The following is a 103,675-nucleotide window of genomic DNA, read 5'->3' on the forward strand; positions in this document are numbered from 1 at the left end:
TGTTCTCACTGGGCTCAGAATAGGAGAGACCCCCCACCCCCACCCCACTCCCGACCCTCGAAGTCTCCCCCTTCTCTCCCCTCTAAGGCCCCTGTCCCACCCACCCAGCCGTCAGCCGGGGACCCCCGTGAGTCACCATGTGGGCCACTCGGAAACGCAGGCCAGCAGCGCTGGTTGTTTACAGACATGTGATCGTCTGACGCCCCCAGCGGGGCCTGAGGTTTAGACTGTAACGGTGATATCCTCCCCTCCTTGAGCTCTTGATCCCTCTCAAAGCTGTCTCTGCCACAGCCCTCTTTCTGAAGCCTGTGAAGTCTTCTCATTTGCCAGACAAGCTGGAAGGAAGTACTGAGAGGGTGAGAAATCTGCCCAGGGAATTCCAGCCCCAGAGTCTCTGGAGGGTCAGGGGGGCCCGACAGCTGGCTGCGGCTGCCATGCAGGGTAAGGCAGAGGCCGAGGCCTCGCAGGCTCTGATCTGCTTGCGGACTGGGGGGCCGGCCCTGTGGGGTCGTGGAGGGCATCACTCAGGAGGGAGGAGGGCCCAGTCAGAACCTGAGGGTGGGGGGTGCCCAGGGGCTACTCCCCACCACCCCCACCATCAACGTGAAATACACCCTCTCACCAGACTGGGGGAGGTAAGGAACGGGTAGGACTCTTCCCTCACGACCATGTCCTGAGTCCAAATCCAGGAAACCCTGGGTGTCTTTGGGATCCTTCTTTAGAAACTAGTCCTGGCTAATCGGGATTAGCTCCAGCACAAAGGCCCCACCTGGGCTATTTCACTGAGACCATTCATCTTCATGTACATGTAGATTGTCCTGCCGTCTCAGTCCTTCTTCCCTAAGGAAATAACATTTCCCATCCTCTTAGGAAGAGATGAATTGCTGGGAATCCTTGGCAGTCCAGTGGTTAAGGCTCAATGCTCTCACTGCCAGGGACCTGGGTTTGATCCCTGGTCAGGGGACTAAGGTCTCACAAGCCACGGCAGCAAAGCCACACACACACATACACACAAAGATAAATTGTTAGGTAGCAAGTGACTCAACACCGATGGCATTACTGACTCGATGGACCTGAGTTTGAGCAAGCTCTGGGAGTTGGTGATGGACAGGGAGGCCTGGTATGCTGCAGTCCATGGGGTCGCAAAGAGTCGGACACAGCTGAGCGACTGAACTGAACTGAACTCTTAACACCAGGGATAAACCTCACTTCTGTGAGCACTTGCTTCAGTAACCTGGAATCTCATGCTGAACCAGTAATAACCCACCCTTCTGAGAACAACCAGGTATCAGCAGCCTATTCCGTTGACCGTGCTTCTAGAGGGTCAACCAGCCCTAAATTCTCTGAAAGCTGACCCAGTGCCGCACGCCTCCCTTCCCCAAAGTCTGTGTGAGATGACCCCTCTGCCTTGCTCAGAGACTGCCTTGCAAGAACAGCTCTCTGTTGCTGTCCACAGCAAGCAGTGGACTCACAGACTTTTGTTTCAGGAAGTGAGTAGTCACAGTTTCCTTTAAAACTACCCCCCACCTCTAAATCTTTCTTATAACCTATCACATATTCCTCCAAAGTCTAGAGAATGAACAATACCTTTTTTTTTTTTCCAGCTTTGGTATAAAGTTGGCCTAAGCTGGGGCCAGAAGGACCTTCCTTCTTACCCCTCTGCCCTCCCCACAACATCCCAGCTCCATTCTGAACCTACATGGAGCATCCACAAGACAAATAGATCTCTCGTTTGATAAAGTGGATCACTTCCCTTGGCATAATTTTTGCCATGGTGCGTTATGTCAAAAGACCCCCTCCTCTCAACCCACCAAGCATGAAGATGGGGAGAAAGGTAGAGATGGAGGAGACGTCCTGATACCAAAATGAGATCATAATATACTCATTATGTTATAACTGGCTTCTTAAACTTAATATGCTATAGAACTTTATATGTTCCCCCACAACAATAGACATTCTTCTACAAAATGATTTTTTAAGCACTGAATTGCTTTAGAGGAAGATGTGACCACTCACTGTCGGAAACAAGAGTCTGAGTATACTGTTGTTTGCTTTGCATCACTTAGATACTCCATTATTCGGTTAATTGAACTTTTGTTGGATATTTAAGTTCTTTTTGTTGTTGTAATAAACCGTGCTATGGTGAACATTCTTGTGGACGTGTCTTTGGGTGTAAATCTTTCTCATCATAAAGATAATGACAGCCAGCCCAAGTTAACCTCAGCTTTCAATGGCTTGTTCACCCTCCAGGTGCCTCTCTATCCCAGCCTCATCCTTCAGATCCACATGTTTTGAGAGTTGTCGAGGTCAACCCACTCCAGTATTCTTGTCTGGACAGTCCCATGGATTGAGGAGCCTGGTTGGTCCACAGGGTCGCAAGACTCATTGGTCCATAGGGTCGCAAGACTCAGACGTGACTTAATAACCGCAACACCACTACATCTTCAGCCTCTTTCTTGGTGTTTCTACCCACTACCAAGACACAGCCCTGCAAAAATGACTCCAGGGATTTCGGTGGTGCCATCAGTGTCCAGTTTTCACCTTACCCAACAGCACACACTATTCTGAGAATTAAATTCCCAGGCCTTTCCTCAGCCTACCAGCCTCCATGAGATTGGATGCCTGCCCACCTCTGCAGCCTTACTTCAAGCCATGTTCCCTCTTTCTCTAGAGCCCAACACACTTGTCTTTGTTCCGGGGGTGTGTGGTGATGGCCTCAGGGCTCTTGCTCATGCTGTTTCCTCTGCCAGGAAATCTACGCCCCGCTTCCCCTCCCCCTGCCCACACCCTACTCCCTTGCTGACTAACACACACACATCATCCACCGCTCAGCTCAAAGACACTTCCTCGGCAAAGTTTCCCAAACACCACTCCCCATCAAACCGGGTCAAGCCCACCATTAGAGGCTTATGGAGCACCGCCTACTAGCATTAACCACTATATTCTTCTTTTAGAAATATTTGATTATTTATTTGGCTGCATTGGGTCTTTGTTGCAGCACACAGGCTTCTCTCTAGCTGCAGTGCACAGGCTCAGTTGCCCTGTGGCATGTAGGATGTTAGTTCCCTGATCAGAAATTGAACCTACATCCCCATACATTGGAAGGCACCAAGGAAGTCCTGTGAATCACCATGTTCCAAAAAGTAATTCTTTAATTTCATGTATTGCGTTGGTAAGAGAAAAATTTTTGGCCCACCCAATATAACAGTTAATATAATTTTAAATACCTATATTTAAAATTAATTTATTATCACAAATAATATACCAGTTTACTTTGCCCTTTAAAAACATAGAACATTACAGTATTGTAGAGCTTTATTTGCCCACTGACCATCTCCTCTCCCAAGTCTCGGTCCCTGCCTCCCCTGGATAACTCCACTGTTAGAAGCTTAATATGATCAGCATAAGGTTCCAGCTTGGTTCTGGAGCCAAACTGCTTAGATTTGATTCCCAGTGCTCCTCCTTCCTAAGTGGGTAAGATTAAGCAAGTTACTTAACCTCAGTTCTATCATCTGTAAAGTAAGGATTAATAATAGTAACTAATAGTGTAGGATTAGGATTCACATAAGGTGTTCCTTATTAAATAATTGGGATAGTGCCAAGCTTGTAGTAGATAGATGTTAGCTATTGCTGTCGATGATAGTTAATTTTACGTGTCAACTTGACTGGGTCATGGAGTACCCAGATATTTGGTTAAACACTATGTCTGGATCTGTCTGTGAGAGGGTTTCCGGATGAGATTCGCATTTGAATTGGTAGACTACGTAAAGCAGATGGCCTTTCCCAACATGGATGCATGTGTGCACGCTCAGTCGCTCAGTTGTATCCAACTCTTTGCAACCCTGTGGACTGTAGGCCACCAGGCTCCTCTGTCCAGGGGATTCTCCAGGCAAGAATACTGGAGTGGGTTGCCATTGCCTGTTCCAAGGGATCTTCCTGATCCAGGGATTGAATTCATGTCTTCCGTCTCCTGCATCTCCAGCATTGGTATGTGGGTTCTTTACCCCTGAGCACCTGGGAAGCCCTCAAAGCGGATGAGCATCATTCAATCCACTGAGGGCCTGAATAGAACAATAAAGTGGAAGGGGGAGAATTTACTCTCTCTGCCTGACTGAGCTGGGACACTGATCTGAGACTTAGACCATCATTGCGCCTGGTTCTCAGGTCTTCAGACTCAGACTGGAACTGTGCCAGGCTTTTCTAGGTCTACAGCATGCAGACAGAGCAGCAGATCATGGGATAATTGCCTCCATAATTGCACGAGTCAATGTCTTACAGTAAGAGTATCTATCTACCTACCATCTATCCACCCTATTGATTCTGTTTCTCTGGAGAATCCTAACAGTCTGCAAAATATGGATAGCATTTAGTATTGTCTTGGTGTGTACTTTAAAAATATAAATATAAATGGCATCAAATTGTAGGTAGCTTTTAGGAACTGACTGTTTTTACTCAACAAAACATTTTTGAGATCTTGCATGTTTGTACATACAGATTTAGTCCTAGTTCATTCTTTTAAAATGCCGAATAATAACAAATCAGTATATAAATATACCTCATTTTATTAATTCTAGTCTACACTGATATTCCACAATACATGAAATTTGGAATTTTTCCCAATTTTTTTAATATTGCAGGCAATGCTGCAATGAATATCCACATATATCCTTATGAATCTGGGCTGGTGTTTTTTTTTTCCTTAAATATCTGGAAGTAGAATTGATAGGTTATAGATAATTTAGGTTAATTGTATTTCCACTTAAATAGTTCTGATAAATCACCCTCCAAAATGCATTAATTTATATATCCCTCTCCACCAAGAATATTTAAAGGTATTTTCTACCTGAAGATTTTGCTGATATTCTTTAATTCTTATAAAATTGTGAGGTTGTTCTCTTTTTTTTAATTTAGAATTTTAAACATGAATTTATTTTTGTATACATTGTGAGGAAGGGATCGATTTTTTTTCCTTAAGTCAATTGTCCTGACACCTCTCATGAAGAGTTGTCCTTACCCTACTGGTTCAAAATGCCTTCTTTATCCTAAGTCAAATTCCCCTCAGATGCATGAAGTGCTTTTATCAATTTTTTTTTTCTGGACTCTAGTCTTTTCTTACAGAATTGGTTGACCAAAAACATTTTTTTCCATAAGCAGCCTCTTATAGTACATACTTGTCTTTAATTTCATTCAAAACAATTTTGTTGGATTGTATTGTGACAGCTGTTATATGAGCATGTGTTTTTAAAAAAAAACTTATCAAAATTGGTGAATTTTTGTGTAGCCATTTTAATAGTGAAGATGGAAAAAGAAGGAACATTTCAGCATATGCTTTATTATCACAAGAAAGGTAAAAATGCAATTAAAATGCAAAGGAAAAAAAGAAAAGTTTGTGCAGCATATGAAGAAGCTACTGTGACTGATCAGAGTCAAAAATGGTTTGCAAAGTTTTGTGCTGATTATGTCTCACTGAATGATGCTCAGCTGTCAGGTAGACCAGTTGAAGTTGATAGCAATCATACCTAGACATTCATTGAGAATGATCAATGTTATACCATGCAAGCTAACTAACACACTCAAAATATCCAAATCAAGCCTTGTAAACCATCTGCACCAGCTTGGTTTGTTAATTGCATGGAAGTTTGGGTTCCACACAAGTTAAGCGGAAAAAACCTTCTTGACCATATTTCCACAAGCAATTCTCCACTTAAACGTAACAAAAACTTCCATTTTTAAAACAACCGTGACTGGAGATGAAAAGTGGATACTGTAAAATAATTTAGAATAGAAGAGTCAAGTGAAATGAACCACCACCAACCACATCAAAGGCTGGTCTTCATCCAAAGGTGATGTTATGTTTATGGTGGAATTGGAAGGGAGTCCTCTATTATGAGTTCCTTCCGGAAAACCAAATAATTCATTCCAACAAGTATTTCTCCCAATTAGACCAACTGAAAGCAGCACTTGAACAAAAAGCATCCAGAATTAGTTAACAGAAAACACGTAATCTTCCATCAGGGGAACACAGGACCCTGTTTCTTTGATGACCAGGCAAAAACTGTCACAGCTTGTCTGGGGAGTTCTGATTCATCGACCGTATTCACCAGACATTGCACCTTCAGATTTCCATTATTTTTCAGTCTTTACAAAATTCTCTTAAGTGGAAAAAATTTCAATTCTCTGGAAAACTAAAAGTCACCTGGAATAGTTCTTTGCTCAAAAAGAATCGGTTTTGAGAAGATGAAATTGTGACATTGCCTGGAAAATGGCAGGAAGTAGTGGAACAAAACGGTGAATATATTGTTCAATAACATTCTCGGTGGAAATGAAAAATATGTCTTTTTGTTTTTAAGCTTAAAAACCAAAGGAACTTTTTAGCCAACACAGTTTTTATGTGCACTGATGCCAACTGCTTTTTTCAAATTTATTTATTTGTTTTTGGCCACACGGGTCTTTGTTGCTGAACCCTTCCTCTATTTGCAATGAGCAGGGGTGGAGGGCTACTCTTTGTTGCAGCACAGGCTTTTCACTGCGGTAGCTTCTCTTGTGGAGCACAGGCTCCGTCTAGGACTTGGGGTCTTCAGTGGTTGTGGCACACGGTCTCAGTAGCCACCTGTTTTTAAAACTGCAGCTTTATAGTAAGTCTTTAGATCTGGTAAAGTGGATCCAAACTCCCATCATTTGTCTTTTTTTTTTTAGGGGGCTAATGTAACATTTATATCTACTGCATAAAATCATCATGAGATATTAGGTATCTATGTCTGTGTGTTTACTACTGTTTTTTCTGCATTAGAATAAGAGCTCCAGGAAGCCTTTTTTTGTTTTGTTTTGTTTTATTTACCACTGTATCCTCAGTACTTAGAACAAGGTTAGGCCCGAAGTAGGCCCTCCCTAAGTTTTTGTTAAGGAAATGAAGAAACATATGGATTTTAGAAGCATCCTATCAAGTTCTACAGAGAGTCTTTTTAGTATCTTGTTTGAGATTGCATTGAAGTTTTCAATTACTTTGAGGAGAATTGACATTTTAATGATGATAGTTATCCCATTATTGAACACAACAGCTGTCCAGCATTAGTCACTCAGTCATGTCTGATTTTTTGCGACCCCATGGACTGTAGCCCACCAGGCTCCTCCGCCCATGGGATTTTCCAGGCAAGAATACTGGAATGGGTTTCCATTTCCTTCTTCAGGGAATCTTCCCAACACAACACATCTCTTCCCTTTTTGGTGACTTTCAATTTTATTATTTTCTCCAGGAAAGTGCAAGTGTATCCTCAAGTGTTATCATTCAGTCGACTCTGACTCTTTGCGACCTCATGGACTATAGTGGGTCAAGATGCTCTGTCTATGGGATTCTCCAGGCAAGAATAGTGGAGTGGGTTGCCATTTCCTCCTTCAGGGGAACTTCCAGACTCAGGGGTTGAACCTGGGTCTCCCGCATTGCAGAAGGTCTTATATAATTCTAATTAGCTTATTCCTAAGTATTTTCTAGTTTTTGTTACTCTGATGAATGAAATTTTAAAGTTATATTACATTTTCAAATTACTATTTTTTAAACCTCTTTAAAATTTTTTATTTCTTTCTTTCTTTATTTTTGGATGCACTGGGTCCTCATTGCTATGCATGGGCTTTCTTTAGTTGTAGCAAGAGGGGGCTACTCTTCATGGCAATGAGGGTGTTGCTCATTGCAGTGGCTTCTCTTATTGCAGAGCAGGGACTCTAGGCATGAGGGTTCAGTAGTTCTGGTGCAGGAGCTTAGTTGCTCCTTGGCATGTGGGATCTTCCCAGACCAGGGACTGAACCTGCATGCATTGGCAGTCAGATTCCTAAAACACTAGACCACCAGGGAAGTCCCATCAAATTGGTCTCTTGATTTTAAATATTGATCTGGTGAACACATCAGTTGTTGCTCTGGGTTTTCAAGGTGGGTAATCACATTACCACAAATAATGGCAGTATGGCTTCTTCCTTTCCAGTCTTAAACCTCTTCTTTGTCTTTACTTCCTTATTGTGTTGGTTGTAATTTCCAGTATACTATTGACGAGTAGAGGTATTCGTTCATTTCTGACTGCATTGGGGGTATCATTCCAAAAAGGTCAAGGTTTGCTGCAATAACAAACAGCTCCAAAATCTAGTGGCTCAACACAATCAAAATTTATTTCTCACTTGCACCTCATAGTCAACACAAGTCGTGGGTAAGGGAGGCATTCCTTACTGTTCTTTCTCAAAGCCTCAAGCTGATGGAGGCTCTTGTCCTCCATGGATGTGCGCTTCCACAGTTGCTATGACAGAAGGAATTGCACACTGGCTTTGGAAGCCTCTGCCCTGAAGTAACCCATATTCTGTCCACTAGCATTTCAAGGCAAGGCCCATGGCCAAGTCTAACTTCCAGAGAAGTAGGAAGGTGTGATCCTGCCATGTGTCAGAAAGACAGCTGAGCCACGGGAATGTGCCTCATGCTCCATCGTCATATATGGTATTTGCTCTAAGTTTCTGGTAGATAGCCTTTTATCAAGTTTAGAAGCAAGTTCATGAGTTTGTTTAGAATTTGTTAAGCAAAGAATGTATCCTTATCGTGAATGAGTGTTAAATTTTATCAACTGGTTTTATGCCATCTGTTTTATGTATAAATATTGTTTTTCTGTCTTAATTTGTTAAGGCATTTATACATGATGATTCTCTGCCTAAAACATTCTCCTCCACAGTCCTCTTCAAACACTTTCCTTGTTAATTCTTTCTCATTCTTTAGACCTCATTCATTCATCCAATCAATACTGATTGAGCAATGCTATGTGCCAGATGTTATTCTAGGCACTTAGGACAGCAGTGAACAAAGCAGATGACAGCCTTGCCCATGTGGATCTACCTTACACTGGGGGCGGAAAGAAATAAACATACGAAACAAATAAGTAAATTAGATGCATACCAATAGTCTTTTTTACTTTTACTTACTTTCACTTTTCATTTTCATGCATTGGAGAAGGAAATGGCAACCCACTCCAGTGTTCCTGCCTGGAGAATCCCAGGGATGGGGGGAGCCTGGTGGGCTGCCGTCTATGGGGTCGCACAGAGTCGGACACGACTGAAGCGACTTAGCAGCAGCAGCAGCATTTGTTTATTTATGGTTTTAGAAAAGGCAGAGGAACCAGAGATCAAATTGCCAACATCTGCTGGATCATCAAAAAAGCAAGAGAGTTCCAGAAAAACATCTACTTCTGCTTTACTGACTATGCCAAAGCCTTTGACTGTATGGATCACAATAAACTGTGGAAAATCTTCAAGAGATGGGAATACAAGACCACCTGACCTGCCTCTTGAGAAACCTGTATGCAGGTCAGGAAGCAACAGTTAGAACTGAACATGGAACAACAGACTGGTTCCAAATAGGAAAAGGAGTACGTCAAGGCTGTAGATTGTCACCCTGCTTATTTAACTTATATGCAGAGTACATCATGAGAAATGCTGGGCTGGAAGAAGCACAAGCTGGAATCAAGACTGCTGGGAGAAATATCAATAACCTCAGATGTGCAGATGACACCACCCTTATGGCAGAAAGTGAAGAGGAACTAAAAAGCCTCTTGATGAAAGTGAAAGAGGAGACTGAAAAAGTTGGCCTAAAGCTCAACATTCAGAAAACTAAGATCATGGCATCTGGTCCCATCACTTCATGGGAAATAGAGGGGGAAACAGTGGAAACAGTGTCAGACTTTATTTTTTGGGGCTCCAAAATCACTGCAGATAGTGACTGCAGCCATGAAATTAAAAGATGCTTACTCCTTGGAAGAAAAGTTACAACCAATCTAGATAGCCTATTGAAAAGCAGAGACATTACTTTGCCAACAAAGGTTCGTCTAGTCAAGGCTATGGTTTTTCCAGTGGTCATATATGGATTTGAGAGTTGGACTGTGAAGAAAGCTGAGCACCGAAGAATTGATGCTTTTGAACTGTGGTGTTGGAGAAGACTCTTGAGAGTCCCTTGGACTGCAAGGAGATCCAACCAGTCCATTCTGAAGGAGATCAGCCCTGGGATTTCTTTGGAAGGAATGATGCTAAAGCTGAAACTCCAGTACTTTGGCCACCTCATGCAAAGAGTTGACTCATTGGAAAAGACTGTGATGCTGGGAGGGATTGGGGGCAGGAGGAGAAGGGGACGACAGAGGATGAGATGGCTGGATGGCATCACTGACTCGATGGACGTGAGTCTGAATGAACTCCAGGAGTTGTGATGGACAGGGAGGCCTGGCGTGCTGCGATTCATGGGGTCGCAAAGAGTCGGACATGACTGAGCGACTGAACTGAACTGAACTGAACTGATGGCTGTGCTGGGTCTTCGTTGCTGCGCACGGGCTTTCTCCAGTTGTGGCAAGCTGGGGCTACTCCTGGTTGTGGTACAAGGGCTTCTCATTGCGGTGGCTTCTCTTGTTGCAGAGCACAGGCTCTAGGGCACATGGGCTTCAGTAGTTGCAGCATATGGGCTTAGTAGTTGTGGCTCTTGGGCTCTAGAGCTCAGGTTCAGTAATCATGGTGCAAGGGCTTTGTTCCTCTGTGGCATGTGGGATCTTCCCGGACCAAGGACTGAACCCATGTTCCCTGCATTGGCAGGCAGATTCTTAACAAGTAGAGCACCAGGGAAGTCCCTGTCCATAGTTTTGGACACAGCAGAAGAGAAGCAGAGCAGGGCAAGGGAGAAATGGAGGTATAGGGAGGGTGCAGTCAGAGTAAGCCTCTCGAAGAGGTGACATCAGGGAAATGACTCAAAACAGGGGCAAAGTTTACTAGGTAGGTATCCAAAGGCAGACTGTTTCAGGCAGAGGGCAGCTGCGAGCTAAAGGCCCTAGGGTGGGAGTTGCCATGTGGGTTCTAGAATCAGTGAGGAAGCTCGGGAGCTGAAACTGAGTGAATGGCCCTGGCAAGCAATGAAGCTGGAGAAATAGTAGAGGAGGCTGACCGTGAGGGCCTTGGAGGAGGTCATAGCAAAAACTTAAGAGTTTTTCTTGGGCTGATGAGTTTTGAGCTCTGGAAGAGTTTGGAGCAGAAGAGGTACAGAGTCTACTGTGCTTCGAAAGGATCCCCCGATGCCGTGTTGAAAACTGCCTGTAGGCTGGTAAGGGCAGAAACAAAAAGCTAGGCAGAATCCCCTATGGTAAATCAGGTATGAGATGATGTCACAGCAGTGGAGATGCTGAGCAGTGGTCAGATTCTGGGTATATTTTGAAGGAAACTACCATAATGGTATTCTAATGGATTAGAGTAGAGTGTGAGAAAATAAGCCAACGTGGCCTCAAAACTTTGGCCTGAGTGATGGGAAGGATGGGGCTGGAAGAGCGTAAGAGGCTTTAGGTGGATAAGGTTTCAGGTGAGGGAAGATCAAGAATTCAGTTGTTTTTCTTTTTCATTATGATGATTTTTTTTATTGACTATAATTCACGTATCATAAACTTCACCTCTTTAAAATGTGGCTTCGATGCTTCTCAGTATATTCATGAGTTGTGTATCCACCACACTATCTAATTCCAGAAAATCCATTGACTCCCTCCAAAGACCTATACCCACTATCCACTCCCCATTCCCCACTCCTTGACATCTACTTTCTGTCTTTATGAATTTCCCTATTTCTGAAAATTATATGTAGATAGAATCATAGAACATGTGGCCTTTTGTGTCTGGCTTCTTTAACTCAGCATTCTGTTTTCAAGGTTCCGGACTTGTTGAATTTGAGGTGTTTTATTAGACTTCTAAATATTTAAGTCTAGTAGAGAGGTAAGGAGAAGGCGATGGCACCCCACTCCAGTACTCTTGCCTGGAAAATCCCATGGACGGAGGAGCCTGGAAGGCTGCAGTCCCTGGGGTCACTAAGCGTTGGACACAACTGAGCAACTTCACTTTCACTTTTCAGTTTCATGCTTTGGAGAAGGAAATGGCAACCCACTCCAGTGTTCTTGCCTGGAGAATCCCAGGGATGGCAGAGCCTGGTGGGCTGCCATCTATGGGGTCGCACAGAGTTGGACATGACTGAAGCGACTTAGTAGCAGCAGCAGTAGTAGAGAGGTGAGGGCTAAGGAATACAAAAGATATATGATATCTATAAATAGATGCACAGAATCATTAACATATAGAATAACACTATTTCAAATCATGAGATGAACTGCAATCCATCATCAAGAAAGTAAGCACAGAGAGAACAAAGATGTCAAGCATCTGGGACACCTGAGCCCTGGGACCCTCAAACATCTGGAAGAGACGAAGCCATCACAGGAGACTGAGAAGGGGCTGCAACAGCGAGTGGGGGTCCTGAAAGCCTAGGGAAAACCGCATGGAGAGAAGGCTGTGATCCCTGGGTCTCAGAGGCTCCTAAGAGGTCAAGTAAGACGAGGACCAAGAAATGACCATTGGGTTTAGTAACCAGGAGGTCATGGTAACATGACAAAGAGCTATTTCAGACTAATGCCGGGGAAGAAAGCCTCATAGAAAGAGTTCAAGAAAGACCGGGAGAAAAGAAGCTGAGGACAGGAAGTAGTTTCTCTTCTCCAGTGGCAAGTTTCTCTTCTCCAATTTCTCTTCTCCCCTGGGGTGATAGAGAGGGGAGAAGTGAGGCCAAGACTGGTTTTTGTGTGGTTTTCAAGATGCAAGAATCAGCATGATGTTTGTTTCAGATGGGAAAGAAGGATGCAGTAGAAGCCAAAAATTAATGGTGGAGGAAAGAGAGGGGAGAATTGCTGGAGGAAGTTCCTTGAGTAGGTGATGGCACAAGATTGACCCCGAGGGGAAGGCTGGCCTTTGATGCGGCACAGACAGGTAGGTCATCTACAGAAAGAGATGGGGAGACGGTATGTGGATGCAGACTTGGCCAGCAGGCAGAGTAGGGGTCTGTGTTCCCATGTTTTTGAGGGATGGAAGAAGCATGCTTTTTGACTGAGAGTAAGGATTGGGGGAAGGCGCTGGGAATCAGAAGGGAATGGAATGATATCTAGCAGGGAGCAAGTGTACTAAGGAAGGATAGTATAAGTCCAGGCAGCTCTAGGGTGCAGGTGAAGTCTGTGTGCCCAGTTCAGAAATCACCCCCTCCCAAAGGACTTCTGACCCCCAAACTAGGTCACTCCCCTTGCTGTGAGTCTCACGGCTGCTATGGTGCTTCTCTCTTACAACTCTGATCACACCTGGAATGAAATATCAATGGTATTCTTTAGTTCTTTAATCCCTGTTACTTAGACTGTAACCCCCACGAAGACATTAGCAGAGACTGTCTACTCAGTCGCTGTATCTTGCCATCTAGCTCCTCCCACACAGTATTCTCTAAATACATAATACTTAAATAGTTGAATCAGTTCAGTTCAGTCGCTTAGTTGTGTCCAACTCCTTGCAACCCCATGGACTGCAGCACGCCAGGCCTCCCTGTCCATCACCAATTCCCAGAGTTTACTCAAACTCATGTCCATTGAGTCTGTGATGCCACCCAACTGTGATGCCATCCTCTGTCGTCCCCTTCTCCTCCCACCTTCAATCTTTCCCAGCATCAGGGTCTTTTCCATTGAGTCAGATCTTCGAATCAGGTGGCCAAAGTATTGGAGTTTCAGCTTCAGCATCAGTCCTTTCAATGCATATTCAGGACTGATTTCCCTTAGGATGGACTGGTTGGATCTCCTTGCAGTCCAAGGGACTCTCAAGAGTTTTCTCCAACAACATAGTTCAAAAGCATCAATTCTTGGGCGCTCAGCTTTCTTTATAGTCCAACTCTCACATCCATACACGACTATTGGAAAAACCATAGCCCTGACTAGACGGACCTTTGTTGGCAAAGTAATGTCTCTGCTTTTTAATATGCTGTCTAGGTTGGTCATACGGAGAAGGCAGTGGCACCCCACTCCAGTACTCTTGCCTGGAAAATCCCATAGACGGAGGAGCCTGGTAGGCTGCAGTTCATGGGGTCTTGAAGAGTTGGACACGACTGAGCGGCTTCACTTTCACTTTTCACTTTCATGCATTGGAGAAGGAAAAGGCAACCCACTCCAGTGTTCTTGCCTGGAGAATCCCAGGGACGGCGGAACTTGGTGGGCTGCCGTCTATGGGGTCGCACAGAATCGGACACGACTGAAGCGACTTAGCAGCAGCAGCAGCAGGTTGGTCATAACTTTTCTTCCAAGGAGTAAGCGTCTTTTAATTTCATGGCTGCAGTCACCATCTTCAATCATATTCAAGTAGTTGAATAAATGCATGAAATAACGAATGAGAAAAGTCCCCAAAGTGGCCCGTGTGCTTTTATTCGGCCTAAACTTCCGAAGCAACTCCTTCCGCATACCTGAGAGAGTCTGGACCTCCACTCTCTGCAGCTCCTACCCACCCGCCCGTCCCCAGCTCCATCTCCACCCTCATCCCCATCCCTATCCCCATAGCATTCCCTGCCCATCCCCATCCCCTCCGCATGCCCTCTCGCATAGCTCCGCTTTCCCGGCGCTGCTGCTTTAAGAGCCAGCACAAGCTGAGCCGGGCGCTGATTGGTGGTTTATTCTAACGCTAGCGGATGAGCTCATCTGCAACCAATGACCAGGCTGCATCGGCCAGACCCCTGTACCTGGGAGGAGGGCGGAAAGCAGCCGCCCGCGGTGCTATGTCCGGGGGCGAAGGGCAGGTGGCCGCAGGGCTGAGTCCGGCCGCGCGGACCGAGCTCCTGGCTCGGGCAGGTACGGTGTTAGCCTGGCTCCTCCTCCATCCCCTCTTCCCCAGGAGAGGATGCCCTCACCTCTCATTCCCCCAGTCCCCTTCCTTGGCGACCCTCACGGGGCAGTGCACCTTGCGTGCAGGGGACTCGCGGGCTGGATGCACGTCTTTCTGGGTCCAGACGCAGCTTTGCAGCTCTGCCTGGGAGGACCTGGCTCGGCAGGTGGACCCTGAAGCTAGGCCCTGACTCAGAGCAGCACACACTGCCGACCTGGGTGCCTCTGATCACAGGCCTCCGAGCTGCATGCCCTGGTGACTGGGCCGAATGGGAAGGGCGCGGCTTCCCTTCCTCCCCTCCTCCACCTCCTGGCCGCATCCTGGCCGGGGCTCAGCTGCCCGCTGCCTTGGAAATGTGGGTTTTCCTCCCCGCCCCATTCCCCATCCTGTTCTCTCTTCCCTGTCTCCACAGAAGTAGAAATGACCTGGGGTTTGGGCCCTGCCCTTTCGCAATGAGGCCTGAGAGAGCAAAGGTGCAGAGGCTGCAGTGAAGGATAGAGGCAGCTTTCTGGCCTCTCTCTGAGGTCTTTCCTTTCCTTCTGCCACTGCGCTAACCCTGGTGGCCACTTGTATCACTTGCTGCTCAGGGTGGAGCTGCTGTCCGGTCCTTGGAGGCCACGTGGCCTCCTGGACTTCTCAGAGCAGAGCCAGGGGGACAGAGCCATCCCCTCCCCAGGGCTGGTTGGGCTCTGACCTCATTCATCTAATTCCATCCAGAGTGGTACTGAATCTGCCAGTCATTTCATTTGCCTTCAGTCTTTAAGGCCAAGCCCTGTGCCCAGCTCTCCGCCTGGCTCCTTGGGGGTCCTCACTGATCTTGGGACCAAGGGAAATGAAATAAAGCCGGGGCAATCCCTCCTGTTCCGGGAGGTACCATGGAGCTGAACCCTGAAGGATAAGTGAGATTCCCATGGGAGGAGGTGGGAGGGGTAGACAGGGCACAGTATAAGGAATGGCCTGTGGGGCCCCGGCTTTTGCTTCAGCCTCAAAGTATGGTGACCTGCATATGTTTAATGTGCACAGAGGCCCTTTGAAGGCAGCTCTGAATCATGAATATCTTCAGCTCTCTCCGATACTCAGCACGTAGTAGGTGCTCCAGAAATACTTGTTGAACTGAATTTGAATGGAAAGAATGGTAAAAACAACTCAGAGCCCAAAGCATGTTTTTATTCTGTTATGACCACCACTTAGGAAAGATCTGGCTTAGTGAGGGATATTACCCCCATTAGCTCTGATCCCTCCAGCTCTTGGAGGTGAGTGTCAGTCTCCACAATACTGAGTGGAAGAAACCAGGGTACAGATGGGACGTTGTCCCCAACTGGGTTCTTCCTAATGCCTCTGCTCATTCCAGGTCCCTGACTGAGGGCAGCCATGAGCCTGGTGGCCTGTGAGTGCCCTCCTGGCCCTGGCCCGGAGCCCGAACCCTGCTCTCGAGCACGGTCCCAGGCTCGAGTGTACCTGGAGCAGATTCGCAACCGGGTGGCTCCGGGAGCACCTGACATGACTAAGCATGACTACCTGGTGGACGCAGCCTCTCAGATCCGGCTGGCCCTGGAGCGTGACGTCAGTGAGGACTACGAGGCCGCCTTCAACCACTACCAGAACGGCGTGGACGTTCTCCTCCGAGGCATGCACGGTGAGGCTGGGGCTGGGCAGGGGCCGAGGAAGGGCTCATCCCATCATCTGTCCATTTGTGCTGGGTGAGCAGGGCTCTGCGCTGACCCTGCAGGACCTATGAGAAGAACAGTAGTATTGATAATAATAGCCTTCACTTATAAAGCAGTTCCTTTACACTAGGCGCTGGTCTAAGGGCTTTACCTGTATCAATTCATTTCTGATTCACAGTAATACAAACCACTGTGTATGTTCTGGCATGTACTTCCAAATATACAAGAATGATTTTTATTCCCATTTTCCAGATGAGGAAATTGAGGCACAGGGCAGTTACATAGATTGCTTAAGACGCCACAGCTATCAAGTGACAAAGCTGAGATTTGAACAGTTTGGGCTCCAGAGGCTGTGAGCTTGGCCCACTAAGCCCTCCTGCCCCTAGAGCTGGGCTAGGGTCCTGCCCTCTGGGTACTTGCATTCTAATGGCAGAAGATTGATGAGTTGATGATGGACAATTAAAGTCCCAGGTGGCAAGGACAATGGGGAGGAAGTAAAGGGAGGGAAGAAGGAGACTGAGGCCAGGCAAGCCTGGCAAAGGGCATTTTCTAAAAGTCAAAACCCTAATCTGAGCACTGAAGAATGCTGTCCAGCTGAAGAGCCTGGAGAGGGAGAGAGAAGGGACAGGCAGAGAACACAGGCAAAGGCCTGAAGGTAAGAGGGGAGGCCTGTTCAGGGCAAAGGCAGGCATTTCCAAGTTGTAGGAGAGGCTGGCCCTGAGGCCAGTTGGAGACACCCGAGGGCCTTGATGGCCAGCCTGGAGGGTAAGAGTCAGGCCCCAGTTCACGCTTCCAGTCCCTGCACTGATGATGCCTCTCAACAGCTGGCTTCATGCCTGTCCCATGAACACCTTTACCCTCCAGGCCCAATGCTGTTCTGGCCTCTTTCATACTGGGCATCAAAGATAGCAGAAAGTGTGCTCTCTGGGGGACTTCCCTTTCTTCCTGAAAAAACAGACAGGAAATCTCCATTCCATCCCTTCCCAGGCTGTGACGGTGGCCAGGAGGTGGTGGGCGCCAACTGTAAGGTGCTGTAGTCCGAGGAGCCTCCCCGGCTCCCAGGCTCTCCCGCCACCATCCTTCGTCCTCCTCCCCTGCTGGTCTCCCACCCAGAAGAGGACCCAAGAACAGATGCGGAGCCAGAATCCACTGACCAGCCTCAGAAATAGGCCTTGCCCTCCTGTGGGGGGCAGAGCATGGGCAATGGGAGCCCAAACCCCCGCTCCTCCCATGGCTGGCGGGGTCCTCTTGACTCCTTCTCCCCACAGTTGACCCCAACAAGGAGAGGTGTGAGGCTGTCAAGCTGAAGATAACCAAGTACCTGCGGCGGGCGGAGGAGATCTTTAATTGCCACCTGCAGAGGACGCTGGGCAGCGGAGCCAGCCCTGATGAGGTGAGGAGCCCCCAGAGGCCTGAGGGCTCCGGGGGAAGAGAGCTAAGGCCCCCACCCGCCAGGCCAGGGAGCTGTCGCCTTGCCATCCCTGGCGGGGCAGACGGTGGAGAGCACAGGCAGGCTGGCGCGTGTCCTGGGGCTGCCGCCCTGCCCTCCTCCTCCTGGCTTCCTCCCTCTCTCTCCCACACTCTCCATAGCTCATTCACATTCTAACACTTGGTGAATCATCTCCAGTCCAGTCTCGCACCCTCATAGAGGAGACACACACACAGAGGCAGCTCCTCACCTTCCCACACAGCCCATACTCATGCTCACCTGTGTACACACTCAGGCTCCCAGAGTGCTTTTTGGCTGGGCTGCAGTGAGTGTTTGGAGCAGACATGAATACCCACATGCATATTCACAGACATGAATACCCACGTGCATATACACACACGTGAATACGTGCATATACAAATATGCACAAAGCCTCTCCCCACATCCTGACCCAGCGGGCCCCTCAGAGAGGGTTGAGAATGCACGCCCACTCCTCAACCCCTAGGTGTGCGCATACACACTCCTTCTAGGTCTGGTGCACCTTGTAAGATGCTTCCCCCAGTGCAGGTACCTGGGCCTGCCTTGGTCTTTGAAGCCTGTTGCCCGGGTTATTTCCCCACCCCTGGGCGCATCTGCCTTCTGTGGATGCCGCTTTTGAGAGGGGGTTTCGGAAGATTCCTTGGGCCTGGGAAGAAGCCCGGGTTGGGGCTGAGCTGAGAGGGTGGCCTGGCCACCCTGGACTGAGGCTGGGTCTGTCTCTGTGAGGTGGGGGTCTGCCTGTACCCCTGTCCTGCCCTCTGTGGCCATTGGTCTCCTGGCAAGCCAAGCCCTGCCCTCCGCTGGGTGAGGAGGCCATGACCCTGAGGCCGCCGTGGGGCTCTCTCCCGCTACCGCAGGGTTTCAGCAGCCTGAGGCTCCGGCCCATCCGCACGCTGAGCTCTGCCCTGGAGCAGCTGAGGGGCTGCAAGGTGGTCGGAGTCATCGAGAAGGTGAGTGAGCGACGCCCAAGGTGTGGGAGGACACAGCATGTGTGACCAGGAGTGGCCAGTGCTAGAAAGGCGTCAGGGGGTTCAAGCGGAGAAGGGCAGCCGGGTCCAGGGGTGCCCCACCCCTCCTGCCGCCCAGCACACACCAGCCCCGGAAAGGAAAAAGTGAGGAAGCCACAGAGGCAGACAGCGCCTCCCCACAGACCCTCCGGCTCAGACACAGAGCCGCTCCCTCGGCAGTTCAGGACAGCAGCCACAGGGGCACCCCGCCAGCCTGCGCTCCCTTGCGTGCCCCCACTTCCCGCTTCCTCCAGGGGCTGCAGCCAAGAATCTCCCCTGCCAAGCCCAGCCCAGAAGTTCCTGGGGCAGGAATGTGCTCATCGCTAGAAACCTGCCTTGTCCAGGGCCTTGGCAGCTCTGCCCTGTCTCCTGGCTTCTCCCGCGGTGCCCCCATCCAGGATCGGCTCCCTTAATTCAGGGCAGACAGGAGTCGACAGTGCAAACTGGACCTGGACACTCAGCAGAAGGACAGACAGGTTGAGTCAAATGAGGTTTGAGCCAATAATCAATTGCTCTCCACCTGGACCCAGAGATAGCTGGAGTATTTGCTTAAGTGTTTTTATTTTTTTTTTTTCAAACTGAACCGTTCATCAGAATCACCTGGGGGAGCTTCCTAACCACACAGATGCCTGGGCCCCATCCCAAACCCACCGAGTGAGAATTTCTAGGGTTGAACCCAGGCATCTGTCATTTAAGACACTCATGGGGGATTCGGGCGGGTGTGGGAGCCAGCAGAGAAAAGAGGACTGGTGTGTGCTCCTTCACACGCCGCCGAGGATGAAGTGCTGTCTGGACGGGCACTACATGGCCCCAGGCAAGCTCTTTGCCCTCTCTGGGCACCAGTTTCCTCCTCTGGAAGTGGGGAAGGGATTCTCCCACCCACCCGCACCCTCCCACCCAGGGGGATGTGGGAACTAAAGTGAAATAATTTTTGGGAAAGGCCTGGCACACGCTAAAGCATTTGATACAAGTTCGATGGCTGAAGGCTGATGACAAGAGTGGGTCAGCAGGAAGCAGGCTTACCATCCCTGGCCTCGCTCCAGCGGCTGCTCCCCAGTCCCTGGAGCAGGCTCCCGGTTTGTCAGCCAAGGCCCAGCCAGCTTCCATCTGCCCAGCCCTTCTCGCCCACTGCGTTCGTCCACGTGGCTCAGCCGCCCCCACGGGCAGGCCAAGGAGGCGACAGCCACCACTGTTTGCCCATGTGGGATCCCACTGAACCGATGGTGTTATGGAGAGAGGGGTTCTGGGTCAAATAAGCTTTAGAAACAGTGAGTTAAAGTTACATTACTTCATTGCTTTAATTCTAGGAAGTTTCAGGCTTTAAGGATGCAAATGTACACAGTGAATCTCTAAGAGGGAGGTCTATGACAGAATTCCCCGAATTTGAATTTGTTTAACCCCAGACGCACATGTGCAAAGCATTTTTGGAATCCTGTGTTCCGAGGCCTGTACATATGGGAAAAACAGATTCAGGCCAAGCCCAACCATTCTGTCTTACAAGTGCCCTCTTTTTTCCTTTATTACCCTTTCTTGGACACTCGACTTAGCCACTCCACATCCCTCCTAAAATCCTGTGGCCTTTTCCTGTGTCATTCGCAAGCCAGGAAAATCAGTCGCCCAAATTAGGAGAGATGTTAGGGCCACTGGGCCCAGGTCCCTGCAGCCACGCCTGGATGGATGTCACTGTCTTTCATCCATAGCTGTGCCCAGACAGCCCAGGGCGGGTTGTTGGCAGAGCAGTGCCAGTCTGCAGCAACCCCCAGCCTTAGGGCAGCAAAAGGCCCCACTCAGGAAGCCTTGAGAGCCCCCAGAGAAGTCCCACTGTGAGAGTTCATGGGGCTGAAGAGGGTTTCCTCGGGGCCAGAAGAGATACCTGCAGGGGTAGGGGGCGGCAGAGAACAGTGAGGTGGTGGGTCAGGGACTAGGTGGGCAGCTGGCCAGGATGCCCAGGGTCTGCTCTCAGGGAGCCTTGGAGGCTTAGAAGACAACACTGGCTATTTGCTGAGCTTTGTCCGGGAGCTAGGCCCTGAGGCAGGGATGGAGAAGAAAGAGAAGGACAGACAAATCCCTTCTGTGTTTTTGGCTCAAACATGAGGGTGTTTTTAAAATTGTTACTGTTTATCAGCATTTAAAAATTGGCAGGTTTCATAGAGAAAGTCCAAGTTTCCTACTTTTCCTGAGAAATGAGAGGATCTGGAAATGCAGGCTCACATTCCTGCCGGTCAACCCTGGGCAGATGAAGGGCTGTCCGCTTTAATGAGGTGCTCGGCCTACCCTTTCCTGTCCTGCCCACTGGCACACATGAACAGCCCCTGGGGACCTTCGTGCTTGAGAATCTATTTGAAACTTCTGGATTTGTTTGCTCCAGGAGGGAGTCCTCCTGGCCTTGACACTGTGGACATTTTAAAATAAAGGGTTAATGTGTTTTACCAAAGTTTTAATTGTCCATACATCCCGAGAGCTCAGTGCGTTTTATTTTTTTTTAAAGAGACTTCCTTTTTTAAAAAGATGGGAGCTGGCACTCAGAACTGCCTTACACTTTCTGGATAGCAATCTCACCTGGCATCTGTAAGGCCCATTGTAGTTGGCACAGCTGTTGCATTAAACCCACTCAGTCTCCCTGCGGGGGAAGAAGGAGATATAGCAGTCACCAGCCACAGTCCGACTGTTTGCGACTCCACGGACTGCAGCCCGCCAGGCTCCTCTGTCCATGGGATTCTCCAGGCAAGAGTACTGGAGTGGGTTGCCATGCCCTCCTCCAGGGGATCTTCCCAACCCAGGGATTGAACCCAAGTCTCTTACGCCTCCTGTATTGGCAGGCTGGTTCTTTACCACTAGTGCCACCTGGGAAGCCCATAATACTATTAAAAATTTTTTTTGGATAACACCACGTGACATGCAGAACTTCCCCGAGTGGGGATTGAATTCACACCTTCCACAGTACAAGCGCAGAGTTGTAACCACTGGACCACCAGGGAAGTCCAGTTTTAATAAAAATTAAATATTCTCTCAGTGGCACCCACTATATTTCAAAGGCTTGATAGCTACATGTGGTTCACGGCTTCTATATTGGACAAATAGACAATATTTCTGTCACAGCAGAAAGTCCTCCTGGGAAGTGCTGCATTTTAATCATTGTTTTACAGAGAATGTAACTGAGGCTCATAGAGGTCAAGTGACAAGCCAGTGCTCTGTCTCCCACAGCACAGAACAAAAGAGGGAGGGATTTTTTTTGTTTTGTTTGCTTGGTTTAATGGTGGGGGGAGATGCCCCCTTTGCTACCCTTTTGAAATATGGTGTAAAAGAAAAGAGTTTGAAACAGTAAGTGGGAATTTCCTGGTTGTCCAGCGGTTAGGACTGTGCAGTTCCACTGCAGAGGGGCACAGGTTTGATGCCTGGTTGGAGAACTAAGATCCCGCAAGCCATTCAGTGGGGCCAGAAACAACACTGACAACAAAGATTGTCCACCATACTACCTCATTCCAAGATAATCAGCATTGATGGTTTGGCCTAATTATTTCTTGATTCTTGTGTGTGTGTGTGTGTGTATGTATTTTTTCTTTTCTTTTTTAACACATTGTTTCAGTGTACTGATTAAGTTTTGTTTCTGGCCTCCCTGACCCTCCCTGCTGGTTTTTATTTTTTCTGAATCTGTAAACGAGAAGCCTTGCCCAGGACAAGGTGGTGGGGAATCCCACTTGGCAAGAGGCAGTGGGGAATTATCCGGGGTGTCAGCACTTGTGGGAAACCGTGTTATCCTTAATGACCCCAAAGTTCTCTCTTTCAAACTCACTGGGCAGAGGAGCGGGGACCAGGCTGGACTCCATCTCTGGCTGTTGGAGGAGAGACCTCTAGTGGTCATAAGGGGTACCTCACTCCTGATGCCCCAGCCCTCAGAATCCACCACCTTCATCTCACTGATGACAGGGAAACTGAGGCCCAGAGGGGAAGGCATGTGCCAGGTCGCCTAGCTGTGCCCCTGTTTTCAGTTATGTCTTCAAGGCTCCCGGGTCAGCCCATCTGAATTCGCATCCCGGCTCTGTGGGACCGCAGGCAACATTACCTCTCTGAACCTCGATTGCTTCATCTATGAAATGAGTCACTAGTAATACTTGGGGCTGCCCAGGTGGCACAGTGGTAAAGAATTCGCCTGCCAATGCAGGAGATGTAAAAGATGTGAGTTTGGTCCCTGGGTCGGGAAGATCTCCTGGAGGAGGAAATGGCAACCCACTCCAGTCTTCTTGCCTGGAGAATCGCATGGACAGAGGAGCCTGGCAGGTCTCAGAGAGTCAGACACGACTGAGCACAGCACAGCAGCATAGAAATACTCACCTGGTAGGGCTTTAAGAATAAAATGAAGTAAACTAGATAAGGCCCTTAGCACAGAGTAGTACTATACAGTATACAGTATAATACTCTACTATACTATAGTAATACTATACAGAGTAGTACTATACAGTAATACTATACACAGGTTTCCCTGTGCCGATATTAATAGTCATCAGCAAAGACTATAGAGAGCATGTTTTACAGCAGGCTCGAGCTGCCGCCATACTTGAGTTGTCTGACTCAACAGCATCCTCTTAATGGCCCCTGAAGCAGGTACTCCTATGACCCAGGGTGCAGGTCTTGTCCTCACGTGCCCCCCTGTCTGGGCTGAATCTTCCACCTTCCTATGGCTGGGGTTCACCCTGCCCATAATGGAGATGAGTCTAGGGCCCAGCTCCAAACAAGGCTCTGACCCAGCAATTGGCAGACCACTGCCTCCAAACAAAACCAACAGGAGAAGGAATAGGTTGCTTGCCAGAGTCCAGAGAAAAAGACCATTTAAAAAAAGAAAAAGACCATCGCAGCACAGGGAGTGGGGGGCAGGCGGTGCGACCTGAAGGAGCAAGCCCATGTGGTTTGGGGCACCATTGGGGCCACATTCTCAGAGCCTGGGCTTCTTCACCTGTAAAATAAGAGTTGAGAGAAGGTGACTGGCCCTGAGGTCCCTTCCAGCCACGACACCCTCAGATCCTACGGAATGGACCATTCACCTCATGTGTGGAAAGCTCTGACTACTTCCCTGTGAGGTGCAGGGCTCTGGGAATACAGAGCTGGACAGCATGGTCCCTGCGCTCTTGGAGCTCACAGCCCAGTGGAACAACAGGAAATCACACACGGTGTGCTGGGGGTGAGCCCAGAGAGCACTGCAGACAGGTTAGGAGTCCCGGCCTGATCTGAGGTTGGGAAGCCTCCCTGGAGGAGGTGGTACCTGATAAGACCTGCAGGTCTAACGAGAGTGGATGAATCGGATAGGTTCAATGTCATGTTGGTGGAGGAGGGGATATACTCTGTACCACCAAAGCCTGACGTCCCTGCCTAGCCTGGGTGGAGGAGCGTGGGGCCTGGGGGGGCGGGGGGTGGGGGCGTGGAGCCCCGGGAACTAACTTGTGCCTTGACTAGTGCCTCCTGGACCTCTGCAGGTACAGCTCGTCCAGGACCTAGCGACTGGAGGGACCTTCGTGGTGAAGGCAGGTGCCACCCCACCCCCTGCCATTCCTCCTTCCCCTTGGGACCTTCTTGGAGTTCTTGGAAACCCCTGCCCTCTGGGGAACCTCTACCCAGAACCCGTATGGGAAGCCCACATTCCCTCCAGATCCCACAGCTGCTAGTTCTGCACCCCGGGCATGTGCCCGACTTCCCAGAAACACACACACATATACTGCCTTACCCTTGGCCCAGACAGGGAGGGGATGGCCTGCCTTCCATGGTGGAAAGAGGGTTGAGGGTCAGGACAGAAACTGGGGGGAGGCAGCTGCTCCTCAGAGGGGCTCCCACACTTCATCTGGTTGCCCCTGAAGAGCAGAGTGGCCTCTGGCCAGTCCCCAGCTGATCTGCCCGGCCTGCCCCCTCCTCAGGGCCTGTCCAGGTGCCACGTGACGAGCCGAGAGCGGCTGACCATCATCCCGCACGGCGTCCCCTACATGACCCAGCTGCTGCGGTACTTTGTGACCGAGGACTCCATCTTCCTACACCTGGAGCACGTGAAAGGTGAGTGGGCCCTGGGGGCCCCGTCAGCTCCTCAGGCCTCGGGAGGTTGTCCTGTCTCATCCCCTTAAAATTCGGAACTCGTTCCCCAGCCACAGGCCCAGCCTTCCTCGAGGGTGAAGGCAGGACTAGCCTGCTGTGCGCTTCTCAGTGATGCCAGGGGGCAGGGGACGTCCAGGGAGGACGTTCACGTCTTGGGTGAACGAGGGCATGTATGCAGGTGTCCCCTTTGTCGCCATCTCCCCCAGTCTTGGCTCTTTTCACTTTTCTAGTCCGTGCCCACCCCTCCGAGTGGCCACATGCGATGATGGTGCCGAAGCTATAAGGACAGGAACTGGGCCACAGCAGATATTTATTGATCAGCTAGGATTTTTTGTTTGTTTGTTTTCAATGAGGTACATCTCTCTGGATCATGACATATAGTCATCACAGATCCATGCCTAGCCTTCTTTTATTTTACTTAAGTTCATGACACTATTCTCCCTTTGTGCTGTGCTTAGTCGCTCAGTCGTGTCCGACTCTTTGTGACCCCGTGGACTGCAGCCCTCCAGGCTCCTCTGTCCATGAGATTCTCCAGGCAAGAATACTGGAGTGGGTTGCCATGCCCTTTTCCAGGATTCTCCCTTTGACAAATATATATCAGACACTGGAGAACCCGCCACCTAGACCAAGGACATTAGAGAATAATTTATATCTCCTTAGGGGTTAAGCACATATTTTGTGAGGCTGGGGCCCCGTCATGGGTGGGTGGAGAGGAGAGAGGGCATCCTGGGCTTCGGGAGGGGAGGGAGCCAAGTGAGGACCTGAAGGCAGAGGGTCTGTGCCTATGACAGAGGGGGAGCAGGCGTGGGACAAAGACACGTCCACACTCATTTCCTCTCCTGTCCCCATGCTTGCGGCTCCCTCTGCTTGGCCCAGGAGGTACGCTCTGGTCCCACCTGCTCTCCCAGCCGTGCCCCCAGCAGTCTGGGACCGGGTCCGGCTCCAGCCTGGAGAGGATGAAGGCTCCGCTAAACTCCCACCTCAGCCTCAGGACCAGCTCGGTGCCCCTGGGATACACCCGCCTGCAGGACGGAATCCCTCTGGAGCCTCCATGGACTTCTCAGAGCCTCACCCCAGCCAGAGGGGTGGCGTCCGTTAAAGCCCAGAGAGAGGCTGGGGGTGAAGCCTCAGCCAGGACGAGCACTGCCCGCTTCTGGGACCTTCCAAAGGCCCCAGGTGGCTGCCTGCACTCCCACGCTGGGCGAGGGCCTAGCCAGAGCTCAGAGCCCGCGCCCCCGTGGGGGCTCCCTTGGGTTCGGGCCGGGGCTGGCCGGGTGCTGGGGGGCTGCAGCCGAGGCACAGGCCCAAGCCGCCCCTTGGCCTCTGGAGGGGCCAGCCCAGTGTCCGGCGAGGGCGCCTGGAGTCTGAAGGAGGAGCAGGTGAGGCAGTGGGCGGCCGAGACGCTGCTGGCCCTGGAGGCGCTGCACCAGCAAGGGGTGCTGTGCCGGGACCTTAATCCCCGGAATCTGCTCCTGGACCAGGCCGGTAGGAGCCCCAGGCGGGGGGGGGGTGGTGCTGGGGGCAGATGAGTGGGCCCTAACCCCACCCCCCCCTCAGGAGGGAGGCCCCCACAGCCTCAAGATTTCCCCAGAGCCCAGAGAAGGCGGACGGTATCTGACTGTTCCCCTGGGCCACCCGTGTCCCCTGCCTTTTCTGGAAGGCCTCGGCCAAGCTGGCCGGCTGTGGTTAAGCTTGGAAAGCAGACCCTTTCCCCACCCTGAGCTCTGGGGCAGCCGCTCCTTTGACGACCAGGTTGTCCCGGGGGCCTCAAGGGGCCGAGCCCCTAGGGAACCTCTGCCCAGCAAGGCCCACTGGCTCCTGGGGTCCCCTGCCCTACGTCAAAGGTTCCAAGATGACTAACTGCAGTTCTCGTCCCCTCTGGCTCCTCCCTGAACACACACGGCATGACAAGGCCACATCCGGCTCACGTATTTTGGCCAGTGGTCAGAGGTGGAGCCCCAGTGTTGCAGGGAGGCTTCGCACAACCTCTACAGTGCCCCAGGCAAGAAGGGAGGGGCGGGGCAGCCCCTGAGTGTCTGTGTGTGGGGTGGGCCGGGGGACTGAGGATGAGAGAGGCAACAGGCCCATTCTGGGGGTGGGGGTGGTGGGGAAGGGGTTGAGGGGAGACCTGCCCTCTCAGCGAGACTGAGGACTGTTCTGGCTCCCGCAGAGGTCGGTGGGATTTCGGAGCTGACCGACGCCTGCGACTGGTGGAGCTTTGGGTCTCTCCTGTATGAACTGCTGACCGGGACGGTGAGCTCTGTGTGGGCAGGGTGTGGAGCCTGGCGGGTGTCACTGAGCATAGGATGGGCTGGGGTTAGTCCAACAGTCAGTGTTGGGGGCTGAGCCTACCTGATTGCTCAAGACCTGGCCATTGGGCCCAATGTCTTGTCGGCACAGGCCCCCTCTGCCCCAGCTCGGAGACCGTGAGAGGAGGAGGAAGCAATTCCCACCCAGACCTTGGCCACACTTTGCACCCCGACCCTCGTCAGGCAAGTGGCGATAGCTAGGGAGACTGTCAACTTAGATGAGGGAGAGTTGAGCTGAGGTGCTCAAGGAAGTTTCCTGGAAGAGGGCGCTTGGGCCTGGCTCTGGAGGGAGGCTGAGTGTGACACAGCCCCTTTCCTCAGATCATCCCCCACAGGCCTCCTCTCCCCACTGCTCACACCATGTCCCCCCATCCACACCCTTCAGAGCTGTGGCCCCCAGACTTTGGCTGGAAGACCAGAGAGAGGGTTTCCATCATCCCAGGCCAGCAGCTTCCCTGTCCCGCCTGGGTCGACCCAGAGCTTGAAGTTCCCCTCGCAAGCACCTTGCTCATGGTGGTGGGCTCAGCTCTCTGTCCTCCCCCATGAGCTCAGTGCTCCACCTGGGGCTGGTTAAGTCAGGCAGCAGGGAGAAGCCAAGCACCATTTGAGCAGGAAGTGTCCTGAGTGGATGTGGTGTAACCGGAAGTTCAGAGCTGACTGGTCTCTCCTGGCTCCCTCCTGCTTTGGTCCCGAGGCCAGGGCCTCTGAGAGCCCTGGCTGCAAACAGCCGCCCAGAGTGGTTCTCTCCTATTAGCCAGGGCCCTCCCACCTCTCCAGCTCAGGGCTCCTGGCCTTCCTCCAGGTGGCTTCTTGCCTGTCTTCTTGACCTCCAGACACACTCCTCTGCTCCCCCACAGCTGCACCCTTCTGGAACACAGATAGGTCCTGCTTTCTCCCACCACAGCCCTGCCTTGACCCTGGCAGGAGCATGCCATGGCAAAGGAGCCGCCCGTGGAGATTTGCTTTCTGTAAGGAGACAGGTTTCAGTGCTATTCCTGACAGAGTGCTTGCCCCGATGGCAACCCAAGACCGGTGCTTCTAGCAAGCTTGGAGCCACAGGGGCCTGGGTTCAAACCCTGAACTCAGCACAAATCCGTCGACCTGCTTCTTGCCCTTAAAATGGGGGTGCCAATTGCTTACTTTGAAGGTTGTTGCGGAAACTAGGGATCACAGGTGCAGGCACCTTCCTCAGCCCGGCAGGCAGCAGATCCAAAGCAGAAGGCGATGGAGTCATGGCCGTGCCCGTGAGGTGTGACACAGGGGGAAGACATAAAATCTCGGGCGCCATTGGAGTGTACAGACTCCTGGGGGCCGCCTCCCCGTGTCTTCCCAGGCGCTGTCCCAGAGCCACCCCTCAGGAATCCAGCCCCACACCCAGCTGCAGCTGCCCGAGTGGCTCAGTGGCCCGGCGGCCTCCCTGCTGACTGAGGTGAGGTGCAGGTGGCCTCCCGGTGGTGCCTTCTTGGCCTGAGGGTGGACAGAAGGGAGGGCAGAGCCGTGTGTGTGAACAAGCCACCCCATGTGCTAGGTGTCCGGCACGGGTGCAGGAGGGTCACAGGGCCAACAAATTTCTCTACCTCGGTGGCCAAACACCAATGTCCGCCCCCTGCCCCCCCACCAGGGTAACACGGGGTTCCGGGGGCCTGGCCAGCCTGTCCAGGGCTGACTGGGCTTTTCTCCGCAGCTCCTGCAGTTCGACCCTGCCCGGCGCCTGGGCGCTGGAGGAGGCGGCGTCCACGAGCTCAAGGCCCACCCCTTTTTCAGTTCCATCCAGTGGAGCAAACTGGGGGGATAGGAGGGCGTGGTATCGGCAAAGGGAGTGGCTGGACTGGTCTGGATCTCCTCATGTCTCTTTGCCTGCCACCTCCCAGCAGTGGCCCGTGGGCAAAGAATGCAAGGCAGCTTGCCTTTCCTGGTCAGGACCCCACCCTTGGGCCTCAGAAGTCTCATCACCACTGACCAGGAAGGGCCTTGTGGACTCCCCCAGCCACCTCTTGGAGAAATGCTTTCTAGTTGGTGCTGAGGGGCAGAGATCTCAGCCTGTTAGGCAGCTTGAACGTCTCCACCTGTCCATCCTCCGCCCATCAGTCAAGTCACCTTCTGTGTCTACACCCTGTACCTTGAACTGGGACCTGCCCTGTTAAAAGGTGCCTTCCTTGGCATTAGCTCTGAGCTACTGACCACCACCTGCTGAGCCGAGAAATCTTGACTCGTGATCTGACATGTGCCCCACTCAGGATGGCTCTGGAGACTCATCTCAGGTTACTAGTCCCCTGGCTTCCTGGCTCCAAACCAGGGCTGTCCTAGCTGGTCATCTTAGCCACACAACCAGTGTGCCCCTTCTACCAAAGGCTACTTCCCCAGGGGATGGGGGAGGCGGGGAAGCAGGGAAGAAGTCTGTAGCAGATATGTGGTGGAGCGGGAGGGACGGGACAACCCACCCCCTCCTGACCATGCCGCTTATCTTGTAATTACAGACCTTTGAGAGCAAAAGGAAAGGAGGGGAGGAAAATAAGGATAAGGAGGGAGGGGGAGAAAGAGGGGAAGGCACAGCTCTGCCACTTACAGAAGTTTTGAAAACAGAATAAAGGGCTCCCTTCCCCAGCTAGCCCACCCACGTGGAGACAAAGCAAACCCTGGCCCGTGGGTCTGAGCTGGGGGACCATGATTCCGTCGCCAGCCTGAAGCCGCTTGAAGGAAAGTTGTCTCCACTAGGATTCCCTTCTTGGACTTCTGTCTTGTTTACCATTTTGCATTTCAGTGTTGAGGGTCCACTCAATCCACTGCCCACTGTGACTTCATTTCCTTTTGAAATGAAACCACGCAACACCCAGAATGATTGCCCAAGCTTCTAGCCAGAAGCAAGAAGTTTCTGGTCTCTGAAGAGCTAGCATAAGTAGTTACCCCCAAAGATAATTCCCTTCCCAGATTTGGGAGCCCTCTTCTTCCTCTCAGGACTGTCACTGGGGTGTGGCATCCAAGACAGAAATTTCCATAGACCTCTGCCCTCAACCCTTTCTCGCCTGTCTCCATCACCACCAGGGGGCATCTCTGACACCACCCTCCAGTCCTGGCTGTGAAGGGCTGGGGACCTGTGCTGTGGGGAGTCCTTGGGATGAGTCTGAGGCAAAGGACGCAAGGAGGTGCTGGCTCTCCCTGGGGCTTGCCCACCTCCTCCACCATCACTCCAATAAAGCCTGCTCTTACCTCTGGTGTCCTTGCCTCATCAACGCAATGAGAGGGGCCCTGCTAGAATGGGAATAAAGGAGGGTTCCCCCAGAGGAGCTCCATGATAACCAAGAGTGTGTTTGGAACCTGCTAGAAGGGAGGAAGCAGGGCTGGTAGTGAACAGCATGCCAGCCTATACCCCACAGAGCAGCTGTGAACCCACAGAAAAGTCCCAGCATGTAGGGGACACTGGGCTCTGTGGGACACGAAACAGGAAAGTCTTCAAAGAGGGTCATGGTGCTTGCGGGTGGGGGTCCATCCTCACAGAGATCCCTTAAACACATGGTGGCTCCTGAGAAGGCTGGAACTCAGGGGGGTAAATTAGAGGACCTGGCCAGAGCCTGGTGGAGTCCATTCCAAGTCTGTTCCTTCTACTACACCCCTGTCAGGCCAGAACCTCCAATCACCCTACGAAGCGCCAGCTGCCTCCGGAGCTTCTGGCCTCATTTGTGCAATAAGCACTGCACATCTGGCACTCTGCTAGGCCTTGGGTTTAGAACTGTGGTCCCAGCGGGGCTTACAGTCTGTCTCCATTTGACAAAAACGGGGCTAAATATTCCTCCTCTGTAGGTTTGCTAAAGACATGAAGGCTTGTAGCTCCATGCCCCAGACCTGATCATTCTAAAATTCTTTCACTGAACCCAAGTTTCTTCTCCCTACCAGCTCTAGTTCTGCCCTCTAGGAGTCACTCTGTTCCTGTGACAGACCTTCATATGAAGATGGTACCACTGTGAGCAAGGTCAGCAGGTGGGGACTGCGTGGGCAACAGCCAGGCTGCTTCAGCCTGGACACTACCAATGTATGTCCCACGTACGCCGCACAGATCAGCTCTCAGCCCCATCCGCTGGCCCTCACAGACCACTGCCCCGAGGAGTGATCTACCCTCATCTGTTCTGACCAACCTTGAGCGTCTGGGTACCCACGTGGCCATCAACTGCAAAATATGAAATTATGGGTCGCTCCACCTCTCCCCAGTCCACCCCAGAAATAACACGAGGCCCCACCAAAATGTAAATGCTGGCATTTGAAGGGGCCTCAAGCAGGGGGGAACAAGTTTTTCTTCATCAGTACAACCTCAAAAGAAGTATAGAAGCAGAAACACCGTTTGCGAACATTTGCCCTTTAATTTGCATTTAAAATCAGTTTTTAAATATTTTAGTTACGTTCTGAATAGTGAAGACGTAGTAGCTGCTGCAGGCACTCAGTACTGGCTCCCACCCCTCCCCCCCCAACCCCCAGGCCTTGCTTCTTTGCTCAAGGTACAAATGGTCATTCCACACTAAGTCAATGGCTCCTGGTTGTCAAGGGTCAGCAGCCTCAGGCCTGGATACAGTTGGATACAATGTGATGAAGCCCAGTAACTCTGACAAGATGTGTGCATTTAACCATGCTCCAAAGAATTCCAATGTCGTGCCCAGACCCAAGGCAGTACCTCCGAGGTGACACTGGCCTTTTCCCCACTGTGTACGAGCATCTTGGGCTGGTTTCCACCACAATCCGTCCTGCACCAGACCTGTGTTCTATGGAAGAAGAGCCGAGGCGCCACTCCCGAAGGGCATTGACACAGAAAGGAACAGAACCGCCTCTGCAGCCCACAGGTTTATACCAACGGAATTTAAAAGCTCAAGACAATCCGAGCCAGTCCACAGGAAGTCACCTTCATGCCAGTCTCTACCAGGAGCCGTGTGAGCCCGAGGTTGGGACACGCTCTTGTCTCCCTACCAAGAGGTGCTAGCATCTAAGTGAGGACAAGATGGGATAAACTGCTCCTAGCAGCTGGGAAAGGTCAGCACCACCACAGCTGTGTGTGCTTGGGCCAAAATGGGTCTTCGTGGTGGAGTTATGACGGAGAGTGTGAGGGCAGGCCTGGGCTCTGCTCCAATCTCGTTAATAACACATGACCTCAGAATCTGCCCTCTCCCACCTCAACGCTGCCTACTCCCCAGCTCTGCCCCTCCAGATCCCCCAGCATGTGCTTCCTGGAAGAGGTAGAAGAGGCAGCTTTTAGACAATGACAGCTGAGAATGCAGGTGCCACTTAAGCAAAGCAGCACCCCGTGGCCTGTGGTACCTCCACACGGGTGGAATGGAGTGAGGACATGCACAGCCAGGACAGAGGCTGCTCCAAGCCTGGGAGGCAGAGCACCCTCCTAGGCGTCTCTGAAGAACAGACGTTCAAAAGATAGAAACTTAATCACATGGTCCCCGGCAGGTTCCCTATAGTGTACTGGACAGGAAGAAAGCGAAATCATCTCTGTGGAGGGCTAATGGGAGGAAAGGCAGGAATAATAAGGAGCATCCATTAAGGCTCTCTCTCTCCCTCAAGCCTAAGGAAATCAGATATTTGCGCGTAGGAGAGGGTGCAGAGAGGGAGAGAGCCTGGCAGAACACCAAGAGAGACCTGCGACTGCTGGTTACATAGTGCCCTGGTTTCCTTGCTTGAGGCCAACAGCATGTGCCTGTCACCAGGCTAACCTGGGGCCTGTGAGGGGACAGGGAGAAGACCGGTTTTCAGTTCCTGCATGGTTGATGTGTAGGGCACAAGGCTTCCTCCTAAAGGTCCAGTAGGAGGACTCTGGGATCCTCTACCGCTGCCTTAATTTTGCGGAGGAAAGTCACAGCCTCTCTGCCGTCGATCAGCCGGTGATCATACGTCAGGGCCACGTACATCATGGGCCGCACCTCCACCTACAGAGGAGAGAGGTCAACAGGTTTGTCTGCAGTGGTGCAGAGAAAGCCCTGATGAAGGGGGAAGATGACTAAGCACAGCCCACAGGTAAGTCCCCAGGTCCAGAGACTTTCCTACTTTGCTTTGTTGGTTCTAGATACAATGTGTTCAAAGACCAAGCCAGACCCTGAGTGCAAAACTCACATACTCAAAAACAAAAAGCTTAACCCAAGAAAACAGGAGTCTCCTTACAACCGTCTTTAAATAAAAACCATGCTCTGCCCTCTCACTTGTCTGCCATCTACAAGGAAAAGTTCCTCTTCAATTTTGGCTACCTGCAGTTTTTTCTTTAAAGATATAATAATTTTTTTTAACTTGGGGTCCACAAATTCTCTGAAACTCTATGCAAGGTTGGGTATATGAGCATTTTCAGCAGATATCTACAATTTTGGGGTTCAAGGAGTTAGGGACTTCAAAAGGTTCTAAACACAGGGGTCCCAGAAAACATTTTCCTACCAGCATAGCTCGCGGGGCCAGCTCAAGACCCTCTGGCCTCATTCCCTGATTCCCAGGAAAGCTCTGAGCCTCGTCACGACAAGCGGGCAGGCTGGCAGTGGCTCTGCACTGCTGCCCTCCACTTCCCGAGGCAAGGACCACGCCTTCGATGGCACCCCCACACTCCCTAGAGAAGGAAGCCTGCTGACTAGTCCCAGATGAAGGAGCAAGTTTTCTCAGCTCCATGGTGCTCAAACCTTAACGTGCCTCAGAACCATCTGTACTCTCTGCTTTACTAGGTCTGGGAAGGGGCCAAGAGTTTGCATTTCCAACAAGTTCCCAGGTGCTGCTGTTCCACACACAATTTGAGAACCAATGCCTTAGCTATTAATTAGAAATAAAGAGATTCAACTTATGCCTGAAATTATAGCAAATCTTTAAGGAGCATTTAGTTAAGACTTCCCTCACCTCATCATGTAGCTGCTGGGACATTAATGGTGATGGTTCATACCTTGCCTCCTATGACCACTGGCCTATCAACGATGGCATGCATGCCCAGGATGGCAGACTGAGGGGGGTTGATGATGGGTGTTCCAAAGAGCGAGCCAAAAACACCTCCATTGCTGATGGTAAAAGTACCACCATCCATATCTTCAATGGCAAGTTCATTCTTCCGGGCCTAAAAACAGATTTTATAATTGAAAGGTAATGTCAACTCAGCTCCCTCCACCTAAAGGAAGTCCAGAAGGCTCACATCTGAGATCAACGGTCCAAGTTCTAGCTTTAACTGAGATAGATGCCTGTGACTAGTTACAGGCCAGAGGAAAGGACTCCGGGACCTTTGCTTTTCCAAGCAGGTTTAACTGGATGAGATGAGATCTTCACTCACAAGAGCACCATAAGCTCCACCAGAGCCGTACTTCAGCTCTCGCACGTGACTGCCGTTCTCAGGGGCCACGTTCTCCTTTCACAACAAAGGGAGGCTCTAGCTCCCTGAGCACCGCTCACTGGCCCAGCCTTCCCAGGCTCTCTTCCATGACCTGCCCTGCAGCTCACATACACCCGTCCATTTTACCTTCTCTCCCAGTTCACTGATGGTTCGCTCAATATCGGCATAATTCATTGTTTCCACATTCCTGATGACGGGAACAACCAGACCCTGATGAGAGTAAAAAGTTCTTTTCAGGTGTAAATTAACAGTACCCATTATAGTTACAACTCTCTTGATTCAAGCCAAAGGTCTCCCCGCCCCAGAGTATCTTACTCAACGTGATTAACGTAGTCTAAAATATTTAGACTTGCAAAAGATAGAAGAATGTGGTATGGTCAAAAACAGATTTATTCTTCAAACAACTCCCTTCTAGAAAAACGAAAGTACAGAAAAAAGTCTCTCAAGAGGTCTGCTTCTTCAAATGGGTAAGAGTCAAAGACCAGAGCTCCCCACTTCTTGCTCCAACATACCCGAGGGGTGGCCACCGCAACGCTGATGTCAATATAATCCCTGTACACCACCTCTTTGGTTGCATCGTCAATCACTATGAGAGAGAAGACACACGTTACATACAACTCCCCAGGCCGAGGCTAGCGAGGCAACATTTGCATTAATAGAGTAAAAGTCCGAGAGGCTTCGTACGGTGTGGACTGACCAGCCAGCACAAAAACCGCCGCATTACAAGTGGCAGCCAGCACCCCTCTTACTCCCGCGCCAACCAAGCCTAACTTCTCCCAAGTGTCCTGACTAAGCACAGGAGCATCCGTCTCCTCGGCAGCCCTGAGAAGGATCGGTACACGGGCTAACACAGGGTAAGTATGTGCCCAAGTTCTCGTTCACCAGCTCTACTCCAGCCCTCCCTCAGCTAATGGCAGGTTTAAAAGTGCCCCCCAGAAAGGGCAAGTTAGTAAAGGAAGTGGAAGTGGGGGGATGTCACCCATTCTGCTGCTCAGTCGCAACAAGGAGCGAGGGAAGCCTCTTTCCAGAAGACTCAGTAGGAAGTGGTGTAGTCTGTCTTTAATATGCTAGCCTGAGAGAGCAAATCAATAGCTAAGAATTTAGGTCTGATGCTCATGAGAAAATACAGGCTTGAGAATCTTTTCCATAGGAATTCTATGTTGTTTTGTAGATAAGACATCCCGGAAAAGCAAATAAAGTGAGAAAGAGGCCAAGGGAACTCTAAGAAACGCCTACATGTATGGGCAGGCAGAAGAGGTGGAGAGAGTCATCAGGAAGCCTAAGAACGGAAGAAGTGCAGAGGTTTCACATTTGGATGAAACGAAGCCCCTCCCCTACCTGAGGGTGCACCACTTGGCGGAAGGGATTAGGACTTCTATTTCTAGACCTTTCGGGACCCTGCACGCTGAGGGTTGCAAAAGTACCCATGTCCTCTAATCTTCCAAGGACACAGAGAATTGTCTCAGTGGAGAAGAGAACTGCTTGTTAAGTCAACATTTCAACGATGTAGGTGAGGAAAAAGTAAGGAAAATGAGCATCAAGCCCACAAAAGAGGGGCCAAGCCCAAGGCCTTCCAATGAAGTCCACTGACCAGAAATCAAAGGTCACCCTGGAGCTATGCCAAATATAGAAGTCAGGTCCCATTGTGGGAGGGTGGGCACCAGCCACAACATGAAGTTTCCACACTGACATGAGAAACTTGGAGAAATGGACTGGCTCAGAACTGCCTGTCGCCAGAGCAGCTGCCAAGCTCTGCACTGGGAAGGGAACCTGTTCTGTCCAGCTGGTGGGGAGGAAGCACTCTTGATGCCCATTCAGGAAGGTCAGTCCAGAAATCCCTAAGAAAGGTACTCAAGTTCTCACACATCTGAAATAAGAAGCCTCAGTTGGAGGACCATCGGCTTTGTGTCTTGAGCGTGGGGGAGAATTTCTGTATTTATACACATACCTCCAGGACCTCTGTTGATTCTGGCCACCACAAACTCACCTGCATTTACCACAGGCTGCTCCTGCAAGGCAAAGGCTGAGGCCTTCACAAATGCTGACATGAAGCCTAGTTTGAGGTTATGTTTCTTCAGAAAAGCATCTTTGTGCCGAGCCCGCATCTCCTGGATATTACTGCAAGAACACATTACAAAACAAACTGACCACAAAAGACACCTCAATTCTGACTTTCACACTGGTTTCTAACTCCAGGCATACAACTGGGTAAAGTTTTCCCTTATTCTGGACCATCTAAGTTCAAGTTTTGAAATAGTCCACTAGAGGTTAACACAATTACTTCATTCCTTTAAAAACCTAGATCCAAGGGAATCAGATCCACTCTATGTAAGCACATTTTAATGCTCCAGAAGTCAGAGATTATGTGACAGACAAAATGAATGAGTTCATACAGCACATCAACAGCTTCACCCTGGACAAGAAAGTGACTTCTAGCTACACTGAATTCATGAGCTATCTACTCTGAAAATAGTTTTGGTGTTTTTTTTCTTAAAAGCATAAAGTCCACAAAATAAGCACCATTCTTTTTATTAAACAGGCTTCCCTGGTGGTTCAGATGGTAAAGAATCCGCCTGCAATTCAGGATACCCAAGTTCAATCCTTTGGTTGAGAAGATCCCCTGGATAAGGGCATGGCAACCCACTTCAGTATTCTTGCCTGGAGAAGTCCATGGACTGAGGAGATTGGCAAGCTACAGTCCTTGGGGTCACAAAGAGTTGGACATGACTGAGCAACGAACTTTCTCATTAAATATTTCTTGTTTATTTTCAAAATACCACCAAACCTAATTATGACTTCCTTGTGACATTCCTAACAAATGAAAACAAATAAAACCCCAAACCACACAGGTGCACAGGTTTCATGTGAGCAAAAGCAGTCTTGACTATCTATGGATGGATACAATCCAGTGTTGTGTTAGGCTCATGAGGAAGTCAGTATATTCATGGATCTCCCCAGAGTGAGCAGTTCCATCTGCTTGGTTCCTTCAAATGGGCACTAATACCCACCACACATGGTGGTCAATGCAAGACACCAAGACATAGCTAATACACAGTTCTTGCCCTTAAAATTAATTTAATGGACATAGTTTCCTTGGTAATTAGAAACATGTGTGGACCTAAGCTTTTTAAAGTATAAGCAGCAAGGCTACTGGGAAACCTTTGCAGTGTGACCAGTCTTTGTTCTTTTGGGGCTGGTTTTTCGCGAACATACAACACATGTACTGGAGTTAGCGGGAAATGGCTTTCCCATCATTTTGCTGCAGAAATCTCCGTATTTATGGGAAGACAGTTGCATGATGGAAATTGAATTTAACTTTATCTCAGGCCCAAATGCTCAGTTTTCTCTTTCTCCCTATAATGGCTTAATCTGACATTAGCACGAAAGATAAGATGGTATAACTTTAACTCCCCTCTTTAGACCTCTTGTTTTTTAAAACGGAAGTTTTCCTAGGGGGACTGATTGGGTTTAAAATGTTTGTTTTCCTGAGTCTAACTACATTTAGTGCTAGGATTACCACCCTAAAGACATTACTGGTTCCCAAGACACAAGAGCTGCAGAAGACAGAAAGAGAAGCGATAAACATCTCTGCTCTCAAAACTGCCCAAATGCTATTGTCTGGTCATTAAGTAGTTTCTATTTCAGAGTTCTGTCCTTGGAGGCAGAGGCTGGGACAACAGGGGAGAGGAGGAGGTCTCAGAAAGGCCCCTTATGGGTTAGCTGATCAGCACAAGACCCAAAGGGCACTCAATCTAAACCAGATTACTGACTGCAGAGGGACCCCAAGCCATCAGTAAGTGACACCTCGATTAGCTGCTGAAAGGAGATCCAACTACTGTACTTACTTTCCAATCAAAGCTGTTGGGCCAACTGCATCTTTCAAGGCCACAAATATTTACATGTTTTGTCTTAAGGAATTGGGTAGAATTTCAAAATCCAATTCAATTTGTGTACAATTTGGCCCTAATGCACTGAAACATAAGCTGCAGCCTTTGTGACTCATTAGTCAAGGTCCTTCCCTGCATCCTATGGATACAAGAGAAATCTTTGGCTTGGATGACATCTAGTCTTTTGGGGAAGCTTCACAATAGAATGGATGACATCCAGTGAAATGGACCACAGAACCCTGCTCTGTGAACAATGCTACAGCATGCTGTCATTAAACCATCTCCCTCTCTACATTTTTCAGACCCTTTCCAAAGGAAACCATTTACCCTAGTGAAATGCAGATTAGCAGACTAAGCACTTGGGATAAAAAGACGCAAAGAGATGACCTAAAGACTTGATGACTTTACTTCCTGTATTAGATATGAACTCTTAACCTGGCCCTTAAAACATTCTGAAATATGGATGCAACTTTCTTTACCATTCTTTCCTACACATCTTCCTCACAGTGATTGTTTCTCAGATGTGTCCTGTACTTTCCTATCTGTGCCAGGTCCATACTGTTAACATCTTCTGGAATAACCTTCCTCCATTACATCAAAATGTGAATTGTTAAGGCCCCTTAAAGATCTTTTTCTCCAGGAACCCTTTTCTGACTCCTACCTCCACCTCAAAAACAATCTCATTCTCTCCTCCACCTCACACTTTTTGTATTTTTCTGATACTTGTTTTTCTAGATTTTACTTTGCATTTATCCAACAAGATGGTAGCTCCAGGCTAAGCGTTCTTTATCACTCATCTTTGCATCCCACCAAAATATAGTGTAATATATTGTGCACAGTAAGCACTCAAAAACCATCTGTTGACTTTAACTACAATCTCTTCCCTATACCTGTAAACAAAGTCTTGCAGAAGAAAAGTGAGTCAACAATTATCTTACTATAGAAATGGGCTTACTGAATCAGCACCTTTGGTTAATATTCTGAGGTTTCTGTCTTTAAAAGCAAAACTTGCTTCCCATTTCATTATCGAAGTTGGAAAAGGTGAAAGATATGAAAAGCCTGTGCCTTTCTACCCACTCAATCCTGAGTCGCTTAGGAACACACATAAGGAGCAGTCACAGTGAGGAGGAAGCAGGATATGGCCCCCTGACTCTGGGCATGCTGTCAAATGATTCTCCATCCTGAATGGGAGCCTTGTTGGCCTGACTCCCCTCTCTCTACTTGTTAACAGTGATCATTAGAGTTTAAGACTATTACCAGCCTCGTTTATCAGAAATCACAAGATTCAGGTATAAATCTACAAGGCTAAGTTTTTTAAGTCACAGAGGAGGCAGGCATAGTATTAGAAAGTCAATCAGAGAATGAAACCAGTGGGTCACTCTGTGTAAGTCAAGAAACAGTGCAAAGAAGTACTTCTTTCCTGTTAAGTTAGTTTTGGGCAAGTTCAAGTATTTTACAAGAAAAAGAGCACAGGGAGGAGGAGGACTAGAGCTCTCACCTCATGTCAATCTCATTGAAAGTGGTGAGCATCGCGCAGGTGTTCTGAGCCTCCTTCAGACGCTGGGCGATGCGTTGCCGCATCCTGTTCATTTTCTCCTGAAAGGGAGAGTGCGACAAGTATTGCCAACCTGGTGTCTTTGGGCCTAGCCCTCCCACTTAGTCTGCAGGAGCACTGGGCTTGCTGGGAGGGGATAATTAAGGACTGTAGTATCTAAATACAGGAAGAGATCCAGGCTTCCTCTTTCCTGTGGTGGCTTGCTCCTCTGAGCAAAAACAAGGAAATACAGATTAAAAACTACTCACTCTGATGTGCCCTGAAGTCTGATGAAGAATAGAGGCCCAGGAAATGGTTTGGTTTATAAACCAAAACCAACTTATGGAAAGGAAGAGTGTGTGGTGTAGGGCTAGCCAGCCCAAGAGTCATTATAGACAAGGCAATTTCTGGTGATAAAGACTTGCATGAGAATAGCTACTTGTGGAATGGAAACTCAGAAGCAACACATTTTTCAGGCTATCGTATTTTTATGAGGTATTCTCAGGCAGAGGAACCCACACTCTTGACCATACTTCCTTGAGGTTTTATGTCTGCCCCTGACTGCCACTGGGCAGCCCTCAGCTAAGCATCCCGGAAGAACAGGAATAGAGCTCGCTAAACCACCTCTCTGAAGTGTGGGAGGGAGGAGACGCGTTACTAGGCTACCATCCCCTGTATGCACCTTTCTCACCCACAGCACTTCAGTGGTAGCACGAGAGAGGGAAAAAACCAGTGGACAAGTGTTCAGAAGACCTCCAGTTCCAGTCTTTTCATTTGACGGTCACGTGAATGAACAAGTCACTTCCTAAAATGAATTTCCTTGCCACGCCAAGGGAATCAGCTGCCGGCCACTCAAAGGCAGGCAGAGCATACCCATATTTTATTAATCTCAACACTGCTCCTCAGCTTCTTTCTTGGAAGTGGTCCTTAGAGGCTTACCCGATGTTCTGAACGCAGACCTACACCAGCTCCTGCCTCAGCTCTTGGAGGGGCAGCGGTGGGTTTTACAGCAGACACTGTAAATGAGAGCAGGTACACTGCATCAGACAATGAGAAACATTTACTCGAGTATATGCCCGTGCTTTCACACTGCACTTGTCACTTAAGTGTCAAGGTATGCTGAGATACATCAGTATCACTCCTACTTCACAAATAAACAATCTGGTCAGAGAAGTTAAATAACTAGTCTAAGGTCACACAGCTATACACAGAAAGCTGAGATGCAAACTCAGGTCTTCTGATACAAAGTCTAAAGTTTCTTTTACAATGCAGCCAATGAAACCTGTCCAGAGCCATAATTAGTCTTAGACTTTGCCCTCTGAGGGAATGTGGCATTAGATGAGATGGTCTCCCGTAGAAAGATACATGGGAGGCAGAGGCTTACCTGGTTTGCTAGTGAGCGGCTGTGAGGGCGAGGGCACAGGTGGCATCTGGGTGGGTATAGGTGCTGCAGGGGGAGGAGGAACAGCAGACACTGTGGGTTCTGCTTTTGGGGCTGCGGCAGCAGGGGCTGCAGCTGGCTTGGCCTTAGCAGGAGCAGCTGGAAAACAAGAAAAATAGATGCCATTGGCACTATGTGGAATGGAAAGCAACCAAACTGCAGATACTAAGTAGAATTTAGCAGCAAAAGCTCTCTTTCTCATCAGTTAACAAATGCTTCCTGAGTACCTTCTATACGTGTAAGGCTATGAGATACACAGAGTGACTTAAGGCACTGTTCTTTCCCCAGGACTCCTAAACATCCTACATAAGATAACTGGCTGAATTCAGCTGCCTTCCTGATTGCATAAATGTCTATTAGTCATCAAATTCAGCCAGTACTTTCAAAGCACCTAAGTCAATGGTAATAGACTTCAAAGCAAAAAAACCCCAGCAATTTAAGATGTTGAAACACACACATAAAAGTAACAACTTTCCAGGTACAGTAATACTGATTGTCTCCTATGTCTCCTATTTTAACATCACATGTGGAAAAACTCTTAACTATTAAAAAATAAACACTTAAATAATCAAGGACACATTTAGACTTAAGAGTTCAAAGCATTTTATCTAGAATAACTCTCAGAAACCAATGAGGTGATCAAGCAATGAAATTCACAACTTTAAATATTTTTTTATTTTACCCATTTGAATATCACCATCTGGGTTTATATTTAAATCAGAAGAACACCCTCTTAAGGAATGGTCAGAAGATGAAATTCTCCAACTAGAAGAATCAATCTTATTCCCTAGTCTTCTACTTGTGTAGAAGTGTACACAAGTGTATGTTCTTTCCATTCTGGGCTTCTGATCTTAACCTGATCAAACATAATGAGGCCATCTACAATCTTTCTGCTTAACTATCTTAACCATGAAATAGACTTTAGTAGTTACAGCATTTAACTAAGAATCAAAAGTTTTCTTCCCTAATCTCTAATACACTGACTATAAGATCCAATATAAATTCATTTCCTTATTTCTTCCCAAGAAAAATTCAACCCTCCCTAAAAAATGTTGTGACAGAACAGATGTGAAAAAACTACTCCAAAATTCTCCCTAATAGACATGATGAAACACTGCTTCTTCTCACTTTAGAACAGTGGCTGCCAGCCCTGGCTATGTATCAGAATCACTTGGAGAGTGTTAAAGACAATAACAAAAACTATGATAGATAACCAGGATCTGAAAACCCCAGATTTAATATATTAGAATCCCTTGGCCTCAGAATCTGGACATTTGTGTTATTTTTAAAGCCCCCATGTGACTCTGCTGCCAGGGTCAGGGAAGGGGACAGGAAAAAAAACACTCTCTCTAGAATCTTCTTCCTTCCTATTTAAGAAAAGGTCCAGCACCAAAAAGAACACTACTGTGAGGTTCTTTTCTTAATACCCTTTTCTTCTAAAACTTGACATTTAAAGTTCACACTATACATATATCTCTCTCCTCTTACTGCCTCACTAAAGGCAGAGGGAATGCAAAATGGTATTTGATGTATCAAGAATTAGTATATTATGCTCAGCCCCAATTCCAAGGGGGAACACTGGAGACCTTGACAACCAGGAGAACTTCTTTACCGCCAGTTTTCCTGAGTGTGAAAAGAGGAGTGCCTCCTTCTACTTTTCCCCCATCAGGTACCAAAAGAGCTTCAATCACGCCATTTGCTGGTGACGGAACCTGCACAGAGGTCTTCAAAAGGAAGACAGATGGAGAAAGAGTCCAAATGTTTACTCAGCATTAGAAAATTAATTGTACAGAATCGCAAATGAGTCACAAGAGTTGCAACACAGATATACAAGACCCTGCATAAACATCAAGGCCACACTTTCAGAGTAAGAGTAATCAATGCTACTGTGAAGATGCACCTTGTCTGTCCTTTCTCAGAAACATTAAAGCAAGATTCAGTTAGTGTGTTGCCAAGTGATACATAAAAAACAACTGGAAACAGTTCATGTATACACACACAAAAGCTACAAAACTAAAGCTACTAAAGTACATAGTACATACACCTAGAACAATCTAAAATTAAACGTTAAATGCTTTTTTTTTTCTTTTTACTGAGCTATTCCAACAATTTTACTGAGGCAGCTAACAATTATCTTCAAACAACAACTAAGTCCCTGTTCCTTTCATTAGGTTAAAACACCAAGGGGAGACCATGAAAAGATGGCACCAATAGGGCAAGCCTACCTTGTCAGTTTCAATCTCACAAACCACTTCATCTTCTGCAACTGTGTCTCCAACAGCTGAAAAGACAGTCAAAGGCTACCTGTTAGGGGTGAGCAGTGAGTAACAAGAAAACTAGCCACAAAATCCCCTTTGGCAGGTGTTACAGGACCCCTTTCCTACAAGCCAGGGGAAAGTACACTGCATGTAAAGAAGAGTGGAGCCATAGGTTCCACTGATTATCATGGAGGTAAGGGGAGTAAAGGGGACTTTTCAAAAGTATTTAAACTTAACAAGTGAGAAGGCAGTAAATCTTACCTTTCTCCCACCTGACATCCCCCTCTGTGACAGATTCTGCAAATGCTGGGGTTTTGACTGTAATCACATCATCCTCTAGGAAAAAAGGGGAGGGGGGGAAAATCACGCAGTCCATATTTCTCCTTTTTTTTCTGCCATTAAATTCAGTCAATTGCTATTCTTCTCATTAAAATTCCATTCCCAAGAATGCAGGGTGCTGAAGGTACTTACTGCACACAGCTGTAGTTCTAAAGAAGCGAACGCTGAAGATATTACTGCTGTTAATGCTACAAAACAAACATAAAAGTAAACTCCTTTAACAGGTGAATCACTCACATTTTAGTCTAGATAAGGCATGAGAATCACCTTCCCTTTATTTTTAATTAATTTTTATTAGAGTACAGTTGATTTACAATGTTGTGTTAGTTTCTGCTGTACAGCAAAGTGAGTTAGTTATACAAATATCCACTCTTTTTTAGATTCTTTCACCTTCCCTTTAAACCAGTGATTCTTGACTAGGAGTGGCCATCACAGTTACCTGGGGAACTTTTTCAAAGCATACCTGTCTAGGCCCCATTCCCAGAGACCCTGACTCAGCAGGTCTAGAGTAAAGCCTGGATTACTTGGGTGCCTCAAGCAGTGAGGCCCTTGGGTGAGTGAAATGTGCTGCAGTGAAATGCCAGCTCTTCCAGAACAGACTTACATTTGCATCTTTGAAGAAAAAGACAGCGTCTTGGTCCTTTGCATAATCACAAAAGGACTCAGCTTCCTGATTAGGTTTTTTCTTAACTAAATCCATGTAAGATAAAACTGTGTGCCCTCAGGGTACTTGCCACTTGCCACTTTAAAACAGAATTTCTGTTTATGTGATTATAGATTTAGATAAGACAGCAAGATGAAAGTAAAACAAGGTGTTATATGCAAAATAAACAAAACAAAACAAACAAACAAACCCCACTGAAAACCTCATAATCTCCTGTTCTCCTGCCAGAAAGCAGCACATCAGTCCACTCTGGACTCATTCAAGAGGAACCGCAAAAGAGCAAGGTATTCTCTGATATGGCACTAACTTGAAATAATGTAACCTGGAGAATGATATGACTTTGTATGCATAAAGCCATGAACATGGTTACCACTGGAGATGGGAAAACGTTGATATATATGCTATCTGTGGTTATCTGTCACATACACACATTTTGGAAGAGTGATTTGGACTTCAGGACTGTCTGAATATTCTACAACTAGCACCTTTACAATAAAAAGTGAAACAGATTTAAGTTGCCTTTGGTATTTTTAAGTTCTGTGTAAAATCAAGGGAAAATGTGTTATTAAAAAAAATACAGAACACAAAGTGTTCTGCATAAAAGTTTCCAACCATGTATGGATACACGTTCATGGGCAAGAACTAACGGGTAATGTGTCAATGCAGAGACTGCTCTCTGAGGACACCCAGAACCTGGCACATCAGCTATATCTGGGAATAGGAATGTAGTAGCACAGGAGAACAGGATAAAATCTTCTCATGCACACTCTTTTTACTTTTCAACCATGTAAATGTGTAACCTATTAAATAAAAACATAAAACCAAACATAGTTTTACAATAAAAGATTTTTAGTAAAACAGGTACCTTATTCACAGAAAAAAGACAAAATACAATACAAAAACAGTTACCAGATTAGAGTAATACCCTAATCTGTGATCCTCATCATTCAAAGTTTAGGGGTTTTTAAAATAATTTACTTTCAAATAGTTATTTATTTATTGCATAGGATTTGTGGTCGCTCTAATTTTCATTTAAACTATAGATGAGAAACACAGTTTGACACTCCCTAAATAATTTTTAATTTTCAAAAGTATTAGATGTTAACAATAGTAAACTTAGAAAGAACAAAAAGAACATTTACAATGGGACTATACCATACAATACAAAAGGAATAATTTTATAACCTGCTTTTTCCCACTTATAGAATGAACATATAACATAGCATAGCCTAACCAACCCATTGCTGTTTGACCATTCTGAGAAACACAGGTACACCAGGAGTTCAGTACAGATTCCTAGAAATGGGATTGCTAGATCAAAAGGTACACACAGTTCAAAGACTTATGAATGCCAAATTGACACTGTAATGCACAGTGAAGAAGGAGCAATCTGCTGACCCTTCATTTTGAAGATTCCACCTATAGAGAAAAATAGCTTGACGGCTGCTCAACAGGAAACTAAAGAGCGTCCTCTTACAACCACCCTGAAAATATTTGGAAGCAAAGAAGCATTAAGCAACATTCATAAGCAGAAGTTAATCTGAAACACACATGGGTGGCCTCTCTCCAAATTTTGCATTATGTAACAGTAGCATTCATTCCCTCTACACTAGTCAAAGTCCCAGGACTTAAATGACTAGTCTCTTGCTTTTACTGTTTCTAAAATGCGTAACTATGCAACCAAAAGGATGCTCTTAACCTCCACAATAAACATAACCTCCAGTCCTTCAGCTTCACTTGTATCCAACCAGAATATTTAGGAGCACCCTTCTATCAATTTCCATAAAAAGAGGATTCCAGCTCCACTTTCACTATAATCTGAACACCTGGTCCTGACACACTCCTGGTCCAATACTTCACATGGGGCTGAAGCTCAGGCTCATATCATAAATTAACATCAAGGTCAGGTCGAGGGACTCAATATAACCAGCTTGATTACTAGGCTTGAAAGACAGGAAAGAAAGCAGATGGTCAAACTGGTGTCAATACCCCGGGTCCACATATCTGTGCTCCCCAGTGATACTTACACAGTCTTCCTGCTGTCAGGGTAACCTGGTCCCTGACATAAGGAGATCCCTGCAAGAAACAAAACAACTCTTAACCAACAACTCTTTATCTCATACAGGATACCTGCTGGGAATGGAGAAGAAGTTGTTCACCCCCTAACTCAGAGAGAGCAGGATCAACAGCAGGCAATAATATAATCTGTATCACACAGAGTCCTGTCTCTTAAACTTTTCCACCATAGTAATCGTAATGGCAGAGAATAACGGGTATGTGAGACTGCAGGGAATGGGTTTGAAGAAGAAAGGGGAGAATTCTATAATCTTATTTATCTCGAAATTCATAAACTTTCATTATCCCTGTATGTTTTCATGATAGAATGCCTCTACTTCCCAAGTTTTCAAATACAATTGAAGCCTGAAGGAGACACATGATAGCTTATCCTGTGACTACACACAGCCTGGTGAAGCAGTGGAACGTTTGGCCAGAGTTTGTTTCCCTGGTTACTTAAAATGCACTGAGCTGGAAGTCTTGTTGCCTGAATCCCAACAGCAAAGACTAGGCTACTTCAGGCCCTAGGTCTTCAGCTTGCTCAAGCAAACTATTACACCTCCTTTCCGTTTATTGCCTTCCCACTCTTGCTGAGACCTTCCATTCTGGTCACACTTAACAAGGTGAGAGCCTCTTTCTGCTCCACCAATTGTCCTTATTACAAATAACCGCACTGCCGCAACAGACAACTAATTACTCTATCTGCTTCACCTGATTATATTCTTTCATGTGTCTTGTTTTTTCAGATCAAAAACAACTCTTGCTGAACCATGGGCACAGGAAATACCAACTGGAAGACAATTCTCTCTTGTCCCAGCTTCCCACAAACATCCTCAAGGTTTCAGTCACGTAAGTCACCTCTTTATGTCCAACAGCCAACGACTATAGTACAAATCCCAAACACAGCATGTATATGAGCTTGCAGCAAGCAAGCAGCCCATACTGATTTTTGGAACTCTAATTCCACTTTAGAGTTTATCCTACAGCAAGTTTCATTTATACAGTGCTTTAGAATTTATAAAAAGCTTTCACATAATGACCTCATTTTGATTTTCATCTAACACTCCCTGAAGTGGAATGACCATTGCCATTATTCTCATTTCATATATAAGGAGGGCTTTTGGAGGTTAAGTGACTAGCCCAAGGAGAAGCCCTGAACCACAGCACAAAAAGCAAGAACAAGGCTCTTCTCATTGTCCTGCCAGTCTATAAAATGGAGAAAATGTTTACTGACATTTTTCAAAATTCCAGGGTAAAGAGTTTATTACTGAGAGTCCCCTATGAGCTAACACTGTGCTAGGTTCTTATGATCTCATGACTGTAAGGATAAAGTCCAAAAACTTTACACATTTCTGTCCAGCCCTTCCAGACAAGCTTCTTTTCCATTTCTATGACTGGTCATGTCTCTTCCTATCTGAAAACTTTGCATAAGCCATTCCCTTTGCCTAGAATATCGTTCTCTTGGCCAACTCCTATATATTCTCCAAGACTTGGCATAAATGTCACTTCTCTGGGGAAGCCTTTACTGATGGTGCCACCTCACTCTCCACCCTCCCAAGCCTGGCTATATCATCCCACCCCCTACTTCTCTTTCACAGTAATCACAATGTAATTATGTACTTATGTAATTAAGGGTACTTATGTACCCTCCTGGAGAGTAGAGACCACCTCTATCCCTGCCACCTAGCATACTGTCTGGCTATGTAGTAAGAATTCAACAAATAATCTATTCATTATGAGTAAATGATTGGAGAAGGCAATGGCACCCTACTCCAGAACTCTTGCCTGGAAAATCCCATGGATGCAGGAGCCTGGTAGGCTGCAGTCCATGGGGTCACTAAGAGTTGGACACGACTGAAGCGAGTTGGCGGCAGCAGCAGCATGAGTAAATGATAATATGATGGGGTAGGAGTTCAGGCTGAGGAGCAGACCCGGCTTGACCAATAGTTGGCAGAGTGACCTTGGTCAAGGCACTTAACCTCTCTTAGCCTTGAGTCATACATTTGTAAAATAGAGAAAATATTTATTTTACTGTTTCTTGATGAGTAACTGAAAAAATGCACAGAAAGCACTCAAAACAATACTTGGCGCATAGAATGCCCATAAGAAAATCAACTCATTCAACGAATATTTATGCCAGGCATATAAAAAATTATTGGGATAAAAACCTGAATTCTTTCCATTCATCTCTCTACCATCTTCTATCTCATACCACTCTCTCCCTCAACCAAAATGCTCTGGCCAAATCACCTCTTATGCTAGTTCCAAAATACTGATGAGCGCTTTCCTTCCTCAAGGACTTTATACATGTCATTCCCTTTCCTTCTCCTGCTCTTCGTCTGGATGGCCCCTGTCCTGTCACATCCTCTGGGTCACAGCTTCAGTGTCCAGCTTCATTTGTTTCCTTTTCAGCATTCATGATAGTCCATCTGTTGAGCAATTTACATATTGTCTTTCCCTAATTAGGCTGTAAGCTCCCGGAGGGTGAGAAACCCACCCCCACCCGCCCCCCCTTCACTGCTGTATCCCTTGTGAGTGCCTAGCAGCACAGGTGCCTGACACTGAGTAGATACTGAGTAACTATGTGCTAAATGAACAAACGACAGCTGTTACTAAATAGCATTTGGGGTGGCTTCCAGTGGCTAGGACTCGGCACTTCCAACCAATGCGGGGCGTGGAGGGTGGGTGGCGGGTGGCGAGGATGGGGGGGCGGCGATCCCCGTTCCATCCCTGGTCGGGGAACTAGATTCCCAAGTGCCTCAACTAAGACCTGGTGCAGCCAAATACACCAATAATTAAAAAAAAAAAAAGCGTCTTTTGTTTCGCTCCTCTCTCTCTCTCTCTGAACACGAGGCGGAGAAACACAGGCACCCGATTTCCTCACACGCGGCTCTGCCCAGGAGGAGGAGAGAGCATTTTTAGGGGACGGCAAAAGGGCAGAACTTACCAGGCAGGGAACGTCTCACTAGAGGGCAGTTCCCCTGTTGAGAAAGAAGACGTCGGTCACCCGAGACGAAAAGTGAGGGAGGAAACAGCTTTTCCAAGTACAGACTTAAAGCTGCCCCCGGGACTGGTGACAGGTAACCTCGGGCCTCCTTCCAAAGGCAAAGGCTACAGCAACAACGCGGGCGGGACGCCGGGCCTGCCAGACTATCTCAACCTTCCCCCACGGGAGTGATAACCCACTGGCTTTTTAACAGATTAGAAAAGAGGCCCCCGGATCCAGTCGGGGGCTTCCGCGGCGCCCCCCGCCCCCGAGCTCTAATAGAGTCTGGTGTCCGGGCGGGCGCGGTTCTGGGCGGCTCCTCGGCCGGCGCGGACTGAGGGTGGGGTCGGGCAGGGGCGCGGCGCCTGCGGCCGCGGGAAAGGCGCCCGGCCGCTAGGCTCCGCAAGACGCCCCGGAGGCGACAGCGGCTCCGGGCCGTCCAGCTCCGCGGCGGCGGCCTCCGCGTCCCGGTGCCCTTGGTGCCCGGCCTGGCCGGCGCGCCACGCCCCTTGTCGTCTCCACCCCACCCCTGTCTGCCCGCCGGCGACTTTCTCACCCGCCGGGGGTCCCGGCCCGGTCGGACCGTACCTTCTGGAAGGCGGACAGCGAGCGGCTGAACGCCCGGGACGCGCAGCGGGACCGGGACAGCATCACGGCGGCGGAGCCGAGGGCGGGCGGACACCGGATATCGGGCCCGGCAGCAACCGGAAGCGGGGCGGGCCGCGGCACCCGCTGCTCGGGGAGGGGGGCGGATGGCTGTCCGGACCGAACCACTGGCGGGCGGAACGGGGGGGCCTGCTGCGGCTCAGGCCGGGCCTCCCGAAGGCTCCTGAGACCGTCCGGCGACAGATCGCCCCCGCCCCGGGGTCCCATCCTCCCCGTATCTCTCCGCGGAGAGTTCGGATAAACTGGGCGCCCATCTCTCTTGGGACACCCCCCACCCAGGGCACCGCGCCATTCCTCCCCTGCATTCCCGGGGGTCAAAAAGCGGAAGGTAGCGTGGGCTTCTTCGGACTCGGACCTTGGCTGACGTGTCTGTGCGATCTTACACTTTGTGTGGACTTGGGCAGGTGACGTTGCTTCCCTAAGCCTCAGGTTCCTCCTCAAAGATAGAGCAGGGGGGAAAAAAAAATCACTTCGCTCGCTCCCTAACCCCGGAACAAAGAAACGGAGCACCGAGGAACCGCTAAAGGGCTCCCATTGCCCGTTAACTGACCTGAAGATGTTCACCAAGCCTTCTTCTGCATCCTTGTCTCCTCATCGTCCCTTCTCAAACTCTCTCCAGCTAAGCTGGTTGTTCCTCATACCTCTTGCGCGTTTTGGAGGCTGTTCATTTGTCATTCTACCCCTAGAATATAAACTCCATGAGATTAGGAACCTGGGCTATCTTGTTCACTTCTTTTATCTCCGGCCATTTATTAAAATTACAGTTTTTGTTGAAATATTATTGACTTGTAGCACTGTATACGGAGAAGGCAATGGCAACCCACTCCAGTACGCTTGCCTGGAAAATCCCATGGACGGAGGAGCCTGGTAGGCTGCAGTCCACGGGGTCGCTAAGAGTCGGACACGACTGAGCGACTTCACTTTCACTTTTCATTGTCATGCATTGGAGAAGGAAATGGCAAGCCACTCCAGTGTTCTTGCGTGGAGAATCTCAGGGACGGCAGAACCTGGTGGGCTGCCGTCTATGGGGTCGCACAGAGTCGGACACGACTGAAGCGACACAGCAGCAGCACTGTATAAATTTAAGATAGCGTAACTTGATTTATGCATCTCATGAAGTGATTATCACAAAAAGTTTAGCGAGCATCATCTCAGCATTCAAAAAACTAAGATCTTGGCAATCCATTCCTATCACGTTATGGCAAATAGACGAGGAAAAAATGGAAACCGTGACAGACTTAATAAAGTCTCCAAAGTCACTGCAGACGGTGATTGCAGCCATGAAATTAAGAGACACTTGCTCCTTGGAAGAAAAGCAATGACAAACCTAGACAGCATATTGAAAAGCAGAGACATGCTTTGCGGATAAAGGTCTATCTAGTTAATGCCATGGTTTTTCCAGGAGTCATGTACAGCTGTGGGAATTGAACCATAAAGAGGGCTGAGGCTCTCCAATTGTGGTGCTGGAGAAGACTGTTGAGAGTCCCTGGACTGCAAGGAGATCAAACCAGTCAATCCTAAAGGAAATCAACCCCAAATATTCATTGGAATGACTGATGCCGAAGCTCTAATACTTTAGACACCTGGTGCAAGAGCCAACTCTTTGGGAAAGACCCTGATGCTGGACAGATTGAGGGCAGGAGGAGAAGAGCACAGCAGTGGATGAGATGGTTAGATAGCATCACTCACTGACTCAATGGACATGAGTTTGAGCAAACTCTGGGAAATAGTGAAGGGCAGGGAAGTCTGGAGTGCTGCAGTCCATGGTGTCTCAAGGAGTCGGACATGACTTAGCAACTAAACAACAAATCATCTCATATAGATACAAAATTAAAGAAAATTTAAAAAAAAAGTTTTTCTTGTGATGAGAACTCTTAGCAGTTGCGCTCTTTAAAACATTCATATATATTAATAACATGCAACATAATTTATCATATTGTACATTGCATCCCTAGTACTTATAACTGGAAGTCCAATCCCCCTTCCTCTGGTAACCACAAGTCAGATTTCTCCATATGTTTGTTTGTTTTTGAAGTATAATGTATCCCCAGCACCTAGAACAGAGATTGTGATAGTTAAGATGTGCAGTAAAATTTTCTGGGCTGAATTGGACTGCCCTGCTTCAAAGTGAAAGCACATGGCACTCCCTCTATTCTTTAGCTTCCCCTCCTCTTGAAGCCCCAGGCTCCTGAGTATTCACTTTCATAGTTCACTTTTCTAATAGAAAAGGTGTTCTATAGGCTTCTGGTTGAATTAAGAATGAATGAATGTAAAAAAAAAAGAATGAATGAATGAGCCGCTTGATGCCTACTCATGTTGGTTTCTTTAGTTGAGTCCACTTGCCTGGTCCTTAGGAACTTTCTGGTGCCTTCAATGATGCAAACCCTGAAAGCACTTCCACTGGAATTCTGGAAGGGTGAGCAGAAGCCCTAACTTGAAATAGAGAAAACATCCTTGCCCTGCCGCTGCCCCGATCAAGTCCTCAGCATCCTTCACCTGCTGCTGCTGCTGCTAAGTCGCTTCAGTCGTGTCCGACTCTGTGCAACCCCATAGACGGCAGCCCACCAGGCTCCCCCGTCCCTGGGATTCTCCAGGCAAGAACACTGGAGTGGGTTGCCATTTCCTTCTCCAATGCATGAAAGTGAGAAGTGAAAGTGAAGTCCCTCAGTCGTGTCCGACTCTTAGCGACCCTATGGACTGCAGCCTACCAGGCTCCTCCGTCCATGGGGTTTTCCAGGCAAGAGTACTGGAGTGGGGTGCCATTGCCTTCTCCGATCCTTCACCTGCATTATTTTAAAAGGCTTCCCCAAAGGACCCAGGAGGCCACTCCCAAATTCTCTTAACTTATTCTCCACACCTGTGTCAAAGATGTCTTTGAAATGCAAATCTAATCCTGTCATTTCCCTGCTTAAAGTCCATAGGTGCATCTCCCTATCAGTGGGATAAAGTCCAAACTCTTCAGTTTGACCTGGCTTCTGGCTATATTGTAATCCTCTCTCAGTTCAGTTCAGTTCAGTCTCTCAGTGGCCACTGCTGAGTTTTCCAAATTTGCTGGCATATTGAGTGCAGCACTTTCACAGCATCATCTTTCAGCATTTGAAATAGCTCAACTGGAATTCCATCACCACCACTAGCTTTGTTCGTAGTGATGCTTTCTAAGGCCCACTTAACTTCACATTCCAGGATGTCTGGCTCTAGGTCAGTGATCACACCATTGTGATTATCTGGGTTGTGAAGATCTTTTTTGTATAGTTCTTCTGTGTATTCTTGCCACCTCTTCTTAATATCTTCTGCTTCTGTTAGGTCCATACCATTTCTGTCCTTTATTGAGCCCATCTTTGCATGAAATGTTCCCTTGATATCTCTAATTTTCTTGAAGAGATCTCTAGTCTTTCCCATTCTGTTGTTTTCCTCTATTTCTTTGCATTGATCGCTGAGGAAGGCTTTCTTATCTCTTCTTGTTATTCTTTGGAACTCTGCATGCAGATGATTTTATCTTTCCTTTTCTCCTTTGCTTTTCGCTTCTCTTCTTTTCACAGCTATTTGTAAGGCCTCCCCAGACAGCCATTTTTCTTTTTTGGATTTCTTTTCCATGGGGATAGTCTTGATCCCTGTCTCCTGTACACAATGTCACAAACCTCAGTCCATAGTTCATCAGGCACTCTATCTATCAGATCTGGTCCCTTAAATCTATTTCTCACTTCCATTGTATAATCATAAGGAATTTGATTTAGGTCATACCTGAATGGTCTAGTGGTTTCCCCTACTTTCTTCAATTTAAGTCTGAATTTGGCAATAAGGAGTTCATGATCTGAGCCACAGTCAGCTCTCGGTCTTGTTTTTGATGACTGTATAGAGCTTCTCCATCTCTGGCTGCAAAGAATATAATCAATCTGATTTCGGTATTGACCATCTGGTAATGTCCATGTGTAGAGTCTTCTCTTGTGTTGTTGGAAGAGGGTGTTTGCTATGACCAGTGGGTTCTCTTAGTAAAACTCTATTAGCCTTTGCCCTGCTTCATTCCATACTCCAAGACCAAATTTGCCTGTTACTCCAGGTGTTTCTTGACTTCCTACTTTTGCATTCCAGTCCCCTATAATGAAAAGGACATTTTTTTGAGTGTTAGTTCTAAAAGGTCTTGTAGGTCTTCATAGAACTGTTCAATTTCAGCTTCTTTAGCGTTACTGGTTGGGGCATAGACTTGGATTACTGTGATATTGAATGGTTTGCCTTGGAAACGAACAGAGATCATTCTGTCATTTTTGAGACTGCATCCAAGTACTGCATTTCGGACTCTTTTGTTGACCATGATGGCTACTCCATTTCTTCTAAGGGATTCCTGCCCGTAGTAGTAGATATGATGGTCATCTGAGTTAAATTCACCCATTCCAGTCCATTTTAGTTTGCTGATTCCTAGAATGTCTTGCCATCTCCTGTTCAGATTAGAGTAGAGAGGATTTCCAACAAATTTGGAAAACTCAGCAGTGGCCACAGGACTGGAAAAGGTCAGTTTTCATTCCAGTCCCAAAGAAAGGCAATGCCAAAGAATGCTCAAACTACCACACAATTGCACTCATCTCACATGCTAGTAAAGTAATGCTCAAAATTCTCCAAGCCAGGCTTCACCAATATGTGAACCATGAACTTCCTGATGCTCAAGCTGGTTTTAGAAAATGCAGAGGAACCAGAGATCAAATTGCCAACATCTGCTGGATCATGGAAAAAGCAAGAGAGCTCCACAAAAACATCTATGTCTGCTTTATTGACTATGCCAAAGCCTTTGACTGTGTGGATCACAGTAAACTGTGGAAAATTCTGAAAGAGATGGGAATACCAGACCACCTGACCTGCCTCTTGAGAAACCTGTATGCAGGTCAGGAAGCAACAGTTAGGACTGGACATGGAACAACAGACTGGTTCCAAATAGGAAAAGGAGTACGTCAAGGCTGTATATTGTCACTCTGCTTATTTAACTTATATGCAGAGTACATCATGAGAAACGCTGGGCTGGAAGAAACACAAGCTGGAATCAAGATTGCCAGGAGAAATATCAATAACCTCAGATATGCAGATGACACCACCGTTATGGCAGAAAGTGAAGAGGAACTAAAAGGCCTCTTGATGAAAGTGAAAGTGGAGAGTGAAAAAGTTGGCTTAAAGCTCAACATTCAGAAAACGAAAATCATGGCATCCGGTCCCATCACTTCATGGGAAATAGATGGGGAAACAGTGGAAACAGTGTCAGATTTTATTTTTGTGGGCTCCAAAATCACTGCAGATGGTGACTGCAGCCATGAAATTAAAAGACGCTTACTCCTTGGAAGGAAAGTTATGACCAACCTAGATAGCATACTGAAAAGCAGAGACATTACTTTGCCAACAAAGGTCCGTCTAGTCAAGGCTATGGTTTTTCCTGTGGTCATGTATGGCTGTGAGAGTTGGACTGTGAAGAAGGCTGAGCGCCGAAGAATTGATGCTTTTGAACTGTGGTGTTGGAGAAAACTCTTGAGAGTCCCTTGGACTGCAAGGAGATCCAACCAGTCCATTCTAAAGGAGATCAGTCCTGGGTGTTCTTTGGAGGGAATGATGCTAAAGCTGAAACTCCAGTACTTTGGCCACCTCATGCAAAGAGTTGACTCATTGGAAAAGACTGTGATGCTGGGAGGGATTGGGGGCAGGAGGAAAAGGGGAGGACAGAGGATGGATGGCTGGATGGCATCACTGACTCGATGGACGTGAGCCTGAGTGAACTCCGGGAGTTGGTGATGGACAGGGAGGCCTGGCGTGCTGTGATTCAGGGGGTCGCAAGGAGTCAGACACGACTGAGCGACTGAACTGAACTGACTGGCTATACTGCAATGCTCTCCCTACTTGCACACCCCCATTCTCACGGCTTCTGAGCTTTAATAGCTTTATTGCACTCCTTCACACCTTTGCCTGGGCTGTTCCCAACTCCTGTTCCCTTGCTGCTGCTGCTGCTGCGTTGCTTCAGTCGTGTCCAACTCTGTGCAACCCCATAGACGGCAGCCCACCAGGCTCCCTCGTCCCTGGGATTGTCCAGGCAAGAACACTGGAGTGGGTTGCCATTTCCTTCTCCAATGCATGAAAGTGAAAAGGGAAAGCAAAGTCACTCAGTCGTGGCCGACTCTTAGCGACCCCATGGACTGCAGTCTACCAAGCTCCTCCGTCCATGGGATTTTCCAGGCAAGAGTACTGGAGTGGGGTGCCATTGCCTTTTCCTAGGCACTCCTAATCATCCTCTAAATACCTTTTGAATCCCTTCTGAATCCCATGTAGCAGAATTAACATCTTTTCTGTTTTTCCAAAGCATGTGCCTGTGTCTCTACATTGCAATGTAATAACATTTTTACCTGTCTGTCTCCTCAACTGGGAAGAGTAGCAGGAGGAAAGAGTTGACTGTGTTTTCCTGAATGCTCTGCACAGGATGCAGTCTCTGGTATTCCATAGGTACTCAATAAATACAAATGGAATGAATACATACTGCCATGCTGACAACACTGATGGATGCAGCTAAAGAATCCAAAAACAGTAATCAGGAGTCGTGGCAATCTTTGCAGGGGTAGCTGTTAATATTTCTTAATAGCTACTTAATTTTTGCAGTTTTCAATAATTAGTTTTTGAGATTCTCATTGACAGATTAGAAGCTCAGGCCTGGACAATGTGGCAAAGCATTTCTCCTGGAGTTTCAGTCATCACCCAAGTTAATTAGATGTTACAGTATCAGATACTGCACACATGTAGGAGTGTACATGTGTGTGTACACACGTATGTGGTAACATGTAAAGTTTATCTCACAGGATAAAGGTAGAAACTAATTTTCTTGAAATTCTCATATAAGCTCCCGTGGAGCCCAAGGTCCACCCCAATCAGCTTACACCTTCTGTATTTAAAGCCTCCCAGGACACAGCATCATCTATTGGGACAGGAGTTGATGACTACAAGTTCATAAACTTGTGTTTATGGCAGGGGTCCTAAGAAAATTTTTAAATTTTTATGGTAAAATATATATTCAAAATGGCATATAAAATACATGTGTGTGATTTAAAGGAAAGGAATAAAAAAGAATACCCATGCTCACCATGCAACTTAAGAAATGACAAAGCCCTGTGTGACCCTCCTTGCTGGTCATCCCAGAGTTAACCCCTGCTATACTGGACTATATATTAACCATCTCGTTTTCATCGCAGTTTCAGTACATGTTTTTGGCTCTTTAAACTGAGGAAAACATGTATCTACTTTCAAATTGTACAAGAAAAAAGTATGTATTTCTAGGAAGAATAAATGGCTCAGTTAATTAAAAAAAGAAAAAAAACACCGCAGAGAGGACATGTGCATGCATGCTCAGTTGTGTTGGGTCTTTGCAATTGAACCTATGTCTTCCTGCATCAATAGGCAGATTCTTTACCACTGTGCCACTTGGGAAGCCCCACAAAGAGGGCAGCTCAGCCTAAATAATACACACAGTCTAATTTTTCTTTAACTGAAATCCTCCAGTATTCATAAGTGTGGCCTGAACTTCACACTCGCATCCTTTCTTACATTTTTCCTAATATTTACCAGATGGTAGATGGGGCTAGAGCCTGGGGTCCATAGAGACTGTATCTATATTCTCTTTGTATTCTCATGATACCCAGATTCCATCCATCTATCTCTTCATTCATTTGTAATTAAAAATAATGGATAGATAAGTACTCAGCAATAATCTAGACATTTTGGTCTATTTTTAAATGCAATATAAATGGAATCACAGTACCTGTATCATTCTGTGACTTAAGTCTTTCACTCAACATTATGTTTTGAGGACTTATCCATGGTGAATTGAGCTTTAAGCTCATCGATTTTCATTGCTGCGTTTCACAACATTCACTTTACTTCCCAAACTGAAGGAGAAGTTGCTAAAATTCAAGTGATGTTTGGGGGAAGTGATTTGGTCAGTGAGTTCTCCCCAGCTCTGCCAGAGAAGGGGGCTTTGGGCCCAGCAAATGACCTCCCCTACGGTTTCCAGACCTCTGCTGGAGGGAGAAGTCACATAGCTTTCCTGCAGAGCTGAGATGCCATGTTTTTGGTTCTGAGCTGGTTTCCATATCCTCAAGAAACTTGAGGGACAGGGAGAAAAATGATCCCTTTGGTGCTGACTCCCTGGAGAACCTGGAAGCAGAGGTCGGGAGCGCTATGTAATGGGAGAAGCTGGATAATTCAGTCTCAAAATTTCAAGAGGCTCTGTGGATCCTTAGGCAACAGCAGAAGAGATGGCATTTCAAGAAGGTCCTCTCTGAGCTGGCTCTTCTGCGCATCTGAGTTAGGGTGGGAATGGGAGATGGCAGGGGGCAGCCAACCAGCTCCGGCCTCTATCTGCATATTCATCAGCCCCTCCCACCCCCCCACACTGGTTGGCTGTGCTAGTCAGCCCCCACTGTCCCCAGTGCCTGCGGCTGCTTGGCTGCTTTGGCTTCGGAGCTGGGTCTGTCAGTGCCTTGCCCTGAGAAGAGGTGGGAGGCTTCCCTCACCCAGCCACAGGCACCTGGCCTGCCTGGGGAGGAAGCAGGGAAACCAAAATCACTTCCTGACCATGGCTCTGTGCCCAAGGCTGGTAAAGGGTGGGCTGCTGCAGCTCCTTGGATGGTGAACCCCACCTGGCTGAAGAGCCTAGGACTGGACCTCCCCGAGGGCATCTTCTCCGTGAGTAACACCCTCTCTTCTGTTTACCTTGCTCAAGTACTTTTTTGGATGACTATGGAATGCTTGCTATGAAAAATTTCAAGTATTCAGAAAAGTGTAGAGATAAGGGTAACTATACCCATCTATACACCCTTCACCTAGATTAATCATTGTTCACATGTTGCCGTATTTGCTTCATCTCCTTTTGTTGGCTGAAACACTTTTAAGCAAATCACAGACCCTGAAACTTTTCACTCCTAATACCTCATTCTCTAATAGCCTGGAATGCATCTCCAAGCGGGTTTGTTTTTTCATTTTTTTAAGATTTGTTGATGTGGAAGTCTAGAGTTTGTTAAGACATTTCTTCTTCTTTATGGTTTGGTTTTTTGGCCCCGAGGCATGTGGGATCTCAGCTTCCCAACCATGGATCGAACCCACACACCCTGCATTAGAAAGTGAAGTCTTAACCACTGGACCACCAGGAAAGTCCCTTCGAGCAGGTTTGAAGCACTTCTTTCATTAGATTCTCAGACAGTCTTGAGTGAGGGAGTGATGACCATCCCTATTTTAGAGAAGCAGACAAGGCAGAAAATGTGGCTTGAGGGCAAATGGCTGGGAGTGGAGCCCAGACCTACTGACCGTCAGCTCAGCGCACCCATCTCAGCCACAAGAAAGGGACTCTCCCGCTGAGCTGTGTCGTTCTAGACAGCACTGACACATGGCAGCCACTGTGTAACCTTGGGCATGTCATGCCACCTCTCTGGGCTTCAGTGGCCTCATCCATAAAGCAAAGGCCTGGCTTGACGATCACGGATCGTCAGTGATGTTTTCACTGATTTTCAGAAAATACAATGTAAAGAGTTGTGTGTGTGTGTGTGTGTGTTTTAATGAAGCTGGATATTATGCCAGTCCTCTTTTTTTAAAACAGGGTGGTTAAGATTCTTTTTTTATGAAATAAAATGAGAGTAGATTTCAGTCTTTGTACACTTATTTTTTGTGCCCTTACCTGCAAATAAAGTGTCAGCAACTCTCAGGCTGATCCTTTTTTTAATTATTACTTTATTAATGATTGAAATCTAAAAGTCTGGAAACACTGTGCCAGGGCATCCCTAAGCCCATTCCAGTGCTAAAGTGCTAAGACTATGGGGCCTCCCAGACCTGCCCTAGGGGGAAAGGAAGCTTCAATTTAAGAAACACCTATGATCAGTGCTAGAGAGTGTAAGTTCAGGCACTGGGCATGTGTTAACATCTGCAAAACCCCTAGGAAATGGCATTGTTATCAACGCCATTTCACAGACAAAGAAACTAAGGAAAGAGGCAAAGTTAACTTGCATGAGAGCTGGTGAATCCAGCACCAGTAGATGACTCCATAATTCATGAGCACTAGTCACACGGACCACCAGGGCTTCTGAAGTGATTGTATCTCAGTCTGTCAATGGTCAGGGCTGTGCCTACTGGGCCATCAGTCTGACCTCCTCTCACCATTTCCACTATCGGCCAGTGCAGCAGGGAGAGCTACTCAGGGCTGGACCAGAGATGAACGGGCGCCTCTGCTCCTGCCCACAGCCACAGGAGACTAACGCAGGGGGCCCCAAGAAGATGAAGAGAGGTGAGGTCATGTGTGAAAACACCTTAGTAGAATATAAAAACACTGTATGTCCTTGAGATATACCACCTAGCACAGGTCTTAGGTGGCAGCTAAAGCTTGCTGAGCCTGCTAAGGACTTGGATGGAAAGCTGTTCAGAAATACCATAGGTCAGGCGAAAATGTATTTGTATATAAACGTGTGATTAAGTGATCGTTACTGTGAAGCACTGGTGGTGGGCCCTTAGATCTCATGATAATCTGCTCAGGAGAGGCTGTTTCAGGATAAGGCACTTCCTTCCATATTTCTCCAACCATCTTGGGGCAGTGATCTACTAGGCTGGTCCAGTCGAAATCCAATTGAGTCTAGGAAGTGAATGAACAAAATCCTGCAAAGACAAACACTACATTTTCCCAACCCAAACTTGGCAGGAACATTATCAAGGAAGTAACAATAAACCTCGTCTAAACCTTGGGCTGAGCATCAGTCACAGGGATGAGAATGAGTCAGTGTCTCTTGGGCTTCACATGGTGCCTCTTATCTAAGGACTCCCCATGGCCAACCTTGTTTTATTGACTGGTTCTCAGTGGCCCTGCTGGAGTCTGTAAGAAGTGTTTGCTGTTCCGCCAAGTGTGGACACATCACAGAAGGAGAGACATAGCCTGTGAGCTGCTGGTCTCACCCTAGCCCACCTTGTGGGCAGCTCTTCCCCTTTGTCCTCTTGGGGAAGAGCTTTTGGGAGATCTCGAGAGCGATTCCACGGAAGGGCACAAACTCACAGGGAGAAAGGTTCTCAGGTCAGGAGGTGATCTGTGTAATTGAGAATACCCCAGACACTGACTTTTCAGCTGGTGCCCATGACCTCAAACACTTCAACTGAAAAGAAATGACACAGAGCTTCTTTCTTATGTCTGTTATTTACTTGAAATTCAACCTCGCCCGCATTTCACCCTTTCTAGTTATAAGATCCTATATAACTTTGCAGTGATCTTATGAGGCCTGAGTTCTGTGCTTGTGTTTGTGGCTGAATTTGCTTCTCCAGTGGGGCTTTTCCTGTCTGGTGCCCAGAAATGTATGTCTGGGAAAGAAAAATGCCTGTTTTGTTTGTTTGTTTTAATAGATCCTATTTTTTAGAGCAGTTTTAGGTTCCTGGCAAATTAACCAGAAAGTACGGAGATTTCCTATATATTCTCTGCCCCTAAATATTCACAGCATCCCCTATAAATGCAAGTTTTTAATTATTCAAGGCAAGGGATCCTTTTTTAAATTACAAGAGTGAGAACATACTCATTAAAAATATGGAAAATACAGAAAAGTTAAAAAAAAAAGAAATTGAGAAAAAAATTACCTAAGGTTCCATCACCCCCAAAGAAGTATTGCTAACAATTTAATATATTTCCTTCTCATGCTTTTTTTCTTTGTATTTTTAATGTGATTTTTCTCTCCCCCTATTTATTATAAAGTAATATCCTACAAACTCTTCTTAAACATGATTTTTTAAATGACTGCATGACATAGCATCACATAGATGATACCATACTTTATAATTTATTTAACCATTCTCTAGTCTTATAAATAATAATAAGGTAATCATTGTTACATAAATCTGTGGGTATCACATCAATTTTCTTTTTTTAAGTTTTAAAAATATATATATATTTTTTAATAATGTCTTGATTTTACTTCTTAGATGTAGAGTCATTGACCCAAATGGCATAAACATGTTTAAGTTTCATAATATATGCAACATAACTATTTCTCCCCAAATATATGAAAAATGAGCAAGAGATACAAATTATGAGATAACATTTTCACCTATCATGTTGGCGAAGATTTAAAAGGCTGACACTGACAAAGAACTGACATGCTCAGTGTTGGTGAGGATGAGATCATATGTGTTCTTTTAAAGATATGTTGGTAAGAGAGCAAACTATTTAAAAGTATATGTACAAGTAATGCATGAGTACCTTCTGATGAAACTTCAATTAATACAGAAATATACAGTTAAAATGAAAAATTCTCCTTCAGACCCTCATCTTTACTTCCAATCAGTTGGTACATTTCTGGAGAGCAGGTGGATGACAAGTATGAAAGTTTAACATATACCTAGTTTTTGACCCAGAATTTCCACTTCCAGAAATGTAACATAAGAAAATAATATGTTTCCAAGGATATAGATAGGAGTGTTCATCTCAATACCATCTCAATAATAATAATAAAAATAGCTAACACATCAGCAACTGACTATGTACCAGGAACTGTTCTAAATCCACGACATACATTAACTCATTGGATCCTTACAACAGCCCTATGATAACAGTGCACACTATGGTTATTCCTGGTTTAGTGAGAGGAAGGCTGAGGACCAAGAGGTCCCAAAGCTAGTAAGTGGCTCTAGGGATTCAATCTGGGCAGGCAGCCCTATGTCTGGGTCACGGAGTGGCCACTCGTGGTCTCCTCTGCAAATGAGCTCCATCATCAAGTGCCCTCATCCCTGCCAGCTGTGACCATGGGTTTCTGTCGAGGTTCCCACCAGCCCACAAGCAAGAGCAAGGCAGCCAGCCGCTCCAGCAGCTCGGCTGGTGGCCACCCATGACCACAAGGGCTCCCTGGGTTTCACTTTCAGTAACAACTTTTGCAGAGGTGCCCAGTACCCTGGGGACACCAGCCCCTACTACCCCAGTCCCCTCAAGGTCAACTTGGGCACTGATGGGCCACATTCTTTTTCAAGAAGTCCACACCCCTATTCATGGCCACAGTGTTGAAGTCCTCAGTCCCCCAGCGTCCAACTGCATGGTCACCCATGACCTGGCTTGGAAAACCATGAGGAAGCAGCAGCCTGTTGGCCAGCCCAACAAAACCAATGCCAGGCCCCCGTCCAGAGTGGCCACCTCCAGCCACCAGGCTTCCTTCCAAGGCTCTAGGCACTAAGAGCCCTGCCCCACCCCTCCCCTTCCCCCAGCTCCCCACCTCAAGACTTCACAGGCAGTAGCCAGCAGAAGCAGCTCCATTCTTTAATATCAAAGCAGCAGAATGCCAAAAAGGAAGTTAAGAGGATCTCCTTCTTTACTATTCAAGCCACACAAGAACCTTCCCGACACCCCATAACTCTGTGCCTGGCACCAAGTGGAAAGTCAACCAGCAAAAAGTTAAAAAAAAAAAAAAATCCAAGCAGACTCCAGGGTCCATGCTTTCAACTCCTCTCTACAGCTATAACAATGAAAACAGAGGAAGGAACCTAACTGTCCCTAGAAAGGGGCAGAGAAGCCTGGTGGGCTACTGTCCATGGGATTGCAAAGAGTTGGACAGGACTGAGCAACTAAGCATATACACACAGAAAGAGAATTTACCAAATAAGTTATGGTCCATCCATACAATGGACTACTATTGGCTTTTACAATGTTGCTGTAGATTAATATTCTTTGACACAAAAAAGGAACAATGGAAAGCTACAGAACTATGTATTTATGATTCCATTTTATTTTTTAAATAAATAGAATTATGAAAATTATGGAGCTTTATACACAGAGAAAAATTACAGAAAAAATGATGAACATCAATATGTTGGCTGTGATTTTTTTTTTTCCTGGGAGGCAGCATTATAAGTGTCTTTCTTCTCCTATTAACACATTTCTGTATTTGGGAAGTAAAATGATCCTGTATTACTTTCATGACTTTCACTTTTCAAGAAAAGCAGTAAACCTATTTTTAAAGGGCTGTGACAATGGTCACTTCTATCGGTGAGTGTGAGAGTGCTGCTAGTTAATTTTCAAACAGACAGCATCGCTGCTTCAAGCCACACCCAGATCCGGGACTGGGGCAGCAGGCTGGGGCAGCAGGCTGGGGCAGCAGGCTGGCCCAGCATTAGAGGTTTCCTGTTTCTTGGCTGCCCGGATGCAGAGTTTCCATGGCTGTCCTACAGAGATGGGCGTGGCCATCTCTGGGCAACCGGCCACGGCAGTGTCTGGCTGGACTTCCAGTTTCTGACATCAAAACATTCTTGCTGATCTTTGCTTCATCAGATAGACTGAGTCCTGTCCTTTACTCTGGTGGTTGTGCCGTCCAGGGCACGTGGACTACACCGAACACCAGAAACAATACCTTCGGTAACCCACAAGGGAGATTTGGCAGTTGGTGGCTCTATGCTCTTCTGTCTGTCTGTTTCTGTCTCTCGGTCTGGCTGTGTTGGTTTTGTTTCATGCACAAGGCTCTGCGCTTGGCGTTGGAGGGATCTGAAATACCGCACCTCTAATGAGGAGACAAAAGTCAGTCCAAATAAAGTGCTGAGAGAATATGTGAGCACAAACCTGTTTGGTGACAATTGGTGAGCAGGCACGACTTGGAGAACTCAGAGCGTGAAGTGCGGGGGAGACACGCTGACTGCTTCAGAAAGGAGCAGGCGTTTCAGTTCAGTTTTAAAAGAGGAGTAGAGGCTCATCAGGTGAGAAAGCAGAAGGGCCTCCCAGGTGGAGGGAGCAGCAGGTGTGAAGATCTGGAACATGAAGCAGTTCGGTGAGCTCAGGAAACACAGCCCAGGAGAGTACAACACAGGTAACGGTTGAGGGTAGGGGCTCCAGAGGAGTTAGAGTAAGACCGTGGTTACCAGGAGCCAAGACAGCTGCACCTTACCGTAAATAGGAAGCTAGCAAAGGCTTTGATTCCATGGAGGGGCATAAGCAGACCTACATTTTAGAAAATTAATGTCAATGACGATGTTGCTGAGAAAACTGAAACCGTCAAAAGGGACTTCCCCCACCGAGCTCCCATCACCGCATCTACCCACCTGCCAGCACTGCCCACGTACCTGCCTTTCTCATGCTACCACCAATGAACTGAGGGTTCTCCTCCCTGAAGTCAGCCCTCCTCGTCTGCACCACATCACACCCCCTCCTTCCTACCCAAAGACAAAGCTCCAGAAATTCTCCCCCTCTTGCCTATATTAACAAACATTATCTGTCTACTACATCATTGCTATTAGCCTACAAACATCCTGTGATACCTCCTATCCCAAGAAAGTATCTTTTTTTTAATTTAATTTTTATTGGAGTATAATTAATTTACAATGTGGTCTTAGTTTCTGATGTACAGTTATACGTATAGACTATTCCTTTTCAGCTTCTTTTGCATTATAGGTTATTACAAGATATTGAATACAGTTCCCTACGCTATGTAGTAAATCCTTGTTGTTTCTCACTTGCTTTGTATGTAGTAGTGTGTATATGTTACTCCCAAACTCCGAATTTATCCCTCCCTCCATCTCCCCTTTGGTAATCATAAATTTGCTTTCTATGTCTGTGAGTCTATTTCTGTTTCGTAAAAAAGTTCATTTGTATCGTTTTTTTAGATTTCACTTATAAGTGATACCATATATTTGTCTTTCTCTGACTTACTTCCCTTAGTATGATCATCTCCAGGCCCATCCATGTTGCTGAAAATGGCACTATTTCATTCTCTTGTATGGCTGAGTAGTATTCCATTGTATGTATGGACCACATACTCTTTATTCATTGTATTCCATTGTATGTATGGACCACATACTCTTTATTCATTCATCTGTTGATAGACATTTAGGTTGCTTCCATATCTTGGCTACTGTAAGTAATACAGATGTGGGGGGAGGGGTGCATGTATCTTTTTTTCCACACAGCAAGCAGGATCTTAGTTCCCCACTCAAGGATGGGATCTGTGCCCCCTGCAGTGGAAGCTTGGAGCCCTAACCACTGGAGGGAATTCCCTGCATGTATCTTTTTGAGTTAGAGTTTTCTGCTGATATAGGCCCAGGAGTGGGATTGCTGGATCATACGGTAACTATTTTTAGGAACCTCCCTGCTGTTTTCCACAGTGGCTGTGCCAATTTCCATTCCCACCAATGGCGTGGGAGGGTTCCTTTGAGAAACCCTCTCTGACCCCACTTCTCTTTCCAGCTACTTTCCCATTTCTCTCTTCCTTACAAAACACCTTGAAAAAGTTGTCACAGTCAACGTCACCAATTCCTCTTCTTGTCCTCTCCTTAAAATTCAGTCCAACCAGGCTTCCCCTGCCCTCCACTCCACCAAAACTGCTCTGATAAACACCCCAAGTGACTCTGAGTAACATCTAGAATTACTAACTTGAACGGTCAATTCACAATCCTTATGTGACTTGACCTCTCCGGTCTCCTAGAAACACTTCCTTCACTGGGCTCTCAGGACCTCACACACCCCTGGACCAGACTAGACTAAACTTCTTCCTGCTTCACTGATTGTTCTTTGTGTTTCCTGTTTGGGTCCCCTCTTGCCCCGCCTCTTCATGCTATTAAGTCCCAGGACTCAGACTTCAGCCCCCTGCTCCTCTCTGTCTACATTCACTTCTTGATGAGAACATCCATCTATTTACCAGCAACTCTCAATTGTATATTTCTAGCCCAGATCTCCCCATTGAGCCCAAGGCCTAGTTATCCAACTCCTTTCTCAGCATCCTCGTTGAGATGCCTGATCATTATTTCACATTTATCACTTTCAAAACTGGGCTCCTGATATTCCTCCCCAAGTCTGCTTCTTCTGTAGCCCTCCCCATCTCAGTTCATGCAACTCCATCCTTCCAGGCCGAACACTTTGGAGCCATCATCAGTGATGCTTCTTTTTCTCTTGGGCCTCACATCCAATCTGTTATCAATAGTAAACCTCACTGGTTTCAACTTTGACATATATCCAGGATCTGACACCACTTCCCGCTTCTGTTGCTGTCACCCTGGTGCAAGCCATCTCATCTGAATTATTATCATCTAGATGATCTCCAGAGCCTCCTAAGCCATCTCTCCTTTCAACCCTTGCTTGCCACCCCTAGTTTATTACTCACCCAGTAAAGAACGAGCCTTTTAAAACTAAGTCAGGTCACCTTTGCACATAGCCTTCCATTGGGTCCTCGTTTACTGGCCTTCAGAGTGAAGGCCAATATTTTCACAGTTATCAACAAGGCCCTGTATATTGGCCTTCCATTCCTTACTAAGTTATTACATCTGTCTCCATTTGCATGATTGTTTGCTCCACTTGGGCAGAGGATTTTCTTGGTTGTCACTACTCAGCCCATATTTCTTGAATGGATAAATGAATGAATGTAGAAAAAGGACCAGAGTGAGAAGAGGCTAGAGGATGGGGACCAGTCATGAGGTATTAGAATTGCCCAGGTGAAAAATTATGAGATGCGGAGTCAGGAAAACATAATGGGAACAATATGGCAGAATGCAGTTCAGAGTCATTTTTTTCCCAAAATTTACCAGCCATAGTGGCCACATGTTGAGGATAAGAAGATGGGCAGGGGTCAAAGGGGCTCTCCAGCTTCTGGACTGAACAAGAAGATAGGTGGCAGAGAGGTAAGGCAGAGGGCAGCCATAGAGTCTGGGTTTGAAAATGTTGAGTTTAGGAAATGGTCACTAAGAATAACTATTAACCAAACCCTTCTTCTGTTTGGAAGCTGTGAGGGGCTTCCAACTCTTTCCACTCTTGAGCAGAGAATTCCACTCTTGAGCAGAGCAGAGAATTCCAAGCAAGCTTCAAGAGGAAAATGGGAAGAAAGAGTCATGTCCAACTCTGCGACCGCGTGGACTGTAGCCCACCAGGCTCCTCTGTCCATGGGGATTCTCTAGGCAAGAATACTGGAGTGGATTGCCATGCCCTCCTCCAGGGGATCTTCCCAACCCAGGGATTGAAGCCAGGTCTCTTGCATTGCGCACAGATTCTTTACCGTTTGAACCACCAGGGAAGCCCAAGAATACTGGAGTAGGTAGCCCATCCCTTCTCCAGGGGATCTTCCCAACCGAGGAATCAAACCAGGGTCTCCTGCATTGCAGGCAGATTCTTTACCAGCTGAGCTACCAGGAAATATACCATGTATATTTTAACTGAAAATATACATGGTTTGTACTATTGTTATTTACTCCCTCTAAGTTAAAATATCAATTGTGCCAGTGTAGTGATCATTATTGGTTAGAAAGCAGCTAATGTATATGCAATGATCCAGTTATGCTTATTAGATGATATGATTTTAAAATAATTTTTTCATATTATACAAATAGTGTATATTCATTGCCATGATCACAGGAAGTTAAATGTTTCTCTCTCCAAGAGGCAGTAAACTATCCAAACTATTGGTAAAACTTGGCAATAGCAAATTCTTTCATTTATATTAATTTGGCAAGTCATTGATTTTTATTTTTAGTAATTTACAAATGTTTTACTTATTCAAAACCAGACTCTTCTAATTGACCTGAGATCCTAGCCTTCTTTCAGTGGCATTTCCCTCAAAATGGCATGCAGTTGCCATTTCCTCCTACCCTTCACTCTAGTGCTGGCATGAAGTTGCCCTCAGAGAGCTTGTGTTGTGTGTCTGCCAGCTGCCAGCCAGCTCCAGGTGGAAGCTGTGGTCAAGTCTCCAACTAGAATCCATTAGCTGCAGAAGATCTGGGATTTCCTGAAGCAGAGAATTCCAAGCAAGCTTCAAGAGGAAAATGGGAAGAAAGCAAAGTCTCTCCCACCAGCATTTGTACTAGAGAAGCAATCAAGAGTGGAAATCTGTAGAGAAAAAACAAATTCATTTAAATTTTCTAAGAAAGGATGAATCTGCTTAACAGGCAGAGAAGTCAGTCTCTTATGCAGGTCTTCTTTGAGGAAGGACCTGAAGTGTGTTTGCATTAGAAGATTGGAATCTTAGTAACCGAGAGCCATTCTTAACCTTGATGAGCCTCAGTTTCCTCATCAACAAAATGGGAGAATTACACCAACTGTCAAGTTTGGTGCGAGACGTAATGACTACACATATGAATGTTTCATAAACTTGAAGTGCCTTATACCTGCTACCTGAATTACCTCCTGGTTCAAATGCAGTGTACTTTGATATTCATGGGAATAAAACAGCTTTATGCAGCCTTTTCTAACATTGCTCCCTCATTCTCCCATACCTTCATCCCAGTCCCTTATTGTCTTTTTTCTTCATAGAAGTTATCATGACCTGAAAATGTACTTATTTATTCTCTCTTCCCCTGCTATATGTCCTGCTCTATGAGAGCAAGACTATGCTGCTTTATTCACTACAGACTCTCCAAGCATCCAGAAGAAGTCTTGATGTACAGTAGATGCTTAAAAAGCAGCGGTGAGAACATTGAAAGATTATGATCCAACTCTTCCGGGAGCAGGACTGCATAGTGGTCAAACAGCACGTTCTCAGACTTCAGTTTGCTTGTTTCAAAGGCAGGTGCCCTAACACAGCACCAAGGACTTCTGGTTAAACAGGACTGGCCGACCTACTGGATCTGCTATTTTTAACAAGTGCCCAGGGTGATTCTATTGCAGAAAGTCATTCTAAATCAAGATAAATCTTATTCTGACTCCAGTCTGACACTAACTATATGACCTTAGGGAGGTAACTTCTTAATTCCTCTGAGCCTGTTTCCTTTATCTGTAAAATAGGACTGCCAGCATTCCCACGGAGCTGTTAAGAGAATTACATCAGGTAATGGGTGTAAAGTTATTGGCACAATGCTGGTTATGCAACTGGCTGCCACAATCATTATTATGGATTATTTTATTGTTATATCCTGGCAGGACAAGAACTTTCTCTCGGGAGGCCTGTTCTTGGGAATGTCTTCAAACTGTGGTCAGGACCAGCGGCATTACCTGGGAGCTGGCTGGGGATACAGATTCAATCGCTGCCCCACACCAGACCTGCTGACTAAGAATCTACATTTTAACAAGATTCAAGCTGATTCGTCTGCTGGTCAAGTTTGAAAGGAACCACTCAAAGTCACAGGTCCTGTTTTCTCTCATCTCTATTTTCAGAGTGCCCAGGTGGTGGGTGAGCGCCTGGAATCCCAGAGTCTGAATCCTTCCTCTAAGTGGAGAGGAGAAATCCCCAGCTCCCTGGAGGTGCATGTCCAGCTGAGAGCCTCCAGAGGAGGAACTGTCTTGCGGAACCCTGACTACGGCATCTGTGGAGCCAAGAGATGGATCCAAACTCCAGCTTGCTTTTGGGACCAGCCCAGTATCCGACAGAACCTTGTATGGAAGGTGGAAGAAGCCTGTCCCCCAGAGAGCAGAGCAGATGCTCCCCCTTTGCCTGGAGTCAGGTCCCCAGCTCCAGCTTCTCCGACCCTGACTGCTTTGGGGATGAGCACATCCAGGCAAAGAGGGCCAGAGTAGAGACCATTGTCCAAGGCATGTTCCTCTCCCCAACCTCTCTGGGGCCAGGCAGGGCCCCCACTGGGGACAGCCCTAGCCGCCCAGAGAAGGCCCAGGGGCGGAAGAGGAAGCAGAGCCTTCCAATGCAGCAAGACCCCCTGGAGGCAGGCCCCGCCGGGAACCGGGGCGGCGGCAGGAAGGGGGGCCCTCGGGTGAGAGGACAGCTCCACCTGCTGAGGCAGCAGATGAGACACCTGCAGCAGCGCATCCTGCGGGCCGTGGAGCCCAGGGCCGCAGCTCAGGGCCCTCCAACGGCAGACCAGAGGAATGGCTCTAGGTCTGGGCCCTGGGGGGCGGACAGCGACCACAGCCAAGGGTCCATCGGGGACCTCTCCAGGGTGGAGAAACACAGAGTGTCTGAGGTCCAGTACCTGTCTGAGGGGCCCAGGTTTCTTCCCGCTGGAGCACGGGCCTTGCTGGAGAGTCTGAAGAAAGAACTGACGGGGGCCATATCCCAGGCTGTGGACTCGGTGTTACAAAAGGTACTGGTGGATCCATCGGGGCACCTGACTCAGCTGGGTGGGAGATTCCAGGGGCCAGTGCCAGACGGGAGAAGTGAGCCCTTGCCTCCCGAGGGCAGTGCCCGTAAAGATTCACTACCTCTGGCAGCCTTGCCCAGGCGGGCCCAGCCACCAGGGGAGGCTCCGCTGGGAAGCTTATCGCTGGCCAAGCCTCTAGATTCTCCCAGGTACCCCGTCTCTCCGAGAATGATCCCCAAACCCTATCAGGCTCCCCCAGCAGACTGTCCCTTGGCGGTTACACCTGCCCACATCCAGGAGGAGTGGATTCTCGGCCAGCTACTGGGCCACGGGCCCGGTGGCCGCTGGAGGGGCGATCTTCCTCAGGACCCATCTGCCCCGAGCCAGCCCTCCTCCAAGGTGGCCCTGCGACCTTGGGGAGCTGCCAAACTGCGACCTCTGGCCTTGGGCCAGCAGCAGTGCCCCTGGCCCTTCACGTCCACCTGTTTGGAAAGACTGCCCCTCGTTTCCCCGGTGAAAATGGAGCCGGGTGGCCGGCAGGCCGGCATGGACGCGCTTCCTTTCTCTGCGGCCCACATATCCTTTTTGGGCAATCGGGGTTCTCGTTTGTCCCAGCCCAGAGAGACAGAAACTCTGGACGCTGAGGGGAGGTTAGGGGACAAATAACTGCTTGGCACAGGGAACTGCTCTGCCCTTCCAGAGGAGAGCGGGTCTTCTTAATGTTCGTTCTGGGGCTTCCTTCCCCTGTGGCTCATAGCTAGTAGGTTCCTGAGAAAGTGGTGACCACGTTCTGAGATCTAAGGGTCTGGGAGAGTTCCTTTACCTTCTTCTGTAACATAGATTCTATCACTACTGACTTAGTCCTTTGGGTCTGGAAGGGTTTTGTTTATTTTTAAACCCAAATGGGCTCCCAAAATATGACAAAAACAGCTTGTGGAAGGAAGAACCCCATCACTGAGACGTCAGCTGCTCAGACACCTCGGCAGAACAGGTCAAAGGAATGCCCTTACCTGAGGCGTGGCTCCCGGAACCTCTTGTCTCTTCAGGCAAAAAGAGACATCTGCTTCATTGAGACATCTCATTAAATTGCATCTCCTTGTGTCTGTGGAGTCACACTAGCAGGGGGAATAGTCATGCCCCTCTACCTGCACACTAGATAACTCATGGGCAATACATGAGGGGCCAGAAACTTGTGGGGCCCATGGGAAAAGGGGAGATTTTCTTCAGGGACAATACCTGAGGCCAGGTGAAAGGGGTAAGAAGACTTCAGTTTAAGGACTAGCTTCTAGGCTGCAGCTGAGGAAAGAGCTGGGTGCTGTGTGTGTGTGGAGCAGGGTGGGGGGCCCCTGCCGAGCAGGCTGTGGGGCCCAGGCTGGTCTGCAGGGGGTCTGAATCTTACTGCATCACCTCTGCAAGCCGTAGGGAGATCCCACTCAGAAACAGGCATTTCTCCAGAGTAACCCTCCCTCAGGAATGTAAAAGTTGTTGAAGCAAGAGAAGAAGTTGCTTGGGTAAACACTGGGTTAATTCCATTTCTGTGGGACTTCTCAGAGCCTTTTTAACATGAAGTCCGATGAAAAATGCTAAGAGGAGAATGTATGCGGTCCCACACGCATAAAACCAAAGAACCCTCTTTCAACCAGCATCTTATGAGATTAAAGCTCCTGAGAACATATTTTGGATGTGGCTTTTTTAGTGAGCCAAGCTCACGCTGCTGCTTCTCAGGAACAGCCTTAAATTGCATCTCCTGGGTTCTGTGGAGTCACACAAGCAGGGTTGAATAGTCTTGCCCCTTCTACCTGGCAGGCTGTGGTGAAGGCGGCAGGATGGGGTGGAACCAGCTCACGGCCACACCAGGCTGGCTCTTGTGTCCTAAGTGCTATGAGCGCCACCTGCTGGTCACAAGTGTTGGCAACACTGCCCAAGCTTGGACACCCCTGGGTTCTTTTCCTAGCAGGCAGGGAGCAACAGCCACAAACAAACCCAATGCGGAGAGCATCTCGACGGCCACCAGTACACCTTTCAGGCAGTAGACACGGAGATATCACCATAGACAGATTTTCTTGTCAGATGAAAGCCCTCTGTGAGAGAAGCTATCTGTCTGGGTCTTTGATAAGAGGCCACTGGTTAAGTCTCCCTGTCAGATTGTGGAAGAACCTCAAGAACTCAGTCCCCAAAGATTCTCCACTGATCTTCCCCTGGGAAGGGTATTCTGCTGTTTCAGAAAAGCACCTCCTGTATGCCTGGCCCTGCCTTGTGAAATGAGGCTTGGGCTCCGAGAACTTCAGGAGTTTTCAGGGGCCACCCACAGGGCCTGGCTGCCCTGGTCATGCAGTTGGCTACCTTTGGAACGATTTGGGGCCCCCAGGCAGCATCTTGGCCCCAATTATTCCCTCATTCTAGAATTATAAATTTGTTCTTCTGGGCCTTCAAAGCCCAGAAGAGCAAGATGCTTAAGTATAAATGAACTTTCCATTCACATGACACCCTGTGAACAGGTGGAGAGGGTACGATGACGAGACAATGATGGGTGACCGCACACCTCCTGGGCAGCGGGCATTGGGACTGACAGTGCCCCTGTGCACTGCCACCTAGACACAGTTCTGAAACTCAAAATGCTCTGAAAAGCTCTATGATTTCTTTCTCCTAAGGTCGATGGGAAATTCTCTTGGTTGCAAAACCTGACCTGTGCCGTGTGCTAAGTTGCTTCAGTCGTGTCCGACTCCTTGCAACCCCATGGACTATAGCCCGCCAGGTTCCTGTGTCCATGGGGACTCTCCAGGCAAGAATACTGGAGTGAGTTGCAATGCCCTCCTCCAGGGGATCTTCCTGACCCAGGGATGGAACCCACATCTCCTGTGTCTCCTGCATTGGCAGGCAGGTTCTTTACCACCAGCAGCATCTGGGAAGCCCTCCCTGTGCTGATAGGAGGCCTCTTATAGACTATCTCACTTAGCACAATTAGTCATTGATTTTGCCGTTGCAACTTTATCTGATTGGACAGCTGCCACAGACCCTGCTGTGGGCAGTAACTAACACATCATACACGCACCATATTGCCTTGATAAAATAAATTCTGAAACCTGGTGTCCATTTGGCCCACTGTTTCAGATAAGGGGTTGTGAGCCCGAGTTACCTCACCACCCTCAAGTATCCACTCTAGATCAGTATCTGAGAAGGACAGAGAAGCAGACTAACTTGCTCAAAGACAAACACATGCAGAGCCAGGATTCAAAGCCAGCATCTGACTTCCAAGCACAAGTTTCAACCACTACACTCCACAATTTAGAAATGGGGCCCAGAGAAGGTAAGCGGCTTGCCCAGGGTCACATAGCGACTAGGTGGCAAAATCTATTATCTGAAGCTGGGTCTTTGAACTCCCAATCCAGGATTCTTTCCACAGCACTTATAAAGGATAAGAAGTAGGGCTAATGAGGCAAGGGGCAGGGGCCTCCTGGACAGTGGCCTGGGTGCCTGGGCCAGCTATAGTTGTAATCAGTTGTCTGGTTTCCTTTGGGTAAACTGACCTGTCCTACTAAGAAGTCTTCATTGTCCTAAAGCTACAGCTCTCAGCCTCAGCTCCAAGGTTACCCTGCACGTTTCCCACTCAGCCCTAGGATTGTTCCTGGGAATGCTAAGTGTTCTAGCGTAAGACTCTTTATTTCCCTACCACCCTGGTGCTAAGTTTTCAGGCCACAACCCCCTGCTCTTATTAAAGGGGAAGGGATCTGTTCCCAGAGTGAGAGGCATGGGTTGGAATAGAATCGCCATAGTTAATCGTGGATTAAAGTTGACAATTCATTCATTCTTTCATTCACCAAACATTTATTGAGCACCTACTCTGCTCCTAGCACCGGGCTAGGCACGTGGAATACAAAGATGAAAGGGTAAGGCCCTTGCTCTCAAGGAGCTCACAGTCTAAATGGGGAGACAAACGTGCACTAAAGATCCCAATCACGTCATTCTTACAAAAACAGCTTATACAAAGAACGCTGGTAGCCAGGGTAAGGAGGGCCTACCTCGGCAAGGAAGCGTTTCACAGCAGAGGGGGCATCTGAGTTGAGATGGGGAGGGTGAGGGGGAACTTCTGCCAGGCAAACAGAGAGAAGTGCAGCCTGGCAATTCAAGCTTCTTGAGCCAAAGCCAGATCACTGAGTACCATGATCTGGTACTCAGTCAGGTTAGGTGCTTGCTGGCATCAACACCACAAACTCAACGATGAGGGCCAGAAAGGGGACCACCTAGTTGACTCCTCTCATTTTACAGATGAGGAAACTGAGACAGAGAGAAGCAAGTCTCTACTTGGGGATTTAACATAGTTTATCTGGGGGACAGCTGCCATCTCTTCCCACCCTATTGTGAAAGCGCGCACACTCACACTGAGTACAACAAATTGTATTTGCTATCACATATGCAATAGATCTTTAACATATCAAAATGTTTTTTAAACTCTGCAACTTGACTGTACATAGATGGTATTCAGCATCTGGAAAGAAAGAAGTTTATCTGATCATACTTGCTAGAGACAGAAAAATGAAGCAAATACATCATTCAACCGGAAAAAAATTAAATAGAAACCATAAGGAACAGGGCAATTTAGCATTTGGATAATTTGACAAAATCATTTGATAAACTGGTCTTAGTTTTCCTTGACCCTGGGCCAAATCCAGGAGGGCCTCAATCCTGGTCACTTGAAGAAGGCCAAACTAATGTTTTTCTTCACACGCTACCCCAGCTCCAGCCTCCTGAAGGCTTATTTCCCTGATGTTCAGGTAAAGTCCTTCAACTGAGTTTCAGTCTCTGCAAAACTCCCCAGGGGCCCTAGGTATTTCCCACGTCGAGTCAAACCCTAGGTCATCATCTGTGCACTTTAGCCCCTCTTCTTGTTGTGGGATTTTTGTCCTGGGCTGAGAGACTGAACAAACAGGGGTAACTTTGGGGGAAGGAAGGTCGGGTCTCTGAACGTAAGCTTCTGAGCTATAGCTAGGACCCAGAAACACTTGGGGAAGGAGGCGGGCTTACAGAACCAAGAGTAAACAGCACCTTTAGCCTAGTGTTCTGTCTTTGCTGGGGACACTATAAAAAAGAAAGAATATATCAAGAGTTGGACACTGTGGCTGTTAAATTTACCTTTGAACTTTTTTGTTTCAAAATTGAGTGAAGGACCATACAAATCAGTGTGACAATGAGAAAAATCAAGCTCTAATGGTTGGAACCAGGCCTTGGAAGTTTCCATGGTTTCAGAGGGCCTCCTTTACCCTGGGTGTTGGGTTAGGGGCTGTTAATACTTTGTATCCTTTGTATCTCAATCATCCTTTGTTTTTTTTTTGTTCTTTTTTTTTTTTTTTTGAGCTATTTCCCTCATACCCAGTCCCTTGCTTCTTCCCTGATCCAAGTTCTCATTTTTGATTCATTCTGCAACTCTGAGTTGCCAATACATAGTTCTCTGATCTATACCATTACCCCTTCCCTTGGCTCTACCTGGCAGAGGGCACTGGGGCTGTGATGTAATCTACCTGGGTGCTGCAGACACTGGAACCACACTGATCTTGACCTTGGGCCCTCCCAAAGTCACACTTAAGGAGTGAAAAACCTTTATAAGTCTAGGCTATAAAATACATTTGTTTTCTACTGGGCATTACAGCTAATTCAGATTTTTCCATGTATAACTGTATAGGCTTAGAAAATAGCTGTGACTTCTTTTTTAAAGAAAGCCCTGTTTAGTGTGAATTGAAGCCACTCTTGCTAACCCCTGTGTTGAATTGGAAGCTGGCAGTTCTGACTCTGAGCACCTCGAGGCAAACGTCTGACTTCATGGATCCTGTTGTTTGCACAGTTCAACCGCTGCATCACCTCCCAGATGATCAAGTGGTTCAGCAACTTCCGTGAGTTTTATTACATACAGATGGAGAAATTTGCCCGGCAAGCGATTTCAGATGGTGTCACAAATCCCAAAATGCTGGTGATTCTCCGTGACTCAGAACTTTTTCGAGCTCTCAATATGCACTATAACAAGGGAAACGACTTTGAGGTAAGACCATGCACTCGGGTCCCAGGAGGTCTGATGAGCGCCTTCCCTTTGTGATTGCAGTTTTAGGAAAGATCCCCTTCCATGTCTGTCCTTACATCACTGAGAGCAGGGCAGCCTGGGACCCATCTCTGTACCATCCACAAAGATGACGGCCTCCGCATCTTCTCGTAGGCAACAGGTAGATACCAAACTGAATCTCCAGGCAGTCTTTATTCAGAAACACGGGCAGAGGTCAGGTGTTAGGCCATTTTAGACAATACTCTGTAATGACCGGGTTGTACACCCTGAAAACCTTCTCGCCTTTGCACCAGGAGGCCCAGGATAAACGCCGGGCTCTAGCTGCAGCACTAGTTCTTGGCCAAGGTTTTCTTTACACCAGTTGCTGTTCATCATTTGGTTCTTACCTTTATTCTCCCTTGAACAGTTTTATCTGTGCGCCTTCCATGGCAAGTCATCTTAAACCCTTTCTGGAAGTAATACATGATACTTAAGCTGCTCAGTCCTTGGGGATCCCTGTGAACGCACACTGGTGGCGCCTTAGAGGTCAAGCATCGGTGAGGGGTGGGCACGTGGCCCAAGTGTCAGCGGTGAGAGCTTGCGATCTTCCTTGTGTGTGGCCAACAGCTCTGTTCGGCTGGCATCTTGTTCTGCAGGTGTCCTGTGTGTCTGGTCACGAGCTCTTCTCACATTTCTCACTTGACTGTGCGGTCACGAAGAGCAGTGTATGGACACCTCCAAGGAAGCAAAGAACTGCTGGCATCCACTGTTCAGATGCCCCATCGGAATATGTTTAGAAACCTAAGCCTACATGTGGGGGGTCCAGGCATGTGGGTGGGGGGCAGCACTGCGTCTTTCCATGTGGAGGTGGTCATCTGGCAGGCAGTGGGGGCAAGCCCCCAGCCAGGCTGGATCTGGAGGCCCTGCGGGATGTCTCATCATTAATGTTGCCAGTCTGGGTGAGGTCCTGGAACATAGTCTTGAGCCCTCTCCACCCCCAAGCCAAATGGTTGGCTTTCGAAGCAGGAGTGATTCCAAGTCCTTTGAATCTAGTCCCCAAAAAAGGTGGAATGAGGTACGACAGTCATAAGCTTGGGGGTGGTTCTTTCCAAGGCACTTAGTGCCTTAGTGAGGCACTAAGGAAAAGAATACCAAAAACCTCTTTCGAACCACAGATTTCATTTCAACCAGTCAGAATTTCCCACTTGCTGAAAATGTCACCCATTAACGGAATCAACTACTCCTACAGAGGAAGTGTCCCTAATCCGTTTTTTCCCAGGGCTGTCTCATCAGGATCATCATTTTAAGGTCCGTATTTGATGAGGGAGCAAGGGATTCCTGGGGCTTCAAAAGTCAGGGGCCAGTAGAGTGGGGGTGCTCCGATCAGCCTGCAACCCAAGGAAATGGCAGCATCAGACAATGAGGTCTGGATGGCGCCAGGCTTCACGGCCTCACGTTTTTTCTTTCTCGTGGGTCTCTTTGGGAATGCAGGTCCCAGACTGCTTCTTGGAAATCGCCAGCTTGACTTTACAGGAGTTCTTCAAGGCTGTCTCCTCAGGCAAAGACGCAGATCCTTCCTGGAAGAAACCCATTTATAAAATTATTTCAAAACTGGACAGTGACATCCCAGAGATATTCAAATCTTCCAGCTATCCCCAGGAACTGTTTCGGAATTAAGATCCCACAAAGTGAGGAGTGACTGGTCTGGCTTTCCTGGGTTTGGTTCTCAAATGGCAGTCAGTACAGCTGTAGTCATATAATGAGGGCATAAGGAGAAATCCCTCAAATAGGTACAATGACCACTTTTTGATCATTTATTTCCTTTTCCAGAATTACCAGAGGTTTAACATTAACTATAAAATACTGTAAAAGGAACACAACGGTTTGGAACCAGAAGAATCTCCACTCCACTGTTTTCAGGTATCATGACCCTGGGAACCTGCAGGTATCCCTGCATCTGTAAAACGAGGTTGTAAGGATAAAGAGATACGTCTGAGAGTACTCTGTGAAATGTTTATTACTCACTACACAAATGTTTTTTTCCCCCCCTTCAGCTTTCAGATAAAGTTATCTTATTTGGAGTCTTTTTTACAAATTGCTGTTTTTAGTTATCTATTTATCAAATTTTACTGATTTGCAAGACACTTTCAAATACATTACCTTTAAGCTATTTATCCTGAAAAGTAGATATTATCTTCATTTTAAAAATAACCAAACAGAATCTTAGAACTGTGAGGTAAGTCGCCAAAGGCTATGAAGCCAGGGCATTTGGGTTGGGAGGGGTGGTCAGGAGCATGGAGGCACCCACGACCTTCTGATGCCAGGCTGCATGGGGACCACCTTGTGTTGCCACCCATGCTCTCAAACAGGCCACTGTCCCCGGTGAGCATCAGCACTGATGGGCACTGTCTTCTGACAACCCTTGCCTGGCACTTAGGAGTGCTTTGTTACCCGGATGTCCACCGATCCTTTCAGCAAAGCCAACACAAACTTTCTGCAGGATTTGAGTGTTGTTATACATTCACAGTTAATCTGCTGAAGTTTATCAGCAGTTAAATAACCCAAACTGTCTCTAGTCGACCAATGTAATGAATGTCCCAAGCTCCTATGTGATGAAGAAACTGAACTTCAGGCCATGAAAGCTAGAAAGGGCCTGAGGGGCTCATCTGGCCCAGCTTGCTTAAAGGAGGAAACTGCAACTCAGACGGGAGGTTTGTACACAGCCTCTCAGATGATGAATGGCATAACTGAGACAAATACGGCATCACACAGAAATGGAAACTCCCCTGCTCCATAAGGACCTTACCGCCCATGGTCAATCTTTCACAGATAAAGGAATTCAGGAAATCAACTTTTTTTTTCTTTTCCCCCTGCTGGTCCAACACAAACAGTGACTTGCTCTGAGCATATAAGCGAGACCTCTGGAATGCTGGGTAATTGCAGCAGCCCAGCTAGTCAGAAAATCAAGTCTTTGAAAGCATGCCAAAAGTGCACAGGCCAGGGCGGGCATCACTCAGAGCTCATTCTGACTAAGGGGTGTCTGTGATTTCAGTAGCTTACTGCTTTCTCCTCTACAGAAATTACTATACCAACTAGCCTACTTCCTTGACATTTCACGTCAGCTGGATCAGATAGGATGAAGTTCCTAAATTATTGATAGATGTATCAACACAAAAAGGTAGGAAAGGTGACCTTCTTTTGAATTTTCTCTTACTCCAAACAGCCAAGAGGAAACACAAAATTAAAAAAAAAAAAGAGAGAGAGAGAGAAAGAAAAAGAAAAATATTCAGCCTGAACCAGTCTTTTGGGGTTGTTTCAAGGTTATTTGTAAGTGTCCTTCAGTACATCCAACTGCACTCAGATGATCTTTGCCCTATTTTCTCCCACAATGTTCCCGTTACAAACATGAAAGACTCTGCCAAATCTACGTTTTAAAAGCAAGCAAGCACTGAGTATCCTGAGCAAAGGCAATCAGTTATCTGTTTGGAGACAGGAGAAGAACCTGCTGTCCAGAGTGACATTACACAGTTATTTAAGACATTCATGGAAAGCAATTCCAAGTTCACATGATTGTCCAATGTGGAACAGCCACTTTCTGTCCCAAACCTGAAATTCATTAGTGTGTTTTAAACACTGAGCCAAGCCACCTCCAGGGCAGTGAACCTTGAAATGTACAAGTTCAAATTGAAAACACTTGTGTACTGCAATCTTTCCAGGAAGTGTTCTCTAACCACTGAGCTAAACACACAAGAATGTATAAATACATATTCTCTGCCAACAGAAGAATTTTCTGTTTTATTATATTTTTCTGTTTCTACCAAGAATGGAGGGAACACATTCGGACTGTAAGCTGAGCTGGTTATTGTGTTCTTTTAGCAGTCATAATATTGTCAAAGGTCAATTGTCTATTCACCTTTTTCTTCCCATTAAGGTACACATGGGTACTATTCTCTCCCAAAGTAAACATGCCCAGTGTCTAGTCAAATACTGCATAACTGTCCAATCCTTCATTGATGGACAGTAGGGGCTGGACTAAGGTTTAAGATGATGGCACTACTTAGGGATTAATGTCCAATTATCAATTAAAAGCAGGCAGTTAATTGGCATTTCATGCAGAAAGAGGTTCATTAGGACCCTTTATTTCAAACATGGTTGCATTTAGTATACACAGCTCCAAACCAGATTCATACAGTAAAGAGGCCAAAGGCATCTCCTAGGTATATAAGGGGGACCTGAACCATTTTCTTTCCATCAGAGAAAGTGCATACTGGCAGATATAGCACACCACTCTTTAATAAAGTTGCATACCCCAGACCCATGGAGGTACATAGGTCTACTTTTTAAAACGTGTCTTTGTTTTCAATGATGTAGAATCTTAAGAGAAATTAATAATTTAAAATAAGGCTTCCATAATTTTACATGTACCTTTACGAAAATACATCTTTTTTAAGTCAAATCCTTAAAATATTTGCTGAAATTTTGGTGATCAGTTTCCCAGATGAGGTGTATTCTAAATTGTTCATAATCTCTTTTTAAAAGTGAAATATAGTTGATGTTTGTTAGTTTCTGGTGTACAGCAAATTACTCCTGGTCAGATTTAAGTATATACAACACACACTGTAAGGGATGAGCTCTGGTTACCTATTTGAGATTGATTATTGATAACGTGTGCCGTATCTCTGAGGTCGATCATGGTACCTATACTTAAAAAGATGTACTAAGTGCTCAGTTGTAGAATAAGATAATTCATGAAAAAGGCATTTCTAAAGGGCAGACAATTCCTACAGACCAGAAGGAGCTCTTTCAGATTATATAAACTTAAATAGTACAACCAAGTACCCAGGAGTTGATGCTCAATCATGTTGTTTTAGAAAATCAGATGTGAGGCCCCAGAGAAGGAAGGGAATGTCTGAGGAAATGCTGAGGACAGGTATAGATAATGAAAACAGTACAGGAACACCCACCCACCCACCTCCAAACTCCACCAGTTTCACATGTTCATACATTCCCTGAGGAATCTGCCTTCGCTTTCACCAAGTCCCCTGGGGTTGTTTCCCACAATCTTATCCTTCATACTCATAAACTCTTGCTTTGCCTCTTTGGAATTCTCCAGACTCACCCCTTAAATGTCAGATCCTAGTCTTTCCTTCAGTTCAGTCGCTCAGTCATGTCCAACTCTTTGCGACCCCATGAACTGCAGCACGCCAGGCCTACCTATCACCAACTCCTGGAGCTTATTCAAACTCATGTCCATCAAGTTGATGATGCCATCCAACCATCTCATCCTCTCTTGTCCCCTTCTCCTCCTGCCTTCAATCTTTCCCAGCATCAGGGTCTTTTCAAATGAGTCACTTCTTCGCATCAGGTGGCCAAACTATTGGAGTTTCAGCTTCAACATCAGTCCTTCCAATGACTATTCAGGATTGATTTCCTTTAAGATGGACTGGTTGGATCTCCTTGCTGTCCAAGGGACTCTCAAGAGTCTTCTCCAACACCACAGTTCCAAAGCATCAATTCTTCAGGCTCAGCTTTCTTTATAGTCCAACTCTTACATCCTTACATGACTACTGGAAAAACCATAGCTTTAACTAGATGAACCTTTGTTGGCAAAGTAGTGTCTCTGCTTTTTAATATGCTGTCTAGGTTGGTCATAGTTTTTCTTCCAAGGAACAAGCGTCTTTTAATTTCATGGCTGCAGTCACAATCTGCAGTGATTTTGGAGCCCCCCAAAAATAAAGTCTGACACTGTTTCCACTGTTCCCCATCTATTTGCCATAAAGTGATGGGACCAGATGCCATGATCTTAGTTTTCTGAATGTTGAGCTTTAAGCCAACATTTTTACTCTCCTCTTTCACTTTCATCAAGAGGCTCTTTAGTTCTTCTTTGCCTTCTGCCATAAGGGTGGTGTTATCTGCATATCTGAGGTTATTGATATTTCTCCTGGTAATTTTGATTCCAGCTTGTGCTTCATCCAGCCCAGCATTTCTCATGATGTACTCTGCATAGAAGTTAAATAAGCAGGGTGACAATATATAGCCTTGACTGATTTGGAATCAGTCTGTTGTTCCATGTTCAGTTCTAACTGTTGCGTTTTGACCTGCATACAGATTTCTCAGGTGGCAGGTCAAGTGGTCTGGTATTCCCATCTCTCTAAGAATTTTCCAGTTTGTTGTGATCCACACAGTCAAAGGCTTTGGCATAGTCAGTAAAGCAGAAATAGCTGTTTTTCTGGTATTCTCTTGCTTTTTTGATGATCCAATGGATGTTGGCACTTTGATCTCTGGTTCCTCGCTTTTCTAAAACCAGCTTGACCATCTGGAAGTTCACGGTTTACGTACTGTTGAAACCTGGCTTGGAGAACTTTGAGCTTTACTTTGCTATCATGTGAGATGAGTGCAACTGTGAGGTAGTTTGAGCATTCTTTGGCATTGCCTTTCTTTGGGATTGGAATGAAAACTGACCTTTTCCAGTCCTGTGGCCACTGCTGAGTTTTCCAAATTTGCTGGCATATTGAGTGCAGCATCATCTTTAAGGATTTGAAACAGCTCAACTGGAATTCCATCACCTCCACCAGCTTTGTTCGTAGGGATGCTTCCTAAGGTCCACTTGACTTTGCATTCCAGGATGTCTGGCTCTAGAGGAGTGATCACACCATCTTGGTTATCCGGGTCGTGAAAAAGATCTTTTTTGTACAGTTCTTCTGTGTATTCCTGCTACCTCTTCTTAGTATCTTCTGCTTCTGTTAGGTCTATACCATTTCTGTCCTTTACTGTGCCCTCATATTGTTCTCCTCGTATTTCTTCCACCCAGACTCCTATCTCCTTGATCACTGCTTCTCCTTAACTAAGTTTGAAAAGTAAGCAAGCACTGGGTAGCTTAGGCTAGAAAAGCAGTCTAAGGTCAGAATGTCTCGTTTTTCTCCACTTTATTCCCAGTGATCTGATCTGCAGTTTCCCTACCTTCACTTTCCCCCTCAACCAACACCTTTCTGAAGAAGAGTACTGTGGTTAGGGGCATGAGTTCTAGAGTGTCTTTCCTTTCTGGCTCAAGCACCTACCAGCTATGATCTCTGCAAACTGTTTATTCCCTTGGCTTCAGCTTTCCCATTTGTAGAACAGAGATAATAAAAAAGTAACTACCTCAGTAAAACTGTTCTGAGTTTTAGGTAAAGTCATACACATGAAATTCTCGGCACACTCCGAGTGTTCAGTAGGTGCTCAGTAGCTATGTTCTTACTCAGCAGTCATAAACTGTTGGCAAAATCATGAATCTGTACTCCCACCAGTGAAAAATAATTATTTCTTAAGAATGGCCCTGATGTGTGACATTAGTGATACAAAACATATTCTAAATTTTCTTTTCACTACAACCATGCAGTAACACGCACTGATTTAGGGGACGACAGCATAAAACATAGCTTTAAAGCGGCATCTCCTGAGAGGTAAACAAAACCCAGCTTTATTTTATTTATTTTTTTTTTTTAAGAGGCGATGCTATTATTACTCCCATTTTACAGATGAGGAAACTGACTTGTCACATGGTCGTGGCTGGAAAGTGCATAAATGGCAGAGGCAGGCTGCCTTCAGACCCCATGCACTTCACCGCATGAAGGACAGTTCTGTCCCCACAAGAGGCCTCAGGGGCAGTGGAGGGGAACACTGAGGGGAGCCTGGCAAGGGGGAACTCGGCCCTCCATCCAGTCCTGCAGAAAAATTACAGAGAACAACTTCCCCGGGGCAATGCTACCGATCTATTCCTCAGGCACACACTGAGCACCCTCTGGAAGTAGAGTTGTGTCTGCCTTTGGGTGTGGAATAGACCAGTCTCCCTTCCTGAAGTTTCATCCTTTTGTTCAGACTTATTTCTTTTTTTTTTTTTTTTTTTGGCATTTGTGACAACGCAGATGGACCTTGAAGGCATCATGCTAAGTGCAATGTCTGTCAAAGAAACACAATTTGCCATATGCTCACTTATATGTGGATAACAACCGATCTATAAAAAACAGAAACAAAAACAATTAACTTACAGATACAGACAGATAGTTGCCAAAAATGGAGGACTTGGGGTAGGCAAAATGAGTAAAGATGATCAAACAGTAGAAACTTCCAGTTACACAGTAAGTCACGGAGATGTAATGTATAGCATGGGGACTATAATTAATAATACTATATTGAATATTTGAAAAGTGCTAAGAAAATAGATCTTAAAAGTTCTTATCATAAGAAACAACTGTGTAACTGTATGGTGATGGATGTTACCTAGACTTACTATGGTGGTCATTTCACAACACCTAACAAATATCAAATCACTCTGACATACATCTGAAACTAATACACTATGTTGATTATATTTCAATTAAAAATAAACAGCTCTTCCAGGAGAGCTTTGTGCTATGAACTTTATATGCATCCTCATTTACTCTTTGTAAAAATTGCATGTTGACGTGCTGCTTTCTAGACATATGACACAATCATTGCCATTTGCTAGTTGGTTGCTAATACACCAACCAGCTTTTCTTTTTTATAGGCCAATACATTGTTTTTTTGACATCCTTTTAACCATAAACTTTGTGACTGATGTACTGATAGCATTTCTAAAATTATCCTACTTGCTGTCTTTAGCAACTGCTTTTAAAAGCTGTATCAGTGTCCACTGGACAGTTCTTGGCTTGATATTTTATGAATTAACTTCTGTGCAGTTATTCAAAACATCTTTGAATTGTTCCACTTGTTAAAGAGGCTGTCTCACTGCTTTCTTGATTGGGTGGGTGGGTTCAGGGAGCATTTACTGACATAACCCTAGCTTTCCTCTCAGTATTTGAGAGGAAATTAATATTTCTTTAATATTTCCTCTCTTAATATTTAAAATCTACATTTCCACAAAGATAAGCTTGCTTTATTAAAAATAATCCGACGTCTCATTTTAGTCATTAAATTTGATTATTTTCTTCCTCTGCTCTTTTATGAATGTGGGTTGGTGCTTACTTTTTTCAGAATATTTAAGACTCTAGATGTTTTTTGCCTACTGTTTCTAAATAAACTGACTTTCAAATCTAGCTTTATGAGAGAATTTATTGTCGTTCAGTCGCTAAGTCATGTTTGACTCTTTGCGACCCCATGGACTGTAGCACACCAGGCTTCTCTGTCCTTCACTATCTCCTGGAGTTCGCTCAAGTTCACGTCCATTGAGTCGGTGATGCTATCTAACCATCTCATCCTCTGTTGCCCTCTCCTTTTGCTGTCACTCTTTCCCAGAATCAGGGTCTTTTCCAGAGTCAGCCTTTTGCATCAGGTGGCAAAGTATTGGAACTTCAGCTTCAGCATCAGTCCTTCCAATGATTATTCAGGGTTGATTTCCTTTAGGATTGACTGCTTTGATCTCCTTACAGTCCAACAGACTCTCGAGTCTTCTCCAGCACCAGGATTCAAAAGCATCAATTCTTCAGTGCTCAGCCATTTTTATGGTCCAACTCGCCCATCTGTGACTAGAAAAACCACACCTTTGACTATACGGACCTTGTCTGCAAAGTGATGTCTTTGCTTTCTAATACACTGTCTAGGTTTGTCATAGTTTTCCTTCAAGAAGCAGGTGTCTTTTAATTTCATGACTGCAGTCACTGTCCACAGTGATTTTGGAGCCCTCCTTTCCCCCCAAAGATCGGCCATTGCTTCCCCCTCTCCCTATCTACTGGCCATGAAGTGCTGGGACTGGATGCCATGATCTTAGTTTCTTGAATGTTGAGTTTCTAGCCAAGCTTTTTCACTCTCCTCTTTTACCGTCTTCAAGAAGTCCCTTAGTTCCTCTTCACTTTCTGCCATCAGAGTGATATCATCTGCATATCTGAGTTTGTTGATATGTCTCCTAGCAATCAATTCCGGCTTCGGACTCATCCAGCCCAGCATTTCACACGATGTGCTCTGCATTTAAGTTAAATAAGCAGGGTGACAATATACAGGCTTGCTGCACTCCTTTCCCAATTTTGAACCAGTTATTCCATGTAAGGTTCTAACTATTGCTTCTTGACCTACATACAGGTTTCTCAGGAGACAGGTAAGGGGGTCTCATATTCCCATCTCTTTTAAGAATTTTCCAGTTTATTGTGATCCACACAGTCAAAGGCTTTAGCATAGTCAATGAACCAAAAGTAGGTATTTTTCTGGAATTCTCTTGCTTTCTCTATGACAACAGGATTATCAACTTGATGCTTTGCTGAACTCACAGTCTATCAAATCCCTAACAAATATCCCACAATTTTATAGGGCAGAATATATTCTTTATAAATACCCCAAAGCTGCTTTTATTCAAGATGACTATCTTGGTGTTTAGATACTTCATCCCTCATCATACATCCCATTACTTCATCAGGGCTGAGCTCACTGACTGAACCAACTAGAACAAACTCCAGAATTATTCTCTCCTATGGAACTCTTGCCAAAGAGTGTCAGAAATAAGAGTTTCTATGGAAGACAATGTGGTGCAGAGCACACATGTAAACAGTTTTTGCTAGATTGTAGATTTATCTGCAAATCCTGGGAACAGAAAGCTTAACACTGGACTTAAATTCCTAAACACCTTAGTTTTGCCATACTGGATGCAAAGATAATTAAAATTCCCATACCATGTAAATGGTAAATATGATTATGTATCATTCAGCTCTGGAGACAGTAATTACCTAAACAATGTGAGGCAGAGTTTAATATGTTTGACAGAGAATATGCTGTTAAGTGACAGTTTTCACGTGTTATAGAATCATGCCTATTCACTTCAAATATATCCCGGCATTTCTCTGGGAGGTGGACAGTCTTCTGTTTTAAGAATTAGAAAGACACTATTTATTGAGCAAATCTCACATGTTCTAAAAATTGGCAGGAAAAGAACTTCCAAACATTCAGTCATTTGTTGTGCCAGAATTGTTGAATTTGCCTCCAAAATGAAGATCATTAGCAGATTTTTATGCTTTGGGGTATACTTATCAGTTCACTCTCTTTAAATAAAAGTGATCACAATTTACCTCCTCAAAGCACAGTAACTGAGACACATCTGTACTGATGATCCCATGGGGAAAAAAAAAAAAAGACCAAAAGCCATCTGAGGTTTCAAAAGCTATGTAGCAGCCCCCAGCAATACAAAGTTCTGAACTCAAGTTGGGGATGGGACTACGAGCAAAGTGACTCGTTCCATAGCCCTTAGCAGTTCTTCAGAATCCCTTGTGAAGTATTATATCATGACTATGGTAGTGTTACACAAAGCTACACCTGAAAAACTGCAGAGTTACGTACACCTACGCACTTGAGTGCTTACAAAACTGGTGAAGTCTGAACAACCCCCATGGAGTATATCAACGCTGATTTCTTGGTTCTGACACATAAACTCTGCTTATGTAAGATGTTATCATAGTGGAGACTGGGTAAAGGATGCATGAGGGCTTCGCTGTGCGTTTTTTTTTTTAACTTCCTATGAATCTATATAATTCTTAAAAAAAACTACATAGAATCAGAATCTTTAAGAAAGGGTTCTATTGAAGAAGTAATATACTCTAAAGAAGACACATATAAAAGTTCATACCCAGCACAGATTGGAGTGCTTCTAAAAGGACACAATTTTCATTTTGTTAGGGTTTATTTGGTTTTGTTCTGAGTACACAGATAATTAGAACTATCAGCTAGTTCTGTTCTCTTTGGGATCAGAAAGAAGTCACAAAATAACAACCTGTCCTGCGTGCCCACCTCACTCCTCTACTCGGGTCTCCTGCCTTGTAGGCAGATTCTTTACCATCTGAGCCACCTGGGAGGCCCCTGTCTACAACACCCCTCCACAGATCAGATTTCCCCTCTAAACTTTCAAGTTTAAGTAACACTGTACAGCAACTCATTTCTATCTGTTGTTAGGAACCTTCACCACAACTGTGAAAGTCTTGGCTTGTTTTCAGGCCCAGGGGCACATATGTGTTTTAGATTAAAACACATTTTAAACACTGGCTTTATTTACTCCCAGTATAAGCCAGATTCTTCCTGTGCCTAAGCTGTTCCTTGGCTGTATCAAGCACTTTTGGAAACTACATTAACTCTTTCAGGCTAGGTGGGTTTTATTTTTCGCTTTAGGAGTTTGTTATTAACAAATGGCATTCCTACACCTCCAAATCCTTCCACACTTGCAAAGTTATGACAAGGGCCTTTCGGAATTGTGATTAATAAAACTATCTTCAGACAGAGATAAAGTTTAAAATCTCCTTTGGCCCACCAGTTCTCAAACTTGGCTACCCACTGGAACTACCTGGTGAACTTTAGCCTGAACTTCGAGAGTTTTAACAGATCCCTAGGGTAATTCTTACATGCAGTTTGGTAACTACTGCTTTTAGCACACAACTCTTCACACAGAACACTTCTCATATTTCATCATTCTTCCAAACATGCATAACGAAAAGAGTAATCATATGCTTCAGTGGTCATGGAATATAAGCAATTATCAATTATTCAACTTGAACCATACCAATTCTTGGGTTAGGGCCTCCATTGTCAATACCCTTCCTTGACAATAAACTTTGGGACTGCCTTTTGGATCTTGTTAGAGGCCCTACTGACCACACTCAGATCCATATCTAATGAGCAGAAGGCTCATATGAAAATTAGGAAATCCCTCACTCTATATATGTACATACTTTATTTTTTCAAGCCATTTTGAGCTCACAGAAAAATAGAGCAGAAGGTACAGAGATTTCCCATATATACTCCCTACCTCCATGTAAGTACAGGCTTCAATATCCATTATCAACATTCCCACCAGGGTGGTGCATTTGTTACAAATGATGAATCTACACTGATGTATCTGCATTATAGTCTAATAAGCGTTCTCTTGGTGTTGTACATCTCATGGGTTTGGACAAGCATATAATGACATGTATCCACCATTATTGTATCATACAAAATAGTCTTGCTGCCCTAAAAATCCCTCCCTTCCCATTAACCCCTAGCAATCACATTTATCTTTAGTACCTCCATAATTTTACCTTTTTGAGAATGTCATATAGTTGGACTAATACAGTGTGTGGCATTTTAGACCGGCTTGTTTCAATTAGCAATATGCATTTAAGTTTCCTCCATGTCTTTTGATGGGTTGATAAATTCTTTTTACTGCTAAACAACATTCCATTGTCCGTATGTACCACAGTTTATTTATCCCTTCACCTACAGAAAGTTATCTGGTTGCTCCCAAATTCTGACAATTATAGAACAGAACTGCTATAAACAACCATGTGAAGATTATTGTGTGGTCAGTTTTCAACTCCTTTGGGTAAATACCAAGGAGTGTGATTGCTAGACTGCATGGTTAAGAACATGCTGACTTTTGTAAGAGACTGCCAAACGGTCTTCCTAAGTGGCTATACCATTTTGCATTGCTACCAGCAATGAGAGTTCCTGTTGCTCCACGTCTTTGCCAGCACTCGATACTGTCAATGTTCTCCATTTTGGCCATTCTAATAGATGTGTAGTTGTGCTGTTGAATGTTCTTCAGTCACTAAGACGTGTCTGCGACACGTGTTTGCGACCCCAGGGATTATAGCACACCAGGTTCCTCTGTCCCCCACTATCTCCTGGAGCTTGCTCAAATTCATGTCCATTGCATCAGCGATGCTTTCTAATCATCTCATCCTCTGGCACCCAGTCTCCTTTTGCCTTCGATCTTTCCCAGGGTCTGTCCCAGGGAGTTGGCTCTTAGCATCAGGTGGCCAAAGTATTGGAGCTTCAGCTTCAGCAACGGTCCTTCAAATGAGTATTCAGGGTTTGATTTCTTTAGAATTGACTGGTTTGATCTTGCAGTCAAGGGACTCTCCAGCACCAGGACTTGAAAGCATCAGTTCTTTGGTGCTCACCCTTCTTTATGGTTCAACTCTCACATCTGTATAGCACTATGGAAAAACCAGAGCTTTGACTATATGGACCTATGTTGGCAAAGCAAAATCTCTGCTTTTTATTAATAATACTCTTTCTAGGTTTGTCATAGCTTTCCTTTCAAGGAGCAGGCACCTTTTAATTTCATGGCTGCAGTCACTGTCTGCAGTGATTCTGGAGCCGAAAAAAATAAAATCTGTCACTGCTCCACTTTTTCCCCTCCTAGTTGCCATGAAGTGATGGGACCAGATACTATCATCTTCAAGCCAGTTTTTTAATCTCCTCTTTCACCCTCATCAAGAGGCTCTTTAGTTCTTCACTTTCTGTCATTAGAGTGGTATCATCTGTGTATCTGAGATTGTTGATATTTCTCCTGGCAATCCTGATTTCAGCTTGTGATTCATTCATTCTGGCTTTTCCTATGATGTACTCCGCATGTAAGTTAAATAAGCAGGGTGACAATATACAGCCTTGTACTCCTTTCCCAATTTGGAACCATGTCTGGTTCTAATTGTTGTTTCTTGACCCACATACCTCATTGTTGTAACCTGCATTCCCTAGACACAAGATGTAAAACATCTTTTCATATGCTTATCATGTTTATCTTCTTTGGTGAGGTGCCAAGGTTTTTGGTCCATTTTTAAATTGGGTTGTTTTCTTATTGTTGAGTTTTAAGTTCTTTCTGATTTTGGATAATAGTTCTTTATCAGATATATGCAGTTTGCAAGTATTTTCTACTAGTCTATGGCCTTTTTATTCCCTTGACCATGTCTTTCACAGAAATTTTAATTTGAATGAAGTCTAATTTATTGATTCTTTCTTTTGTGGGTTATGCCTTTCATCTAAAATGTCATCACCAAAGCCAAGACCATCTACCTTTTCTCCTATGTTCGCTTCTAGAAGAATTATGGTTTTGTGTTTTACAACTAGGTCTGTGATCCACTTGGAGTTAATTTTTGTGAAGGGCTTAAGTCTGTATCTATTTACTTATTTGCATGTCAACGCTGTTTCAGCACTGTCTGCTGAAAATACCATCTTTGCTCTGTTACATTGCCTTTGCTCCTTTGTCAAAGATCAGCTGATTATATATTCATGTGGGTCTACTTAGGGCTCTCAATTCTGTTCCATGTATTTATTTTTGTCTGTTCCTTCATAAATACCACACTGTCTTGAAGTTCAGCTTCAAGTAAGTAGGACTAGTCCTTGAGTTTTTGTTCAATACTGTTAGCTATTCTAGATCTTTTGCCTCTCCATATAAACTTTAGAATCAGTTTGTTGACATCCACAAAAAAATTTGCTGAATTCTGATTGGGATTGCATTGAATCTATAGATCAATTTGGAAAGAACTGACATCCATTAAAAATTTTTTTCTTCATTTTTGGCTATACTAGGTCTTCACTGCTGTGAGCAGGCTTTTTTCTCTAGTTGCAGGCAGCAGGGGCTACTCTCTAGGTGTGGTATACAAGCTTCTCAGTGCAGAGGCTTCTCTTCTTGCAGAGCACTGGCTCAAGAGTACACGGGCTTCTCAGTGCAGAGGCTTCTCTTCTCACGGAGCACTGGCTCGAGGGTACACAGGCTCAGCAGTTGTGGCTCACGGGCTCCGGAGCACCAGCTCAGTATTGGAGACACACATGCTTAGTTGCCCCACAACATGTGGAATCTTCCTAGATCAGGGATCAAATCTGTGTCCCCAGGATTGACAGGCAGATTCTTAACCACTGGACAACAGGGAAGTCCAAGAATTGACATCTTGACAATATTGACTCTTTCTATCCATGAACATGGAATATCAGCATTTATTTATCAGAGTTCATTTTCTTCATATAGATCTTGTACATGTCATATCAGATTTATACCACGTACTTCATTGGGGGGGGGGGTGCTAATGTAAATGGTATTGTTTTAAATTTCAAATTCTACTTGTTTATTGCTGGTACACAGGAAAGCAACTGACTTTTATGTATCAATCTTGTGTACCCTGCAACCTTGCTATAATTGCTTCTTAGTTCCAGGAGTTTGTTGATTCAGATTTTCTACAGAAATAACCACATCTTCTATACACAAAGTTTTCTTTCTTCCTTCCCAATGTATATACATTTTGTTTCCTTGCCTTACTGCATTAACTAGGACATCAGATACAACATTGAAAAGTGCTGGTATGAGGGGACATCCTTGTCTTGCTCATGATCTTAGTGGGAAAGCCTCAAGTCTCTCATCATTAAGTACGATGAAACATGTTAGTTTGTAGGGTTTTCACATTCTTTATAAAGTTAAGGAAGTTCCCTCTATCCCTTGTTAACTGAGGGTTTTATCTTAAATGGGTGTTGGATTCTGTTAGATGCTTCTACCACATCTATTCATATGTGTTGAACCAGCCTTGCATAGCTGCTATATTTCCCACTTGGTCATAGTATATAATTATTTTCCTACATTGTTGGATCCTCAATGTTTTGTTGAGGATTTCTGTATTTCATGTGAGAGGGCTGTAGTCTGCAGTTTTCTTGTAATGTTTTTTGTTTTGATATTAGAATAACTGGCCTCATAATGTTAAGCATTCCCTCTGTTTCTATCATCTGGAAGAGATCGTAAGGAATTGATGTAATTTCTTTCTTAAGTGTTTGACAAAATTTCCAGTGAATTCATCTGAACCCAGTGCTTTCTGGTTTGGAAGGCTAATACTTATTGATTTTTAGAATACTGGTTGGCCAAAAAGTTCCTTTGGGTTTTTCTGCACAATCATGTGGAAAAACCCAAACAAACTTTTTGGACAAACCAATAGATACTGCACAGGTCTATTCAAATTTATACCTTCTTGTGTGAGTTTTAGCTGATTGTGCCTTTCAAGTGATTGATCTGTTTCATCTAGATGTCAAACCTGTGGGCAAAGGGTTGTTCACAGTATTCCTTTGTTATCCTTTTAATGTCCATTGAATCTCTTTCATTTCTGGTATTAGTAATTTGTATTAAAGAACATTCTTTTAAAAAGATTTGTAAGGGCACAGTATAAAAACCTACACTTTCCAGGATTATTCAAACTAGTATTTTTAAAAATGTGTGATGTGAAAAAATATTTTCACACCTCCTATGGATCCAGTTGTTGTAATTCCCAAGGGAGCAGAAAAAGATTTGGAAAAAAGAACTTCATGATTAAGGAAGATTATTTTCTCAATTGAAAATTTCATTTCCCCACCATTGAAACACGTCACTCAAAAGCTTACTAATTTTGAACATGGCTACTTCCTAGAGCCTATTTTGCTTACCTGTATCAATTTCAAATTGATTCAAAAGTCAGACATCAAATGAGAGTAGTAATATAAAACTAGAATTCTAAAATACCCCTCAAAAGCATTTCTTTTGAAACCCTGGACATTAAATTAGGACTTTCTCTAAAACACATACATATATATAATTATTAGGAGGACATTAAAAAAGAGATTGTTTCCTTGTAGCCCAGTAATTCAATTACTTTTTTATCTGGAAAATAGGAAATTATACCCCCGAAATGGGCATTTACAAGGATGTTCAATGCAACATTGTTATGACAGTAAAAACTGTCACAAATAAGGGAAAATACAATAATCTGTTATATACATGTAATAGGATATACACATACATAAAGTGTGTACATGTATATGACAAGGTGGGTCTGCAAAACAATGTGTAAAGAATATCACTCACTGAAAAAATAAAAATATATCCTTATAGATACACGTATATTTGTTGTTGTTCAGTCAATAATTCATGTCTGATTGTTTGCAACCCCATGGACTGCAGCAAGGCAGGCTCCTCTATCCTACACTATCTCCTGGAGTTTGCTCAGATTCATGTCCATTGAGTTGGTTATGCTATCTAACCATCTCATCCTCTGCCGCCTCTTCTCCTTTTGCCTTCAATCTTTCCCAGCATCAGGGTCTTTTGCGATGGGTTGGCTCTTCACATCAGGTGGCCAAATATTGGAATTTCAGCTTCAGCATCAGTCCTTCCGATGAATATTCAGGGTCTGCCGCCTCTTCTCCTTTTGCCTTCAATCTTTCCCAGCATCAGGGTCTTTTGCGATGAATTGGCTCTTCACATCAGGTGGCCAAATATTGGAGTTTCAGCTTCAGCATCAGTCCTTCTGATGAATATTCAGGGTTTGATTTCATTTAGGATTGACTGGTTTGATCTCCTTGCATGTCAAGGGACTCTCAAGAGTCTTCTCCAGCACTACAATTTGAAAGCATCAATTCTTTGGTGCTCAGCCTTCTTTATGGCCCAACTCTCACATCTGTACTGGACTACTGGAAAAACTGTAGCTTTGATGATATGGGCCTTTGTCAGTAAAGTGATGTCTTTGCCTTTTAATATGCTGTCTAGATTTGTCATAGCTTTCCTTCCAAGAAGCAGGCGTCTTTTAACTTCATGGCTGCAATCACTGTCCACAGTGATTTCGGAACCCAAGAAAATAAAATCTGTCACTGCTTCTACTTTTGCCCCTTTTATCTGCCATGAAGTGATGGGGCTGGATGCCATGATCTTAGTTTTTTGAATGTTGAATTTCAAGCCAGCCTTTTCACTCTCCTTTCACCCTCATCAAGAAGCTCTTCAGTTCCTCTTCACTTTCTGTCATTAGAGTGGAATCATCTGCATATCTGAGGTTTTTGATATTTCTTCCAGCAGTCTTGATTCCAGCTTGTGATTCATCCAGCCCAGCATTTCACAATGTACTGTGCATGTAAGTTAAATAAGCAGGGTGACCATATATAGCCTTGTTGTACACCTTTCCCAATTTGGAACCAATCCGTTGTTCCATGTCTGATTCTTACTCTTGCTTCTTGACCCATACAGGTTCTTCAGGAGACAAGGAAGGACCTGGTATTCCCATCTCTTTAAAGAATTTTCCAGTTTGTTGTGACCCACACCGTCAAATACTAGGATAGTCAATGATGCAGATGTAGACTTTTTTTTTTGGAATTATCTTGCTTTTTCTATGATTCAACAGGTGTTGGCAATTTGATCTCTGGTTCCTCTGCCTTTTCTAAATCCAGCTTATACATCTGGAAGGTCTCAGTTCACATACTGTTGAAGCCTAGTTTGAAGGATTTTGAGCATTAGCTTGCTAGCATGTGAAATGAGCGCAATTGTACAGTGGTTTGAACATTCTTTGGCACTGCTCTTCTTTGGGACTGGAATGAAAACTGACCTTTTCCAGTCCTATGGCCACTGCTGAGTTTTCCAAATTTGTTGACAAACTGAGAGCAGCACTTTAACACCATCATCTTTAGGACTTGAAATAGCTCAGCTAGAATTCCATCACCTCCACTAGTTTTTTGTTTACAGTATTGCTTCCTAAGGCCCAGTTGACTTCACATTCCAGGGTGTCTGGCTCTAGGTGAGTGACCACACCATCGTGGTTATCTGGGTCATTAAGATGCACAGAAAATGGTTTGGAAAGCCACATTCCAAAATGATAACAGTAACTACTTCTAAGACTTTAAGGTGTTTGTTGCTCAATGGAGGGTTTTAGTATTATCTCTGATACACTTTTAAAAATAATGAGCTTATATTTTATGGCTGAAGAGAATTTGGAAAAGATAATGCCCCAAAACATACTTAAGAAATCAAATATATCAAAAGTATACCCACCTTGACATGGATAGGTGCCAAAGAAGCTGTAATGACATGCATCCTCTTTCCTCAGTGGAAATAACAGAACACAATGGAGAATTAAGAAAACATTCTGGTTCAAATTTGCATCCAAGTATGGCTGCTTAGCAGTTTCACTTAACCAAAGGGAATTCTTGCTATCTTCTTTCTCTGGGACAGGAGTGTGTGCCCACTATTTAACTGTGCACACATAAGGTGCTTACCTGCATCTTGATAAATGGAGTCATTGGAAGGATGTTAGCCAAGGAGAGGGGCAATTCACATGCTTCCACGTCAAAGCAAGAAATGGATAAAAATCAACCCACTGCAAATTCAGCATCAGTACATTATGTATGTGTTACCATCTGGCTCAAGGAAAACAGAACTGCTCACTCCAAAATATCAGTCAAAAGGTGTTTGTCAAAATATTTTTATGCCATCTATGTGATATAACTTGATGTTTCCTTTCCTATAGATATCTTCTTTAGTGCCAGGATTCACCATCCCTTATGGTATATGTCCCAAAATGATGGTTGAAGTATGTCACTTCCAGATGTGATTTGTTTTACATCTACTGTATTGTCCTCATGGTACTTTGCAAAGACTACTTCACACAAAGATCCAGATTTCCACTTCCCCTTCATCTGGCAACACTGGGTCTACCTTACTTCATGGCAACCATGGCTGGGGAAGAACTATCGCAGTGAGACAGGGAAAGCACTCTGCAACATCCTAGGCCCCACCATGCCCTACTGCCTCTTCAGTACTAAGGCTGAGAGTCAGCTGCCCACAGTGCTCTGCTTCCATTGCTGGTTTTGTCATAATAGGGTTAGGAAGAAAATACTTGTACTTACATTCCTACCAAATGTGGGAAAGCTAATGATACAGAATGTCCGATGTTTCAAGAAAAATGGGAAAGAGGATATTTTTCTATAAGAATATTTTGACAGGTCCAATAACAAAACAGTGTGTTTCGGATGAAAGAATAGAACTTAGCATGCCACTATGAAACTATTGGCCAATTCTCTCACTTATGGTATCTTCCTGTCCATAGTAGGCATTTGAATATCTGATGTCTGATTTATATAATACTTATGCATATGTCATCAACCAAAAGATAGAGAAGCAGTGAAGAAGCAAACAAAAATTGGAGTTTTGTGAATTACATAAATTTTTACTGAATTAACTTCATATTTAAAATATACCATGCTATCAATTCTAAATATGTTAACTGAAAAAATAAATAAATATGCTTGCTGAGTACCAACTATACCTAACAGGTACTGCATATTCAGTGTTATAAGGATGAAGATGAATAAAACAGCTCTTACCCTCAAGGAGCTTGCATTTGGGAGTGGGAACAGATGGGGGAAATGGAATAGAGAAGTATATAAGTTACTCTCCTAGAAAGGCAAAGTAAGAGAAGATCACAGAACAAATATCAACAGAAGCAAAGCCCTATGAGAGCTGGAGGGAGCAAGACAGGAAAGCTTCAGGAAGAAGGCGGCATGTGTGCTGGGCCTTAAGACAGGTACAATTTCTAAAAGATAAGATAAAAAGGAGGCAGTAAACCAAGAATTTTTACGGAGTGTTGAGGGTAAGCCACACAATGCACCTGCCGTTATTGCGCATGTGGCAAGAGAAGTGGAAAAGGAAGCCAAAGAGGTAGTTTGGACGATGTTGTTGACAGACTTCATTGCCAAGCTGAATGCATCTGTCCGTAATAAGGCAGGTAATAGGGAACTTCTCAGTGAAGGAATAACACTTGTCATCGGAGCCAAAGCAAATAGGCTAGTTGCCTTACGTAAGCAATTATAAAGTACAGAAAACATACTTACTCCTATAAGAAACAGACCAGGAAAACTAAGATTTAGCCTTCTTTTGCCATCAAGTAACTGAGCAAGTCACTTCTCTTCTTTCAGCCTCAGAAACCTCATCTGTAAAATGAAGGAACTTGACAAGAATGAACTTTTAAGGCCTCTTCAACCTCTTATCTAAATATCAACAATTTCAACTTGGCAGCCTTCAAGTATGAAATGACAGGTAGGCAGTGTGGGCTGAAGCACTTACCAAAAAACCAAACAAGAAACAAAATTTTCTGGTGCTAATATATTGAAGATCTCACAAAAAATCCAGTTTTCTCACTTCTCTGGAAATCCTAGAAAAATCTGGCAACACAAGACCCAAATCCCCAGATGGCCAGTCTGTGGCCGAGCAGGTACTGTGTACCCTGTAACAGGACCTACCTTGTTCTCCAGTTTGCCACAATCTCCACCCTCTGCCTCACACATCTGTTACCTGTCCGACTCTGAATGAGTGACCACTGCCATACAGATAGGAGATATCCCCTCTATTTATTCACTCTACAGATAAATGAGCCATGTACTGAGCTAGATGCTGTAAAAGAAAAAAAAAAAAAAATTAGACATGCCAAGAAGTAGGAACTCAGTCAGAAACAATAGACCTGCGAGTGGGATTTCAAGTCATAGTGGAAGAAATTATTTTAATTCTTCAGATATCATAGGAAAGGGAGCTATAATCTACATCAGTACTGTCAAACCTAAGAATGTGAATCTCTGGTAGAAAATTCAAACTTGGGTATAGGAGTCAAAGTCAAGTCTCGTCAACTACAAAGTAAACCATTAAGTCTATGGATTTTCCTAGTATCACAAGTGCAAATTCCTGCTGGCAGACCGAGGGCTGTCCATAACTCAGTCCTGAGGATGCTCCCTGACTACAGTCTGATGTGAAGGCAATAGAGCCGAGAACTGAGTTCAGATCAGCCATGGAGATGCAGAAGCATAAATAACTAGGTAAAAAGAGAGTGAACTAAGGTCTAAACTCTGTTATGTGTGGACCGGGAACCCATCAGTCTCTGGCCACTCTAAGCCCTCAAAGACCCACTGGGGTTCTTTACTCTGTCAGAACTCTATACTGTAGGATTTTCCAGGAAACAGGATTTGCCTTTTTCATTTCGTTACTGTCAGTTCCCTTGACAGTTCATCGCTGTGATGTGCTGTGCTGGCTCTTAAGCACCTGTCACCCTCAAGGATGCCTATGTAAATGATGCTGTAACTAGTGCTCCTTCATTGCTAGAAATCAGGCAAGTACAGGAGTGGTGTAATGATAACAGTATATAAAAGTCACAATTTATAACAGCAAAAGACAGCTTAAATCCATCAACAGAGACCTGGTGAGCTACATTATGATAAAGACATAAAACATTCTACAGCTAGAAAAGAGAATGGGATGGAATGCTATTGATTCCACCCATTAACAGCATTTATGAATGCTAGCAATAAACAGAACAAACTACTGATAACACACATAACAACCTGGATAAACGTCAAGGGAATTACAGCAAGTGAAAAAGGCCAAAAAAACCAATCCCCAAAGGTTACCTACTATATGATTTCATTTATAGAACATTCTTTAAATGATAAAATTACAGAAATGGAGAACAGATTAGTGGTTGCCTAGGGTCAGAGGCGGCGGCAGGAGTCAGAGAAAGACAGGGGTCGATATAAAAACCTACATGTGATAAAAATGTATACAGACAGATCCATACAATAATTACATATTCTGTGCCATTTACCTGTAGAGAACAGAAATACAGGTAAATTTCTAAAAATTGTCAGTGAAGCTCCTTATAATTAGAAGGTACCTTTGGAAGATTGAGGAGGAGAAAGGGAAGAGAGGGAGAAGGGGGAGAGGAGAGTAGGAGCCGAATGAGAATGGGACTGTTCCCGTGTGACCAGAAGCCCTCCTGGACACTGTAACAGAAACGGCACGGCAGCGCGGGCAGCACCCTGCCATTTGGGTAAAGCGAAATTAACTGCTTATCTACAGAATTTTTCTGAAAGGACACAAAAGAAAGTCAACATTGGTTGTCTCTGTAGACAGGATAGTGGGAGGCTGAGGACGGGGATGGAAAGATGTTAAACCTTCTGGATTTTATGTCATATGACTGTATTACTTATTCATAAAAATTACTATTTGCTTTTTGAATATGTGACAAGGCAAATCAACGCTTCAGCGCCTTCACCTTTGTTCACACGTGTGGTCTGGCAACAGCTTTCCATTAGTACTCATCCCTTTCTGGGTTGGAACGATCCCCTGGAGAAGGAAAAGGCTACCCACTCCAGTACTCTGGCCTGGAGAAATCCATGGACTGTACGGTCCATGGGGTTGGGGAGAGTTGGACACAACTGAGTGACTTACACTTTCACTTTCCTCCTGGGTACTTACTAATGAGCCTTTGCACCTCAGTGATTCCTTTAAACAAATCTCCATACTGATTCTGAAGATCAGTTTCAGTGGCTACCTGAAAATGCTTCTAAATTATTACTCTTCCAACCTACACTCACCACACTATTTCATATGGCCTAGCTCAGTTACGGTAGCTAACTATAAAAGGTGACAGTTACCTTCAAGCCAAGTGAAAAGTTTTAATTTTAAAAGCACACATGAAAGAACAAGTCAAAAAAATAATGATTGATGGCCAGTTACCAATTTTTGAGCCTGGTGCTGTGCCAAGCAGTTTTATAAGCATTATCTAGTTTGCTCCTCACAGAGACCTTTGATAAGTGAGTTTCGTTGATTTTTACTTTCTAACTTGATTAATAACTTAAGATCATACAGCTTTCAAGAAAGGAACCTGAATGTGTATTAGGACCGGTCAAGGCTAGAAATGAGGAATCATTTTTCTTTAGCCTAGTAAAATTCATCTCAGTTTTGGTTACTCTGAATTCTAAAATCCAGTCTGAAACATCTGAATGGTCTCTTTATAGCTGACAACCTGCTACTTTTACAGTCCTAGTAGTAAGCTGACTCCAGATGTCTATTATTACCAAAATATCTGCACCTTGCGTAGCTAGAAGATAAAATACTTTACAAAAGAAGTGGAGGTGCCTTCAAAGAAATAAATTTTTAGTCACTCCAATTCAGAATGTAATACTTAGTCTCCAAATGAAACGGAGCTTACTTTGATGTGGTCAATCAATAATCAGAATTTTCACAAGGGACATGAACCCAGTCAGTAAATTTAAGATCCAGCCAGTAAATTTAAGATTTTATCTTTATCCAAAAGAAAAAAACCTTCTGAATTAACCATTGACATCTTAACCAAATACAAACTTCTAGAAAATTATGTGAATCAATTACGTGTCAACAAGCAGACTACCCAACAGCTTTCAGTTTCTGTAATCAGTCACAACATATTTTGAACATGCCAGCTTAACCCTAAATAAACAATTCCCCAATAGAAAGATTTCTGCATCTTATCCACGTTACTTGCACAGGGAGTTTACAGGTAGAATTCAACTACTGCAGAAAGAGGTTTTACATTTAGTTTAAAAGATCTGAAACATTAAAAGATAACTGGAACTTTTCCAACATCAGACTATTTTGTATAAGGCAAGTACCAATTTTAAATAAACTTAATATGCTTAAAATAAAAAATACCAAGCAGCTTTCTGAACATGTTTGTAAAATGCTAGCAAATAAATGCAACCAAAGTTCAGTTCTTTGTATTCCAAGGGCATCTCTTAATAAACTTAGAATATTTGTGTTCTAAGGTAATTTGTGCTCACACCAAATTTCTCCAACATAGTCCTGATCTTTCTCTTCTATTCTGCTTCAAGTGATAAAGTAAATTTAAGAATTTCTTACCAGTTCTGTATCAGACTAGCAACCTCAAACGTCAACAGACTAATACTTGCTTTATGGTGCCTGATCTTTCTCTTATTAATCCCACTCACTGGGTTATATTATACCAATTTCCTAAAGCAGGAAACATTCTATGTTCAACACCTAACAGCAATATTAATCAGTATCTTTTGAAAATCAGCAGAAGCTATTTCTGACCCCATTCACTTTTCCCTACCACCTCTTGGAGTAAGACCGCAGACACAAAGCCATGGCTGCAAGGCAAAAACATGACAGACTGAAAGTGATTCGTGAGTGATGACCACTTCTCATTTCACTGGCATTCTGAATGCTGTTAGAACATAAAAAGGTTAAGAAATGGAAGGAAAGCATCTTCTATAAGAATATGTATATACCTACCTCCTGAACTAAAGAGCACATTCTAGAAATTTTTTGTTAAAAACATACATTTGGTAGATTCAATAATTAGTAGGTTGGTCTTTGTATAAACAATAGTTCTGTTGACCATCTTCTGACGTACCTTCACTCAACATAATAAAGGTGACTGAGAAAGATCACTACATAGAAACGTACCGTCGGCCAGCAAGCAACCAAAGTAGTTTCTCAAATACTACAAACACCAGAAGTTACTTAATGTAGCGAATTATACATTCAATATTGACTTGTTAATAACATAAAGCCTCTTACGTTAAACATTCAGAATTGTAGGAAACATTAAAAAGTATAGAAATTCATCAGAATTTCCCACTAGTCTTCAGTGCTTTGAAGTTCTTGAACCCAAAATAATACTATTAATATGTGAATGGCAACATTATCTCTATTCACACAACATTTAATGTAGGAAATAAAACGAAAATGTTTTTTGGTTTTTTAGACAAAGGTAAACATTTCAAAATATTCAAGCCTTCTGTAAACAAATTTGCAGCTTACTGAGTTAGATTACATAGTGGAAATGATGCTTGAGAAAGAAGTCTCTTCTCAGTCTTCTCTCATGCTGGAAACAACTTTTTTTTTTCCTTTGCAGAATGAAAAAGGGAAAGGAGCTCCTTTTCTCTTTTTAAACAGGAACGATACTTGGGTTTTAGCTCTATGCAATTTCTAGGCT

At 45.6% G+C, this 103,675-nt stretch overlaps 3 protein-coding genes across 15 annotated transcripts; 2 read left to right on the forward strand and 1 right to left on the reverse strand.

The window, feature by feature from the left end:
• Nucleotides 1–14,544: 14,544 nt before the first annotated feature.
• Nucleotides 14,545–30,448, forward strand: RPS6KL1 (ribosomal protein S6 kinase like 1). 5 transcript variants are annotated; one of them, XR_015133998.1, is made up of 12 exons: nt 14,545–14,675; nt 16,061–16,345; nt 17,645–17,769; nt 18,702–18,794; nt 24,320–24,367; nt 24,755–24,887; nt 25,803–26,411; nt 26,839–26,928; nt 27,097–27,179; nt 27,327–27,418; nt 28,383–28,664; nt 28,920–30,448. XR_015133998.1 is itself a non-coding variant. In XM_086319638.1 (11 exons), the coding sequence occupies exons 2-11, from the start codon at nt 16,081–16,083 to the stop codon at nt 28,899–28,901; spliced, it is 1,557 nt and encodes a 518-aa protein (XP_086175764.1). In that variant the 5' UTR covers nt 14,545–14,675; nt 16,061–16,080; the 3' UTR covers nt 28,902–30,448. The 5 variants fall into 5 exon arrangements, 3 of the variants coding, with proteins under 3 accessions (XP_086175764.1, XP_086175763.1, XP_086175765.1); XR_015133997.1 differs by lacking the exon at nt 27,327–27,418; XM_086319638.1 differs by lacking the exon at nt 27,327–27,418 and having other exon boundaries at nt 28,569–28,664; nt 28,887–30,448.
• Nucleotides 30,449–31,567: 1,119 nt separating this feature from the next.
• On the reverse strand, nt 31,568–51,323 carry DLST (dihydrolipoamide S-succinyltransferase). 7 transcript variants are annotated; one of them, XM_086319641.1, is made up of 15 exons: nt 50,955–51,323; nt 49,700–49,733; nt 46,725–46,773; nt 44,166–44,221; nt 43,956–44,030; nt 43,662–43,717; nt 43,049–43,160; nt 41,380–41,535; nt 40,935–41,011; nt 39,960–40,057; nt 36,562–36,692; nt 35,087–35,160; nt 34,701–34,784; nt 34,137–34,304; nt 31,568–33,150 (listed from the first exon to the last, which is right to left on the reverse strand). In XM_086319641.1, exons 1-15 carry the CDS (start codon nt 50,997–50,999, stop codon nt 33,016–33,018), a joined length of 1,350 nt encoding a protein of 449 aa, XP_086175767.1. In that variant the 5' UTR covers nt 51,000–51,323; the 3' UTR covers nt 31,568–33,015. The 7 variants fall into 7 exon arrangements, with proteins under 7 accessions (XP_086175767.1, XP_086175766.1, XP_086175768.1 ...); XM_086319640.1 differs by lacking the exon at nt 50,955–51,323 and adding an exon at nt 50,327–50,398; XM_086319642.1 differs by lacking the exon at nt 50,955–51,323 and adding an exon at nt 50,327–50,398 and having other exon boundaries at nt 43,023–43,160.
• On the forward strand, nt 49,653–79,468 carry PROX2 (prospero homeobox 2). Of its 3 annotated transcripts, XM_086319650.1 has the most exons (4): nt 70,502–71,935; nt 76,024–76,131; nt 77,196–77,390; nt 78,879–79,468. In XM_086319650.1, the coding sequence occupies exons 1-4, from the start codon at nt 70,646–70,648 to the stop codon at nt 79,062–79,064; spliced, it is 1,779 nt and encodes a 592-aa protein (XP_086175776.1). In that variant the 5' UTR covers nt 70,502–70,645; the 3' UTR covers nt 79,065–79,468. The 3 variants fall into 3 exon arrangements, with proteins under 3 accessions (XP_086175774.1, XP_086175775.1, XP_086175776.1); XM_086319648.1 differs by lacking the exons at nt 76,024–76,131; nt 77,196–77,390; nt 78,879–79,468 and adding an exon at nt 49,653–49,832 and having other exon boundaries at nt 70,482–75,731; XM_086319649.1 differs by lacking the exons at nt 76,024–76,131; nt 77,196–77,390; nt 78,879–79,468 and adding an exon at nt 64,626–65,220 and having other exon boundaries at nt 70,482–73,034.
• The last annotated feature ends 24,207 nt before the right edge of the window (nt 79,469–103,675 follow it).

Source organism: Bos grunniens, chromosome 10, assembly GCF_055505025.1.
Source record: "Bos grunniens cultivar Pamir isolate PY7600 chromosome 10, Bosgru_T2T1.0, whole genome shotgun sequence".
Lineage (NCBI taxonomy): Eukaryota > Metazoa > Chordata > Mammalia > Artiodactyla > Bovidae > Bos > Bos grunniens.

Bases quoted from the DNA above. Each gene is read 5' to 3' on its own strand.
- RPS6KL1 (XM_086319637.1), top strand. From the start codon at position 16,081: ATGAGCCTGGTGGCCTGTGAGTGCCCTCCTGGCCCTGGCCCGGAGCCC. The intron at 17,770-18,701 runs GTGAGGAGCCCC...CCGCTACCGCAG, and splicing joins GCGGAGCCAGCCCTGATGAG to GGTTTCAGCAGCCTGAGGCT. The intron at 27,180-28,568 runs GTGAGCTCTGTG...GTGTCTTCCCAG, and splicing joins ATGAACTGCTGACCGGGACG to GCGCTGTCCCAGAGCCACCC.
- DLST (XM_086319640.1), bottom strand. From the start codon at position 50,389: ATGCTGTCCCGGTCCCGCTGCGCGTCCCGGGCGTTCAGCCGCTCGCTG. The intron at 46,774-49,699 runs GTAAGTTCTGCC...TGTTTCTTGCAG, and splicing joins AGTGAGACGTTCCCTGCCTG to GGATCTCCTTATGTCAGGGA. The intron at 43,718-43,955 runs GTAAGATTTACT...CTGTCTTTTCAG, and splicing joins GGATGTCAGGTGGGAGAAAG to CTGTTGGAGACACAGTTGCA.
- PROX2 (XM_086319650.1), top strand. From the start codon at position 70,646: ATGGATCCAAACTCCAGCTTGCTTTTGGGACCAGCCCAGTATCCGACA. The intron at 71,936-76,023 runs ATATCCTTTTTG...ACCCTGGGCCAA, and splicing joins TTCCTTTCTCTGCGGCCCAC to ATCCAGGAGGGCCTCAATCC. The intron at 76,132-77,195 runs GTAAAGTCCTTC...TTGTTTGCACAG, and splicing joins CTTATTTCCCTGATGTTCAG to TTCAACCGCTGCATCACCTC.